Here is a 144,179-nt window from a genome sequence, read left to right on the forward strand (position 1 = left end):
ATTCACTTTGACTTGTGCTCTTTATGCTGCTGTGAGATTGTGACAGATTCTTTATGAAGAGCTTTTATGATGTGTGAAATTATTAATTTAGGGGGTGTACGTCCCTGAGCGTAAACACATTTACTACAGTTCCTCCAAACATACATTTTGCCGTCTTAATTCGCTTCACTCCTGGCGTCACATATTTACTGACATATAAGACAGCTCAGGATTTAATCACAAAGTTAATGACATGGTGTGTCTCTGCCAGCTTGTGAAGAAGGGGAATCTTTTCTTCACTGTTAACGCTTCGATCAGCTCTGATCACAAAAGAAGGTTCAGAAAGTCTTTGTTTATGAAAGGAGCAATGCGCAGAAACTAAATTGTGATATATTTACTACAGTAGTCTTCACCATTGTTTATCTCAGTATCTCAGTAACTCTAAAAGAAGAGTGAGTGCACTATGTTGGAAAAATGTAGAACCACCATCGCTGACATTATTGAAAAGGGAGATGATGACCTATCTTGGATTTGAGAGATACATACATACATTAGGTTGGTAAACAGACAGAGTTTGTTGGTATTTGGGACTCATTGATGTCCTTGACCAACGAAACACTGACTGAAATGCAAATGTTACATAACAATCCTGCCTTTTATTTGATTAGTAAGTAAAATGCATCCTATTTTACTTTTTAGTCTGTTATCATTGTTTATTTTATTTATCAGTTTATTTGTTTTGTCTGTGTGAACATTTCACTGTTCGAGGGGATATGTATGTAAATATATATGTCATAAGTTTTGACATACACTTGGACCTTCAATAAAAATATTGTTTTGAAACAAAAAAAAAAGGAAACTGCAGAAAAATAACAAAACCCTACTGGAGGGGCTTTGATCTAGTTAAAGGCCATAGCGGCAGCCTGAATATTCCCTGTTTACACACACAAAAGACGGAAATTACTTTTGCAATCAGCATGATAGCATCAAGTGCTGTCTGAAAAAAAAGGGGGGCTCTCTCCGTTAGAGCTGGATTGCCAAATTAGCATCTCCTTTTATCTGATTGTCAGGTGTGGCAGTGAGGAAGGCAGACGTTCAGAGCCTTTTTACATGAATCAAGTGGCCTGGTTAAGCACATATTGATATGACCCTAGGTTGGTCATGCAGGTCCTCATGTTAAACAGCTGTCGGGTCATGTTAGATGGCATGGTTACTTACTCCCATGCTATTTAGGCTGAATACAAGCAGCAGCTCAGTGTGTCCCAATTCTGGTGTGTTTTTTTTTTTTTTTCTAACATGTCCTAGTTTTGATGTCTTCTGATCAGTGTGAATGGCAAAAAGCTCCATGCAATCACAGCTTTCCAATTTCCTTCTAGACCACATGGCAGCACAGTGCAAGATGAAACTGCAGGGTGTGGGACCTCTGACATATTGTGCATTATCTCACAAACCAAAAACTGTCACCAATGCCATGGCTCTGTGGCTGTGAGAAGAGGCCTGCCAATTAAGGCAACAAGGAAAAATTGTAGTGATAGCAAAAAAAACAAAAACAAACAAAAGGCAACAAAACAAAACAAAACAAAAGTTTTATTTGCAGATTTGTGACTGAGATGATTATCCACAAAACAGAACTCTTGGGGCATGTCAAATCACCCCAACTTGGCTATTATTCTTCAGATATTGGGTTGATGAAATATGAATTCTACATGTGAAATAGAACTATACTGTGAATCTGGGTCTAGCAATAAAAGGATACTGCATGCCTTGACTACAGTTAGTGCCAAATTGCAGTAAATATGCTCACAAATCTAATATGGCAGTGGTCCTAAACCAATTGCATATATGAAGTCATCAATTCAGAGACATGTTTTGCGAAGTCACAGTGAAGTCAACCTTTAACCTTAAATTTCACCATCAAATTCTAATCAGGTCAACTTTGACTTTGACTTCTGTCACGAGGTCACTATGATCTTGAACAATGGCCTTAACCTTTCGGGTTCACCGTGACCTTTGACCATCGAAACCAAAGTTTCCGGGAGTATTCCCAATATAAATGTGATGGGATGTACAGATTTAAGGGCACAGAGGCTTAAAAACTACAAATCAAAACACACAAAGGCCGTCCACAGAGTAATAATGAATTTTGTACCTGACTGCACAGGCTGAGGTTTGAGTAAAGCAGCTCTACCAAGTGCCACTGGCACTAACACATAAAGAATTGAAAAACAAGTTCAAAGGGATCTGAGAGGCTTTGGTCTTGACCTAAGAAATCCTGTGAGGGACAAAGAAATGGCCAAAAGAAAAAAGCAGGTTGCTGGAAAAGGTGTTGTATTGAAAGAAAGATATTGCAATGTCCGTCAAAAGAGATTCCAAAGTGGAGACAGGGCATGGACTGGGAAAACTTAAAAGAGAGGAACTTTGTTGTAGAGTTCTATGTGCCATCAGAAAGACATATTACACCACACCTGAAAGGGATGTTGTACACTGTGCTACTGTAGGAGCTGTTGCCTGAGGGCTGAAAAAAGATAATATGTCCCATGAACCTTTTGGTAAAATGTAATTGCAGCCCAATTTATTTCGAATACCAAGTTTGGGATTCATCGCCAGAGATGGCAGCTTTAAAACCACGACCAAAAGAATACGTGTGTGTCCCTTTCATCATGCATTAATACACTCATCTCAATTTAGCATGCAAATCCATTTTTGCACAAAAAGGTGAGCAGAAGACACCAGTACCAACAAGTTATATAATTACAGCCGAGTGGCAAAGCAGTGTCAGATGGTTAAAGGACTGTCAGCTCACACAAGGAGCAAGTGGGGCATGAAATCCTGGCACAGGATGGAACACAGCCGACATGGCCGGACTGGACAATAACTGGTGCCTTCGAACCAGAAATGCGCCATTCATGTTTATGGCTGCTGTAACAGAGTAGCAGCCAAAACACAAAGGCATCCATATATGCTTGATAACGTGGAAGACCATGAAAATCCCACTGGTGTCCATGTGACATCTGTGTGCATTTGAAGTGGGAACTGATCAAACCTGAAGCGATGCATTAAAAATCAAAGACGGGCTGACCTGCACTGTCCTCATAGCTCGTCAACCTGATGAAACCATGTTTAAGGTGAAATGTTTCACTAAGTTTTAATTATTCAGAATGTCAGTGGAGATTAAAAAAAAAAAATCACATTTTGCCGACAATGGTCTTTGGCTACTGATCCACTGCTGATACCGAAAGCACAGGTAATTTGTATCCATACAGCCAAGCATTTGGGAAACATGTTCATTTTTAAGGTTTGTGTAATGTGATATTTAATAGTCTGATATCATTAGAAGCATTTATCATGTCTGTCAGATAACATTGAGCAGCCTGGGATTCTTTTTATTGTTTTGACAATTTCCTAAGACTGTGTTCTGTTCTTCAATTATTCATTTTGCAGTAGGATCTCTGGGCCAGTATGCACCTACTGAAAGCCTCTAGTATTGCTACTCAGAAAGCAACTACACAATCTATTAAAGCTTTTCTCATTGATCATGGTAACATCTCATGATCAACCTCTGAAAGGGCATTTGAGAGATTCTTTGCAGCAGTCTGTTCAGCTGTCTTTTCCAAAGTATTTTTTTTTTTTTAAATCTCATTATAATGATTGGCCTGTGGTAGTGAGCTACAGTGCAGCTGGGCAAGAGAAAATGAGGTCCTTTGAAGTTCCCCCTTTGAATGGCAACACAGACCGCTGTTGTGCCTTGTTTCAAACCTGGAGAATGCTTTGAAACCCCACAAAGGGACTGCACATATTATGGCCCTGTAGCATGTCCATCTTTTGCTTACTTTAAAAGAAATAAATAAAATTGAGGCGCAATTAGAATTGGCATGATCAGCCTAAACTGAAAACGATCATGAGCATGGTAGGCTTTGGATTTTCATGATCATACTTATATGATTCATCTGGAAGAGTTTCCTTCTTCTTTCCACTCTATTTGCCATGTGTATTCATGTCAGTGTTGTGTTATGTTGTTTAATCTTAAATGTCATTCCAGCACAGCCTGTATTCAGTGCATCCCGCTGCACCACCAACACAGACGATATTTTATTTCAGAGAGAGTTTGGAGTATCGTGGCAGAATGAGGTAAGCAAAGATCCATGGAGGCCCTGGAGGCTGCTCTGAGGGCAGTTTTGCCCCATTTCCTGTGGCCATGTAGGTTGGTGGGGAATGAACAGCTGTTAAACTTATACTAATGGATGGTGGCGGTGGGTATCGGGCTGCCAGGCCTGAACTGGAAACAGGAGCCCATCCGTCTGTCTAGTGTCGGATGAAAAGTGATGCTGGGCTGTCGCTGCTCTCAATTACCTCTCCCCAAGCAAAAATGGAGATGCTAATGAAGTGAACCACAGATACAGAGACACAGTCACATACTCCATAACCTCAGAGCTTTTAGTGCAGATCGCAGTTCAGTCATCCAATTTAGCCCTTTGTGCTAATAATCCCCAATTAATTATATTAGCATTTCATGAGGTATTTACTTTTCCAAACACATTATAGATTCATTTGAAATGACTAATAGAGATGCTAGTAAATGACTAGATTATCATCAAGGCTGGAAAATGAACAGACTTCTCTTAAAACTTTGTCAATGGCAATGTCATTTATTTCAGTGTAATGTGATTAATGAAAGTTAACCTAAAAATGTCATCGAGTTTTATCACAAGCTTTCTCGTTTTAGTCAAAGTAAAACGCAGCCTGCCAGTTACATGGCTGTCCACAGATTACAATTAATGCCATTTCTGATTTTGGTGTAAAAGGTCTGCACCCATGATAGCAGCTTTGTAAAACACAGTGCAATTTGGAGCAAATATGCACATCGGCAATGGTACCGTCCTTACAAAGACGAAGATAGCATGCCTCTGTTTTGCAGGTGTAGCAATTTACTTTGCTCTGGGTGTATTAGCATCAAACACTGGGCACATTTCAGTCAAGTTTTTCGCTTTCATCAAAGTGAGCTGTGAATGGTAAAAAAGGAAGCAGTGACATATTTTTTCCCACTCAGTAGGGCACGTGATCTAATAAAACTCAGAGGTCTGAAGCCAGAAAGCCAGAAAGACCAGAGTCCAGCCGTCCAACAAATCTGGGAGGCAGAAAAAGTTGTAGATAGCGTGAGAGGTGAAAGGTGAATCCAGGAGTTGAAGGATCGGGGAGAGTGTTGAAAGTGCAAAGGGAGGCAACTAACCAGTTTTAGAGGCAGAGTAAGACTGATTAGATTTTGTCTATATGTATATCTCATTCTATATCCTACCACGTATGTAAAATCTTTCAAATTTCCATTCATGAAAACATGAAAACAGACAAAACAAAAACTATGATCAGAAACTTGGAAATCAAAAGCTTTGATACAAGAGCTGTTATTTTTAGGAACAGCTTTCAAATGCAGATTTGTTAAGGGAACAAGCTGACATCTTGGGAGATATACTTGCTTTGTTTTCCTGCTGAGAGTAGATAGATAGACTTGATATGATATTTGTATGATAAATATGCAGCTACTGCTTGAAGAGTTGGGTCCACTTAGCCTAGCAGGAATAAGAGAAAAGAAAGTAAAGAGAAAGGAAATTTTCCTGCATCTCGAAAGCATTTGTTTAATCTTCACAAAAACAGAATTGCTAATGACACATTGTGCTTGTATGGAGGTGGTGTGTGGTAAAAATATTTCCTTTCAACTCCAACGACCAAGGTTTCCCATTTAGAAAGAGACTATCTATATCTTGGCCAATGCATTATTTAGCAGTATTGTACAGTCAGAGAGTTCTTGGTTTGCATCAATTTAACTGAAGATTTGTGACTTTAATATTTCAGATCTGATCTATTTAGCCACTGAGAAGCAAGAGACCTCTAAAAAGTTGTATTTAGAAACACAAGGAAATTGTGGATGACATATATGACTGTATAAGCGTTGGTCCTAGTGCAAAGGAAACCTGCAAGCAACATAGTAATACAATTACAGTGTGCTGGCGGTGCCAGTAAATGGGTTATTGGTTGTGGTTGTTCTGACTGTGGGTAGTTAGAGAGTCTGATTGCATCTTAGTGGTGGTATCCAGCCACAAAGTGCCTGAAAAGGTAAATCCAATCTATGTAATGTAGTTTTGACTCTAAATCATCATGTTACCGACATACTACAGGACTGTACTGGAAGTGCTGATAAGGCAGCATTAATCCCAAATAAACATAAAATTCATTCTGATCTTGTTCTTGACCCAAATAATCGAGGTAATTGTTCTACAAATAATCTCGTAACCTTAAGGTACTCTTAAAGATGAAAAGAATTATAATAGGAAGAGAAAAAGTCTTGAGGCACTTTTATGTAAAGTAAGATGATGAGTTACATTAAAATCCTTTTTATCTGGTATCATTTAGGGGGTGAATATGAACACAACTGTCTACTTTGCAGGGTCTTCATCAGGGCAGAGATAATTAAAGACGTGTTAATAAGACCTGATTTCATGTGACGACAAGAAGAAATCGCAAAAAAAAAAAAAAGAAAAGAAAAGAAAAAACGCAGCTTAATCACATATCACATTAATGTTTTAAAAAGTTGTTTTACAAATATGCTATTGATAATTGATGAGAATTTTCCCTCTTTTGCCTCTTTTGTGTGAAGACTTTGCTGAAATCAGCTGCTCACATCTGTTGCAGTCGTGAGGCTGCAGTGCGGAGTGCAGTCACATTATTGAGCCAGCCACGAGGTACACAATTCAGGGCAGCTGACAGACGGTCAGTGACCTTGAAAAGGTCTGCCAACTTTTTTCAGCGGACTAGCTGCCATCCACACATTGTCCATGTGTACTGATGCTAAGCCCAATAGGGAGAAGAAAAAAAAAAGTGGCTGGCAGTGGATTAGGTTCATGTGGCTCATGGACATTCAGTCATTGAGAGAAGGGCTGACAATGGAAACTAAATACTGACAGGACACAGAGAAGGCCAGGCATTCATATGGATAAAAATAAATAATAGCAGCCAAATTTGTTAATTTGACGACTTTTCAGTATAATTCTGATAAGGTTTTCGTCCTGTACATTCAGAGACAGCAACCCTGTAATTCCTCCTTTCTCTGTGCAAAATTAATCCTCGCCACATTAACATGTTTGCTCCACCAATATCAATGTATGGAGGACAATTTCTAAATGAATAGAGAGTCAGAAGATAATTAAAGTTCATTGTTGGTAAAATAAAATCCATTTACCAGCACTAATAAAGTTCACCAATTATATTGATTTATGTATCTATTCAATATATGATCAAAATTTTACAAAAAATACATTTTAAAAATAGATTGTTATGTTTAAATTATTTAAAAGGTTTAGCCCATAATGAGGCATAGGTTTATAAAAGGATAGTTCCTTTTATAAACCTATGCCTCATTATGGGCTAAACCTTTTAAACTCAATGGCATTTACCATCTTTTATAACAACCATGACTATAAAAATGAGCAAAACCTCTATGGCATTAGGTTTATGAGGTGTAGTTGAGAAGCTCCAGTGGTCTGCTCTGCCATTGCTATCTGGGCAATGCCTAACTCTAATGATTGACATCTGATTGTTGTTAAATCCAAAAATGGCGAAAGAGGTGGGGTGTGCACTCAAATCAAATCTAATGTAATTTAATGTATATAGCACTTTCCGTATAGAGCATGTCTCAAGCAGGTCTCAAACAATTTATTTCATTATTTATTTCCAGTGTAATACGTTCATAAATCATGCACGCCCATTAGCACCATTGGGTGTCTAGGCGCATGAAGCTGAAGGCTTTCCTTATTTGTTGGCCAATTAGCTAGTTAAATGGCTGAGCTACCAAGCCAGTGCAAGGCGAGTGCAGACATTAATAAATGCTATCATATGAATTAATTAATGCTAGAATTTAACTCACCTCAAAAAAAAAAAAAAAAAAAAAAGAAAGAACGGACTTCCTCGCTTTCTGCTGGTCAATTCAGTGATGAATCCTCATGCAGAATTTCCCCTGGGGATGAACAGACAATTTCTGGTTTGGATTCTGATAATTCCCCAGCACTACAAACACACCGAGTATGGTTCGTCGGTTCATATGAAGATAGTTATAGCCTCTGTGTTGTCGCCTACAGGTTTATGAAGAGAGGCAAGCTCAGAGTGCCTGGCTCCACTGAATTCCCTGCTAATTGAGTAATTGCTAATTGGCATCTTTCTACAACACAGTTTTTGCACTTAACCATTACCAAACTTGCTGGCATTCAGTTGCCAAAAAGGGGAAAACAAAATTTTTGGAACAGGTTGTGTGCTTGTTTTCCTTCTGTAAATTGGTGGCCTTGTCAGGAACAGCAGTTTTTCATTTGGAACTTTTGTTTTAATTTTTCAGCCCAAGCGGTTACCACTTCATTACAACACTCCACAAAAGAAACTGCAGTCAAACACTGAAGGAGAAACTACTCTGGGGGCTGTGATTGGACTTCATGGTGGCACAGCTGAGTTTACCATTCTCAGCAGTAAGGTGTAATTGTGTTACATAATTAAAGCCGACTATTTGCTGGAGCAGTTCGCTCTCTGAATTGCTGATGAGACCATTAGAGACGACGGTGTTAGCCGTCTCATTAGTGTCATGCTGAGACAGTTGTGTATCAAATTGTGAATTAGGCGTATGTGCTAGTGTGCATAAATATGCAGAGGAAGTTTTTTTTCTTGATTATTTTAAGAGCTGTGGGTAGCTGGCTATCTTTTGGAAAACATCTCCCCACATCAAATTTATCCAGAGGGAAAACTCGATCACATGAACACCTATCTGCAGGCTCTCTTGGCCTGCAGTCTGCCAGGTTCTCGTGGGAGATGTCTTTGCTTTGTGGTGTGATTTTTATAGGGATGAGGAGAAGAACAGTGTTGGGCCTTCCTGATTGGAGTGGGCTGCCATTTATTAGGTCTCACCAAAAAATCCCAGACCAAAGAAATGAAACGGCAAACACGACAATTTGCCATGACATGAATTTAAATAAATCATTTTCTGTCAGGTGGTCGCCGGGAATAAAAATGACATCATGGACTCACCGTCCAATTCAGCACTTCGTTCACTAGATGGCGCTGTGCCCCGCCCCCGGTCAACAGGTGACGTAGGGGCTGACGTAGGCGGAAGTGTTCTCAAGACAACAAAACTGCTGCCTGTTAACCACCGTTTAAGTGTCACATGCCGTGACAGGAAAAGTGAAAGAGAAACGAATGGAGGGATGAATTTCATCTAGAAACGCGTGTTATACCCCAAAAAAGACGAACGGGTAAGTCGAGGGATCTGTCACTCCCTACTTTATGCCAAGGATGGTTTGGCTAACCCTGGTTAGCGAGCTAGCCTGGCTAGCGTTACTACTAGCATTTTTGGCTGGTAAAATAATAACATTGTCGTTACTTCGTCCCTCACGCCTTACTGATTTTGCCTTTACGCTTGAAGACCGGCGTCTGTTTACGTCTTCACTGCAAACATGCCATTTCATATTCATAAGTCGCTGATGCACCGAGATTCAGGTTAACAGGACTACTACAAATCCTCAATCGTGAAGGGATGCCGGTGAATACAGCATAAGAACTGCTGAATTTATGGGATTTAGATACGTCTGAAGCCTTCAGATATATTGCTCTCAATTATTGAGGCAGGCTAGAAGTTAAAAAAAAAAAGAAGAACAACACAAATTCAGTATAGTCCGAATGTATCAAATGACTCCAGCTATCATCACCCTAACCCTCATCATGTGTTTTGGGGTGAGTCTTTCATAAATGTGCTTGGTAAAACATGTATGTAAGTTAAGAAACGCCACAGCTTTGAGTGGAGTTTGGTTGAAGACCTGCATTAATTTACTATGACGTACTCATACTTGTCACACTGGACATTGTCAGCTAGCTCAAAGATAAAAACAAATCACTTTCTTTGCTGCAGACTATTATTATTACAGATCAACCAATATGGGTTTTTCTACAACCCATGTCGACGTTTAGAGGTCAGGGTCAGCCGATTTTTAGGGCCGATATCTAAAAGTTTGCTTTATTTGCATGCTAAAATGTCAAACTAATAATAAAGGGGTGCACAACGTTTCTTTTATTGAATGCTGACTTGAACCATAAAGTTAACCAAACAGATCAATGAATTGACTAAGTATGAAATATTTAAAACAGGTAATTACAAAAAAAAAAACTGTCAGTCATTTACATAAAAGTTTAGAGCATTTATCAAGCAGAATTTTTCAAATTTGTTGGAATATATGTGTAAACTTAAATATACATTTAAATAAAGTAAATACAACTTTATAAATAAAAATCAATCAAACTGAAAAATATAAAATATATAAAAAATAAATAATAGTAGTGCTGCCAACACACGAGCAATCAGCAACATTTGTGTTTGGTTTATAATAACACGCAGCTGCCCCTGCACTTGCCTAACTTTAAATTGACTGATGTCGATATATTAAAAAATGGCAAATGTTGGCCCAATACATTGGTTAATTATTATTATTATTATTATTTAAGTTACTAGATTTTTTAGTATGCTTTTATGTAACTCTAAAGGGTTATTTCTGATAATTGTGCAACTGCAGCATAGGCTATGGTTTGTGATATTTGATTGATGCAGTAAAAGTTCAACTGTTTCTACATTATATTACTACTTCGTCAATCATGTGATTTGCTGGTACCATAAACACAACCACTGTTTTTTGTTTTTTTTTTTTGTGTGTGTGTGTTTGTGTGTTAATTTAGGTTGACTATCGCTCAGTTTTAGAGGGGACAGTGACATTTCCGAAACACTGCAATGTCTTCTGGCTGTCCACCCCAGTCACCTGCTGTGGCAAAATCGGAAGTAGCAGTGGAGGGAGAAAGTCCATTACTGGCTGCCACCTTTGCCTACTGGGACAACATCCTGGGTCCACGTGTGCGCCACATCTGGGCGCCAAAGGGTGACCAATCAATGTTCCTCAGCGATGGAGAGGTCACCTTTTTGGCCAATCATACACTTAATGGGGAGATCTTGCGTAGCGCTGAGTGCGGTGCTGTGGATGTGAAGTTCTTTGTCCTAGCAGAAAAGGGCGTCATCATTGTGTCTCTCATCTTTGATGGCGAGCTGAAAGGGGACAAGAACACATGTGCCTTATCAATCATTTTACCTCAGACAGAGCTGGCCTTCTATCTACCTCTGCACACCATCTGTGTGGAGAGACTCAAACATGTCATCCGCAAGGGGCGTATCTGGATGCAGAAGGTGACTTTAGACCTCTTTACATCTCACTTCTGGACATATTCTGTATCTGTAGAGATAAAATCCAATACATGATCTCTCCACTCAAAACACAAAACATGCTTTAAAACCTTTTGTAGCCTAAACTCTTTATTTCAGAAGGATATGAGGTAAACTATCACCCCTGTTTCATCTGTTTGGGATTGCAACAACAGTGACAGAATAATAATGCTGCAGTCTCCCCATACAGAGGAGCAAGTTAACTAATGACATCTGAGACCTCCGAGAGTTAGTTAGTGAGGAGATAATGATGGAGGCTTCAAAATACAGCACATTGTTATATATAGACCTATTCATGTTCTGCATTATGATACTGCACTCAGATTTATTCACTTTACTGTCCTCCTCTTGTCAGACTGAAATACTGACATAAATATTTTAGAAGGTTTTCAAAAACGGCTAAAGCTATCAGGACTACTGGAAAGTATTGCTGCCAAAAACCCTGACTGTTGTTCATCTTCAAGTTGCTAACATTTTTTTTGTCTAAAATAAATAATTTTCAAACCGAAACGTGTTTTGACATAAACAAAGTTTTTTTTTATTAGTTTTTTTATTTTTCTTGTTTTCTTCTTTTTAGAATGAGGCGCCGTACAGGGTGTGCACTGACAAATGAGTAATGAATTCAAGTAATGATAAAGACGATTGTTGGTGTCTTCTCACTGAGTTGTCCTAGTATTTGTGCAGTGCTTCAGTTCACTGTTTTTTTTTTTTTTTTTGTTTTTCCCAGGGCTACAACATCATCTCAGTGCTGAGCTTGGAGATTGTCCCCATCATGGAGCTGTTGGCTTCTATGAAGACACACAGTGTGCCAGAAGATATAGATGTGAGCACTATGCAGACACACACACAAGCACTTTGAAAAAACCGTAAAATGAAAAAAGAAACATCAGTTGTGTTACATAGTTAAATCAGACGGAGACATAATTAAAAACTTTGCAATTATAATGGTGGCTGTTATTGCTCCAAATTCTCTTGTTTATTTTGCAACCAAACTATTTTAAAGCGAAGGGAGAACTGATAAAGTGTTGATAAATTATGTAGACATCATAGCAGCAGGAATATGAAAAGCACTGGGTTGCATTTGGAGGTTTTTGTTCAGAAATTGAACTGAGTGTATTAATCAGTTAAATTTCTGAACAAAAACCTCCGTCTCTAACTTTGTCATATTCGCCTTGTTTCATTCTTTCATTCTCTATTTCCAAAAGGCTTGAATTATCCAGGTTCTCTGCCTGGATTATCACCCAGTGTGATTCAACAGATTTGTTCCCTTCTGATATGTAAATGTAACAAAAAATAGATATGAAGAAGCTCCCCAGAATCCGCCTTGCTGTTTCCTCTTTTGCATCTAATTTTCATGGGAATATCGAAATGTGCCCATCAGCACTTTTGTTTTCGTTGAGACCAATGTTAAAAATGACTCATTTGTTTCGCTCCTGCTGAGCAGATAAGAGACACCGTGCTAAATGATGATGACATTGGGGACAGCTGCCACGAGGATTTCCTCCACAAGTAAGCACTCCTGTACAGGAAAATGGAGACAGATGATAAACAATGCCCATTTAACACCCATCAACCTTCCAATGATGAGTAATGGCTCTCCACTTAGGCATGGTTCCCTCCAGAGAAAGGATGAAAGCTAAATTGCAGTTTAGTGTTGAGAGTCCAGAAAGTCCATTTCAGCAGTGACACTCCCAATTGCTCAGCGATGAACAGAATTAGCTCAGCTTTCTGTGGAGATGACAAAGTATCAGAAAACTGCAATTCATATTCATATTCATATGACAGCCATGCTGTGATGTTACAGTATTTTAGGTCAGGTTACAATATTGTGGAAAATTGCTCTTTGTTTTTTTCCGACCAGACAAAAAAATTAAAAAGATTCAAAATTTGATTAAAGGGCATTTATATACATAAGGAGATGGTTAGATTAATGAAATTAATGATTCTGAGGTGCAGTGGTTAGCATTGTTGCCCCACATTAAGATGGTTCTGGCATCAAACCTAATTTGGTGCATTCTTCTGTCATAGTATAAAAGGGTTAGGGTTAACCCACATGCTGCGTTGGTAAACTTTTGACTCTAAACTAGTGAGCGTGTACCTCACCGTCACTCAGTGTCAGATGGGAAGCGCCCCCCCCCAGTGAATGGATGGGCTAATGTAACTTGCCCACAGAAAGATAACAGATTCATCCTCCTTAAGTGTCCTAATGTTTATCAGACTCATTTGTTCCAGTGCCTCAACAATTATTCCTAAAAGCTGTCAGCGATAATAGGAGTAATGCTAATAAAGCTAATTGGCTCTTATTTGCATGTCTTTGTGTCTTTGGTTCAGGGCCATCAGCTCTCATCTGCAAACTTGTGGCTGTTCAATAGTAGTTGGAAGCAACTCAGAGAAAGTGAATAAGGTAAATTGAACAGATTAGTGGCTGCACACTGATGAAATGTGTATCACCTATATAACAGAAAATGTATTGATGAATGTTGCTGTTGTGGCTTTGATGATGTCTTCATGTATATACCTTGACCTTGGGAACAACAGCGTACTGTTGCAGCTGTTTCCATGCATTTGGAGTTGTATCTTACATATAATATGTAAGATATGCAAAGTGAGCATTTTTCTTTCTTATATTAAGACATAGTTTGTGCCCAGTAACTGAGCAGAAGAAAACTGATATAGCAGGGCATTTGCCTGCAGTTAGAGGTAGCTACAAGTTTTAATTTGTTGTTTTTTTTTTTTTTTTTTTTTTCGGCTTGAGGCCTTAATTTAGCACTAATTGAATCTATACTTTTGCCTGCATCTTAACCTTAAATCTAATGCTGGATTAACGTCTAGAGTAAAATCATTGCATCTTAAGTATATTTAGTGCTCATTGAGCTGCTGGCCACGCATTCTTAACCAGCAGTATTCTGATTAAAATCAAAAGGCCCATCTTATTCAAATGGACACCCATACTCAGTAGGTTGTAGCTTTTTCAGAGGGAATAGTTAGTCTCTAATCAAATTCAACTGTCACTGTGTTTGTTTTGACAAATCTGTTTTCTCACAGATTGTTCGGACTCTATGCCTCTTCCTTACCTCAGTAGAGAGGAAGTGCTCCCGTCTCTGCAAGGTGGACTCTTCTTTCAAATACGACACAGGGCTTTTTGTTCAGGGCCTGCTCAAGGTAGGCCCCAGTTCCCCGTACAGAATAATGGGATTAATGTGATTTCATTAAGTCTGGCTTTTGTTTTTTGTTGGATGTGCCTCTTTGATCATACCAAGTCTTTAGTTCTGACCTGATTTCTTTTTTTAGTCCTAAAACTGTTGCAGCAAGATTATTTTTTCCACGCTGCAGATAACGTAGATCTAATATAACATATGGAACATCACTTATAAAATCATTACTCGCAAAGTTTATATTTCAATTTAGACAACTGTACTATGTAAATTAAAATTTTCGCTTCATTGGTTTTCATTTCCTGCATCTCTTGCTGCTTTTTTTCTGTTTTGTTTTAACAGGCATAAAACTTCTGAATTATTAGGAAGGGCCAAGTGCAGAACTGAAAATTAGGTTTTAGAGAAGTCAGAGTATGCACCGCCCCTCTGTGAGGCAGGAAGGGCTATACAGCAACATGGACAACAAGACAGCAGGAGCAGAATGAGAACAGATACAGAAAGCTTGGTAGATCTTGTTGGTTCATTCACTTAGAATCAGTATGATATAGACTGGGTGTATTGTGGGGCTACAGGATGTTATATTTGACTTCCCTGCGAAAGGCAGCATGAAACAAAGAATACCTGCTCAAAGAAACAGCAAAAAAAGGAATGCTGCTTGCAGCGATTCCAAGGTTTATTGATGCTTTTTTGCACACATTGATTTAGGATGTTTCTGCTCTGATGTTCCCTATTTATTTATTTACTTATTATTTACTTATTATTGTACATATTTATTTATTACTTTATATGTGGCTGCTTTGTGCCATTCTTCCTATAGCTGGTGTGCCTTCATATTCAAACATGGTGTGTTCTTATGCTTTCTATTCTTGGAACATGACATGAATAATATGAACATGCTATCGCACATCACATAAAAAAATCATCACTCCAGGTGGTAAGAATAGCTTTGAGTTGGCAGGTTGTCAGTAGGGGTTTCCCCATCTTGTGTTTTTGTTTTCTGTTTTATTCCCAGGACTCCACAGGTAGCTTTGTCCTGCCCTTCCGCCAGGTGCTCTACTCACCATACCCAACTACACACATCGACGTTGACATCAACACGGTGAAGCAGATGCCTCCGTGCCATGAACACACGTACAACCAGCGGCGTTATATGCGGTCTGAATTAAGCACGCTTTGGAAGACAGACAGCGAGGAGGACATCCCCCCTGACACAGTCATACACACTGATGAAACCTTCACACCTGACCTGTAAGCTGCACTCTCATCCTTGATGTTTCTGTGTACCATGAACTTTAATGAGAATATTTATTCATATGTAATTAATTTCCTTTTGTCTACCATCCTTTAATTTTTTCCCCTAATCATAGGAATATATTTCAGGACGTCACGCATAATGACACTTTGGTGAAGTCCTTTATAGATGAGGTAAGCACAGAAAAAATATAAGAATATTTTTTGTCTAAAACTATCACAAATTTAATGAAATTAGTTATTTCTGTAGCCCTTACATAGGTGTCTCACATCCTCTCTTTGAACCTTTTCCTTTGTGCACAAACAGGAATCTGACCCAAAATGAAACTCTGTGGTTCCTGTGGTTACTTTCAGTCACAGTCATGAATCACATCTGTTCTGAAATTGTAAACTAGTCTGATGATGTTCTCACAGTTTTCCATGTTAATTTCTATTATAAACAGTTCTTAATGATTTTAGGTTCTTAAATTATTTACTCTGTGAATCATGAGCTCTTAACTGGTGATGATTTAAATCAGGGTTCAACCAGCTGCTGTTTAAGGGCTTTTGGTTCCACTAAATCTTGCTTTCCTCTTATCTAGTAATCATAATCCAGTGATGTATAGCATTGTGAAGTTGAAAGTTATCAATTTCAGGTCAAACAAACCCTCATGTGTGCCATGTGTCATTTCTAGAGCCCATTGTTATATAGATTCTCAAGGGTCACAACCTATCTTCCCTTCGCATGGAAGTGCTATTACAAGTTTTTGTCATGACAACAGCAATATGCCTCTTTCCCATGGTTAGCACAGAGGAGGAGGGAGTGTATTATTCCAGAGATTTCCAGACGAGTTGTAGCCTGGACCACTAATTGACATCCTGTGTCGTACCCAGGTGTTCATGCTGAAGCCGGGCCTGTCCCTACGGAGCACCTACCTGTCCCAGTTCCTGCTGCTGCTCCACAGGAAGGCCCTGACGCTGCTCAAATACATCGAGGATGAAACGTAAGAGCTGTCACTAATAAGACTTTGATTCAAACAACAACGAAAGAGAGCTTTAAACCATTACACACATCAATGCACTGCACCACAGAAAGAAACTAAGCTTGACCGGCTGGAGCATATATGGTCAAAGTGAAAATATATTTGAAAACTGTTGTGGAACCACTGTAAACTGATGATAAAAAAATAACAACCATATTTGTATTTACCAGTCAGTCAGTTTCAGCACTTCATCTGGTCACGATTTTTCTACTCTCTGTGTACACACAGAGTAATTTCATTCAGAGGAATTACCCGTGAATCTTCTCGTTTCCATGTCATTCTGAGCCTGTAGTCAGACAACAGAGTGGAAGTTTGACACCCTGTAACCTCTTCAAATCAAAAGCCCTCTGGTTATTGTTGTCTTAACATGCTGCAGTCAGCGCCAGTTCTATTGTACAACCCTATAAAATCTGTTTTATTTTTTCCCAAATTTCATTTTAATTTTTCCCAAGTTCATTTGTTTATTCCCCAGTTTTTAATTTTTGAGAATTCTGTTTTTAGCATTTTATGCAAATTTAACCCTGAGACAGTGTTTTAAATAATGAAATATAGACAATTTCTTCAGTTATAACGGAAAACTTAAATGCTTCCACACGTTTAAATGAAAATATAACAATAAAACAATGAAACATACGTTCCACAACTTCGGTGGAAATATCAAATCCACTGTAAACGTTTTAATTTTTTCTATCCCCATGCTCTTTGGTTTTCCACCGATTACTGACATCTCCATTGAAGTATATGATCGTCAGCCTGTTTGTATTATACTCAGTGAGTGACTCTCGTTTGACTTAGCACTTAGTCGGTGTCTCAGATGGCCGCTTTCACGTTTGCATTAATTTGTTAATGGAGGGGTGGGGAGCGTGCATTATAAGTGACCCCCTTGGAGCATTTTCCTGACAGATATGTTCCTTTTTATTCCGGAAAAAAAAAAAAAACAACAACTTTTACGTATAAAGTCGGCCAGCTCCGTGTTATATGTTATTCCGTATTTATAATGAATTCCGTTTTTAATGTCTAATTCCATGATTCCGTCAGCAATTCCGTGATCGCGGATTTTACAGGGCCATACTATTGTCGACTATAAAAATCTTTTATTTTATTTACCTTAAAAGTAACTGATGACCTTTCCATCTCCTGCCCTCTCTCTTGTTCTCCCTGCACACTGTGGTTTATGTTTCGTGATTCCGCTCTCTCTTTTACTAATAATAGTATATATACTCAAAGTATTTTATTTGTTATAACAGAGATGAGACTCAGTCAATAAGAAGTACTACTCAATTTTTCTGACCCTAACCCAATCTTCTGGGTTACTAGGCTGCTAAGATAAATACATGTAACATGAGGTTCTCTTCCTTCTGTTGGCATCCATATACAGTCCAGCCAACTACTTGGTTTATACTAATCAACAAACATCAACAAATGCACTGAGTGAGAAACACAGAGGGCTGCAAGCATCCTCACATTTGCAATACCAACAGACAACAGGGAAAGTCCTACTCAGTCTAAAGAAAAATGTAAGATTTCACTTGTTGTCTGCTGTTGTTCATCTTTCAGTTTAATGCTCCTCAGCCACTGCCCGTGCTTGAACAGTAACATCACCGCTTTATCACCACTGGACTCCTATAGGACCCAGCCAAAAATAGCCTAAAGCCCTATACTCTGCAGCCAGATGTAAAACACAGTCTGAAGTTTGGAGTCAAATAAACCTGTCAGCGATTTTCTGCATCTATTAATGTTACCCCCAGGGTTCTTGCTGTACAGTGGTATACTGCAACCCTGTGGGTGCATTACCAAACAGAATTATAGGGAAATGACAGCATTAGATATGTTAGTCCTAGGTGAGGGTACAACTGAAAGAAATCTCAAACACCACAATGTAGATGTACAGTGAGACACATTGTAAGCTTGTGTGGAGAGAGCTGTGTCCTTTTGCCATTCCTGTGTGCATTGCATTGAACTGTGTGGGAAAGTTAACTTTGATTCAGTTGACTGGAGGTGTGAAGCAGATATAGAGTGAGCAGATGAAGACGAAGTGCAGTGTGTCAGCCACAGAGAAAGTGAAAAATATTGTCAGTATACTTTTCTAAGTGAAGTAGTGCAAAGAACACAGCTACTTGTATTACTGATGTCCATTGTGAACGAACTTTGATAAATGCAACGAAACATCAAAAACAAATGCATATTTGTAATATAATAATTGTGTCAGTAACAGAGTAAGTCAGTGGTATTTCTCACTACATGTAAATGTCACAAACAGAAAGTAATTGTTAATGTAATAAGCAATTGGGGATTTTTTTTAATGAATATATGATAACTTGCTGCATTTATTACACCAATTTATTTTTGTCCCCCTTTTTTTCACCAATGGTATCACATTCGTTAAATTCTGAAAGACTGGCAGTCTACTGTCATGATTTAACTGGCCCATTCCCTTTTATTGAGAAAGCACCACCACACACGAGCAGATGTTCTTTTCTGTGTGGTAAAAGAACTGCAGGTGTATTGCCCTACTTTCAACTTTGTCCTTTAAAAGGGTCGATCCTGCAAATGTGTGTTTGTGATAAAGAGCACAAAAGAGTCTGTCCTTGAGTTTAGCAGCAGGATATTGGATTCACCGTCTTGATACTGAAAAATTATCCAGAAACAGACATCAGTTTGACTGTTGTCGAACTTTAGCAGAGTACTATGGCCGAGTATAACGAGCAGAAAAATCAATAGATAGAATAAAACATCAAGTGATACTTTCAGTGGTGAAGGACTATCAAAGTGTGCAACTGAAAATACGAGTAGACAGCCTTTCTAAAAATATCAGCTATTTTCTAACCACTGAATCTTTTCGGAGCAGAATTAAGCTTGCAGAATGGTCAAGCAATTGCAAGACGTTAGTATATGCTGCGGTATGGCTGGCACTTTTCTTCAAATTTTCTAGACATAAGAATTAATAAAAAAAATTAGCTGATACATAAAAAGAGGGAAATGATTCTGGCACTAATTTGTCTGGTGGAACATGGCCAAATCAGTAAGTGGTTGGCTTTTAAGTTACAGAGGATGATGAATTGTCAGTATCATCTGAGAGGAGCCTGGCATCTTCCCTGCTGACAGAGCACAAAATGGATATGTTGAGGAAGAAAATGATGTAACACACTTTGGAGTGAAGCCAACAATGACATTTTCCCCCATCATCAGCATCATCATTACCTTCAAAACTCAAAATTGTCTTTTTTATGATGGTCATTTGATCACTGAGAGAAAAAAAAAATTAAACTCTCATTCTTCCACCCCTCCTCAAGCACAGAAATGACACTACATGTTACGCTGCAAGGTGACTTGGTGGCTATTGATGGCCTGACGCTACATTTTCTTTAATGTGCTTTTCATTCAGTCATTGACCAGCACATGTAGTCAATTCCATTCCTTTACTGACATTTTCTGCACTATTTTAACTACTTTTATCGTTACATTTATATTCTATTTCTATTTTCTATAGTCATTTGATTTGTTGCAGAAACACATTTCACTTCTTACCCCCTTTTTGGATTGGAAGAGCGAGAAATAATTGTATGTCCAGTCACGCTCTAGTCCCATAAGGATTACAGTAACCACCTTCTGGCTTTCTTAGTACCTTCTTAAGCCCTTACAATTCATCAGAGACTCTGCAGTCTGCAGCGGCTTTAACGTCCCCTAAATTTTTTTCATGCCTCCCTCCCTGTGGTGACCCAGCAGTCCCTCCATCTGGGCCCATCAGTGGACCAACATAACCATTCATTCTAAGACAACAAACGCTATATTTTTCTTCTCAAACTCCTGCCGTTGGCAAGCTATTTGAACGCTTGACCAAGTGCATCTTTATTGTAATAAGGGATTTAAACACAACACACAGGAAATGTGTTATGTCAGGGATGAATGACCCAGAGTTATGAGAAAGCTGTTACTGTGACAAACCCATGGGAGGAGGTCACAATTTTCATCATTCACACTTTTATAATTACGGACCGTAGTGTTTTTATGTAAGTTTGTTGTTGAACTCAAACCTTGTCACAAATCCATCTCTCTGCTTTTTCTTCTCACCTCTCTATATGTTCAACACAGATTCACAAAACCCAGAGGACCGTGCAAACTTTGCTCAAATTCAAACTGTTTCAATACACGCAGTCTCAAGCAAAAATCGTGCCTAATTGCATCTTTCCGCATCACCTCGAAAATTTTCTGTTGCATTTAAACCATGAAATTTCAAGGAACAGGGAATGGGAGGCTTAAAATTTTTGCTAAGATTTACTCATGAGTGATGCTTGATCCCCACAGTTCTCTGAGCCTGAGATTCAGAATGAAAGGAAACTAGAGAAACAGTACAAGAAATGTTTTACCTCAGAACCAACAAGTCAGATATTAGTTAAGGAAATAAATGTGGAATTGGACAAGATATCCCCAAAAAAAAAAAAGAATATAAATAGTCTCTTTTAATCTTTTGGGCTTTTCTTTAAGTGGAAATTCCTTGATTTGATTTATTTAGTAATCTACAGATATCCCCCTCGTGGTCGTTGTTGTTGTTGATTTCACAAAGCATTACTTTGATTTTGGTTTTGTCAAAGATGGTTCCAGCACACATGGTTTGAATGTAAAAATTCAAAAATGTCTCACACCAGTGACAACACTAACTACACAAGCAAAGGCATAAAAGTGGTCTTATTTATGGTATTGCGAACAGCCTGAGGTCTAAGGCCGTTTTATTTTACAGGTGCCTTGACAAGACTGTTTATGCTCAGTTGCCATCCTGCAGTAGCATACATTATTCATTGCAGCATAGCGTTCCTGTGCACAGCTGCAATCCAACGAGGTGCCTGTGCAAATCCTCTGACCCTGGGCATTGTAGGTTGTGAACACTTTACACCACGGTCACAACTTCTTCCCCACCTTTCCTCACAGGCAAAAAGGGCAGAAGCCATTTCGGTCCCTACGCAATTTAAAGACGGATCTGGATCTGACAGTGGAGGGAGACCTGAACATTATAATGGCCTTCGCTGAAAAGCTGAGGGCGGGATTACACTCATTTGTGTTTGGAAAGCCGTTCTACACCAGCATGCAGGAACGGGATGTACTCATGAGCTTCTGACTGTTATTCTTCTCCTGCACTTTATTCGTAAGTGGGTAAATGAAATCAGAAGATGTGGTATTGTTTTTTTCTAATAGTTTCATTGTTGCATTACTGCATGCAATTGCGCATTCAGGAGACATGTCTGAATGTTTGTTTTCTGTTTTCCTGAAATGAAAAGAACATTACCTTTCTTTTGTGTCTTGACCTGTACAAGGAAAGTTTTCAAAGACTGATCATTACTGCTGTTTTGAGCCATTAGAGTTTTGATATATCACCTTAAGCATGTGAGTTTAATGTTTTAGAAGACCTAAATTATTCTCTGTGGGATGAATTATTCATGTATTGTATGGTTTATGGTAATAGAAGGACTGCATTAATTTATTGTGTGAAAACTGTCTGAGGTGCCCACTAGGACAATTATGATTTAATTAAAATTATATTCATGAAAATGCAGGTCATTGATGTCTTCACTGCCTGTGTTGCCAGCAACCTTGGTTGGCCTTTCAACCTTCTGATCTTGTGAGTTGCCTGTTTTAAACTATTCCATTGATAGAAGTGTGTGAGGAGTGTTGACGGATGCAGATCTGGTGATGTTAGAAAAAGCTTGAGTAGGAATCCAGTAGGAAAAAGCTATAAATTAAAATCATATTACAGTCTGCCCTTTTTAAGGCAGGCTGTGTCCCCTTCAAATAGCTTTTCCCATTTGAGCATTAAATGGGTTTGCACTCATTTTTATTTTATTTTTTCCCTCCCAAAGTAAAGACAGAATTATTTGCTCTAAAGATTATTAAGAATTTAGCTTTATAAAGGCAATCTATTTTGTTTATTTGCTCTAATCGCTGCTTCTGAAAATCCAAATCCTTTTGACATAGTGATGTGATCATATTGTGCCATTTTTACTACATTTTTTTTAACACTTGCAGATGTTTATCATAACAAAATACTTTATTTTTAACTGTGGGCTTTGTCTGTTTGAATAATAAACAGTGTCGTAACAAACCTTGCAACTTTTACATTGCTTTGACTGCCTTTAGAATTTGAAAACTTAGAAGAACTAAATATGCCTAGCAATAAAATAAAAACTTGATTGGAAAAAAAAAAGATGACTGTAAACCTCAAACAGCAACTCTAGATTTTGTAGGGGCCCTGATAAAGAGCCAGATATCAAGCTAATCTCTGTATCATGAGGCTGAAAGTTAAACAGAAGCATGAGCGTTAAGGAGACAAGGTGTCCATTACTACCCCATCTTTTTGTTTGACACATTTCAATTTATCAGCCAGACCATGCAAAAACTACCAAACCAATTTGCTCTCAACTTGGTTAACAGGTGGGATTCAGGAATTTACTTACCTTACTTTAAGATTTTTATAAATATTCCCCTATGAAGAAGTTATTTACATTACTGAGTGGCATTGTAGAAAGATATGTAATGCAGGTAATGATAAACAATGGAATTACTACAAAACCATAAAATTGTGTAATTTTTTCTTTTCTGCAAGTGTCATGGTGTTATGGGCGCTATTGCTGCTGCCTCACAGCTAGAAAGTTTCAAACCCCAAGCCTGGGCCTTTTCTGCATGGAGTTTGCATGTTCTCCCTGTGCTCATGTGGGTTCTCTTCAGGTCCTCCCAGTCCAAAGATATACAGGCTTAGGTAATCGGTGACTAATGTGTCTGTAGGTGTGAATATGAGTGCAAACGGTTGTTTGTCTTCTTACATCTCTGTATGTCAACATGTCCAGGGTGAACCCTGTGCTTTCCCAGCGCCAGGTGGGATTGGCTGAATGGATGCTTGTTGCACAACACATTTTTACATCTCATTTTGTACACGATGTCAGCAGTTTTTGATGTCACGACAGCAGCGACCCTTAATCACAGACTATCTGTTTCTGTCCATTCATAGCAACAAGACCAGTCACAGGAACTCAGATGATTATTTCATCGGGTCTTACCTTTATTTGATATTTAAAATGTGGGGTTTATGAAGCCTGCCTGGCATCAGCATATCAGGGCTGTTATTAGCATTCAGCTCAAAATAATGTGGTTTGGCCAGCTGCTAGCATAATTATAGAGCATACATTCGTTTTCCTTGGGGGTCAAGAACAGAGCAGAGATGTATCTGGAATCCTCTTCCTAGAATTTATATCCCTCCTTGCCAGCTGGACCCACAGACACCAACTTTTACAGCATTACAAATGAAAATGTAAATCTTACTCAAACAACATCCTCTCTCTTCCCTACTGGGAAGCCCAGTTTTGGCTGACCCAAGACAATACTTGCCAAGGTTAATGCAACTGGATGTGCCAAATGCACTTTATGTATTTCCATACTTTACAGCAAAACATTCCTTAGTCTTCATGCACTTGGTGTCTTGATGTAAGGCAGTTGATAAATCATGTCATAACGTTTGGCAAAGCATATGTCGCAATGCAAAAAGACATCCTGTTGGGACGGATGCACTGAGCATTGAAAGTAGCATTTAGTCCAAATCAACCTTGAAAATGCACCACATATAACATCACTGAATATGATGCACTATCAGATCAAAATGGAAGCTCTCTATATTATCCTAACTACCTCTTCAAGATGTTCCTCAATAGCATTAAATGTCATGTGGGGTTTGGAATTATTAAGATTTAAGTGAATTTATCACTCAGGCGGAAATAATTAGAAATCTCACTGAGGCATGTAATGGTGACTCTTTTTAAGATATGAAATGTCTCTATGTAGAAACTACGTTCTCTTAACCACTGTATGAAAAAAAAGGCTGCTGTAGTCTGCTCATAATCGCCTCAAGCACTAAGATTATAATTAGGTGTCCTCTAGGGGGCCTTGAACTGCTGCATTTTTTTAATTTTTTTTTTTCTAAAGAGGGGAATGAATCAAAAGTGAAGGAGGTATTAATTACTAATTGGAATTTCTGGAGTCACTGTGACAAGGACCTCCCTACTTGAATTTAGTTGAAATAACATCCAGGAGAATGGGAAAACAATTCATATGGGAGATGATTCTTATGCAGCCGCAACCAAAATAGGCTGGTCTTGAGGGGAAGGCTTGATTGGCAAGGAAAAGCTCTGAGCCTGGTGTTTGGCATCTTTTCAGTGAGAGCAACTCCTCCCGTGTTATTTGGGGAGCCTTTGTTGTGACTGGAGGAAGGCATGACAACGACTTCTGCGATTAGACAGTGCCCTGGAGTTTGGTTCATTTCAGAGATAACAAAAAGTTGATGTTTTACCTTATTTTTTACTGTTTCTGGTGCTTTGACATTTCATTGTTTTAGAACAACAACAGAACTCAAATGACCCATTGTGCCTCGAGTTCTCACCTATGTGATTTAAAACCTCATTATTATCCGATTTGTGTTCAATTGAGCATTTTAGGAGCACTACTGATAGACGCAGACTATTCATAGAAACTACTTGTCGAAATTGTTCAAATGGAAACAGAGCTTTGATACCCATGAGAGCATTTCTGGCCATGCTATTGGTAACAGCTGCTTTGGCCCAGACTGAAACATCTCAAAAACTATTTGATGCCACTAAATTTTGCCCAGGCAGTGTCCCCAAAGGAACAATTGCTTCTAGTGTTACCATGAGATTGACATTGTTGTTTTTTGTATTAAAAATACTCAAGTATTACCCATGGTACCTGGAACAGTGGTCCCAAACCCCTCCAAGGACCCCTTCACTGACACTTCACATTTGATAAGACTTGATCCCAAGGTCCCACATCTGGTAAGATTTGTGCTTTTTAAATGTGTCTTTATAGCAAGTATTTGAAACCTATGACCAAATGCAAACATATTCCACTATTGTGTAATTTATGACTTGAATAGATTTTAGCATCAATATTCTTTCCCCATTTGCTGGATAACCCCAGAAACCTCCTCAGTGAAAAGCAGAATTAATCACATAATCCTTGGAGAATGATTTTACTACTTTGCTCCTAATTTACGGCTATCTCAACATCAACACTCAAGCTTCCAAGAGGATGAAGTTTGGCTTTGGTAATCCCTGACTTCTCATGTATTGCAGCAGAGGGGATTGACATTTGTGGTTCTGAGTGAAATGCCTCAGAAACTAAACTAAAACGGTGACCATGATTTTTCTGGTTAATAAACACTGTCACAAAGCTGCTATGGTTGTGGAGTCTTTGTCTCGTTTAAGCAATATAAGTAGCTCTTGTAGGATTTAAAATATTCAAAGCTGACTTTGGTGCTTGATTGCAATAGAAACGTATCTTTACAATTTACATTTAACTAAAGCAAAAAAAAAAAAAAGATTTACTTTTCTTTCTTTCATTTTTAAACAATACTGATAATAAGGAATCATAAAACACTACTCTTCTAGAGGTACAACATTGGTGTAGCAAAAATGCTAAAGAATATTATAAAATCTTGTCAGATATCAACAATGGCACAACCTGTCGATTTTGTTCTCCTCACCAACATTTATATCAGGTTCAGTTACACTACAGTATAATGACTTATGTGACACATATGAGAAAGGCTTTATTTCAAAATGCAACGCCAGTGCATAATACATTTTTAACCTAAAGTCTTGAAACTACAATTACAATGTTAAGACTGATCCTGGGACCTGGAATTTTGTCTATAATAGCAAACTGGTCAGAGGTCTGGTTTAACTGAGTGAGATGGAAAGCTGCAATCAGTTCGTATAATATTAATTAAATAAGATAAATAACTCGGGATATTATATCATGCATATTGAAAATAATGTGATCCACAAGTCTTTTCCCCCTTACAAATCTATATACTCCAAAAGGAGTATCCTTTTGGCCCTAACAGCTACAACGATGCTTTAAACTACGAAAACATTGATGTTGATTGGTAGTAAAAACTGTCTGTCAACACTGTGCGTGGCCTGGCCGACGCTTTCCTCTGATTGGTCAGTGTATTACGCTCCTTTTTTCCTATTGGTGGATTGTATAAGCACCCGTCGACAGAACCGGAAGAGATGTTAGCTGGCCTTCTGCCATGTAAATATTCAACAGAGGATGCTAGCTATGCCCACGTCTGACACGACAAAAGGACAGCGACTCCAAAGCAACTGGAGTGAAGATGAAACCACATGCCTTAACGAAGACAATAAGGTACTTCACGATAGTTAAGATGCTTGTGTTTTTTTTTCCGGTTTCAATTTGGAGAAGTTAAAGGGCGCGGCCTGCTGTCATCAGCTTGCTAGCTAGCTGCAGTGCTAACGTTATGATGTTTAGCGGTTATCTTAATAACCGCATTATCCACAAGCTAAAGCGACATGAACAGAGAAACTGGCTGGCCGGCCTGGACCGGCCAACAGTCTCTTGCTGTAACGATACAAACAAGTAAAAGATGAAAACACATTAGGCAACAGTTCGCAGTTGTAACTAATGGTGTGGTTAATGCCCAGGAATAACTCAAGATCAAGGATTAGCTGGGTGTGTGGGTAGTTTCAGGTATGGCTCTGGGTTTCAGATCCTATCTGGCAACAAGTGACTTAGTCAATGGCCATGCTTCCCGACCGGTTTTCTGTGAGTCAAGATAAAATACAGCGTCGGCAATGGCTACAGTGGTTCAATTTGAAATCAAAAATAGAGATGACTAAGTGACTGCTCTCTGTCCACTGATCGTTTTGTTTACTGCTCAGGCGAAAGTTATCGAGTTGACATGTTCATACTGATGCTGAGTGAATCACATCTGTGATCGACAAGTGTCTCCTGCCATTCACAACAGGTCTGGGGTCAATTTGGGATATTTCGATCAGCGTGTGTTGGTTTTGTAGATATTATATATGCACACACAAACCTCTGGGTTTGTCATGTGTGCTCACAGACTTGCGGACGGTTCACAAATCTATGGCCAATGTCAGGTGTAAGTAAACCAGCAGATTTTCGTGGCAGCGTAACCCTGTAAATTCAATCCAACAATAGGCAGATGTTGTGGCTGACACAGTTACCTTGCACAGTGCAAACCAAAAGTGAAAAACCTTTCATTAACTGCAGTGATTTTCCTGGGATTGGAGCATAACGTGCATCCACAACTCATGCATGGTATTAAGTTATACCATAGAAGTTATTCCTGCAAAGCAAATCTGGATTTGCGCCCGAGGAATGCAGGTGCTGTGATCCATTTAGGTGGACTGAATAAGAAAAGGGTTGAATATAAACAGGATTGGATCTAATCTAAAGACAGAATGTTAACATGCATTGTGAAATGAACTGTCAAATAGAGAATCTCAGAGATATAATTTTCATAAAGAGAAATGCTGGATTTGCTTACATCTCAGTGGTTTTACAGCCAACGTTACTTAAAGTGGATTAGTCTAGGATTTATGTCTGTGTGTGTTAGTCTGTTTGTATGTTTAATTCAAGCTTTTGACTTCTAAGCATGAGCTTGCATGCAGCATACTCTCATGTCCACACACACACACACTAAGACAAGCAAACTCCTTTCCGCCATCCTTCCCATTAGCGGCACACACACAATAGAACACAAATAATCCCTCTTGTAGTAGCAAAGTTCAGGTTTAGTGAGTACAATCAATTATTTCATGAGAAGCAGTTGCACATATTGTTGGTTATGATCACGTGCTGTGCATAACAGTAATTGTTGTTTAACATTCTAGGATTCTGTTCTTACGAAGTTTGGGTGTAAGAAGTGTTTAATTTGAAAAACGTACAAAATAATTTTGTAAAGTGCAGATGCTCATCTAGAAATATGTTTAATAATCAGTTAGGGTTAGGGTTAGGGTATACATATATATATATATATATATATCCATGCTGTTTCAATAATATCGTAGTTAATTGTTCACTCTGAGGCGCACAGTGGCATAGTGGTTAATGCAGTTGTCCCACAATAAGAAGGCCTTTCTTTGTAGAGTTTGCATGTTCTCACTGTGCCTGTGTGGGTTTCCTCCAAGTACAACATCCAAAGACATGCTTGTTTAGGTGTGTTAAGTGTTGACTCTAATTGTCCGTTGGTCTGAGCATGAGTGTGTGTTTGTACACCCTGGCGACCTGCCCAGGGTGTACCTTGCCCTCACCCAATGTGAGCTGGGAATGTCCGCAAATGGATACGTGGTAGAAGATGAATGAATGAATGAATTTTCAGTCATAGATGCATCTTTAACAATTTGGCCCCAAAAATAGGTATTCAGTTACATTCGCCTACATTGAAAGGTCTTTAATAAGGACCCCTGGATTTGTATGCCTTGGAATTCTGCCTGCCAGTATTTTCAATTCAGACTTTTAATTTGATGTTTTTTACTTAAAATCTATTATATTTCCCATTGGTCATTATTATTATGATTATTATTATTTTTTTAATTAATTTTATTTAATTTTTTTGCGTAACACATCCCCCCTTGTCCTTTTTTGCTGTTTTTAGTTTTAGCTGAGAGCCTGTAGCCATGGATGGACATGCTGCCAAAAACAATGAAAGCACCTTCCCCAGCTTCGTGGATCTGGATGACTTTCTGACCAAGCACAACTCGAACTTCATCTGGCTCCTCGTGGGTAGGTGCTTTGTATCAGACACCTCAAGTTAATTGGTCACATGTAATTTGGAAATCTGTCAGCACTATGTGTGCTATTGCTTGATTTGGTCTTTTTGGGAGCTGGATTATTAAATTGTAGATTGGGAACATGTTTGGTACTATTTCAAGGAGTAATAATTTTATGTCAGTCACTCTCACTCTGTGTATGCTGGCCTCTGATAAGAAGAAATTTAATAATCTGGTTATCGTAAGAGATTATCAATATCATTTTATTATAAAGTCTTCTGAAATATGTGGAATCATGTTGTTTATTGCAATGAGGTACACAGTATCAGGTATGATAGAAGTCTAATATTCCCTAACGTGCTTAAGATCTTATTTCATGGAAAATTTTTAATTAGTGTTTGCTTTTAATCATTTAGACATCCTGGTTGCATCTTCACTCTATTGTGATTTAATTCAGTTAAAGTATGACAAAAAATAGTTTCCAATTACAGCTCATTTCAGGTGCAGCTCTCAGTAGGCCAGTGGTATTACATGACTCACAGATGCTGTTTTCTTTGTCTCACTACATCATCTTCAATCTGGAAAAAATATCTCTATTCAGGCAAAGAAAAAAGACTAATTTTAAATGCAGCAGCCAAACCCAGCTGTCAGCCTAGATATAAAAGTGTAAGTAGTTACTTCTACCTCCATTGCTTAATTGTTTTATATTAAGGTAGAGCTACTTTGTGCAAATGGGGCTTTGTCACGTCAGAATAAATGATTGGCCCTTTCAATGCAAACTGCCAGACGTTGCATTCAAAGGACCATGATCACGGTCTGCTGAATGACTTAAAAGACACAGTCCTTCACATGTATAATTTAAGAGTTTGAGACATAACGGGGAAAAAAATCAGTAGCAGGGATCTTATTAGAGTACAGGCCTATATTTTAATGTTCTGTTCACAAACATTACTGATGTAAATTTACATTACCAAATATCACAAAATATGTTTGAGCTATATTTATTGTATCAATCTGAGATTGATATCAGAATGTCTAATTAAAACTAAGTCTCAGTTCACTTATGAATTCATTATATATTACTGACAGAGATGTCTTTTGTGTTTTTTATCCCACCAGCCACCATTCTGTCCTGTGGATGGATCATCTATTTAACTTATTACAACTCCCGCAACATTGGCCTCATCCTCACCCTCATCATCAACAGACTCTACAAGGATGGCTACATTCACATCGGTGCGTTAATCGAGAGCTCCATCACACTGTGATAATGAATAGGCAAGGGGTTCGCTGCCAAAGCTCTCAGTTCAAGGCGTTAACTCAGGCTGCTGAATATTTCACGATGAGCCAGGTTCTATCAGTGATTATCTCTACAGAGCATGAACTGCAAACGGCAACCAACACCAGATTGAATTCCTCCACATAAATGACACAGGAATTAATTTATAAATTCATAAATTCAAGAGAGACTTAAGACTCAATTAGTTTTTAGGAAGTGATTAAGCTCCTCCAGAAACATCAGCTCCGTTTTACTAAGGAGTAGATCTTGTCAGGTGCATCTGCTCTGATGTAGTGCTGTAATTTGCCAAAAAAGAAGCCAAGGCATGTCTTAGTCATGGTTAATAAACTGGGAAATTCTTATATTTACTCAACATCACAGCAATGTGTGTGGACACAAATATGAAGCTCATTGGCTCTGAGTAAATAGTAAATAAAACACTGATGATTACAGCGGGGCTTGGTTAACATCACTTTGCATTGTTAGGGCACTAGCCTCTGGAAATATGCAAACCTCCTAACAAACAGCACTGTTCTGACAGTTTGACTCAGTTCATACTCAACATGTATGAACGTGTATCAAGGTGTGTCTTTGCCTTTATCGGTTACCTAACAATATCCTTCATACATTATGAAGGAAGAACTAACCAAAACCAACTCCCTTGGAGACAATCAATAATTTTCTGTCAAAAATACCATCTCCCAGAGTGAGTGTCAGATGGGGGATTATAGTTGAACCACTTAGGTACTGACATTTCTTTGGCAAGAAATTATTAAAACAGAAGAAGACGTTTCACGCCAAAAAGGATTAATGAAAGAAAATTATGTTCAGTTTTCAGATAATCTCTCTTGCTCAGTGACAGCCTGTGACCTACTTGTACAAATAGATGCTAATTAAGATTTTGTTTTTCTCAATGGTAAGAGAGAGACGAGGTGATTTAATAACTCAACAACACAGTTTTAATTTTTACCAGCTAATCACATATTTTGTTTAACATTTTAATTAGCTCCTTTAATTATTGAATATACAACCAAGCAGGTAAATCGCTGCTTTTCGAAATTGCTAACTTTTTAGTCAGTATGATAAAGCCTACTACAACGTTTCTTAATGTTATTGAAAATACGATTTTAAGACTGTCTATCACTGTGTGATCTCCGCAGGATCCTTCTCCTTCTCTGTGCTGTCAGGGAAAGTCATGTTCAGAGATGTCTATTACATCAACCAGGACATGTCCATCAGGTGACCACTCCTTTTTTTTTTTTTCCGATCGCCCAACAATTGCCCCTACAATTTTTTTATGTACAGCCACACACTGGCAGTGACTATGTGTATGCTTTGACATGATGGCCTGTGACACTTGACAACACTGTTGCTTTTTCAGCCTTGTTGTCCCTGGGGGGGAAAAAAAGTGCATTGTTTTCCTGTTGAAAAGGCTGTTTTGTATTTCCCTGAACCCCCAAGTTGTTGTCTTTTCTTTGTGAACAATGGATGAGCACTAGATGAGGTTCATAAATATAAAGACCCACAATCATATTATTGTAAAGTCAATGACAAAAAAGATGTTGCCTGGTGAGCTGTAGGTCTAGAGATTGGCTCTTCAGGTGAGAAATATACTTTAAATACTGGGTGTCTACACATGATCAGAAGTCAGTGTGGATTGTCCTGCTCTGTGGGTAGGTTTGATATTAATGGTGTGTTGCAGCATGATGCTTCCTGTCATTCCTGTTGGTGCTATGGGGAGCCGATTTCAGCCTTAAAACCATATACTGTAGTTTACTGCTCACTGACTGATTGTTGTTTTGTTTTTTTTGTCTGCAGGATACAGGATGGCTTCCTCATTTTTCGCTGGTGGAAAATGTATAATCCAAAACAGAAGCAGCATGGTTAGTTGAATGTGACTGTCCTCTGGATAAAAAAAAAAAAAAAAAAAAAAAACATCAAAAAGCTGAAGAAAAATTTTGTTTTTTTATCTGTAAAAGAGTCATGGTTTTATTCTTTCTATAATTTGTTCACTAAATAACTAAACCAAGGACTTTGTAATTAGCCTCCCGGATAAACTTAAATGATCTTCCTTGGATTAAGAGTTGGTTTTTCTTGTCTGTGGATCATTCAGCAAATTATTTCATCAGTCACCTACAAACTGTGTTAAGGCTGCAGCAGTTATGTCAAAGCAAAAATGCCAATAATTTCCTCTTTACAAATGATACTTATATTATGCCTTTGCGTTTTTAAATGTTATTTGTACTAAATGAAAACATTACTTTGAGATATTGCGTTTAATTGACTATCTCAACTCAGAATAACTCAGATAATGACAATAATTCTGAGTTGTAGTCTAAATTAGAAATAGGTTTTCTTTGGTTCTGTCCACATTTAGCTTTACAAATAAAGAGGATATGAAAGGAGGCATGAGCATACAGTAGTTGGATAAAAGACAGCTGCCAGACTTTTTAAGGTGTCTGTTGTTGTTTGTCATCAGACCCCAAGGCAGAGACCAGGCTCTATGTAACTGTTAATGGCTTTGAGTTTCACGTCTACAACCGGACAGACCTCTACGCCCGCCTGCAGGAGACCTTTGGACTGGAACCCACGCTCATAACACCCAAAAAGGATGAGGAGAGGGGACGAGAGAATAGAAACAAGACCTTGGAAAGGTGAATACCAAGACCTCATCCATTACCCAATCAACCAATACTGACAGTATTTTGCTTCTGTAGGTGTGTTGACGGAGGATGATATAAAAAAAATAATATCTCTGGATATTTGACTAATTTTTGATTAATAAGCCACAAATCAGAGAAGTTAACAAAAATTGAGGGATATAAAGATAGATACAAATATTGACATTGCATGCAGGTTATTCTGACTGAGCATATGGCCTGTTTCCCTCTGTTATAACTGAATGCACTGACAGTGCAGAGACCAATAAATTGTCCTCACTGTCTTATGTTCTTTGTATAGTGTGAACATCAAAGCAGAGAGTCCAGACCCCTCGTCTTCCTGGCGCTCCCTCATTCCTGTCATCAAAGTTAACATCAGTACTGTAAGTATCTCCGAAAATACATGGAGATTGGTTTTGGTTTGTAGGTGGGTCTGAAAAATACATGGCATAACTTTTTTTTCTGCCTTTGTTTTATTATTATATATATATTTTTTAACTGTGTGTATGTGTGTGTTCACTCTGCTGTAGGGTCGTTTGGCATTTGGGAATCACCACCTCCCACAGACTCTGTGTGTAAACTTTGAGGATGCCTTCTTGACGTATGCCACCAAGCCTCCATCCAGTCACCTTGACCAGTACATGCACATTGTCAAAGGCTCACTGGAAAATGTTCGCGTCATGCTGGTTCCCAGCCCGCGCTACTTGGGCTTGCAAAATGATGAGTGAGTCAATGCCACATGCTTTTTCAGTTTATTGGAGTTTATTCACCTGAAGCTCCTGTTGTTAAATGCTTATTGTTGAACAGGTGATGCTGTGTAATTTCAAGGGTGAAATTTATAAATAAAAAAAGACATAAAAGTCAAATATTAGTTTATTCAAAGCAACATGTTGCCATAATTTTTCATTTTGGGGCTGTCAGTATTAAAATTATGTTCTCCAAAATTGTGATAAGATTCTCTCCGGAAGAATATTAACTTCACTTCACTGCTTTGTATCCTCTTGCAATATGTAATGTCAGGCACAATACTCACACTGCAAAAAGAGAAATTAAACAAAATTAATAGCGTCAGTTAAATTCTTTTTATTTATTTATTTTTTTTAATTGAGTAAATATTTATAAATTCTTAAATGTGTGACTGCTTTTATTCTGCTGAGCGTAAGAGTGGCACCATTTACAAAGGTTGAAGCTGTTGGACATAATATAAAGATTATGATGTCTTTACATGAGCAATTTTGGTTTAAAAAAAAAAAAAATGTCAAAACGCTTCCTGTGGCCTCTTTAACTGTACTGCCTTACAAATTTGACTGCCAAAACCATTATCCCCACTTTCCATGAATGGAATTATTTTGAAAGTAAAAATGAGCCACCCTGTAAAAACTTGGCAAAGAAAAAACCTCTAGCCGTCCTTGAAGCTTTAATTAAATGACAGTGAGATGACGTAAAATGTTGCATTTGTAAAATTCAGCTTAAGCGTTTTCATGATAGAACGAAGCCAGAGAATTGACATATCTGCTGACCTTGATTCTTATCTAGACCTCCCAGACTGATGGGTGAAGGTTTTGTGGTGATGCAGTCAAATGACGTTGACATCTATTACTACCAGGATGAGCCCGGTATTCACACACACACACACACACACACATTTGGACATACAGTAACTCTGTACTTGGTTACTTGCTGAAGATATATGACTGTAACAGGTGTGTGTCTGTGTCTGTTTGTAGGTCTGGTCCCTGAGGAGCAGGAGAGCGGGGAAGAGGCAGAGGCGTGCGGTGAGGGTGATAAGCTCCAGGATCTGCCTCCATGTTGGGGTCTGGATATTGTCTGTGGAAAAGGCACAGACTTCAACTATGGCCCTTGGGCAGATCGACAGAGGTGTGTAACAAACACCCAGCACTAGATATTTTACCTCCTATGGTAAAAATGATGGAATTAGAAAACATAGCACAGTCTGTTGCACGTGTAACTGCATATATCCTGGCACTGTATAAATATCAAAAAATTATTTATTTAAATGAGCTGCAAATGTTTCTCAGGGACTGTCTGTGGAAGTTCTTCATCCCGGCTGATTACCAGGCCATGAAAGTCACAGAGGTTGCCCAGCCTGGAAAACCAAGGCAGATCCAGGCCTTTGAGCTCCGCATGAACATCATTGCAGATGCCACCATCGATCTGCTTTTTACCAAAAACAGGGTGACTCTCATTTCTCTCTTGTGTGCTTTAGTCTCTCTGTGTTTTCTCTCTCTCTCACTTCTTTGCTCCTTCTTCATTGTTCTTCCACCCCCTTTGTCCTTGTGTTTATGCTTCACCATGTTTAAGATATTTACTCATGTTTTATACTTTTCAAATTTCCATTCCTGAAGCAGTGCAGGAATTTCTACAGTATGTGGAGTGAATATTAAATGATAATATTTAGTAATTTTCTAGCTTGTTTTTTGGACTTATTTTTGTTCAGGTTAGATGCTGTTCTTAGTTTCTAAAGGCAGCAAGGCACCCTCTCTAATAGTCTGACTGCATGTATGACCAACCCCACCCTCTGCTCTGACTTCATCTCTGTTACTAGGAAACCAATGCCATCCATGTGAATGTTGGTGCAGGCTCTTACTTGGAAGTAAACATCCCCATGACTGTAGGAGAGAACGGTAAGCGTGTTTCTCAGAAAAAACACCAGAATAATAAATTGTTAGTGTTCATGTAGAAACAAAACTATATGTATATAAGCAATAATTTCCCTGCCATTTGTTAGCGATACACGTACATACATGCCGTTTGACATTCTTTGAAAACTGCTGAAGTGGTGTGCAAAAAGAATCAAAGATTTTTCACTGTGGAAAATTTGGTTTTAATAATTTATTTGACTTCTCCAATTGAAGTGAATGGAAACTTTCCCATCCATATCTAGAACAATACAACTGAACAAAGGGAACCTCCACAGTTGTACCTCTGTGACATTTGTGTCATAATTTATCAGACAGAACAGATAATATTTCTACAGTCATCAGTCAATGCTCTCCTCTGTCCCCAGAAATGCAGTGAACATAAGTGTCTTTTTGAAATTTGCTGGTAAATGATATTTACCAGAACATAACTGTAGCTTTGGGTGTTGAGAATTGATGGCTCTACTTTCCTGAATATGTCTCCTGTCCTCAGGCTACTCTCCCACCATCAAAGGTCAGCTGCTTCACGTGGACACCACCAGCAGCATGCAGTACAGGACTCTTCTGGAGGCTGAGATGTTAGCTGTAAGTGACTGGCACTTAAACAAGGAGGGCTGTGTCAAAGTTCTTTTGAAGAGAAATAAAAGAACATAATTTTTTACCTAAACTTTTGTATACAATGCAATCGCTTCACCAGGAATTAAGTATTGTCCTTTGCCTTTATTACAGTTCCATGTGATAGCCAGTTACCCTCGGGTGTGGAACATGCCTCAGTCATGGCAATGTGAGATTGAGGTATACAAGGCCACCTACCACTTCATCTATGCTCAGAAAAACTTCTTCACTGGTGGGTCCTCCAGCACACACACAGGGCAAATCACAGTAAATCATGTGAACAATAATGTAAATAATATCCTGAGGTCTTAAATCAAATGATTAGCATTTAGTGTTTAGCATTTCAGCATGTTTTTTTTTTTCCTTCCCCCAATTATATCACTATATACTCTCTCATTTTAGATCTGATCCAGGACTGGGCGAGTGACAGTGCCCCAGACATCTACTCTTTTGTGCCCTATTCCTGGAAGTTCAAGATCCTTTTCCACCAGTACGAGATGATCTGGGCAGCAAATCAGCACAATTGGATCGACTGTTCCACCAAGCAGCAAGAGAATGGTGAGACGGATGCTCTTCTAACAACTAATAGTTTATGCTACATTTTTCCTTGACTTATGATGAAATGTTTTTGCCAAGATGCAAATGTTGGACAAAAGGAATATCTTTATTAGTGACAATTTTATGAAGTTTATATAGTAAAATGGCCTGTAAGTAAGACACTTGGTAGGTTATAAAATGTACCCTTTAAGAATATTAAAGTACTAGAAATTCCACATTTCCTCTGTCAGATGTTTGATTTATGCATTAAAGGTTTTTAATGTGTACAGCAGTTTTCTGGAACAATGTGCAATTATATTGAGTCAGACCACCAATCACCAACTGTGAGACACATACTCTAGGTTCACATAGTTCTGTGGCAATGCAGAAGATGATAAGAGGAAGACTTTGTTTTTCCTTCAGTCTTTTCTTGCTCAATAAGGAAACATTACAGAACTCTACATGTTTTTAATTTTTGTCCATGTTTTGAGTCAATCACCTACTGTAAAGGACACTTTTGTCTTGGGTAAACATTCATACCTTACATCTTATGTTAAAGGTGCTTTATATAAATTATATTGCCTTCCTTTTAATGATATACCCATACTTTGTAATAATACAATAGAATAATTTTTGTGTTTTTAAAGTCTGATATATACAGTATCCCCATCCCACAATATTGTTACTATTTATAATTAGCACAACTGCAAAAACATTTAAAAGAAATATAAATCCATGAAGTCATAATAATGACAGCCGAATTTGAGTGTGTCATGATGAACAGTACATTGTACATTCCACTTAATCCAAGATAAGGGCAAAACAATCAATTGTGTTATTGATCTTTTCTAGTGTACCTGGCAGCATGTGGCGAGACGCTCAATATAGACTTCACTTTGCCTTTCAATGAGTTTGTTCCAACCACCTGCCATACTCGCTTCAGCTTGAAGGTAAGTAATAATTTAAGTGATTCAATCGAAAAATAAATGTATATTTAAGTCTATATATTTGAATGTACTTTGGAAACTAGATCTACTATTGACAGCATGCACTGTATATTTACATATTGGTTGGTGGGTATTTTTTTATACACCAACTATGATTATGAGTAGGTGTATGAATGTGTGTGTGCTTTATCTGCCTCAGGCAGAAGATACAGACATGCGACTGTCCCTGCCAGAGTGCCACCCCAGCCGCTGCCCCCTCCTCACCCTGGCCAAAGATTACCAGAACGTCAAGCTGCCTCCGGATATGTTCATGCCTGGGGAGAATCAAGGTGCTCCCCCTCCCAAACCCAGCAAGTCTTGCTGGAGGAACATCACCCACGCAGAGTGAGTTAAACCAGCAATTTCTTTCTTTCTGTTGTGGGTGAATGTTAACATATTAACAGAGAAGTTGGGTGACTCACATTATTGCTCAGGTAGAAAGTAAGGGTTGACAGGTTTGTAGCTGGTCCTTTCAAGTAAATGTACCACTGACCATTTCAAGCTTTGCATGGTCCAGTAGATGCCGTGTGCTGGTGTCAAATGAGAGGTTTAATATGTTTTTTAGACATTTTTCTTTGTAATATCCTCAATTATTATATCTGTATTTTGTAATAGTAAAATAGGAGGTATAAATACACACCAGTATCATTTCAAGCCTTTTCCATTTTGACTATTAATTATGTATAACTGTAGGCAACATCCATATAAGACCTCGTCCCTGATAGGGGAAATCATCTTGAAATCCACCTTGAAACCACCATGAAATATCAGTGGAAGTTCAAAGGGATCCTGTGAAATCAGGCATCATGCTCAATGAGCATGATAACTCAACATCGACATCATTTATTATGTATAATCCAAAGCAGTACTATACTAATGTAAACCTATAAGAGACCCACTTACCCCCCTGGGAGGTTGGAATCAAATTCTGTGTGGACTAGTGCACTCTGTGTGGCAGAGAAGTCAAGCATAGCACATTTACCACCTGTACTGTATGTCCTCTAGTTCAATGGTTCATAAAGCAACCGATCAACTGGAAAATCCTCTTAAAATATTGAAAAATTCAGAATTATGATTTCCTTTGTTTTCCTACCTTCCTTTCCTACCTATCAGAGCGGGCTGGGTGGACTGCTGGAGTGTACCCAACTTCTTGCTCATCATTGACTACACCTGGCACCCCATTTATCCCCAGAAGGCTGATGAGCAACTCAAACAGTCATGTAAGCTTGCTGTTCTAGGATTGTGTTATCCATGCTATAAGACATACAATGAAAGGAATGATTAAAAATTTTCCCTCCCTCACCTTTTCGATATTTAATTTTATCTAACTTTTTTATCAAGTGTCTGAGATGGAAGAATCCATGCTGTCAGCTCTACGGCCCCCAGAACACACTGCCCCACCACGCTTTGCTGCACCTTCTTCAGCTGCTCACACACAGATGCCCACTGACCCCTCAGAACTGCCCCCTGACAGACTTCATGTGGAGATGGAAATGTCTCCAGATTCCCAAATCATCCTCTATGGGCCTATCCTCAGAGCACTGATTTCAATCAAGGTGCATGACATCATTGAATTAGTTATGAATAATCTTGTAATCTCAGTTTAATATTAATTGTGATAATAAAGACATTTAATGCAGATTTGTGTTAAAACCCTGCAATAAGTGACTGGAAAGCGTTGGTATAAGTTTCCAATTCACTAAAGAATTTTCAAACTTCCCCTGCTGTGTTCCCACAGGAGAACTATTTTGGGGAGGATGACATGTACACAGACTTTGAGGAGGCAGTATCCAGCCCTGTGTTGTCCACCTCCACATCCTCAGGCCTTGGTTGGTCTCCACTGGGGATGGAGGACAGCGAACAGAAGGAAACCTCAGGCCTCCATCCCCTGGACCTGCGCCCCTGGGACATCACTGTGCTCATCAACCTGTACAAAGTCCACGGCCGGCTGCCAATTGTAAGACTAATGGCTCCCAACAGTCCAGTTTAGGCTTAAAAGGAAAAGGTGAAGGAAAAAAAACAGTGTAGCACAGCAAGAACGGTTCTACGATAATACATAATGAAATAACTCCACCACAGCAGTGTGAAATATTAACTAATGAAAATGTACTTGGGATGCATGCTTGATAAGATGTAGAGACAGACATGAAAGAAATACATATATTATAAATTTGACGTGTACATGTATAAAAAAAACTGAAAAATATCTAGATGAATGTTGCTTATAAAAAAAGAAAATGAGCAAATAAAGTATGTAGATCTACAATTAAGCTCACTTCATTAACCTTCATGTGTCTCCTAGCTTGCAAGGAATTATTTTTGTATTATAAACCTGCAAGTCATTCCTTTTAAGTTGACGTGTGTTTATGTTTATGAAAACAACTTGATGCATGATTTCGTCTGTTTGCTCATTTTCTCGTCTGCCTCCAGCACTGCAGCAGCGAAGGTCCCGAGGGTCCATCCGGCTTCTTGGAGCGGCTCTGTTTTGAGATGAAAAAGGGTTACAAGGAGACAATGCTTCAACTGCTTCTGTCTCCGATTCACATCTTTGTTAGTGACAACTACCAGGTAGGAAATACAATCACACTGCCACCTCATACTTTTTGTTCTGGTCAGAAGAATTGGATGTGCAGACAACATGAAAACTTAATTAATTATATATTGTATGCAGTACAGGGAATACTTTACTTATCTTGTTGCTTCTACGAAAATGTATAGGTAAATTACATTAGTACAGGTACACACAGAGTGACATTGGTGCCTAAGTTTTTCTGTTAAAAGTCTACAGCTCTGTGGCTTAATGTAATAGAGTAAGCAATCATCCCACAAACAACTACCATTTTATAATCTGGCAATTGAAAGGGTGACTCAGTCCTTTTAAAAACACCCTGAATAAAGCTGCAGTAAGTGTTGCATAAGGGAAAACATGTTTGCACCAGCCACATGTTTGCATAAGAAGCTAGATATTGTATAATCTCTCAGAATTTCTAAGCTTTGACCATAAGTTGGATCCCATTTCCTTCTCAGAATGAATAACTTTCCCTAATCCCCTGTGGCCCTCATCTCTCCTCTGGAGGGATAACAAGCTTTTCTTACGGCACGTGTAGGCTTATTATGGCAGGAAAAATATTTCATCATCAACATATTTCACTTCGGTTTAAGATTGCTTTTAGCACTAGAAAATTACCTTGAGGTTTCTTCACTTTCTGTAACCCGACCAGAATTGTATGGTTTAAATATTAAGTAAATCCTTTCTTCTGCCCACAGCGACCCACATCAGATGGGGTCTTGAGGGATGGCCACTTAAGTCTGTCTGGCCTGCAGATGAGGGCCCATGCCATGTTCTCTGCTCAGGGCCTTCCTCTGGGCAGTGACACACTTGAGTATGCCTGGCTCATTGACATGCAAGCCGGAGGGCTTACCGGCAGGGTCACTGTTCCACAGGTATGTATATTACTTTGATGGGAATGTTAGCGGTTTAAAGGCTTATGTTGTGTGTATGTGTGTGTATATATGATGCCTTATGTTATGATTACATGAGAGATGAGTCCTTAGGTCCACTGAATGTACGTGTAGTAGTATGTGTGTATGAGACTGTTTCTATTTTTGTCACTTCTGTGAACCACTTGTACAGTATAATACTATCCATGAATAGCGCTGCAAAAAAACTCCTCTTGTGAATTTGTAGTGTTGAGTTTTTGTTAAATGTAGTGTTGACAAAATTCAAATTGTATGTGTTGTGTCTTAAAGTGGTGTTCTATTAGGCTTTCCTCATTCCTTAATACCCCCACAATGGCATTGTTGATTTTGCTCTCGTTTTTCCCTTCTGTGCATTTGCTCTTCCACTAAGTGTTTTTATTGATGTTAATGTGTTCTGTGGGTTTTTGATTATTAGCTGGCTAGTATGATAGAGTGGGGTGAAACCTTCGTCTTCCATGTGGTGTCTCGAGAGTTCCAACTAGAACAACCCAAGCCCTCCGTCATCTGCCAGCACGGTGTTGACCGTCGCATCTGCGACGCTAAGGTACAGAAAGACATTATATCATTAAATGCTACACAAGGTTTTCATTCCCACTGCTCTGACTGTCCAGCTTGGTTTTGAACTAGTGAACAGCTGTGGATGTCTGAACTATATAACCCAAGCTACTAAGTTAGCTTGGGTTTTTATGGCTGAAAGGTATTTTCTTTCTCTCTGATTTATTTATTTTTTTATTTTTTTCATCAGATTTAAATGTTGGTCAGAACTGTCCAGTGTGAAATTAAAATATGCAAATGATGTCAGCTAATGAAGGGAGACCACTGTGAACGGTGCTGTAATGATGTGTGACTCAGGCAGCACACTTTTACACAGTTGGAGAAATAGAAAAGAAACAGCCTCTAACACAACTATTGATCTATTCGCAGCAGCCGTACAAGACATAAGTTCACAACACCATGATGTATGGAGTGGAGCTGAGAGAAACTCCCCCACAAAAAGTCTTGTTTTGTATGCAAATGCCAACAAGGATATTTTTGAAAACTTTGCCTGAGTCCCGTCATTAGTTCATGTCAACTGAGTATCTCTGGCTGCAGGCTATGTTGCTATGTGTAAGACTCAGTCAGACTCTATTGGAGGTTGCTTTTGTGCAATTTTTGTGCTAAATGGTGGTTCTCTTTCAGATGAGCTGCCTGCCAGGTCACTGCCGCACATCAGAGGAGCTGAAGTACACCATGACCCGTCTGGCCATGGATGGAGTTGATCTCTTTGTTGTTGAGCATGGTTGTGCTGCCAATATCAAAGTAATTATTACCAAAGATAATAAAACTATGTGGTATGTGATATTTGGTATGTGTTAAGATGCTTACATTTATTCTCTTCATCCCTAGACGGGCATCATTCGCCTTGCAAACTGCAATCTGCACAACCAGGCAGTGGGAGAGGGCATTAGTGCTGTGGTGCAGGACGTAAACGTCCGACAGTACATTGAACAGCAGCAGCACAGTGAGATGACCAGGCTACAGCCGGCCGGACAGGGTCAAGGTTCGGGTCAACCGCTAGGTGTCAGTCAGCCCACTTTGCTGCGACGTTCTGTCTGGCTAGAGGCAGGTTCACTCAACCTGAACCTCATCACAGCAGACATTGCCTTGGCCGCGGACCACCCAGCCAAATGTGAAGTCCAGAGGCAATTTCTGGAATTACATGATACTCAGACCAAAAGGTATAAAGCACATGCTGCCTTCTGCATTTAATTTATTCCAAATACTTCACACACTGCATGAGCGACCCCCAGTGCATCTTTTCAACAATTTTAGATTGTCAGTTTATTAATCTAAATTGAAATTTCCTTTAACAGACACAGTGAGTAATTTTCTGTATCAGTCCTCTTTAGGATGAGTCACTGATCGGTGCTTTCATACACAGTAATCCTGCTCATAACATGTGAAAGTTAGCCAGACTATTGGCCACCCTCTGTGATAATACATTGAAAACAATTTTTAATCTCAGAAAAGTTCTGCAGGGAACCATTATCAATACAGATATAATGTTCAAGCTTGTACTTGGACCTGACATTTCTTACTCTGAAAAAGGGAAATGTAACAAAAGGAAGACAGAGGTAATAAATCATCAAATGGCCAAAAATATTAGACTAACACACACAAAGAGGCACTTTGGACACAGTTTTAGACATCTTCTTTTTTTTTTTTTTTGCTGCTTTCTTCACAATTCTCTGTCATTCTTTATTGCATTTACGCCCCGTTATTCTGTCAGGCTTTGGTTCCTGTGGCCAGAAGAGGCCAGCGTCCGGAATAAGCGCAACAGGAACCGCTGTGGCTGCCTCGGAGGCTGCAGGTTCTTCGGAGGCACCAACATGGGCCTGGACTTCTTTAGGCTGGAAGAGCTGACGCCGTCTTCTTCATCCGCATTTTCCTCCTCTGGCTCTGAGTCAGACATGTGTTATGGCCAGTCCTTGCTGCAGCCCGGGGAGTGGATCATTACCAAGGAAACACCCAAAATTGATGGTACGGATTGGCAGTGATGCATTCTAAATAGCTCAATATCATTTGAAGAATGGTTCCCCTCTAAGAGTGACTTCAAGAAGTGTGCCATGTAACAAGATCCCCATTGTTTTAATGCAATATTAAAACAACAAGAAAAACATGGCTGATCCTTTTGGGGGTTTGTTACATGAGAGGTTTTATCATATGCCTAATAATTTACTGAGCTTTTCATCTTTGTCTGGATTAAATTTAGTTGCCGATAATGTCATCCATATTTTTCATAGGGAGAGTTGTTGGACTGAAAACTGACACACACTCACCTTGTCTGCCTCCTGAGCTACCTGAGAGACGAGGCCAGCAGCATCTCAGTCTACATGTGCCCCAACGCTCCCATAGCTCCGCCTCTTCATCTGAGGAAAATAGTTCGTCTAGTGCTGCATTGCCCCTACTAGCTGGGGAGCGGGACACTCCCTCGCCAAGCACAGAGGAGCGCATGTTCCCTATGAATGGCAAAAGCCCTGCTGAGTGAGTAACAGAAAGACACACTAATATTATTCTTTAGTCACAACATGATATTCAAGCAGAATTGTCAGCCTTGGAGTTGTTAATTTTAAACTCAAAGAATTTATTTCAATGACTGTAATTCTTTCTAAATGTTACATTTTGCTTGGTTAATTTGCAGAACCCTAGGAGAGGTCCCAGAGGTCTCACCAGTCTCACCCAACAGTTCCCAGGATCGCTCCTCTGTGCGCTCACCCCTCTGCTCTCCTCTTAAGCGCCAGTCCTCGGTACACTCAAGTCGACTGGGCAGCACCAAAAGCCTCTCAGCCGCTGTCTTTACAGACAAGCCTCCTCCAGTGCTGTCCGGAGGTGTCCAGTTCAGCAGCGAAGTTTCTCGCAGTGATGAGAACGTACTGGATTCACCGCGTCAGCGCAGGAGCTATGGCTCTTTTCCCTTCACGCCCTCAGCCGATTCCAACACCTTCCATCAGTACCGTTCTGCAGACTCCAGCATGTCTGTGGCCGACAGCGAGGCCTACTTCTCCGCTGCAGAGGACTTTGAGCCTATTAGCAGTGCAGATGAGGGTCCAGGGACATACCCAGGCCGCAAGAAGAAGAGGAGGCAGCAGATGCAGCAGCCACAGCAACCCCCGTATCACATGGAGAACTACAGGTCAGCTGAGGCCAGAATATAATTTAGAAAGTGGAGCTTAGTTTCAGTGTAGATCAGAAAACTTCTCAAAGTTAAAGTTTAACAAATCTAAGAGGAGGCTGTGTATAGGGCCAGATCAAGTACAAGGTTAAGAATAGGATTAAGGTGATGATAGATTTGAGACAGCTCAGAGTAACATCAAAGAGTCTTTCATTTCACATCTGAAGGGCAAATGAATTAATGACCTGTGTAGCAAGTTCTGACCCTGCCAGATTGTTAAAGTGTTACCCCATATGAATTATGTTAAAACACATTCTCGGGGCGGTTCTCCCTTCATGATTTACATTTTAAGATTTTACTCAATCAGTTCATATTTAGAGTTGTTCTAAAATTTCTGTGGTGTTTTTGATAGTTTTATGAAAGAGGGGGGGTTCATTTTCAGGATTTTACTAAAGCAAATACTCTGTATTCAAACTACATTTAATCAGAACAATCTAATTTGTGGTTTGCCTTTTTTTATTGAATTATAGCTGAAGCTAGAAGCAAATCATATTGAAACATTTTGCTCTTTGAAAACAAAAACTTAATTGGAGTTAGTGTAACATTATGAAACTGCTGCTGACTTGAATTAAATATAGGCAGTAAACAACAATAATTTCTGATGTTTCCAGCTGACAGCTATGCAGGGATTGGGAAAAATATCATGATGGAACATTATACGGCAATACATAAACAGTGTCATGACACTTTTATGCATACCCATCAAGTTTTGAATTTTATCGTGCAAAAGCAACTTGCCCCGAGGAGAAACACGCTGCGTCTTTCATTTACTATTTTGATTTGATCATGCATTGCTGGATGTGATGTGTAGGCTTTGTAGAAAATGAGAGGTTTGATCCATGGGCGACTACTCACTGCTTGTAAATTTTTGCAAATTGGATTCCAGCTGTGTTATGTAACTGCTTTTTGCATTTTCATATTACCCAAAATGTTCTTACATTGACTTTGATTGATAGGGCCACCACAAAACAACAAAACAATCCATTCAGCCTCATGGTAAATTTCTACTAGCACACGTTCACACAAACAAAACAAATTTGGGCAAAAAGTGCCATAGATTTTGTCAGAAATGCAGAGATGCTGTATTTATTTTGTTTTTTAAGAATCACTGATTTCGAAATTGTTAAATTCCAGTTGTCTGATTATACTAAAATGGATATATACTCATTCACCAGTCACTCACCAGTACCTAACCAAAACATGATGTCTTTGGACGGTGGGAGGAAACCCACACAGGCACGGGGAGAACATGCCAACTCAGCACAGAAAAGCCTAAGGCCAGGGAACCTTTCTAAAAATTATATTTTAGGTTGTGTGGTACAAGGTTAAGATAGCATGCTTTGAGACATGGTTTGGTGCCCAAGTTTGAGTATTTTAACTTTCCGCAGCCGCAGCTCCATCTACCACAGTGTTGAGGGGCCCCTCACCTATGTTCTGAATGGGGAGTTGATAACTGAGCCACGTCCTCTGCCAGTGCCCCCAACACTGCCCCCGCTTCCGCCCCAAACCCTGCCCAGCCACACATCCCAGGCCTCCTTTGTCTCAGCTTTGGCAATGGAAGAGGAAAGCTCAGTGGAGGCTGAGAAGACAGCTGAACCTGGACCAGTAACCCGGCAGCCCCACGTCATGGCGTGCTACCAGAGCTACCTGGCCCACTACCAGGTTTGATATTTCATATTTGTTTCTACGCAAATACTGGGTCCACTTCAATGCCAACAGGATGTGCAACATGGTGAATGTGTTGCTCTTGAATTAACATTTTTTTCCTTCCATCTGGGACATTTGGTGATATCATTAGTGACTGCCACCACGCCCTCATTGGCAAATCCTTAGTGATTCATTATCACATTATATATTTTCACTTAACTTCCAGGTCTCAAATTGGTCTGTGAAGCAGCCCACCAACAAGAGGACTTCAAAGTCTTCTCTTCACCGCCCCTTGGACCTGGACACACCCACCAGTGAGGAGAGCTCTGCCTCCTTTGACCAACTCTCTGCACCCAGCTTTAAGGTCTGTGACTATTGATTTATTATTTTATGTAACATTTATTGGAAAGATTTGTGGTGTTTTTGCTTTTAAAAGATGTTCTTTCTACACCCTCTGTATACCCAGAGCTTTAGTTTTAGGACATCATGTTTTCATCTACGTTTCAGGTAATCAAGCAAGGCCTTTCAGCCAGCTCTCTGATGGATAGAGGAGTTCAACTGATGGGAGAGAATAACAGGTATTTAACACGCATTTTCTCCCAATATCACCTTGTAAAATTGATAATAAAGCTACACCTACTCAGTTTAAAGTGTTTTTTGATTTCATACCCTAACTCAAATGCTGAATTGCTTTACACGATGGTTGTGATTGCTCCTCTAATTATTCCTCATAACTAGAAGTTTGTGTCTTTGTTGGGTGCAGCACACCATATACCCCACTGGACAAGAGAGCCATGGAAAACACAGATGAGGACACAACAACAGACGACTGGACTCTGGAGCAGCCTTTAACTCAGACGAGGACCACTGCCATCGTGGAGGTGAAGGGGGCCATCAACGTAGTGCTCACGCCCCTTGTGGCAGAATCCCTGGACAGGTAGCGACCTGTTTTTAGTGTGTGCTCTTTCAGCTCTCATTAAACCTTATGTCTCTAAAATATTGTTCGTCTTTGTTCTCTTTCTCCTCCTGATGTTTTTTAACCTCACTTTAAAATTACTAATAAAACCTGATAAACTTGATATTTGATCAAAGTCACAGCATAAACCTAATTCAGAGTTATTTTTAGCCTGAAGGTATAGTTTGACCTTAAGTCAATTTGATCCTCATCCACACTGTATTGTGGCTCTAAAAGCTTCAGCTGTTCAGAGACTTGTCTTGATCTTAGTTTTCCACCAGTGTAAATCTTTAATCCAGTGCCAAAGATTAACAGATCTGGATCCGATTTTGCATGCATGTAACTTTAGGATTATTTTGTGACCTAGAAGTTTAAAGGCATGGAAAATTTGACTGCGACTACATTTACATAGTTCATAAATGTATTTAAACAACAGAAATAAACAATATGTTTGTAATCATATGAAACTTTGTGTTTTCTCTCATCTAGGTACATCGAATCCATGGTCCATTTTGCCAGTATTCGACATCCTGCAGCAATTCTGGACGACCTGCATGGGAAAGTCCTCAATGAGGCCTATCAGATCAGCAAGTCCACAGTCACCGAGTCTGTGAGTAAAAGACACTCATCCAAACCAGAAAGAAAACCATGTCAAACTGTCTTTCTGTTCTAGCTGTTCTGAGATATGGCAGGTATTTATTATGTGGAAGTCCACTTTTGTTTTCAATAACTGATGCCCCTTTGTTTTCAATCTTGATCCATATAGAGCCAAACGGGCAAGCAGGAGCACAAGCTGTCCAAGACAGAGGGCATGACCCCTGGTTCCATCAACATCTCCCATGGCCAGACGGACCTGTCCGTCAAACCAGATAATGTGAAAATCAAGGGCCTCCAAGCCAACGTCTGCATTCCCAAGGTGAGAGCAATGACCCTGAATAATGAGAGGCCAGCTTAGCAAGCACAGAATCATGAGAATGCTCTACATAACTTGACATTGTGAGGCTTAAAATGTAGATTTGAAAACGACACAAGATTTTTTTTCTCCTGTATATTTTTATATAACGGGTGTCAGAACATTATACTGTCATTATGTTAGGGGAAATAAGTGTTACTAATCGCTGTCATTTATTTATTTATGAGCAAGTTATTTTTAAAAATCAATGTTTTACAGCGTTAGTTAAGCTTGAATTTGCTCTCACTCCATACAGGTGAATCTTTGCCTCCTGCAGGCTTCTGTGGAGGAGGGGTCACCCTCTTGCTCCAGTAAGTGTGTCACGCACGTTTCTCTTGTGGCACTGTGCTTCGACAGGATTGCCACCCAGTTCAGGATGAACAGGTAATGCAAAGACCACTCCTCATGTATTGTGTGTGTGTTTTTTTTTTTTTTTTCCCAAGCATGTCCCCGAGGCTAAAACACCTGAAGCAAATTATGCTTTAAATGATTTAAACTGCCTGCTGACACATTTGTTTGTGGCTGTTTAAATCTATTTTTTCTGCTTTTCATCTTTCACTTGGAGATAATAATTTTCTTCAAGTTTGGTATAATTGGTGTACGAGGAGAAAAACCTTTATATTTTGGCTTCCTGATCTGATCCAGCAGTCAAGAGCTTTGCTTTTTGCTTCTTTCAGGGGTATTGTAGAAGAGACACCCAACACCCTAGAACACGGCCGGCCCTCTGTCATGTTGGAGAAATATGCCTCGGCCACTAAGATGCAGCCTCAATCATCTGGCTCTCTGCGTTCCAACGCGGGCATAGAGAAAGGCAAAGAGATTGCTGCAAGGCTCAACGTCCACCGCATCCACAGCCAGCTTCGAGGCCTAGACTTCACAGGTTTGTTCAATAAAGTTAGAGGCCCATTTGTTCCCTTATCTTGATTTTGGAAGTTTGATTCTTGAATTCACATAACCTTATCCTCTTAGTCGATATGGAATATGAGCTGTCCCACAGCACGAAGTATAAGTGATTAGACCTTTTGACGTTTTGTGTGTCAGTGTATGTTTTCCTGATATTTTTTTCCTCTCCTGATCTGCTGTTCAGTTTAAAACAAAAAAAAAATGCAGGGAAGTGTAGTTTCTAACAATTCCTTTTCCTGCTTTAGACATTGGCACATGTGCCATTACAGCCATCCCCTTTGAGAAGTCCAAGGTGCTGTTTGGCCTGGAGGAAATGGAGGAATTTTCGCTGGTAGATGAGACAGATGGTCAAGCTACCTCAAGTGATCTGGCTCGTTCCACAACATCTCTTGAAAAATGGGGCTGGATTATGTTTGAATGTGGCATTGAGAACCTCACAGTGAAAGGTAAATCATCCCAGACTCTTTGAGCAGCAGTATTCACTTCTCTCAGGTCTGGAAATGTGAACACTTTGGAAATAAGAAAGATGAGCTCTTATCAAGATGGGGTTGAGTATGTGCTCAGATTTTTAAATGTATTCCATTTACAGGGGGCCGCCAGTCAGGAGCCATTCTCTACAATGCATTTGGTGTGATGGGACGCTCGGATGCTGGGGGGAAGACAGGAATATCGAAGTCCAATGGATCAACTGGGTCACAAACAGGAAGCGGTTACAGCACTGATGTCTCTGATGACAACCTGGCACATGATGCTATGAGTCCGGCTTCTGATGTCAATGAACACTCAGACTCAGATGAGCAAGTAAGATGCAGGAAATTGGTCAAACAGTGAAATGGTCAAAAGAAGAAAAAGAAGTTTTTGCTTAAAAGCTTAAAAAATAGGTCCAAAGAAATCTGATTAATCTGAGTTAATCAAATGTTTAATGAATCCAAGGCAAGCTAACAAGCCAAGTTAAGTCCAGTTGGACAGGCACAGAAAATCACATTTGAAAGAAAAGGTGATCAAACTGCACAAAGTTCTTCACATTAATTTTGTCACTTTACACTTTCCTCTACATATATGTATACGTATGTGACACAGGTCTCAGCTTGTGGCTTCACAGTGTTATCACAAAGTATATGCCAAGTGCAATTTAAATGCCACAGACAAACAGAAAAATGTTATGTACGAACATGTGAACATCTACATATATGCCTACGGGGAGGATGGGAAACCTTCCTTTGTCTCCATAGTGTGAGAAGAGGGATATGAAAGTCTTAAAACTACATCTACATTATTATTCAAAATATATCAGGGGAGGAAATCTTCTAATCTAACATAAAAAAACTCTTATCTCACCTATTCCTTAGGATGAAGGGGTCGAGTCAGACGACCTGAAGAAGGACCTTCCTCTCATGCCCCCACCTCCTGACTCCAGCAGCATGAAGCTGACCATCAGAGAGATCTGGTTCAGTTTTGCTGCCCCCACTAATGTGCGTTCACCTTCACAGGCAATCTCCAGGTACGACGATGCTGATCTATATCAACATTTGTGCTTGAAGTAGTCACATAAGTGTGCAGGTGTACTGTTGAGTTCCCACATTCACTACCACCTTACTGAAGCAGAGGATGCCCATTAGTCATTTGAAGTCCGTGTCACTGGTGTGGCAGTAGGATAGTATCAAAAGTACAATATAATCTGCTGAAGGAGGTTTTTATGAAAAAGCTTCTCTCTTGTCTGCCCCTGGCAACAGTTGTCAGGGGTTGCCAGACCTGTCAGCTTCATAGGCCATATAAGTGAAAGGGTCCAGCAGCAGGAAGTGCACCATGTGCCAGGGGTCTGCAGTTGAGAACAAAGGCAAAAACATCAATTCTTAACCATAGTGAGAGAAAGAAAAGTTGACCTAAAACATGTGTTGCGGCTATTGGCATTATATCTCAGCCAAGAGGTAAAAAGTAAAAAGGAGCTGTTGTTATAAGGTAATTAAAGCTTGTTCTCCTCTGTTGCGTTCACAGGCAATTGAATCTGCTCAGCACAGCCACACCTGCCATTGGAGCCTGGTTGGTCCCCATTGACCAGCTCAAATCTTCTCTACGCAAACTGGACATGGAGGGAACTCTGCGAGTGTGCGCTGTCATGGGTTGCATCATGACAGAAGCTCTTGAGGTCAGCAATACTCTGTAAAGTCAAATCAATTCAGTTGGCAGTATCCAACGGTTAAAAAAATTATTTAACATTTTTACTTTTCCAGCGCGTTTGTCTTCATGTTCGTATTAACATTTCCCCTGATTTGTCGATTATTATGCAATTTTAACCTTTCTTGTGTATATTTTCACAACAGAAAAAGAGCATTCACATCCCGATCCGTAGCAAGTACAACCGTGTGACCAAACGAGCACGCTACCTGCATGAAAATCCCTCCTGTATGCTTTGCAATATCCTGCACCGCTATTTGCAACAGGCTGACTACTCTGTCATTGAGGAAGCTACCATGGTTAGTGCAAGGCTTCTGAATCTCATACTTTTAAATCCCTTCAATTTTACAAAGTTATTAAAGTTGACTGTGTAGCGCTAAATGCCTTGTGAAATTAAGTGTTATGCTTTCATTTGGACGCAAGCTTATTAAAAGCTGCCGTGTTCATGAGTGGTCTTAAGTGCTCTTGGCTCCTCTTCAGAAATTTTATTAATCAGTTATCAGTCTGAGAAAGTGGCAGTAATCTACTCCTTTCCTCCTCTCCTTTCCCCTGCAGAATGATGGGGTCCCCGCCCTTGTGACTTTAAAGAAAGGACTTGTAGCTCTGGCCAGACAATGGATGAAATTTATTGTGGTAACGCAGGGCTTCAAGGCTATTGGTCTGATGAGGCCCAATCAGCTTACCAAACCCAAGGAGACTCAGCAAAGCCTGGGTGAGACCATCCTGGGCCTGGACAACGGAGCTGCTCTTCAAAGTGACACCAGTGCCGATGGAGCTGAATTTGAATTTGATGCAGGTGGGACCTTACAGCTTTCTGTCTTATGCAATATTAATATGATATTTTATTTATTTATTTGTTATTATGTTATGATTTTGAACAGTCCAAACTTCTTCATTATTAGCAGAGAAATAATCACACTGTTAAACCACTTTTAGCAGAGTTAAATTGTAGAGTTGAATGACACAGTTAATCTTAAGGTTTAATTCCAAAGCTGTCAAATGAGGCTTTCTGGAGTTTTATTTTATATAATTATTGTGAAGCCACAGTGAGTGAACACACAATGTTACTGGAGGGAGCGTGCAGTCGACCCCCACCTAAGGAAGTGAACTCTGGTCCTGTCAGCGGAGTGGAGATCATGAGGAAACTGTCCAAGTCCCACACACACAGCGAGTCTGCACTCAGGATAAAGGTACCACTCTGGAAATTTGTTCTACTGTGCCCCAACCACTTACATTAGATTACTCAATTAATATGGATTTCTGTTTTTTTTTTTTTCCCCCCCTCTTCTCTGCTATGATAGTAAATATAATACCTTTGCCCTTTGGCTTGCTTAGTTGTTGCTATAAAGATGTTATCTCATGCTTTGGAATAATGTAAAGTGTATTTTCTGACACTTCATGAAGGAAGAGACAGTGGTGTGAACATGAATACACTGCTGAAGGATCGGGAGTTGTCAAATCTTTGGAGACATTAGGTTTTTCTTTTCTGCCATTGACTTATCACACAGAGATCATCAGAGGATCTGTTGAGTAGGGTTGCCATGGCAGTCTGGGCTACACAATGTTTGCAAAAACACAGAATATGCAAACTTTGCACCTTTGTTTAAAAAAAAAAATGTCACCTCAGCTATTTCCATAATAGTCCTAGGCTCAATGTATCCCACTGGTCATTATAATAGGAAAGTCACTGGCAGCTTATGAAAGTGATACATGGCGAACATGACCTCTGCTCAGTCAGCTGTACATTTGTCATACCCAGGGCTCCCATCCATACCAGTCACTAAGCTACACCAGCGGTGACACAGCAGCTGACTCACCCGCCCATGTGAGCCGAGCAGGCCTGCCTGCTAAGGACAGCCCAAGGAAGGAGAGTCTCCTGAGCAATCTGACAGGCAGCTTTCGGAGCCTGCACAACTTGCTGGAGGGCACGCCTCAGAGGAATGAGCCGTCTGCTGCCGCTGCAGCTAAGAGCAGCTCTCTCACTCGCACAGGTACCCACGCTATTGAACCACTGTGTTGATTTCCCAGTCCCTTGGTGTTGTGTGTGGAGGTTTCTGGTAACCAGTGATCAGAGGTGTGAACCTGATAGTCATAACATGTAACCATCTTTGTATCATAACCACTGCTATGCTGACCTCTATCGTTCAGTAATATGAACAATGACAAACCAAAATAAATTCACAGCTTGGTCTCTCTTCAGGCATCTGACCACTGTGAACAAATGTGTACAGTCAGTATGCCATGAGTTATTTATTTTGTTTCACTCTGTACCATTCGTTGACCCCTGCCACAGCACCACTTTTAAGCTTTTTATGCACCACTTTTTACCCAATAAAGCACACCAGAGTGTGAAATTAAACAGCTACATGCTTTGAAACTGTACTCAAGAGCAAGATGACTATTTACAAGAATGTGTGTCAATATAATTTGAGAAATTGATAACAAACTTGAATGTGCTTATGTGATGCAAGATGCAACATTTTAGTGGTGCAGCAGTTGTTAATGATGCGCTGTTCAGTTTGCGAGCACATCATTTCTTGGTACCAACTACATTCTCCTCCTTCTTTGCCTCAGGCAACAGCCTGGGGACAGATATGCTGACGGAGCACCCGCTACTGTCGGAGCCCTCTTCTGTCAGTTTTTACAACTGGATGTCTAATGCTGTTGGAAACAGAACCGGCGCTGGAACTCAAGACTCCCCAGTCAACCGTTCCCAGCACAACAGCCTGCAGACAGGTCAGATATCACAGACCTTGGTGGTTTTTCTAAGAATGTAATTTTTATAAAGAGACTACTGAAGTTTTGGGCATTTCAGTTCTTTGAGTTCTATTCAGTTCAGATATAATGTCTTAAACACCCTCACAATTCTACTCCAGTAGCTGTAAGAGCTGAGGATTCTCCAGTCAGCCACTACCAGTATCAACCACTGGCAGTTAACAGCCCAGAAGGAGGTCAGGGATTGTTGCTCAGTGTTGTGCTGACAGTGCTGGTGAACTAATTAGCTAGCTGTGTAAATTAGTTTGTCTCCTGTGCTCGTTAAGATCTTAGTCCACCCTACTATGTTTTCATTTTAAAATGACAACTACTTCCATCCAGATGAATGTCTTAGCCCCAAATGAGGAATAATCTCAAACGTCACTTCACATACATTGGAAATTTGCATACTGTTGTAAACAAGAAGGAGATTATTCAGTCTGCAGTTGGTTATTTACAGTAGTAGCATTAACATGCCACATTTAACTATGCAAACACAACAAGGTTGACTACTCTTGTAATTTGTTATCCATGCTGCTTCAACACTGGTAGTCAAGGCTGTTGAGAACCAATCTTTAAATTGTAAGTTCTTAAGGTCTTCACTGTTTCACTTAATTCAGACAAGACCCCAAACCATTTTCAATAATCCGTTTTACAAGCTGATAAACTATTAATTGTTTTCACTCCAGGTACAAACTTTGCAAACATGACATGTTAAGCCTAAAAAGTTGAAAGAGTGTGGATGTAGCCTAATAGAAATCTGCATCAACTGTATGCATCTACATTTTGAACTGTCAACGTTTCCTGCTTGTTTGTGAAGAAGATGGGGATTACTCCTGCATTAGGAAGAGCATTTGTTAGAACACTAAAGACCTTGACAGAATTTCTCTTTAATGGCAAATTTCAAATTATTCTGAGGGAAGCTTTTTTCTTTGTTATCAGTGTTCAGTGACAGTATGAATCACTTCCCTCTGAAGTTTTTCTGTTTGATATTGCCATTGTCCCATTTTTGAGTCCTTCAAATGAATCAGAACAATTTTTTTAATGTCTTTAATCTGTTTGAGTTAAGCAGTGGAAACATTTCATGCCTTTTTAGGTGAGGCCACAACAGTTTAAGCCAACAGAAAGCATTTTCTTTCCCACTGCCATTAAGTATGCCTTCGTGTTGGATAACTGGCCAGTATTGTGCACTGATCCAATAGCGGAGCCGCGTCCTTTGATTAAAGCTGTATAGCTCACAGGTTATTCGTTTTCCAGCTATCAGTTCACAGGCTAATGAAATGGGCAGAATCATATTTGATATCATTACAGTTAAATGGTAGCTTGACTTTATTAGACTGGCTTAAATTCCATGGAACTGCAGCAGCACTGATGGATTGACTGAGTCATGTTGCTACTCCTGTGGTACCTTCCTGCTAAAAACACTGTGAGAACATTATATTTTGTTCATCCCTCACAGGGCTGCTCGCCCTCTGTTCCTTTGAACTCCCACTTGTTCTCTGAATTGCAAACAGCCACACTCTAAAGAAACTAATAATTTAGAACCAGCCGCGTGGATATTGCTTACTTTCACAATTTAGCCGAGCACTTTCAATTGTGTAGGAGCAATTAGCTTTCTTTAACGGTTGGATGTGTGCCTGGGACGATAAGCTTTATCATTATCTGTTCACCCAGGTGTCATTCAATGACAGCACAGCAAATTAGCCAGGCGGTTTCTCACAAACAAATTACTTGAATGTGATAAGGCTGTTTAGATTTTCAAATTGTGCATAAAATGGTCATAAAGTTCTTCTTAAGGCTCTCAGTGACTTGGCTGTTGCCTTTCATTTAGTTCCCTCTAACATCTTTGTTATGAGGAGCTGCAGTGGTAAAGTGTTTAATGTTGCAGCACTCACTGCTTTTAATGGGTTCACTCCAGCACTGCCTGATGTTACACCACATTATATCCCGAACCTCTTCTCCACTACTGCCCTCAGGTGGGACATGCAACCTGCCCACAATCCCTTCAGCATCAGACTTCAATACAGTGCTGTCCAGTGACCAGAATACTCTGGATGGGACCCACTCCCAACATTCCCAGCATAGCACCAGCCAGGATGACATGGCTGACATTGAGGAGGGCAACCAGTGTCCAGCTGCTGTTCAGCTGGCAGATGCTCAGGTACTGCCATTACATCTGTCTGCATTTTTTTGCTATTTGTTCCTTCTCTCTAAACCTTCATTAGTCAAAGAATTAACCCAATGTGTGTAGCTCCCTGATAAATGTTTTCATTTGTAAAATTGTAGTTTCAAAACGGGTTTATAAAGACTAAGACTTGTCCAAATGGTCTGATTTATTGTTATGACTCATCATCCTGTGCTGATAAAATTTTGTGGTAATATCTACAACAAGCTGAATCGTAGATGTAACAGTCTAAGCCTATTTGGGCTGGGCGACTGTTTTTGGTGGTTGCATTTATTACATCCATGTGTCTCAGGTGGACCTCTGTCTTTTTTTACCATTATTATCTCCACACATTGGAAACTCAATTTAATACAAAAACATTTGTTTTGTGAATTGAATTTTCTTGTTGCTTTTTCACCCTCCAAGGTTGTTTTCAAGCCTTTGCTGAGCTACACAGGGATTCAGGCCCAAGATACCACCCCTCTTAGTTACAAGATGTACGTTGGAGAGCACTTGTCTTTTTCTGGCAACCTCGAATGTCTAAGAGCAGACATTGTTGACTCTGACACCTCCAAAGACCGCAAGAACAAAAAATCCAAAAGGTAAATCAATTCTAAACCATAATAGATTATTATATTATATTATACCCAATATTACAATAGCTAATATTGTTATAGAAACACAATTTAATTTGTTATCTTACTTGTTGTGGTTTGTGGTTTGTGCTACAAGATGCCTGCTAACTACATACATGCCCAATTCTCTGTGCCTCAATCTATCCATAGACAAGGCATAGCAAATCTCCCTCCACTGGAGTTCAAACCAGCACTGCTGATTGAGACATTCAGCCTGAATGCAGTAGTTATGGAGAAATCCACCAGTGCTCCTCAGGGCCCCACCGCAGCCCCACTCTCTTTCCATGACCTCAACCGCCGCCACTACAACACATTCCACTGTGACTTCACTACAGCCTGCCAGTCCATCAGCCAGCGCGTTGACATGGCCCTGGTGCGCCTCATCCACCAGTTCAGTACCATGATTGACGAGATCAAAGCCACGCAGACCGACATCAAACTGAGCCGATACACAGCTGGCTCAGCATCCCCTACACCCACCTTCAAGGCCCGGCCCTACCGCCACTTCAGGTCATCAGACTTCAGCCGCAGCTCCAGAGGAAGCCTGAATGGAGCAGGCCGCAGTGGAACCCAAACCCTGAAGAGCAAGAGAGGGGCCAGTGGAACGGGAGGAGGAAGTACAGGAGGAGCTGCCGTTACTGGGACATTACCATCTAACGGTCCTCCTTCAGGCATGGACACTTTGGGGAGAAGGGAGCCTCGAGGTCGCAGCTCTCTCGGACGTTCAGAGCGACGCACCTCCAAGGTAAGAAAAATAGCTTTATCTTACTTATGTGTGCATAATCCAGGTTCTCTGACATCTCATTAGGGTGAAACAGGGGGTTGTGTCTCCTAGAGAGATAGGATGTTGTCTTCCTGAAAGAAAACATTTACCTAGATAGCAGTTTTCAAAATGCTGACACAAAACACCAGTTGACGGTAGAAGGTTAAGACAGCAGAAGCAATAAAAACTAGATAAGAAAAGTCATTAAATAGGCAGACACATTGATAATAGGACGTTAGGTCTGGTCATTTGTTTTCGATACAAGTTTTAAAACAAATCAATTGAAAGACTAAAACTCTTTATTGTCGAAAGATTGCTTGCCATCGGCTGAAGCTTAGAATTTGCTATTTAGAAATGTTATAGCTGCACAACATAAGCACTCCAAATGAGTCGAAGTTTGTTTTTCAGACAGATATTGACAAAGCTGCAACAGGAAATAACCTCAAAAGCCATTCAGAAGTTTTATGCTTTGAAAGGGTTAGACATTTGAAATGTCAGTTGGTCTCAACAACTGAGATTTCTTAGATGTCCAAGTTTCCTTGAAAACAAACCTGTATTTTAAACCATGAATTTGAACACCTGGTACCTGTCTGAGGACTTTTAATCAATCAAGTCAGTTTATTTATAACATAAATGTAAAAATCACTTGCGTGAAAAGGAAAACACACACTTACAGCTGGATTTTAGCAGTTAATAAATACAGCAAATAAATCAAAAGCATGACAGCAGGCATTGTAAGTAAAGCACAAACAAAATGCTGGTCTGTGGTCAGTTATGTCTTCATGAAGGCCATTAAAGGAAAAGTTGTCAGTGCAGCAGGGAGATTTAATGGTAGATTTTATTTAGCTAGGAATTATATTTATTGTGGTTGCACATAGTCTGCGGGGCTTTAAGATTAGGACCTTACCCTCCTTTAACATCCTCTGTACAAACGCTGCATGGATCACTAAGTCGGCTATAGCTGGCTACTGCCTGCTACAACAGTTTATGAAGCTCAATTGGTGTTGAAAGGTTTCCATTATTCTTTAGTGGTACACCTTGCCAAAGCTTGAAATATGAGCAGTAAAATCATTCATTTTCTCCATGTAAACCCTAGAGGGAGCCAGTGGTGTGCAAAAGCCTCTCAGAGTAGGCACTGTTCACTAAAACAATGTGAGCTCAGTCCACAGCTGGAAGCTTATCTGGAAACTTTTCTAGATTTTTGTTATTAGAAGAAAAGTTAATTTGCCTTTGCACAGGGAACATTGGCTAATGATTTAAACGGGAAGACTTTCTGAAGAGAGGAGGTTATTATTTAAGTGAAAATGCATGAGAGGAACCTGTCACAGATTTCCACAGGAATGATCTGAAACAGGTCTCTTGGGAACCTGCGTTTGCTGACATAGCTCGGGTACCTTGTGAAATAAATTGCAGTAGAATATAATGCAGTTTATTTCACAAGTATCTATTTTCATCTGACAGGTTTCATTAACTCTTATCTTCTGTGACAGTTGACTTCCTACTTGTGTTGTTGGGAGTACAGAAGACACTGATTTTAAAAGAAAAAAAACATGTCAGCCAGGCTTGTGCCCTGTGATGCATTTGGTGAAGTTTTTGTCAATTTCACATTGTTAAATATTTTATAACATCTTCAGGTGTCGAGGAAGGGCTCCCGCGAGGTGGCAGACCACATGGCAATCCAGATGGACGACTCAGACTCAATCACAGTGTCAGAGCAGAGCGAGCCATCGGCAGAATGTTGGCAGAACATGTACAAGCTGCTCAACTTTTACTCCCTCATCTCTGATCCCACTGGCATCCTGGAGAAAAGCTCCCCAGAGAACTGCCTCTCAGGTGGGAATCCGCTTCCAGCAGTCATTCGCTTCTTTATTTTTGTCCTTGTTTCAAACCTCTTCACTTGCTTCCTACTTCACGCTCCACTTTTACCTTCCATACGCTTTCCAATTGTTGTACTTTCTCCCCCACCCCCCCCACCCCTCTTGACACGTTTCCTTTTCTCCTTTTTCTGCAGGCTTTATATACATCTGCACCTCTGCTTCTCACAAGCCTTCCTTTTACATCACACATTCTTTCTTGACGCTTCCTTTCTTTCCTCTCAGCTTTTTTTCCTTCCATCCTGACCTGAAGCACACGATTTTGCCTTAACTATTTCATTACAGTTTAATTCATTATATGGTTGCAATTAAATATAACTTGCGCATGTTTTAACTACTTTCATAAAAAATGCACACATTAACATTTTCTTGTTGAGTTGTATGAAGTTATGTCAGCGTACTATGATGTGTCATATTTCATACTTCGCAATTTGCCATACTTTTTTTGGTTAATGTCTAGTCACTTTATCCCTATGTTCCCTTTTCCTGCTGGTTTTACCCCACGATCCCATGAGGAGTTCATTAAGTATCATAGAGAAGTTTTTAGTGTTTGAACAGAGCTCACCTTGTATCAAAGGAACGGGTTCCTCTGGGACCAAAACTTTGCTCAGTCCTTTTTAAAGTTTTTGTTGTAGTTGTCAACACTAGCCAAATTTAGGTCACTCAGATAAACCTTTTTAAAACCCGCAGTTCAAAAAAGACAGAAACATATTGTTCTAAAATAACATCAAATCGTTACAGAGGGGCTTCTAAGAAATGGGTCACAATGTTATTACCATGTAATGTGTAATCAGCTCTTTTACATGTGTGCTGTCTGCAGAGGATGGACGTCGGCCCTCTGAGCCTCTCTGTAAAGTGGTCTTTGAGAACGAACAGCAGGACCCTACCACACCCAACAAGCCTCCTGGCGCTGGTGGAAGGCGGCGTAGCTTAGTGAGCTCTGAGCCCCAGCACGTCACACTTATAGTGTTTGGCATCGGCATGGTGAACCGCACCCACTTGGAGGCCGACATTGGCGGGCTGACCATGGAAGCTGAGCTGAAGAAGATCCATGGAAGTTTTACTCTGAAGGAAAAGATGAAAGGTGGGACAGAGACCTTTATGGGTTTGTGTGCACGAGTCCATAGACTTAACTTTCCCTACTGCATTATGGGGTGATGAAGACATACAAGGATTTGCGCATTAGAGCCAGTTTTTGGCTGATAAATGTATATTTTATTATACCATCTGCCAGCCTGAATCCTCCTCGATTTCTCTTTAAATTTTAACAATACAAAATAACACTCTTGGGGCTTGATTTTATGATTGAATCATCTCACAAAACATAACTGATACATTTCTGCAAATAAACAAGTGCACCGCACTTGGTGGTTTAAAAATCAATTCTCCTGAACTTAATCTCTTATTTCATGTCCATCTGTCCACAGATATCCTACATCAGAAAATGACTGAGACATGTGCGTCAGCTCACATAGGAGGGGTAAACATTGTCCTGCTGGAAGGCATAACTCCTGATATTCAGTACGTAGAGCCTCTTTCACGTCATCTAGATGACAAAGTGAAACTAACATTTTCTCTGGATGATGTTTTGACAAGGATTTGAATCTGTAATTCATCTGCTTTTTAGTAGTGGCTAATTGAAGACTGAAGAGCTTTTGCTTTAGTTCAGTCTAATATGTTCAATGTTAAAGATTTTTTTTTTTTTTTTTTAGTTTTGTTTTCTAACGTGTAACTTTGTAAGATTGGCCAATTTTGCCAAAGTGGTTGCGCACCTTCTGAAAGATACACATTAATATTGAGGTATTGAGTAACGTGAAGATGGAAAGCCTTTCTCCAAAGTGTACTAGAACTGCAACAGCAGAAGCTTAAATGCTGAGAGTAAAAATTTATTGAAAAGCCCGCCATTTCAACTAAAAATAAGTGTATTTTTATGCGCTGGTGTTTACTGACTCCTTCCCAGCCAGGTAATTTTTTCACAGCAATTTTTTTGGTTTGTTTTTACTGAAAGCAATTTCCTCAAAACATAACCAGCTTAATCATATTACAAGCCTTGTAGTGGTGCATTCAGACAGGCTGATGTATCTCCACGCTACTTTGATTCGGTTTAGAACATCCGCTGCCGCCTTAGTAAAGTGTTTTTCTCATCTGTATTCTATTTAACAGATGCTCCCGCAGTGAAAATAAAAATAAAACTTAATCCTATTGTCATACAGTAGACGTCAAACTGTGACCATTTGTTTAGATTTGAGTTTGCCAGCAAACTTGGCACTTTGTATTCATTGGTGATGTATATAATCGCCCAACATTCAGATGTGAGTAGGAATGATTGCAGTGCCACTCACACATTTCGTAACTTGCCTGTTTGAGTGCAGTGAACCTTAAATTAAGCCATAATTTACGAAAGACACTAGTGCAGATTGAACTGTGTCAAAACTTAAGTTTGGTGTTTACCATAACTAATACATTGTCAGCAGTTGCTTTGAGATTTGTCTTGTCTTGTCTTTGTCTTCGATTAATTATCACATTAATATAACTGTGTGATGGCGAAGCTTATCCAGGCAATTTAAATGAAACATCCAGAGACTTGTTTTCATAAACAGAGCTGGAGTGTCAAAAACAAAAACAGCACCCGCTTCTGAGCTGACCACGTTTACACTTTTACATGGCCTCAGTTTTGTTGCTTGTGGAAAACTGTTCTCACCTTTTGCTGTCTCAAAACTGTTTTCTGCTTCTTTTGTTTTTCATTTTTCTTTGACTTTCTCTTTCAACTACTTGCATAGACTGGAGGATTTTCCAACATCTCCCACCAGCACAGCTAAACAAGAGTTTCTGTATGTTTTTACTACTGTTAAAAGCACACTTACATCAATACATCAAAAACACAAATGCCCAAACTACATCATTCATCCATCTGACTCACCCATCTACCACATTCATCTTCAGTGAAGATGTTCCTTGTTCAGAATGTGTGAATGGTGCCACCTTTGCTAGCTATTTTGGCCCCGAGGGAATTCATTCCTTATGATTTTTGAGAAGCTTTTTCAAGTCAATTGTGAATGTCATATCAACTCAGTCATGTAGTACTTCTTCCCTGATGTTTTTTGTTAAGTAAAAATGTCTGTCAGATATATCAGCTTTCTGAGAGATCAGAAATCAGATGTCAATGTGGGCAATTTATTCCCTTATTCAGAGTGACCTCTCATTCTGTGCCCAGAAAACTGTATGCTCTCCTGAATGTGCATGGCCATTCACTCATTGTTTGATGTTATCTGAGAAATTTCACCTATGTTGCACATTCATTCATTTGTCCATATGAAGTGGGTTGCCAAAAATAAAGACTTTTTTTTAATTCCTGTCTGCTCTGTGTTTCAGAACTGTGGTAAAATGCAACATTGCCAAGTCCCAGGCCTTGTACAGTGCCCAGCGAGGACTGAAGACCAACAATGCAGCTGTATTCAAAGTAGGGGCCATCATGATCAACATCCCCCAGCACCCAGCCACTTTGCATAGCATGATGGTCCGCAGCTCCCACCAGCTCTCCAAGCAAATCTCTGACCTCATTCGCCAACCATCCAACACGTATGCCCTCTATGCCTCTTTTTATATTTTCACAATGGCCTTCAATCATTGCTGTTAAAAAAAAAAAGAGAGAGAGACTTTAACTGACTAAAACTGCTCCATGTGTAGCTTAAAATCCAAAATGTTAAATATATAATTTATATTTCATTTAGAATATAAAACCAGGATAGTAAGCTATCCTCATTATAAGGTTTTTGTCTAGATAAATGACATGCTACTACAGCATACCAATGCTGTTGCCTACTTTGAAAGACTGCCTGTGGTCTGTTTCTATGGTAATTCTGAATTATGTTAATATTTTTAGAGTCGTAGTTGTGAGGAGGATATTAGACAACTTTCCATAATTTGATATTCTCTGGAATCGAAACCAGTGTCTGCAAACCTCTGCATAGTAACACTGTTAACTTTGCAGTGGTATACAGTGCTTATAGTTTGACAACAGTTTGACTCACATGTTTGGGGTTGATATGTTCTAAGATACTAAATGCTAATGACAGATGAACATCATAAAATGCGTCGACAGTGATAGTCACTGTTATAGTGGTTAATAAGGTAATCCTTCCTGAATATATACATATGTGTGTATATATATGTATATATACGTTTACTCCTCATAGTCAGCCTCCAAACCGAGAGGATACCCCCACTCCTCAACTCTCTGACAAAGCATCCAGCATCAATCAGACGCCCGTGGAGGCCAACGAATTCCCCCAGCTTCCTGAAGGGCTGGAGAAGAAGCCAATTGTCCTCAAGTTCAGCGCTATGATGGATGGCATCACCATTGGAGCCGCCCTCCTGCCCTCACTGAAAGCAGAGTATAAAATGGGTCGGGTGAAGAGCCATGGCATGACAGGTATGGGTGAAAAGATGTTGATCCTTTCATATGTGTTTTTTTTTTTTTTTTTTTTTTTTTTTAATCCTTTTACCTGTCCTTTTCCATAAAAGAAAAACTAAATATCTCTGAGGAATGCAATGTCCTTGTGAAACAAATTGTGATCTTATTAAACTTCCTGTACTTCTCTTATATTCAGGGGCGCAAACCAGTTTTACCTTTGAATTGCCAAACCACAAGCTTTGCTTCCAGTCAAAAGTCTCCCCAGTAGACATGTCCACTATGCCGCCATCAGCCAGTCTCACACTACCTCCAGTGACCATGTTGGGAGAGTATATCATGGAGGAACATGAGAGCCACTCGGACCAGGGCTGGGCACCAGACGACTTCCCAGCAAAGCAAGGAAACTATCTGCAAGGCAACTACCTGCGCTGTGTAGCCGAGGTAAATAACACCCTGATGAGAGGTATCAGCACAAAAACAGTAAAATCTAAGTTGGATCACATACTCATCTTCTGTCCTGTAGATTGGCTCATTTGAGCACAACTTGACAACAGACTTGCTCAACCACCTGGTCTTCCTGCAGAAAGTTTTCATGAAGGAAGTCAATGAGGTTATTCAGAAGGTGTCAGGTAAAGCAACAGATCTTTTATATGAATTTTTCCCACTTCCTGCAAATTTGCCTCATTTTGCAAATTCTAAGACACAGGTCTGCACATAACTGTGCAAGCTTTAGAGAATCATACACTTTTTTGTGCTTTAGCAATGGCCCTGTTTTCGAGTCTGATCAATAAAGTTAATCTCATCTTAAACACCTGACTGTTCCCCACAGTATTCCGTTGACTACAGCTGCTTAAGTCACTGAAAAAAATCGTTTCCTACTCAAAACAATGCCCAAGGCGCTGGCACAAATCCAGTCATGTTCATTTCCACAACAGTATTGATAGTAATTAGTTAAACTCACTAAGCTTGGTCGATGTAATTGACCAACAAAGAAAGAACAGGGAATTTCATATTATTTTAGGGTAAGTAATAAAAGTGTAGCCCTCAGCTGACCTTGTGGCAAATATTCACATAGAGTTTCTCCCTTTTGGTGTAGCTGCAGTAGCAGATATTAGCCCTCACACACATTCAGATAGCAAAACCACACAGTATAATCCCACTATATCATATTTTCTTGCATTTCACAATCATTCATAAGAGCTTGTTTGACTTTTATGCTTTGTATGCAATCAGGAGGAGAACAACCCATCCCATTGTGGAATGAGCATGACACCTCAACTGATGCAGACAAGCCGAAAATCCTGCTTTATTCACTCAGTCTCATGTTCAAGGTATGTCATGTTGTTCCTGTTAGTGTGAAAGTGCAAAATAACCAATCAGACAGTCGGCGAAGCAACCCTGTGAAGACATTGGTCCAGACCTTATTTGCTTTCCTGCAAAGATTTGTTGCTGTTGTTGTTGCTGTTTTTGTTTTTTTTTGTTTTGTTTGGGGTTTTTTTTTTTTTTTTTTTTTTTTTTTTTGTATTTCAAGTGTCAGTTACACCTTGAGGATTTTTCTGAATGCTATAATCTTGTTCACAGGGAATTCAGATGACAGCAACCACACCTTCCATGCGAGCTGTGCGCTTTGAGACGGGCCTCATCGAGCTGGAGTTATCTAACAGAATCCAGTGCAAAGCACAGCCAGGCAGCAGCAGTTACCTCAAACTATTTGGAAAATGCCAAGTAGATCTCAACCTGGCCCTTGGACAGATAGTCAAGCACCAGGTACAAATCCGGCTTACAACTGGTCAAATAAGTTGTTTTTACGCAGGGCATCTTGCCAAAGGGACGGATGACAGAATCCACATATATATATATATAGTAGTTATTTCTCTGAGCTTCCTATCTTGTTTCATCTCACAGGTGTACGAAGAAGCTGGCTCAGACTTTCACCAAGTGGCATACTTTCGAACTCGAATCGGTCTCCGGAACGCTTTACAGGAGGAGATCAGTGGCTCCTCTGACAAGGAGGCTGTCCTCATCACACTCAACAGGCCAATTGTTTTTGCCCAGCCAGTGGCATTTGACAGAGGTTCAGTTTATATTCGCATTATATTTCCTCTACATCACGCCTAATATCAGATGTTAAAACCAGTCTTTAAGATACAGGGTTAAAGAATCAGTAACATCATTGTAGATTTATATTTTACTATGAATCCATAAATACCCACTTGGATGATCAGTTATTTTAGTTGTGTGTGAAGGAAGTTGTAACCGATTCCCTCTAAACTTTCTTCTTGTCATTAGAGGCATAAGAGTTTTGTATTTTGTGACCCAATATAGTTCCTACGTTTCACATACTCTACCAATTCAGGGAGACTGGTTGGCATGTTGATGGAATTGCATCTTACTTTTGTACACAACAAAAATCATCCACTGACAAATTGAAACCTAAATTCTTTCTTCTTTCTTTCTCTCCTGTGCATCCTCCTGTAGCTGTGCTGTTCTGGCTGAATTACAAGGCAGCATATGATAACTGGAATGAGCAGCGCCTCGCTCTCAACAAGGACATCCACATGGCCACAAAGGAGGTGGTGGACAAATTGCCAGGGATCCAGCAGACATCAGCTCAGGCCTTCAGCACACTGTTCTTGCAACTGACTGTGAATGACCTGGGCATCTGCCTGCCAATCACCAACACATCCCAGGTACATCTGTTTACTTTGTTTGGGTCTGACATAGTTGATACTGTAGAAGCAGAAACATTCTGACTTCATGGTGTAGATGTGAAAATTCATATGTTTTACTTGGGTCATCTTGAAACAACAGCAGGCTTACAATCAGTTCATTTAGTAAGATTTTCAATACAAATAATAAGAGAGCTCTTGCTTTCTATATAATACAGATAAGCCATATTTGTTGTTGTTTTTTTTTTTCTTTTAAAGCAGGTTGTGAATTAAGTAGTCTTGCAATTTTTATTTAGAATCTCACTGAAGTCAAATGCCAAAAAATATTCTCTTTTATCTCCACTGACACTTGGCAGCATTTTTCTGTTGCCAGCATTCACAATGTTAATTTTTTTTCTTTTCTCGGTACCTTTTAGAAGCAGTTTAACAGCAAATTCTTCTATATCAGGTTCGATATCAGTGTGCCCCCTGCTCTAGCTCTTGGTAGGCAAGCTACACACATAACATGTAGACCTCTAATCTGCTCCTCCGCACATGGAGCTCAACAATGACATATTTTGATGCCAGGCAACAGCAACGTCAGATTTACTGCATCTCAGATTTAGTTCAGAAAAGCATAGCAGTAGTGGTTTGAAGTTTTTTGGGTCCATGACACCAGGTTTTGGTATACTGCTTCTATTGCAGAAGCTGCTTCTTTTATCCCACACAATAATGGAACATTTTCGGGGAATCACTGGTTATTGATAAATGGTACCAGTTGTCTTGTTATACTTACAGTATGTCCATAGAGACGAGAAATACCAGCTGTTATGTCACACTTATTTCCATAGAGAGGACCACTTGCGGAGGGCATCAACTCTGAAGCTGGGGCCGGCACATCAGTTGGCCACCATAAAAGTGCACGAAAAGTAACCTGCAATTTCTTACATCTCTTGTGATGGCTTGTTGTGGGAAAAGACTTACTGTGATCAATAATCTTCCATGCCACAAACATACTGCATCACAAGTGCTCCTCTGTTCGAAAAAGGTCGCACCATTTTGTAAAAATCCAATTTCTTTCACAAAGCTGACATAACAACTAATTAAGCTTGTGCTGGTGTCTGAGGTGTTTTGGGTGAGCTTGTAACTAAAAAACAAATTGAAAAAACAGGTTATCCCAGTTGGTGTCCAGAGTGATTGTTATCGGTTGCATCCTTCAGAGACTGTCATGATATTGTAGAAAATGTTATACCTAAATGCCTGGACAAAGATAGTGCAGTGGTGCAAATTGCAGACTCTGTACTGTCTACTCTTGCCAGAGACAGCATGTGGATGTTTGATGAGAATTACCTGGAATCCTTCAGCATCTGATCCAAAACTGTGGTCTGATTTTGATCGGAGTCATAATAATAAATATTCAAAGAGTAAGGAGGGAGATGTACAATGACCTGCCTCCACTTATGACTGAGATCAACATCAGGCTGCTATTTTAGGACCAATGCAAAGTAAATTTGGAAATTCAGGTACTATGGACAAATTCTGACTTACAATCTTACAAAATAATATCTTCAAAGCTTGGTAACATTTCACTTGTAGTTCTATTTACAGGTCACAAATCTACATTTTTATTTTTTTTTTTGTGCACACATTTTATTGGATAGATGAAGTGGTTATACAGCACAGTGGAATGAAATGTTACCAACTAAATCTGCCTTTTCTAGATCACGTGGTAGTGGGTTCTTTTTCCCTGTATTCCCTTTATCACTTGAGGCCCATGTAACTCCTCTTCTTGGCTCCCTCCACCAGGCTAACCACAGTATAGACTTTGACACTGGCTCAGCTCTGGTTCTGACCATTGAGAGCACACTTATCACCGCCTGTTCCTCTGAGTCCCTGGTGAGCAAAGGCCACTTCAAGAATTTCTGCATCCGCTTTGCAGAAGGCTTTGAGACCTCTTGGGACGACTGGAAGCCCGAAGTCCGAGGAGATCTGGTCATGAATGCTTGTGAGTGGCACATGATTTGATTGATTGATTTTATTTTTATTTTTATTTTTTTTATTTTTATTTATTTTTTTTTTTTTTTGGGGGGGGGGGTGGCATTTGTAAACGCACATACCTTTGTCAGTGATGATAATATATTAAACTTCAAATTTAGAAAAATATTTTTTAACTGTCTTACATGGGTTTGCTATCACAGATTGATAACCTGGCTTCAGTAGGCTGAAACAGAATTCTTATGCGTCGCTCCATTCATGCACCGTCTGAAATATTGACTGGATTATTTCTGTATGTGTTGTAGGTGTGGTCCCTGATGGAACGTATGAAGTGTGCTCCAGGACCACAGGGCAACCTTCTGCAGGCAAGTCCTTTAAACTAAGCTATAGTGCATAAAATATGGATCACACCCTAGAGCTGAACAATAAGCATAAAACGACTGTCTGAAAATTTCATTTTGCATGAAATTCATTCCCATTCTCTACTATTCTTGCGTTCCTCCTCCTCTTGGCACCATCCTCCACGAATCAGAGAGCAGCAGTGCTGGTACATGGACTCTTAATGTGCTTTGGAAAATGTGCGGTATTGACGTTCACATGGATCCCAACATTGGCAAGCGCCTTAATGCTCTAGGCAACACACTGACTTCACTGACAGGCGAGGAGGACGTCGACGACATTGCTGACCTGAACTCTATCAAGATAGCAGACCTTTCAGATGAGGACGAGGCTGACTCCATGTCGCCCACCATCCACATGGTCAGTTCATGAAGACTCCTTGCTTTCACTGATATGCTGTTTCCATCAGCTAAATCCAGATTTAGCTTGTCCTGGAAAGAAATGGCAAAATTCAGCTCTACACCTTACAACTTGTTTGTCTTGATTGTCCTGATGTAGGGAAATGCATCTATTTGCTTTCTTGCCGAAGGTTCAGAGAAGATTGTTACCCCTGTAATGTATGTTTGCCTAAAATCTGACAACAGACAGCAGCTAGTAAGAGTTAGCAAAGCAACTTAAAAGGGAGAATATGGCCTGGCCATGTCTGAAGGTAACCCAGCCCACTTACTGCCACTTTTAAGCAACAATGTGAGGTTCTGTGAAGATGTGATTGTAATGTCAGGAACAGTTTCCCTGACAATCTCATACCGACAGCAGGACTCTAGGAGGTCACTGCCTGCCGAAGAAATAGCTACACATTTTACCTTCCTTGTGTTTTTACACTTCTGCTTTTCCAATATGATTATAAATATACATTTGAAGACATTCTCCTTGGCTTACCTCAGAGTATCAGAGGGTAAAGTCAACAACTCTTCTACCTATCCACCCGTCTGTCCCTGCTGTTATTTACAGAGTCCTGGAAGCCAGTTCAGCCCTCGGCTGACCTTAAAGAAGCGTCTGGTAAACCACATCCTGGGCCTCAGCCCCAGGCCTCAGAGTGTAACTGTCCCAGCTGACGACTTTAACTGTACATCGCCTTGCCTCCGAGCAGACAGTACCAGGGCCCAAAGATCTCTATCCTGGGCCTGTGTATGTAGAAACATGGAGGTTTAAACTCTTTAATGGGTTAATCAAAAAATCACTTTCAATGTGCTGTTAAATCTCAAATCACCTGCCATTAACAGGTTAAGGTTGTGGATTCCAAAATGCTGAGTAATGCTGTTTAATGCTTTAGCTACAGAGAACGATAATAGAGCATGGCGATGCTTAGCATTTGCTTTCACTGCCTTCTTCATTAAGCCTCAATGATGGGTGACAAGAAGTACATTTGTTTACACAACTCCTATGGCAATCGAGCTGTAGACTTTCCTCTTTAACTTCAAATGGAATGGTGATGGTTCTTGTGGTGGTTTTATTTTTTGGGAAGTAAGCACTATTCACAACAGCTGCCTTGCTGAAATCTTGCTGACAGAGGTTTGGGGGTTTGATCAGCATGCTTGATTTGTTCTCATCAGTTTGATTAGATTAATATATTTAGGTGTGTTTGCATGTATCATTTCTCTATGTACAACAGGAGACCATCGACCCAAGGAGGCAGGTGGTGATGGGGAACCAGGTGATTGATGCCAGAGGGCGGAAGTTCACCAAGAGAGTGATTGACATCAGAGAGCTGAACGAGCAAGCCAAGGTCATCGACGACCTCAAGTAAGATCTGTTATTGCTGGTTCTAAATGATTCTGATGGGGAGAAAATGTTTTGGATTCATACCTGTCTATTTCCTTTTCAAAACCACAGGAAGCTGGGGGCCAGTGAAGGTACCATCAACCAGGAGATCCAACGCTATCAGCAGCTGGAGTCTGTAGCAGTGAACGACATTAGGAGAGATGTCAGAAAGAAACTGCGTCGCTCGAGCATGAGGGTAAATGCTTAACTACCTCTCATCCCCAATTAGGAGCGTATGTGCCTCAGTAGTTTGAGAACAGTCAGCTTAAAATAATAAAACACAATAACAGAAATTGGGTCTTGCATATTTTTATGCAACCTGTTTTTACTTTGTGTCTTTTCCCCTTTAGGCTGCCTCTCTTAAGGACAAGTGGGGTCTTGGCTACAAACCAAGCTACAATCGCTCCAAAAGCATCTCAACAGCGGCAGGCAGACCACCTCTAAAAAGGATGGACAGACAGAGGTAACAGATAATGCCAGGAGTGGCCCCTTTCCATGATACCATATCATTATAGAAAATATTAATGGAGCTTAATCTTTTATGTACTTTAAATAAACAAGACAAACCTTTCTCACAGAGACCACTTCTGTGTTTTTGAAATTTCCCATTAAACTTCTCACAAATCATAATGGAATGTAGAGGAAAACCAGCGTTAATTTTGTTTGTTTACAGCAGTTATGCAGATATCTACAAAATTTATGTAGTAATGATATTAGAACACATCACACACAGCAGGACCTTTAGCTATAGAAGCCAATTAACTCCAGAGTGAAAATAAATAAAGAAAAACAACTGGAAATCAATCTGATGAATAACAGAGAAAGCAAATCCTCCAAATAACTTTTGTCCTCTCACTGTAATCGCAGCTCCAGAATAGGGGATGTGGATGACTTGCCAGATGTCCGTGTGGATGCTGCTTCTCCTGGACCCCGGGTCACATTCAATATCCAGGACACGGTAAACTTATTTTTGCAGACATCTCACATCTCACATCTCATAGAACAGAGAAATCCATAACTCATTATCACTATGGGGTGTCCTGTTGACATTGTTTTAATCAAATCAATATTCAAGACAATGATAAAATGTATACACTTTTTTGCTTTCTTTATGCTGGCAGTTAAAACATCTGAATCATCTCATCTTCCATTTCTATGTGTTAGTCACTGTTGTGAATATCCATATTTACATAATGCTGTAAGTCATATGATGTTGTATGATCATTTCACAAAAAGGGGAACATATGTAATCTGAGGATTTTTTTCCATTTTGATTTTAATAATTATTTTGTTCAATTGAAGATAAATAATCAGGCCTCGGACTCTGCAAATTCACCAGGAGAGGTGTTCAAGGTACATGGTTCGAAAGATTAAATTACAAATTAAACTACTTAACCAACACCAATATATACTACTTCTGTTTCCTATTCTCTTCTGTGATTACCTTGATAATGCTGATCGGATTTTCAGTATGCAAATTCAAAACAGGATGATGAAATTCTGTCTTTTGCTATATCAATATACAGCATTGATGTACTGAACAGAATTGTGTTGAACTACATAATCACTTATTGTTATCCTGTACTTAATTTCCATAGCTGCATCACGATATAGTCTTAGAGCAAATCAAATCAATCAAATTTATTTATATAGTGCACAGAGATCATTTGGATTTATATTTAATATATTTAAATATCACACTAAATTACAGTTGAAGTTCTATTGTATTTATTATTTCTGTGTTGATAAAAACATGATTGAACATCACATTCAGTCAATCACAGAAACACTTCTCCTTAGTTTTATTTGGGTACACAGCACCCAAACATGTTTCAGAGAACTCACTAGAAGCTGGGAGTTTATGGTTGGAATACTGCTTAATGGATTATGGAAATGATGGCAACTTCTTATCCTGTTTTGAATCAGCATAAAAATCCAAATCAAATTTTCTTCATACTTAACAAATCGACTAATTTCTATGCATGGTTAACCTTTGAACCACAATCTGTCAGCTGTTGTTTTTCTTTACAAGAAGTCCTCTCTTATACCTGACAAAACTATGTTATACTATACAAACTATACAAAACTAATATCATTAAAATCACAAATCACTATTACTGATTTTGGACATGGACTAGAAGAAACACTCGACATTTAACCAATATCACCTAATTTTCTGTAAGAGTTAAATTAGAGGATCAAGGTACAGACTAAAAACAGGTTGAAACGTCTAGACTGACTCTGTCTGAAGGTTTCCAAAGGATCTTTTCCATTATCAACACTTCTGAGTGCAAGTTTATGGACTGCCAGGAAAAATGTTGCCTCACACTACACTAAGCCTGAAATCTATGAGCCCTTTCCCTAAACTAATTGTATTCCACAGTCCACTACAATCAACTGTACAACAACAGAGTGGTTAATGGTGATTCTGTGCCTATAAGCTGGTTTAAGGAATACAGTTAATCAGCACATATGAAGCAGTGAGTTTAAAACATGCTGTATTCAGAAGAAAAAAAAGATATTACAAATATACTTCGCATCCAGTCTTCACTGATAATATGATTGCATACCTGCACTGTCAACAGAAATATTTTTCCTTCTTATCAAACCCTTTGAAAGAACAAAGTCTGGAAGAAATAGCTTCTATTTAGAAATGTAATCAACTCCTGTAAGTGCATTCTATTTATGGTGACCTGGTAGTGATGGTAAAACTGCATGTTGAGGTATAGCACAAAATTTTTGTTTTAGATTTAGATGCTGCAGCTCCATAGTCATCAGTACAATCACAATGAGGATAGAGAGGAGACTTTGCTGTAGTTTGTGCATCTCCATCTCTGTGAAAACTACAGGAGAGAGCAGACACAAAGCCAATGACAGCCAGTGGTGAGATTAGAAATGCATGTAGCAAGGGAAGGACTGATGGGATTTCCTTATTAATCAAGTGTCTCCCAGCGTGTTAAACTTCCATATGCTTCTAGTCTTAACAGGCACTTGGGCTCTGTTCCAATTACTTGAAATACATCACACAAGTATCCACTTGATTACTCACTAACACAGTAAGTGTGGCAACTGGAATGGACCCAGGATCCACGCAGTGGCTCAAAATGTTCCTTATATATGTAACACACTAGTATGTGACAAAAATTTACTTCAGACCTTTGGACTTAATACAAACCTAATTTGGATCTGAAAAGTTTTAATGGAAGTGTATATTTTCATGAAATAATTCAAAAGGGAATTCTTCATAGATTCTTTTTTGGACCTGTGCGCAGATTGAATGTTGATGAATCTCTCTGCTCTAAAACTTTCTTGCTTGGTGCAAAAATCAAATCTTTTTTCTTCAGTGTTGACATACCCAGGCAGACCGGTGAACCTGTATCATTGAGCTTGCTTCACTCATCAGTTACTGTGCTTTGTTTTGCTTTGTTCTGTTTTTTTTTTTGTTTGTTTGTTTGTTTGTTTTTTTTTACCTTGACTACCTAATTACTTGCCTTTGCTGCTGACTTATTAACAAACTTGTGATTAGATTGCTGAAGTTTTGAATTGGTTTTCAAGAGTGAAAAGAATACCAAAAAAGAAATTGCTTGCACAAATCAAGAATTGTTGATGAGTTGACCCTTAGACTGGTATCACGTCTGTACTAGTCTCGTATGATTTACTCTTGTCAAACAATTTCAGATGATTACACTTTTATTGCTGTCCAGTGGCAGTCAGCCCCTGTCCGCACTTATCTTGATGATCTGTTTTTAGTACGGATAGCTGGGCTTTGAAAGCAGAAGACTTGTCAGCTAGTAGATTCTCTTTGGCATTTCTCCATGCTCACCCACTTGAGTGTGTTTCACCTTTTCTCCTGTCGGGATGTCAAGTCCTCCTCATCTTCCTCTTTGTCACACTCACATTCTCACTTTTATTTCTTTTCGCAGAGAGTGCATGACCTCTCAGCGGATCAACAGTTGCAGGATGATAGTGGTCTGTTCCTGGACACATGGTCATAAAACTGAAATAAATAAACAGCAATAATAAATTTAAAGAAAATGTGGTCCAGTTGAGAGAACACTATCTCCTTCAGAGTTATGATTCTTTGGCTCCATTCCTGTTTAAGACATCACCGACATTGGCGCGATTGTTTGATCGATGTCTCTAAGCAGGAAGAGCTTTATGCAGACATAAAAACTGTCCTTCTGTGTGAGTTTGACTTTCTACCCTTCTCTGAAGTTTCCTGAGGAGACAGAGGTGGACCTGTTGTCAGTCACCATTGATGAGCCATCCCATCCTCATCATCCCCTTCACCTTCATTCTCCATCCGCTGCTGCAGGCCAGCACTCAGCTTTCAGTGCCCCCAGCACCCCTGCTGTCTTCTCACCCACAATTCCCTTCCAGCACGACGACATGAGGCGCCCTGTCTGTGACGACCTGTCCTCTTCCTCCTCTGAAGACTCCGAAAAGGAGGACGAGTTTGAACGCGAGAGACTGCCAAACTATCGAAGGTCTTTGTAAGTGATTTTGTCCACAGTGACATTAATGCGATAGTAGATGAAAGAGATTATTACACTCATGTAAAAAAAAATGGTTTTATGATTTATGTCCTCAAAAATCAATAAACATCCCCATTTACCGTTTGTTCTCAGCCAAGCACCTCACAGGAAGCCCTCAGGCTTTTCTGCTGTGAGTCAGCTGTTCAGCGAGCGGTGGCCAAGCACACCAGCGAACCGCAGCTTCAGTGGCCCTGCAACCGAAAGAAACATCGACTTTGAACTGGACGTCCGTGTGGAGATCGACAGCGGGAAGTGCGTCCTTCACCCCACCACTCAGCAACCTGAGCATGAGGACATTTCTTTCAGGAGGTATGATCAAATACATATTTTTCATGAGAGAAAGGACAGATTATAGTTTCAAGTCTCCTGCTTTGCACTGAGCCACCTTTCAAAATGAAATTTATGATGAGTAAAATCAAAATATACACTATGGGATCGACTCAAATCATTTGCAGGATAAAGTTTTATAGAGGATTTGGGGCACTGGTGACAGCTTGTTCTCTGGGAATACAAGAAGTATCACCTTCTAAGTTCAGCTAACCAAACAGAATAAGGCATAAGCACACCTTTCATCATATGACAGGACTGTACTCCCTCTGGGTTTTGCAGGAGCTGTGAACGCAGTCTCAGGAGTCTAGACCAAGAGTCTCCTCCAAAAAAGAAGAAGCTGCAGCCCACCTACACCTCCACCACCCATCTCTTAGCTGGGAAGAAATGTCCCTCTTCACTGCAAACCAAGTCTAATGACATGGAGACAACAGTTTTCTACATTCCCGGGGTAGACGTTAAGGTCAGTTTCTCCCTCAGCATCCAGATTGTCCACAAGTTTCTTCTCTGTATTGTTTATTTTTGAGGCTTTAAATTATTAATGATCAATTTCCTTCAGCTGCACTACAACTCCAAGACCCTGAAGACAGAATCACCCAACGCCTCGCGTGGATCCTCTCTCCCCCGCACTCTCTCCAAAGAGTCGAAGCTGTATGGTATGAAAGATAGCAGCCTTCCCAACCCTTCCAATGCTGTCCAAAGCAAGACTAACTCGCTCCTACCTCCCCCGCCCCCACCTATTCCATCAGGTATGGAGCGTTCCCTCATTTTTCACTGCATGCCCTCACACCATCCGTAATCACTGAAATTAGAGTGCCACCTCTCTCTGATATAGTGATTTACACCCACATGTGGGCCCACTGAATCAAATGCATGTGATTTCATTCTTTATTTTAAGGCATGAATCCAAAGCGCACCTTTGATCAAATGTGCTTTTGCATATTGATATGCTACCACAGAGGGGAAGTCCCCAAAGACATTTTCAAGAAAGGACTGCTGATATTCATTTATTCATTCATCGTCTACCGCTTATGCGTTTCCGGGTCGTGGGGGGTGCTGGAGCAAATCGCAGCTCACACTGGGCGAGGTTGATATGATCGCAGTTATTATAAAGCCTATAAAATGAACTACAAATGACTTAACTCCAATGTGTCTCTGCAGCCAAAGGTAAGGGCAGCGGAGGCGTAAAGACGGCCAAGCTATATGCCTGGGTGGCCCTCCAGACCCTGCCCGAGGAGATGGTCATCAGCCCCTGTTTGCTGGACTTCCTCGAAAAAGCTCTGGAGACCATTCCTATTACTCCTGTTGAGAGAAACTATGCAGGTTGGTTTGTTGCAAGTGTTGACCTTTTAAAGATACTGCATTTATCACACATACTTACCAGTCTCACATTTATTGGAAAAACTACGTCTTCACCTATATATTTGTGTTCCCTAATCAGCTGTAGCTTCCCAGGAGGAGGACATGGGTCAATTCGATACAGTTGAGCAGTTGGAAGAATCCGCCACCTCCCTAGTGTCCTCCTCCACATCAGCCTACTCCTCTTTCCCAGTGGACGTAGTCGTCTATGTCAGAGTCCAGGTACTACAGGATTTTTTTTTTTTTTTTTTCAAAATTTGCTAAATTATATGACAACCAAAAGTAGTGGAAATTGATTCTCATATCTGTAATTGCCCTTTGCATCTTTTTTAAATACATTTTTCTTCTCTGTGCATATCTTGTGGTCTCAAGATATGTAAACCTCTTCAACAATTACTACCATGGGGGAACTGTCTCAAAACCAAATCCTTCAGAGCAGCTGTTGTGTTTGATATTTATAGCATTATATTCAAATACTGTTGTTACGTTTCTTTATATTTATTGAATAACTTAAATCCTCATTTATTCTAGATGCCAAAACTTCTGCTCTCTCTCTGCTCTCTTGTTGTAACCCAGCCCTCTCAGATCCGCTTCAGCTGCCTGCCAATGTCCCGGGTGGAATGTATGCTCAAACTGCCCTCTTTAGACCTGGTCTTCTCCTCTAACCGTGGAGAACTTGAGACCCCAACAGGAACCCACCCAACCGATGGATCACACCCACCTTCCTCCACACCACCGGGGCAACACGTCCCCAAACCACCTCCCAGCAAAGGTCTGAAAATGACTTGGTATTTGTATTTAAACTGAACAATACTACTCTAATGTTTGCTGAGCAATATGAGGAACAAAAGCTTGAAGTCAGGCTCTTCTACAGTCTATCGCACACTGTGACTGTATGTTAGCTATGACTCTGCTGTGTCATGGACCTGTGTGATTTGAATTTTGCTCACAGCTTATTCACTTCTCAGCATTCACTTCTCTGCCGCTCTCCAATCTGTCTTTTATACCAAAATGTTCAAGCTGTGCTGTGTTTCTTTTTTCCTCAGTATAACTCGCTTACTTTACTTTATTTGGACCAGTTGCATTTACAGTCAGTGTATTCTTTGTTCCACAAAAAAGGAATAGCTGTGTGTTAATATTACAGTCAAGCATTCACGTATATCTGATGCATTAACTTAGCTGCAGAGATTATCGTTGTGTCAAACATCTTCCCATTGTCATATTTTAGTTCATTTATTCCTACCATAGGCAGCTGCTCCATCTTACATCATCCTTATTTTTTGCTCTCTCTTTTCCCTCCTTCCAGCATCTCCATTGCTTGGGAGCCCTCTAGGCAGGAGCCGCCACAGCAGCAGCCAGTCCGACCTCACTGGCCCCCCAAGTAACTCCTCGGGCCTCAGCTTCACTGCCTGCATGTCTGACTTTTCCCTCTACGTCTTCCACCCCTACGGCGCTGGAAAGCAGAAATCTGCTGTCACAGGGTTGCCTCCAGGGCCAGGGCCATTAGGTATGGGAAAAGGAAAAACTTGCTGTAAATCTCTCATGTGCTAATGATACAGGATGTCTGATGACGCCACTAAAGTACACTCATTGCCGTCCATACCGTCCAACCGTATGCAATGCCTAATGTACATGGGAATAACCACAACAGCTTGCTATAAAATATCCATTTCATCTTGTATTCCCATTCCACAAGTTACTAATGTGTGATAGAACACACATAAAAGTTTAATGATTATGATTATTGCTCTTTTTCTTTAAGGTACAGTAGATGAGGAGCCACCCTCCGTAACAGGAAGGAAAGACTCTCTTAGCATCAACCTGGAATTTGTCAAGGTCAGCTTGTCCAGGATGAGGCGAACTGGAGGCCCCACATTCATTGAGAGCTTCATCCCTGCCAAAGGTGGTAAAATGGACACCACCCTCATTAACATCTCAGGTACATCATCAGCTCTTGCATTGGATTATATTACAATTCCTGTATAGTCTGTATATTGTTCAGGCTCTTAATGCACTACGACGATCTAGAAAATATGAATAGAATTTATCAAGGCAAAGAATTAAAACAACCACAGCAAAAAAAGGAATTAGTAAGCATATATTGCAATATCTGCTAAAAAACAAATTTAGTTGTTGTTATTGTTGTAATAGTATAAGTAGATATTTTAGAATTCCAATAAAAAAAATATACTGTTCAAATAAATGAAAAGCAAGTATGTCAGCTATTGACCGGTTGTATCAATTAGGCTGATGCCTCAAAGGCTTGGAAAATGGAAAATCGCTCCATCACGAACTTCAGAATTTTTTAAACCACTGTTCTAGATCGCTGTCTAATGCAGGAACAAATCTTCTCCCCCCCTAGCTGTGTGTGACATTGGCTCAGCTTCCTTCAAGTATGACATGAGACGACTGAGCGAGATCCTGGCTTTCCCCAGAGCCTGGTACCGGCGAAGTATCGCTAGGCGGCTCTTCCTCGGAGATCAGACAATCAACCTGCCAGGTGACTGCTCAGTACTCGTAATTCTCTACTGGTTAGCTTTTTGGTTGAGGGTTGCATTGTTGTGGTATGTTAAGACTGCTGTTTCTAACAAAATAACCACCCTATCTGCAGTTGCAGATAGAAAGAACCAACTATGCAACAAGCTCTTTCGTTGTAAATTTCAGCTTTCAAATGGCACATTAAATAATGAATACCTTGCTTTACCATGCTTTGAGCTGTCACGATATAAAAAAATATAAAAAAATTACTGATGCAAACATAGTATACTTGGATTCAAGTATAATTTTGACTAAACAATCAAAAGAAAAGTTATTACTGCAATTTTTTTAAGCATACCGGACAAACCTTTGCTGGTTTATCTTGTTTTCATTTTAAAATATCGATCATGTTGATCTTCCTTCAGCCAACATTTTCTCACGCTGCCCTATGTTGACGTTTCTTCAAAGCTGTCCTTTACTTCAGTCTCTCAACCTTTACTTTGTTTCAGCCTCTGGCCCCGCCACTCCTGACTCGGCTGAAAATGTCACCCAACATCTGTCGCCAGAGTCCAGTCGTAAAGCTTACTGGAGGACATGGGATGGCAGCACCGGAACACAACACATGCCCCAGTCCCCCAATGTCTTCTCAGAACACTCCACTGGAAGCAACATGTCCCCTGGCAGTGTGAGCCACCTCAAGTCTCCAGCACCTGGTCGCACCAGGAGTGTGTCTGATTCTTCAGCTCCCAGGAGAGGTGATTACCACTGCTCCGGATGTATAAAATTCCTTGTGCAGTTAAGTTGGAGAGTGTCCTGAGTGACAAAAACACGATTGAAATGTTAAAGGTGTTTTTTTAAGGCTTGACATCCACCAACACCTTCTAACAACAAATCAACGACCAAAAACCTTTTTTTTTTCTCGCTGATACTTCTCTGTTCTATGTCAGTCTCTGAGCCTCTCTTCTGATTGGCTGACTGTTTTCTGAGTGATGTATATCTAAGCCAACCACAAGTACTAGGTTATATCCTGTTAATGTAGTTTGGTAAAACTTGGTGCTTAAGTCGAAAGGTGATGTCAGCATTTGTCCATCTTGCTAGCTCAGCAATGATATAACAGCTTGGATGTACGTTCTTAATGTACTATTCTCCATCTATTGAGCTTTTAGATTCTTCCACAGTGACTACAGCAACCCAACTATTGAATAGAAATTGTCATTTCCAGTGTGGGACCTTTAAACACCAATGTCTAACAGCAAAAAGTAAGCGTAAAAAAAAAAAAACTCCTTAATGCTTTCAACTGTCTTTTGTTTTTATCCAGATTCAGTGACAAAAACATCCACTCCTTCCTTCAGTAAAAATGGGAAAGCAGCGGGTCAGCAGGGGGCACCGTGGGAGACATTGGTGGTGTTTGCCATCAACTTAAAACAGCTCACTGTCCAAATGAACATGAGCAACGTAATGGGAAACAATACGTGAGTGAATTCTCCAGCTCTTATTCATGTAGAATCTTCACTCTTTTTGTCAGAAATCTGATTACATTACTCGTAAAAGGGAAAATGTTGATTTTTCAATCACTTGTTATAAGACTGGCTAAAACACATTAAACTGGTTCAAACAGCAACATACAGCAGTTACGTACAGATACTGCCCCCTCACTGCAACTATGAAATTCATCCCCTGTTGCACATTCAGTCACCATCATCTTTAGCACACACTCTAATGGGCTCAATTAAACTCCTCTACACTGTTGTAATTTACTGGTCATCAACATATGCAGACATCTATACAGTTGAAGTGGAAGAGAAGACAACCCTGCTGATATGGTGACAAACCCACCACTCTCACAACTAATGCAGTACTGCTGTATGCATGGTGTCATCGTGAGGCTTGAAATACATCAGTAGGAAACACACATGACCCATGCCTCTTTAGCTCTAATTACATTATTTATAACTTCAGAATATTCTTCAGACAAAAAAATATTTATGCTCAGGTGGAGTCCTTGTCTAAACCAAGAATTGCATTAAAAAAAACAGACCACAAAGCTGTATATAGACATTAGTAAATGGTCTAACAACAACACAGACATAATGACTTACTGGCAGAAAAACATAGCCACGTATTGACATTATTGTGCTTGAGGGTGGCTGGTCTTTTCTGTTTCAGTTACCTGTGTTTATATCTGGGCAAGTCCTTGCAATGAGTCATGTATGTTTCATAGCGAGCACTTCTGCATTATTCATTAGCATTTCAGGAGCGCTCACAGTTGTGTTTTCCCCTGCAGCTGGACAACCAGTGGGCTTAAGAGTCAGGGCCGGCTATCTGTCGGAAGCAACCGGGACCGAGAGATCAGCATGTCTGTTGGCCTTGGCCGCTCCAAACTCGACTCCAAGGGCGGGGTGGTGGGTGGCAATATAGACGTGAACACCCTGGAGATGGTCTGTAAGTAAACAAAGCATCAACTTCTCAGACATCTGGTGTCTTGCTGCAACTCATTAGCGCCTCTTGTACTGGCTGAGTAAAAACTCTGGCTGGTGAGTCGTGCCAAAGTTCAGTACAGAGTTTTTACACCATATTGAGGGCAGCAATTTTTACAGTTATAACTTGCATTTGGTGTTAAAATTAACAATACTGAGCACATTTGTAAATGGAAAAAGAAGTCAGCACATTCTGTAATGCTTTCCTTTGATACAGTTTTACTGTGTACATGTTTGTGAATAAAACTAAAACGTTAGATATATTAGGTTTCAGTAAAAAAAAAAAAAAACAGGCAAAATTGCCTATTTTAGTTTCTCTAATTATTGACAGAAAAAAAAAACTTAAGTGTATCGTCATTCACTCAAAGTGCTGCAGTGTTGCTGTGCTAACTCCCCATTTTCTGTTTTCTAGCCCACATCTCTGAACACCCAAACCAACAACCCAGCCATAAGATCCAGATCACCATGGGCTCTACGGAGGCACGGGTGGACTACATGGGCTCCAGTATCTTGATGGGAGTCTTCAGTAACGCTGACCTGCAGCTACAGGATGAATGGAAAGTCAATCTGTGCACTGTTGACACCAACCTCTCAGAGAAAAGGTGTGAAATGATGTCAACTGAATTTCTTGTGTTTCACCATGTTAAGTATATGAGTGGGATAATTTGGCTTTTCATTCATGGATATTTCACTTTGCATCTGTTTAAACTGTGTGTATTACTCTTCCTGTCTGCTAAGTTGCAATCAGAAAGAAGAAGTCTCTAAATGTCTACAGTGGGAATACTAGAAAATGTAGAGATATTTCTCTCCACTAGAATTGCATTACTGCTTTTTAAGGTTGGAAACAAATAGAAAACAATCACAAAACATATCAGAGTTTATGAAGAGAAACAGACAACTGCAATTCATAAAGCATGACAGCCAGTGTAATAAAATGATGTGCTGGCGTGAATGCACGTGTTTATGCCTGCTGTGAAGACCTGAATGGTGGCATTACACCAGATTAGATATAGTGTTTATCGCCATTTGTGATGTAGTGTCTTTTAATCTGCAAAATGTCTCCCTGCTTCATTTTCCCACCTTTCTTTTTTACAATTTTAACCATCTACTCAATCATCTTGTTCCTTGGTACCTGCCTCTCCCTCTCTCCCTTTTTGCCTCTCTTTCTCTCACATTCCAGTGAGATCTTTGTCCACGGAGACTTGCAGTGGGACATTTTCCAGGTGATCATTTCACGCTCCACCACACCAGACCTCATCAAGATCGGCATGAAGCTGCAGGAGTTTTTCACCCAGCAGTTTGACACCAGCAAGCGTGCCCTTTCCACTTGGGGCCCCGGGCCCTATCTGCCCCCCAAAACCCCCGTTATCAACACTGAAAAAGGAGCTGCTGAGCTTTGTAAGTACACCTCTCTACACTGCAGCCTCATATTTGAAATTATATATGCACAGCAAGTGTCTTCTGCTTTCCTGCTGGCTGTGCAAAGTACAATGATCAGTAATTGTAATAATAATAAACATGCTTTTGAGTCTTAGCTAAAAGCTCAAGCAGCATGCACTTGAAGAAATGTATATAAGAATAAAAAGTTAGTGAGTTAAAGTCAATTTATCTCCCCTCATCCTCCTGACTTCTCATTTCTGTCTTCGAACCTCCTCCGTTATGCAGACATGGATGCAGCACATCACCGCCACTGGCCCGGGGTGCTGAAGGTAATCGCCGGCTGCCACATTTCCCTCTTCCAGATGCCACTGCCTGAGGACGCTGTGCAGCTGGGCGGTTCGATGAGCCTGCATGGCAACCACATGACCCTGGCCTGCTTCCATGGGCCCAACTTCCGCTCCAAATCGTGGGCTCTGTTCCATCTGGAAGAGCCCAACATTGCCTTCTGGACTGAGGCTCAGAAGATCTGGGAGGATGGTGAGAACAAAATGTTCATTTCAGCAACTTGCATTGTTTAAGTGGTTATTATTTAAACTTCATATTGAAATCATAAACAGCCACTAAATAAACCAAATGAAAATCATAAATTTAGTTGTAATGAAAAATCGACACTGTAATCTTTTAATTAAAGAACATTTGTTTTTTTAACAGGGTCCAAAGATGATTCTACTTATATTGTTCAGACACTGGATTTCCATCTTGGTCATAACACAATGGTAACGAAACCATGTGGTCCTTTGGAAAGCCCAATGGCAACCATAACCAAAATAACCCGCCGGCGGCATGAAAACCCTCCTCACGGTGTTGCTACTGTCAAAGAATGGTTCAACTATGTTACCGCCATGAGGAACGAAGGTAACCAATTATTATGTAAATCAGTTATATCGTATCCTAATGTCATCACCCTCAGGGCTACACAAGCCTTATTCCCATAACTCAACTCGCAGTTGGCGTATTAAGTTGCTGCCAGAGCTCTCCTTATCCAAATGTAAAATCTACTAACTTCACTGTGTGGCGCTTGAAGGATCATGTTCAGATCGAGGTTTTCTATGGTGTTAAAAACAGCCAGTGGCCGTCAATAAATTGTATTAAAGGATAACTTACTTTCAATCTTCAGTAAACAGGACTCACTTCCACGTGTACAGTGCAATGGAGTGGTTTCTGATTGCTTTAATTGTTCTGTCCATGCAGCCAAAAAAAGAGAGATCAGTTAAGTAATTACAAAATGGAAGAGATGGAGAAAGGATTAATTGTTTTGGGTCTCATGGCTAGTTGCACATCTTATCACATGTCAGCTTAATTAGATTGATTAAAGCCAATATTGAACTGCCATATGTTTGCATTCATATACACTACTCTTCACTACTACTACACTACGTCATGTGTATATTGTGAAGGAGATATTGGAAATGCCTCTTAATATAAGACAGCACAGTTTTTTTATTGGGTTTATAACATTGCTGCTGTGTGTCAGACAGCATTAGTTTTAGCAAGGTGTTCCTAATAAACTGCCTACTCAGTATAAATGACTGGCTTCTTCAGAAAGCTCACACAAAAAGACCAGACATAATTTTTTCGAGTCAGAGCTTCTTTCTGTCTGCCCTGCTGCTGCCTGTTATCTTAAATGTAAAATAAGTGCAGATAGTGTTTAATGAAGCACTAAAATGTGAACACGACCTTAAACTTGAGATTTTTGACATGTCTTATTTCTCGCTTCAGAGCTGAACTTGCTCAGGAACGTGGAAGCCAACAACCAAGAGAATGGAGTGGCTGCCAAAAGCTCCAGTCTGCTGAGCAGCTTCCGTAGCTCCTCCAGTTACAACCATGAAACAGAGACTATCTTTGCTCTTCCAAGAATGCAGCTGGACTTTAAGTCCATTCACGTACAAGATCCAGATGAACCTTCACTAACAGGTATTCTACACAGTAAAGTAACGGTGCATTAAGCCACCCACCTGCTCAAATTTTCATTTTCATTTTTCATGCAGTGTTTTTGAGGTCAAACTCAAACTGAATCTTTTTATGGTCTAAATTGCTGCTGTTTGCTTCTCTAAAATTATAACCATCATCTCATTGAATTTACTGCACAATCCACATATATATTCGAAAAGGTTAAATGCATCTGTAAATGCGTCTGTGTTTTCACCCTGGTGAGGTTTTTACAAAGAGAAAAATTAGTTTAATCTACAAAGTAAACAGACCAGGAGATTAAACCTGGTAACATCCTTGATCTGATTGAAATATATCGTTTAAAATTACTAAGACCTAAAAAATATATCATAAAATTTAATTACGACACTTTGGCAGAAAGCCACAATACATGTGCAAAGAATATATGACACGACTGAGAGGCAACCTGCACTCTCAACACCTCAAAATAAATACAAATACTAAAATAAACATTTCAGATAATGTCACTTTGGAACCTGAAGATAAAGACTGGGTGACTTTTAAATATTGACTACTGAATTATATTTTCTGAACAACCCCCCCCACCCCCTGGAAAAAAAGGCTTTTGCCCTAATTTATGAATTCATGCATTATTTATAACACAATTTATTTACAATATCAGTAAAGATAAATTTGAAGTGATGACAGTTTGACATCTAAAATGCCAAATGTTAGCTTCACCATGACATGATGATAAAAAAAACTTGGCCAATTTACAGTGCTGTAACTCAAGGAGGGGAGATTGTGATACTTACTTAGCTGGTCAACGGAGACAAACAGCGCAAGGCTGTAATTCTAGTTGTTTTTTATGATCCAGACTCCAACAGCAAACCCAAGGTGGAGTGCATGGTCGTGACAGAATTCACCGACCACATCTGTGTCACAATGGATGCTGAGCTCATCATGTTCCTCCACGACCTGGTGTCAGCCTACCTGAAGGAGAAGGAGAAAGGTTTGTGTCTTCACAACAGTTGTGTGAATCAGTAAAAGAGAAAGCAAACAGTCACTTGAAAGGTCAACAAACTCATCACTCATCTACAACAGGTCCAGAAAAGAAAAACTTTAAGATTCAAAAGTGAAAATCTCCCCCATAGTTCCAAACAAGGTGCTATACCTGTGCTACACCTCAAGAAAATGGCTCATCCAACTATTCAAAGAAAAACAAGATGGACCACATCTGTCTGCCTCTGTAGCTCCAAAGCTGTTTGTTTGCCGTCATACATATTTTGGAAAACAGCATGAAACACAAGCAGCTGAGTGTTATTTTCACACACAGTGGGGAGGTCAGGGAGCCCAATGCAGGCAGCATTTTAATGGGTTTTCTATTGTCACAAGGCAACAAATTACCACTCTTCAAGCCCACACGCATTTTTCATGACAATTAAAATAGTGCCACGACTTTGTTCTGTTGATTCTGCAGCTGAGTAGAAAGAAAAAGGAGGGGAGCGGTAAAGATTTTCATCAGTGTCTGATTAATCCTGATTAACTGAAGTAGGACAGATGAGTATTTGAATGTGAATAAATCTTGATGTATACTGTGAAGGTGCAGACAGTGCTTTCAGGGATATTAATGAAGGTGTGCTGTGCTCTACTTCAAGATGTTGTTGAAGAATGTGTTTGCCTTGTTAAAAAGAGCAGCAGAGCATTCCAACCTTATTGCTTTTCGTCCTCCGCCTCCTCCCCCGTGTGTCCTCAGCCCTTTTTGCCCCGCGGATGTTTGCCGCTCGGCCAGGCCAGAAGAGCCCCACAGCCCTACATGATGAGAGCTCCACAAACAAGGACAAAGACCAGGATGACGGCATCAACTACACCACGGTGGACTGGAGGGAGTTCATGTGCAATACCTGGCACTTGGAGCCAACTCTCAGGTGATCGCTCATACGCATCAAAGTTATGTGAAATTGAGTCACAATGCTCATTCATGAATAATACTCAAATAGAAAATAGAAAAGAGCAATTGCGACACTGGAAAAGCATCAGTCTTCATGACCTAATGGCTGCGCCAGATTGGAGGATGATGCTCGAGCCAAACAGGAAAATCCAGACCTACGTCTTTGTTGTGCATCATTACATGAGAACAAATCCCAACAGTTCTACACTAAAACGTACTATCTCTTCATTGTCAGAATAGAATGAGATGCCGTTCTCTCTATTTGTAGCAGTATTTGTTTCCTAATATATAAGTTACGTTTTATGTGTAAATTGAGTGAATTTAAATCTTTAAGGTGAACTGGGAAAAAAACACTGCGATTTGTAGAACATGACTAAAGTTGCTAAAAAAAAAAAAAGGACATAAATCCAAAAGAAGGAAAAGTAAATACTCACCTCTGGTTCTTGGTTGCTGTTAGTGAGCTCATTTGAATCCAAATGCTTTGCGTGTGTTATTTCTTTGTTTTTAAGTTTAAAATCTTCCCAGTGTCAGTTGAAATAATACCAGAATATAATATTTCCGCTGTCTTCAGGCTCATCTCCTGGACAGGACGCAAGATCGACCCAGTGGGCGTGGACTACATCCTGCAGAAACTCGGCTTCCACCACGCCAGGACTACAATTCCCAAGTGGCTCCAAAGGGGGGTGATGGACCCGCTGGACAAGGTGCTGTCAGTGCTGATCAAAAAGCTGGGCACCGCCCTGCAGGACGAGAAGGAAAAGAAGGGCCGCGACAAAGAGGAGCACTGAGGACGGCTCACACCACTGTAATCAAAGCTGTGCATTCATTCTCTACAGGTCACTACCACTGGATTACTGCATCAGTGGCTGCTACCGTACATCATCAAACATGCCCATGTTACCCTGTGAATTTCAGTATGATTGTTTACTGTGGTGCATGCCACTAGCAGCTCGGAAACATTTTGCACCAGTTACTATCTGTATATTTTGAACAAAGTAGCAAATGTTAGTATTGTTGGACTGCTTTAATGGTGAAACCCTGCCTCTTTTACCTGTTGTAAATGACCTTAATGAAATCGCTTGAAATTTTATTTTAAGGCTTACCAATATTTCATGAGAAATGATTTCTTATACCATTGCCTTTTCTTTGTTTCCCATGGAACACATGGTAGATATGCTTTATGTATTTTATTGCATAGTTTTACTATATTTAAGATCAGAAGAACAGTTCAGTGACAGTGTTTTTCCTCTTTTTCTTTTTTTCTATTTTTTTCCTGAAGTGAACAAATAAATACTGGGAGGTTACGGCACATCATCCACTCAAGTCAGGAGACTGGCATAAACTATTATTAATTGTGATTTGAATCAAGATCATTATTTAAGGGTATGTGAAATGCAATAACACGTATTAGCTTGGAGTGTCAAGCTTATTTTTTGTCTTCTTCTTTTTTTTTCTTTTTTTTTTAATCCGTACAATAGAGACAGCGTATAAATTAAAATTTCTTAAATGTGTTGAATTCCTAACTTAATAAAAAATAATGCCATTCAATTTTACCCGAAGCTCACTTGGGTGTCATTAAAACTTTTTGTCTTCTCTTCAATAACCCTGATGACGTCGCAGTGATGTCACCAGCTCAGACGGCTTTGCCTTCACCAACCAGCATCACCAACCCAGGTACTCCATACCAACCCATACTGCTCATTTCCATATGCGTTAAATGCATTATTTGTTGAACAAGGTGTTGTGAACTTTAAATGAAACAGAATGGCTTGTGTTTTTTTTTTTTTTTTAATGCTTCACATTGTTTGTGTCAGAGCTTTAATGGCATCAGCGGTAATGTGTTTTCTGTCTGCATGCATTAATCTGTTCTGCTCTGGGTTTTTAGGTCAGTTAAGGAGCGTGTGTAAGTCTAAGAGATGGACTCAGTAATTCATCTCCTAGTTTCCTCTAGTGATTGTCAGAAAATGTCACCTCCTGGTCCATGAAAAGCCAACTGCTCTCACTGCAGGTTTCTTTTTTTTCTCCCCCCCTAACACAGCACTCTGACAGTAAACCCCCACCCCCAACCACTATCAGCACCACCAGTGTCAGTCTGCCCCTCCTCACCACAGCCATGTTTCCTTTTTGGTTCCATGCCATGCTTTTGCGTATTTGATGGTGCGTTGGCGGATGCGGTGGCACTGTGAAGAGGAAGGAAACTGCGGGTGTCCTCTGTGATATCTCTCTGTGAGATTACAGCAGCGTCACCTGACCCCAGACAGCTCAGTGTGAGAGCACACTCGAGTCTTTGCTCTTGCTTGCCTGGGTCGGACATTATTTTTGATTTTTATTCAGCCCTGCTGCACATGGATCCCTTTGAAGTGACTTCTACTTTGCATAGCCCATACAATGTATTTCTTGCCTTTTCTTTCACTTCACACAGCCACAGTAAACACATTAACACAAAAGCCAAGTGAGTGACCAGCAGATGGAGTCGGAAACCAGTCGTCCCGCATGCTGAGCTCATCCCTAATGCCACATCAGCTCCCTACAGTATACTGTCGTACTACTGAATAATAAAATAGAATAGGAAGCATTAAAAAGTCATGAAGTGGCCAGAGATGTTGAACATCTTAAATTGCTTGCCTCTGTCCTTCCTGGCCTGGTATCAAGCTGTCCTCAGGCAGCCTGCAGTGAGCTCTGGACTGTCCAGCTAAGGAAAAGTGCCACCTGCAATTAAACTACCAGCAGACGTTTGTCAGTCTCCTTTATGGGTAAAGATAGTAAAGCATCATGAAACTGTAATCGTAATGCAGGAGAGGTCAAATTGAACAGTCTAGGACACAGTTACAAGACACTTGAATATTTTATCTGCACTTTCTGAACTTTTCAGCATCGGGGAGGGGGGGAGCTGAGGTTTTAATCAGTTACTGGTTCAGCTTTTGGAGATTTCATTAGAGCAGTTTTAAGAAAACATGTTTTCATCAGCAGAAAGCTGATAGTGAACAGAAACTGTGTTGACAGCATGTCATTAAAATGTTTTAAACCTGGTCCAGAAGATCTTAAAGGTCTGTGTCCAGTCCAGACTGTATCCAGAAACTGAGCCTTAAAATTAGCTGTTACTAAACAGTCAACACAGCCTTGCTGAGTTATCAATAAGCTGTTGAAGTAGAAGTGTCTTATTTTGGAATGTAAACTCATTCCCTCTCAGAGTTAACGTGGAGTCACTGAGCGGTCCAGTCAGGAGCACAGCATCAACGCTGGAAATGCAAAACTCCCAAATTTAGTTGGGTTCATTTATCAGGTGACATGTCATCAGCCAAAAATGAATCCAGTACACAAATCCCCACAATCCTGCAACAAGTCGTTTTTACACTTTCCTACAGATCAAATGGCATAGTTGGGAAAAACCATTAGAAGTGTTTTACCAGCATTTCTAACAGGCGTTAAACACAAGCAAAAGGCTTTTGACACATTTTGACAAAAAGTGTCCTTAGTAGAGACTTTAAGTGTTTTGGTAACCATTTGTAAAGCTTACTTACTGACAACAGCTTTAAAACTCTAGTGGTGCATAGCTTTTATTATCTTCCATTAAAAATATTTGTTCCAGGACCACATTATGAAAGTGAAACAAAATGAAAACTTGGAGTATTAAAGCTTATTTGATAATTACATTGAGAAAAGGGTTAGGGTTAGGGTTAGTCTATAGTCCCTTTAATCCTAACATAAAAACAAATAGATGTTATCATTCAGGTTTTACTGCCCAGACCAAAATAACAAACACCGATGATTTCTAGAGAGGAATGTATATATTACATTATCTGTAAATTATCACTCTGTAATGAAAGTTCTTGTTAGTGTAATGATGGATAGAAAAGAGCAGACATAAGGATTGTTAAAAAACCTTTTCAGAGCTGCCTTCCACACCTTCACCCACAGAACTAATGCACCCGTGTGGGACAATAAAAACCGAGCTTCGTTCAGTTGAAAAACGCAGAGCGCTATTATAATTTGCGCCAGCTAACTTGTCTTAATGCAAATGAGCAGACTGAGATTTGAGCTGCTTCTTGATTGGGTTTCCTAACAGCTTTTCCCCACTTCGTGGGCTCTGCCTCGACTGAATAAGGCAGCGTGTTAAATGCAGAAGCTGCTGGTCAGTGTTTCTGAGGCGCTCCCGTTCGCACGGCGGTGACCTCCCTGACTGCCGTGTTGTCTGAACCTCCTCACCGTGAACATCTGCCACGGCAGCTGCGGCTCTTTTTATGTGTGCTTGCTTTGGATATGGTGTTTCTGTACTGATGCCATGGTGGCATGTTCACTCTCTTTGTGAGCCAAATAGCCAGCAGTTTAAAGGCTGCTGTGTCTCGTCAGATTTGTGTCAAAAAGAGCAGCAGAAGCAGCAGTTTCACTCAACTTGATGACAAACCAATCACCCGACTCTGCATTTAGCTACATGAAGCCTTTTAGCAGCTGTTCAGCTTGTTGTTTATGGCCTGCGAATAAACAGTTCAACTTCACACGTTTTTAGCCAATAGTAGGCTGCACACATGAAAACAGGCTGTCAACACTGGCATATAACAATTGCATTTGCAATATATATAATATATAAAAGAGTTATTTTCCTCAAACATGTCGCAGATAGCAGCCATGTTTTTTTGGTTGACCCGGTGAACAAAAGTTCAATATAAATATGAATAAATATAAATGGCGATGAACGCTAATGTGGCTGTGTGACACGTAGATGGGAACGGTCTTAACACTTTCAACAGATCAGCTGCACACCATTTCATGTTTCAACTGCTCCAAATAGATGGCTGATGTGGGTTTAAATCTGCAGTGATTCATATTTTTCCGCAGAGATTGACTGGGATTGTCAGCTCTTTGGTCCATCAGTAGGAGGCAGATGTTTTCAGTGAAGTGATGATGAACCCCCCTCCACACACACACACACACACACACACTTCGAACCACCACTACCACTCCATTTCAGGTTCTACCATTCCCCATTGTTGTACAACTTGATTCCACTTGTGTAGATCCCAACAATGCTCAGTGGACGTTTTGAAATGGCCGCGCTCAGACTGGCAGGGACTCTTTCAAACAGTGCCTTGATGTGAAGAAGAAGAAGGCACTGACCGCTCTCACCTGTGGCGCTTGTCAGACTTATCTCTGGCAGTGAGAGATGAAGTCTGTGGGCTCACCCAAACAAACCAAACTGCACAGTTTGCAGTGTACTCTGCGGGAGCCAACTTCAGCCAAAACTATAGAGGCTCGGCGTTTGACTCTTTGTGAGCAAATGTCATAGAAACGAGTCCGTTCTGCTCTTTCATGTACATCATTAACTTCACATTTGCTGTATTTTCAACCTCCCTAGCACTTCTCCAGACACAGCATGAACTTTAGATATGTCTGCTATCTCACAGCCTGTTCAGTGACCCACAGTTATTCAGATTTATGGAAACCAGAATGTGAGGTGTTCACAGCTTTCAATAATATATACTTTATATATTTATACACTACCAGTCACTTTCCTATTCATTTGAAAAAGTGTGTCCAAACATTTGGCTGGTAGTGTATATCTGTATATGTTACCAGATTAAGACTGAAAGTACTGATACTCACCTATTTGCTCTTATATAAGCTCTTTTAGTGTGTTTTTGACATCATGAAGTTTAGACTAATGCCTCCAGAGTCACACTGGATCAGTATGATAGCGTGCAAGAACACAATGTCTCTTTGAAAGAGGATAATTGTGAGAACTCATATACTTTGTAATAAGTGCAGACTGCAGGTCAACAAGAACTCACATCAAGCTTTTAAAGAGTTTTAAGAAAAATTCTCTGTGGGTTTTTTGACGACCTCGGAGCGCATGCACTTTCCCTGCTTAACTGGAAAAAAAGAGAAGAAATGAAATGGATGTGGGAAGGAAATTACTCAGTCTTAATTCTTTTAGACCTCAGTGCTGCATTTATGATTTGATCATGAAATTTTAATCAGCTCACCTAAGCACAAAGGTGGATATCTGGCTCAGCACTGAGCTGTCTCAGATCTCATCTTTCTAATAGACCTTTGTCTGTTAGACAGCTCATCTCTCAGAGGCGCACGCCTCCCCAATAAAAGCCCGCAGCGCTCCATTCCAGGACCTGCCCGACTGTTCCCCTACTGTACAAGCTCCTCCTTAGAAATCTATTGAAATTAAAACGCACATCTGTCTGTGGTGTGTCAAAAATATGAGTGTATGGAAGCTGTTACATGCCCGTAACAGCTGTGACTAGATGCCATATAAATATAGCTCTAAAAGAAATCCCATAAATAAAGCGTTTTAAAAAGACTTTTACTTTTGACACTTTTAGTTAACTTCATAGGCCATCATTAAAGGTCATCAGTAATATATGTGAATGTATAGCTTTGACAGGCACAAAAAAAAAAGAAAGACTTTCAAGGGTGGGGAAGGGCACAAGGAGCATTGTATTGGCAAATTATTTCCACTGTAATGACAGATATGTTATTTTTTAGAGGCACGTGTTTGTGCGTATGGCTCACTCTCATTCTACTTTATTAAGGGGTTGCATCCCAAGGTGATGCATTATTTGTAGGCCATTCATTTATTTGGATGGCACAAATCGGGCAATAAAACAATCATCTTGACAAAAGAGACGTAAAATATGATTACACAGGGAAACAGAGACTAAACACAGAAGTCATTCATTGCATAAAAGCTCTGTTCGTAATTTAATCAATATCACATCTCGTAAATCTCATCCACTTCAGTTTAAAGTTCAGTTTCGTACTTGTCAAAAGTTCCTGATTTGGGGTTTCATCAGCTTATTGGGGCCGGAGAGGCAAGAGTGTGTAATTGAGCTATTTAGATTGAACAGAGCAAAGAAACGACAGGACTGGGAGGGAAGATGATGCATGACAAAGATCCCAAAGCAGACATAAATTCAGAGCAACATGAGTCCATGGTTGTGTTTTAGCTCAGCAGGAAGCCACTCGATCCATCTGAGCTGCCAAACAACCTATCAATAATGGAACTAATGGGAAATGGGGAGATGATTTCTTCTGTTAGCGTCAGTTAAAACCCTCTCAGCTGCCAGATGTTGCAGAAGCATTTCACTTGAAAAGGCTGGAGAGTTACTGAGCACCCAAAGTGTTTCAGTTGGTCTTGGCCCAGCAGAGACAGAACGTCCTGCTCCAAACTGCACACACAGCCCACACAAAAGGGCTAAGTGTTTACTTTTTAGGGAGGGAAAGTGAAAAGCTGATTTGAACAGAATTTCCTTCATGTCCTTGTAGGCTGATTGTTTTACCATAATTCCACATATTGCCATAATATTGACTACAACAACTCATAAACTATCTCTAGCCTGAGTAGACTATAACCTATGTGACGTTTAAGGTAATAAAATATACTCCAGATTTCTATCTTATACAGCAACTGAAGAAGATCTTTAGGCAAAACATTTCAACCATCAGCATCTTTCACACAAGGTTGGAGACAGTGCAGATGTTAATTATAATTGTTGCAGATTATTATTATTATTATTATTATTATTACTGGAGGATCCTGCACCTTGATGTTCGCAGGTCTCCAGAGGCAGCAGCCTCAAATACCTGTTAGCTGCTTTGTAATGGCATTTGAGCAACGGCTCTTTTAATCTGATGAATTTGTCTTTATCTGCAGAAACCCCCTGAATCAGCCGCAAATCTCTTCACAGTACAATGATCACGCTTTAGTTTTAATGAAATATGTAATGTTTTCATACCCTGTCCCAGGCATCGCACTATTCAGCAGCAGAGAGATCCTTCTAATGTCCCATATTGCCTGAAACCTGTGGCCTGCTTAATAATGCTTAATGTAATGTATGTTGTTCTCCTTTAATTGGGCTCACGTGACAAAATAATTATCAAAGGTGTCTGGAATTTATTTCAGTGATCCAAACAGCCCATCCTTTAGTTCAATTGAAAAACAAAAAAAAAAAATAATAATAAAATGTTTATGACACTTAAATCCAATTTGCATAATAATTTTGAATGCATTTGTACAGTTTATTTTATCAGCTAAAACTTCAACCTGTCCTTGAGTTTTCACCTGAACTCATAGTACGAGACTCTTTACCCTCATTTATGTTTTTACAGTGAACAGGGTTAAAACAGAAGAACCTGTAAGCCCAAAATGTTTTTTGTGTTTTAGTGACAGCTCGTTTATTGTTATGTTCCTTTAAATTTGGAGGAAATGCACAAAGCACCTTGAAATTTATATGCACCTGGTTGTTTTTAAGATATTTGAGTTTAGTGATATTCAGATATCACTTTTTAGCTAATCCTCCTCTGATGGAAAATTTTGAAGGGCAAAAGTTTATACAGGATTTTCCCATTTCGCCATCACAAACACCTGTTTCACAACTGGGAGCAAGAACGAAGGTCAGAATGGAAAAAAAAAATCATCAGAGAAACTGAACCAACCAGCAATGATTTTTGAATGAGTTAAGGATCCAGAGAGAACTGCTAGTCAACATTTTCAGCAGAGGGTTTTTTTTTTTTAAGTACCAGGAATATGTAACAGTGCGTGCTGTATAAAACACAATCCCAGAAACCCGAACACTTTTAGTTACAATATAAAAGAAAGGCAGACACTTTGAAGCTTTGACAAAAGGTTTTCAAAGCCTGACAGAAGTTAAAGATTCAAGAGAAAGCGCTAGAGAAATAAGCTAAGAGAGGGCCTGACAGGGCTTTAAAAATAACTGATTGATGGTCGGACATGCAGAGGTCTCTCTTTCTTTCCCCTGCACAGTGAAAATGTATAGTAGAAGAACATCATAAAGGAATGTATTTTCCACTCATCACAAGCAAGGATTCTGCAAGTTTGATGTTTCAATTGCTGCAATGGTGACGTGAAACACAGTCGCCTTCCCACCTCATGAAGGTTCGAGCGACTCAACTTAAGGCGACAGCTGTCTAAATGTGGCAGTATTAGAAATCCCATGCAGCACATCTAGAGGGATAAAAACTGTCCGTCGGCAGGCAGAGCAGCTCGAGCAGCTCGAACAGGAGCATCAGTGGCTGAGCGGTAGGACGGCTGCCGCTGACATTTAATTCCGACTCGTCCTCTCATGATGGACAGGGTGCAGGCTGGATGTTGCAGGAGCGTAACATCAGTGGCTATCTCTGCAACATAGTGGGCTAATTGTAGTTGTGCAGCCTACAGCCGTGAAGACGTTGATCCAAAGGGATTATTCTGTCCTCTGACTGTCAAAATGTAGAATTAGTATGTAGAGAGGTGTGCTTGACTACAATGAGCACATCGCAAAGACATCTAGATCATATGTCCTGTCTGGAAGTGAACCTTCAGAATATTCAGCTTTATTCAGGAAAACTTAAGGAGCACTGGCAAGTACACCGAGCCAATCGGTGACTTCCTTCTTAGCAGATTAGTAGCAAGTAAGGATATTTTACAGTCGCTTAAAGGCTTGAAACAACGGAGAGCAGCTAAGCACCCTGTCAAAGGTGAAATAATTCACCCTTCTGAAGCTCGCACATGGACGTGTTTATCTGGTTTGTTTCATTTGCAAAAGCCTGAAGACGAAACGTTATTTTTTCCCCCATCTGTTTTCACTGTTTTCTTTAGCTAAGTAAGGTTTAGTTTACTGATACAAGACCACCAATAATCATTTTTACTCTTTGGCTCATAAGATTTTATGTGTTTGTGAGCTGAAGAGATGCTGGTAAGTGGATTTTGGCTTTTGTGGGTCTTAAGGTGCTGGCTCGTTAGCCTAATGTGTTGTGATGAAGCTTTACTCTAAAGTAAACATTTGTGCCCTCTTTTCTTCTTGTTTTTGAGAGTTTTCAGGGCAAAGCTGTCATTGTTTTTGTCCCAAAGTCCTTAATTCAAGCAGAAAATGGCCAGGTCAGAGGGAGCTAACAGAATCACTGGGTCAAAGAAGCAACCAGACTGAACGCATTTAAATGACTGCTGGCACAAGTGGATGAGCCATTTTTTAAATCTTGTTGCAACTAAACTAAAATCCTGGGGCCTTCTGCCTTTAGGGTCTCTGTGGTACATTTTGGCTTCATCACATGTGGAGCTTGCTTCTTTTTTATGACCTTCGCAAAGATGGAAAGTTTATGTGTTAACCCAGCTGCCATGATTTATTTTCTATGCGGAGGTTTGACACAGTACATCAGTACCGTCATAAGGAGCCTTGGCACTTATAGTAGATTGGAAATGCATTTTTGTATTGTGAGCTTTAATCAAAGTGATACTTTTTTCCATCAGAGAGATACAATTTTATTATATAAGGGGCTCTGCTAAAGGGGTTCATAAAGTGTGGTAAGTAAGTACATTAAGAAAGCTATAAATGTAGCTATAAGTTGTATAATATCAATCAATACTCAATACTTCATATACAATACTTCACATAGCAGCAAAAATATTCAATTAAGAAATCTTAGCAAATAAGATTCAGTCCCTGTTGTGTGACAATTTCCCATGATTGGACATGATTCAGAACAGCTCACAACAGTTGTGTCATAGATAGAATATGTTGTGTAATTAGTCGTGTAAAAACAAGGCCATCAGGTCAAAGGAACTGCGTGCAGAGGACAGAGACAGGATTGTGTTGAGTCAGATCTGGGGAAGAACCACGATTAAAAAAAAAAAATCTGCTGCATTGAAGGCTCCCAAGAGGTCACAACCTCCGTAATTCTCAAATAGAAGAAGCGTGAAACATCCAGCAGGGCTGGCCGAAGGTCTCTGACTCTTGAGCTTTCAAACATGGAATTTCTTCTTTCTAGCTTTTTATTTTTTTATTTTTTTTACCTTTCATCTCTGCGCTGCCTGTGGAAATGTTTAAGTAAAGCCCAAGGATATATACTGAATTTGGAGCAGCCAACAAAAGGGTGAGGAAGATTTGACTGAAATCCAAAACCAGTGCTTGAACATCATCTCATCAGATTTTGCAGGGGAGAAAAAAAAAAAAAAAAAAAAAAAGATTCCAGGATTGGATGTCTGTCATTGAAGTACAAAGTGAAAGAAGGTTGTGCAACAATTAAACCTTTTCCCACCTCTTATAAATACCCTTTCAAACTGCCTGACGATAGTGCTCTGCCACAACATTGTGCAGCGTAGCAGCTCATTATTGTAAACCTCCTAGATATACATAAACCTTTAATCCTGAATGTAAAAAAAAAAAAAAAAAAAAAAAACACAAAGTAAAGAATCTGTCACTAATTATAGACTTGCAGTCACACAACAGAAAACCATCTCTGAAGCGCTTGGCACTCTTTGGTGTTTGAGAGTCTCTATTTACAACCTCTATTACTCCTAAGAGTGACGGTAATAGGGAGATGTGCCATACTCTTTCTATACCGCTAAAATCCAAACTTAAAGCTGAAGGTTGTGGGAGTCAGACAGCAACTCTGCTTCCCTCAGGCTGGTGATAAGGAGTCACTGTTAAGACTGGGCTCAAAAAAGAAAAAAAAAAAAAAAAATCTCTGGCTCATCTCCTCTCCGCCAGAAAAATGAACCCGGCCCCACTCCCCTCCGGCCGTGCCTTTGAGTCTTCCCAAATGTCCGCAGAAACTGATGCGTGCCAGTCCCCGAGGTGAGATCCACCTAAACGCAGCGTAGAAAGATGAGCTCTGCTCGGATCTACGCTGTTTTCAAACGTCTCGGTGATGCAAGACTAATGTAAAGCTCTTCCTAATCTTTCCCCCCTGCTTATCTCACAGTCTTCCACTCCCTCCCTGCGGTCTCCGTCAGCAGGTCTGCTGGCACCACCAGCCGTCAACCTCAGCACAGGGGGGCCTTTTGCTGCTGTGCTGCGCCCGTCGTGGAAGTTTTCACCTAAAGGCGCGCCGAACAACAACTCAGTGAACACACATAATAACCCCTGATTGGTTGGAAGGAGTAAAACTTGGAAGTACAAAAGCGTAGGATGATAGAAGCGGCGTCTCAAAGTTACAACAGTGATATCGAGCTTCGAGCACATTTCTGTTCCAGGTCATTTTAACTACGTCCCTGCATGGATGGCTACAGGTCACATCTTCCCCAGGCTCGGGTTACGTTACCCAGCCTGAGCCTGCTGCTACACACAGGCTCAGACGTTTCTGATGGCACACAGTTGCATAAGGTACAGTTGTTTCTCACAGCAGCAGTTGAATGATGAACCACAACCCCCCCCCCCCCCCCCTTTTCATCATTAAAACAACACACGCTATCAATACTCAGATGTCCTCATGGAGGCGGCCGCATCCCCCTTCAAAGCCATTCATCACTATATCTTGGGGAGATTGGTGACTTTTCAGCCAACCCCCCCACTTCGCAGCCTTTTCACCACTGAGACGATTGATTAAGAGGACCCGCGGGTGACACCGCAATGAGAATGCCAATTCTCAGCGCTTTGACCAACGCTCAGTCACCCGGCCGGTGAGGGTGAGCTGCTTCGCCTTCCTGCAGAGATGATGGAAGTGCTGCTTTCATCTGCGCAGAAATGGAACTCACAACATGTGGAAATTGTTTACAACGGGCCACTATGGCTTCATCAACAAGAATTTGCTCTGTAGGTGTTCCAGTATATAAATGCTGGCCCCTATGCATAAATCTTTTTTCTTACAACTTCATGAGGTGATAAGCTTATTGAGGAATGATGCCGTCCTTCGCACATACATTAACACAAGAGGAAGACATCATTTTATTTAGCTTATCCTTTAACACCCCATTAGCTCTTTCCACAGCACCGCCACTTTGAGGATGATAAGCACAATGCTGTCTTAAATTAAGTCCTAATTACTCGGCCAAATATGAAATGGCATTGTTGACAAAATGCGATCCATTATCTGAAGACAATTTACAAGGAATTCCCCATCTCGGAACAATGCCCTGTAACAGATGTTCAGCAGTTGTTTTTGCATCTGCATGCCTACAAGGAAATAATTCCACCCATTTAGAGGACATGTCTACAACTACTAGACAGTATTTATATCCTCTGGCAGCGGCCAACTCAATAAAATCCGTAATGAGATGTTGAAATGGAGATTGTTTTGGATTGTTTTTCTCCAGTTGGGCTAGGCACAGACCAGACATCTTACAAAAATGTCCTGCCGTTGTGCTGAACCCTATGGAATCCCAGTTCTCTGCCATAAAATCAATCATTCCTCCCTTAGAAACGTGGTCGAATCCGTGCGAAAGTCGAGCCATTTAAGGCAGCCAGCGTTCGTCAGGATCAAAGTAAGCACGTTTCCTCCACATTGATTGTTCCATAGGGCTAGCCATGGATTGGTATTTGGTATTGGTATTTAAGATGGAAGTAAAATAGTTTCAATAAGATTGTTAACAAGCTGATGATGCTGAATAGACGTTCATTGGGAAGTAAGGGAACTTCTCTTTCCGCAATGTCAAAAAAACATGTATCGGTCGAATCAAGGCAAGGAAGCCTTGCAGATTCAGCTACTTCATTGTCACTGACAACTGACTTCTCCCTCATTATTTCTTTTCTGAGCTACTCCACCCACATAAAAACAAAACAAAACAAAAAAAAAGTATCTGGATTAGGAAGGCGTCGACTGGAATGATCTTGCTTCGTGGGCCACCACCTCAGTAATTACTGCTAAACAATCATTGGGGTCCCCCCATCTTCATCTGTTGGGAGAAGAGTAGCTGGATTTAAGATATTACATCTTTCCAAGGTAGCGTGGTGAATTTTAAATATTATAATAATGAATCGTTGAAGCTGGTGTTAAAAAAAAGCTGTTGTTGCCTGTCACAGTAGAGCAGCCGCAGCATGTGGAACTAAGACCTTCAGTGGTCTATAGACAACAAGGGGAGATAATGATGGACTTATCTGACAGTTGAACTGTTTAGCAAGCTTTTAAACGCAGTGGAAAGGATGAACAGTGATTCCCCCATCATATCTTTTTCATTTGCTTCATCTATGCTCAAAGAGACAAAGGCTTTAACTCCCCCCCCCCCCAATCTGTCTCCATTGTCTGCTTCTTGTTCCCGACAGTTTCAAGCTCTCGAGCTGTTTTGTGTTTTTGCTTTTTGTTTCTTTTCTTTTAAATTTTGTCTTCAAACGTCTTTCCTGTTTTGCTAAGCAAGGAATGCTGAAAGCTGCCACTTTAAGGTACGCACAACCGCTAGGAACTGCACTGCTCTACAACCATGTTTCTCATACATAGTTGGAGCTGGACCCTGCAGAATTTAATGCCGGCTGTTGGATGCACTCACAGTGAACTCCCACCCCCCCCCCCCCCCCCCCCCCTCTCTCTTTTTTCCCAATACAAAATATTTAAAAATTGACAGGCAGACACAAAGGCCAGCCCTCAAATAACTCAATGACTATGCGTCTATAGAAGGCTTCTTCCCCCAAAGACAAATATACAACTCCTTAGTTATCCTCTGATTTAGTACTTTACTTCATCAGCATCATCTATTTTCCCTTTTATTCTTTTAGGAGGGCTATGTTCATACCGCCGTTTCTAAACCAACCACACAAAGGAACAACCACACAGAGTTAACCAGCTCCAAATTAGCATTAAGACTCAAAGTGTGAGTGTTTTCTCTCTGCGTGACCTGAGGCCAGAGTGCTTCCCTGCCTCTTCTCTTTATTTTTTCTCTCTTTCAAGGCCTTGGCCAGAGATCCCAGCTCTCTGCCTTTTCTCCAGGCGACCTCCGTCGCTGAATTCCCTGTCCAAGCTTGGAAAGCATCCACCAAATCAGTGTGTGTTTAAAGCTAAGCCCATAAAATTTGAATTTGTATGGCAATAATTTCCTTCACACGACCATTAATTTTGCCAATTACATGCTAAACCCCTCTAACAAATTCATACGGACACCTGATCACTCTGTGCTGTTGTCCAAGAGGAGTGTCAAAACAAAAAGAGCCCAAAACCCCCAGAAGCCCCAGGAGGTGATGGTCCTGTCAGAGAGCAGCCACACTCTCCACATCCAGGATCGATTATCTCAGTGGGACCTCCAAAATGTCCTGGAAGTTCTTACCTGAAAGCACTCAACAATCAAACAACAATCTAGTAAGCACACAAAAACCACTGATTGGTTGGAAGGGAATACATGTGTGGCTCAGTAAAGGAGACACAAAGTCAGCGTAGGATGATACAAGCGGTGTCTCAAGGCTACAACAGAGATATCGAGCTGGATGGCCCCAGGTCACATCTTCCCCAGGCTCAGCCTGAAGTTTCTGATGGACTCCATCACAGGATCCCAAACTGCTCTTCTAAACCAGGCTAACTCACATCAACTGGATCCCATTTTGATACCCGTCTCTGCTCCGCTGCTCATTGAATGTTGCTGCTCCATCACCGCTTGTCGCCGATCTTATGTTACATAACGCGACCTTGGGTGCCGGGACAGGTGCATTATCTTTCCGATCACTGTGGATCATGCCCTCCGCCGCCGCCGTGGGTGGGGGCGAACGGGTGAACGTCCTGCGCTTTGACGCAGGGACGGTTAACTGGAGGACAGGCAGCAGGTGGCGAGACGCGCAGACGACAGTGAGGGCTGATCCGGAGGAGGAGGAGGAGGAGGAGGAGGAGCGGCCATCCACCGAGCACCGAGCAGCAGGACGCACTGCCGTGATCGCGGGAGACAGGCAGCGGTGGTTGTTGTGGTGGTTCTAAACAAACACACAAACAACACGAAAACAAAACAGCACGGGGATGCTTCCTCCGCCTGGCCGTGCGTGCGAACGGGACGCCGGTGAATCTGCTGGATCGATGACTTGAAAAACTCCCGACGAAGTCAGCGGACGAGGAAAAGCGGTTTTTATGGGCAATGAATGTGACCGGGAAACAGCAAGCTGAGCTGATCGAGCGACCCGCCTGCCTTCTGCTCCCAACTTCGGCAAGTACACCTGTTATTTATTTATTTATTTATTTATTTATTTATTTATGTATTAATAAGATTTACACTAGCCGGCTGTTCCGCTGTGTTCGGCCGGATCGTGCGGCGCGGGGCTCCGGACCGCATTTGGAGAAGCGGCAGTTTAGCGTCTCGTACTTACAAACAAACAAAGCACACGTCGTGTCTTATCTGGCTTGGAGGTGTCAGTCGTTTCCAAATCCACAGCAATGTGTGCACAGTTCGGCGTATGTTTGGTAAGCCGTGGCGCTCTTATATGAGCAAACCCACAACTTTTAGACGCCCCGTTCCTGACGGTAAAGTCGCTGCTCGTCTTTCACGCAAACAGCTCTGGAGCCTTCGGGGCGGGTGCAGCTCATCAGTGGATCTGTATCATTCATACTGAAGTGGAAGCCCAAACTGCTAGAAGACTGTGGCAATTTCCTAAATCTATTCCCTTTTTTTTTCTTTAATAAGTAAAAGTCATTTCATTAGACTGATAGTCCAGTTCACGTTAAATTGCTAGAAGCGTGAATGGAGGCTGGTGGGACGTTTGGTAGGTTCTGACAGTGATCCCATTCAGACACACAAAACTGGAGAAAGGAAACTCCCAAAACTTCATATTTTCAGATTTCCCAGATGTTGGTGTCAGGGGGGGGTTGGATGTACTCTCCAGGCGCTTTGATTAACCAGCAGCTCATCTGTGTGTGTGTGTGATTCAAATATGAAACAGTTTCACTGAGTGCCAGATTAATATGTTGCCTAGTTCCTGTGGCTTCAATCCTTCTTCCTCAGTTTCCTTATCGCAGTGCCGTTATTTTTCTTCAGTCAAGACAGAGACAAGTATGCGCTGAGATGAGCTCTCCTCAGGGTCTTCACCACCACTCAGCTGGATATTGTGGTTTGTCTACTTAAACATGAAAACCAATGCCTGCTGCTGCTGCTTAAAGCAAAAATCCTTTGGCATGTGATAAGGTTGGCGTTGCCTACAGTATAATCGAACCAAGCAATTTGCGTTTGCTGAAGACAATGATTTGTTTTGTCTTGCTAGTCTACCTCCTGTTGTTTTCCAACACCCCTAATTTGTATGTTTCTGTGTAGTTTTTGGCTGGCAGATCCTCTTTGGATAAATATAAGCCATTATTTGCTGCATGCAGTTCAAAGGTCTGCCTGTTATTGCCTCCACTGCTCACACGGCACCTTTAGCTTCAGCTGACCCTGGAGTCGTGCTTGGTGGGCACTTTCTGCTCACAAAGTGTTTGCTTTTAGGACTAGATACCTGAGCCTCGAGGGACAGTAGTCTGCAGTTTAATTTTACTTTGTGTCTGCTCAGTTTTTGCACACACTCCGCTCTCCGCTTTCCCGCTGACTGATGGCTAAAATTATACAGTAAGCAGAGTTTTCTTGTTGCAGTGGACTCTCCTCCAAACACTGTTCCGTCTGTCAGCCTTTCATTCCATCATGCACATTTATGATCACCCGGTGTGCAATCCCAGTGTGTTCAGCACAGGCTTGATTGCGCCTCCACAGTAATTAAACTCAGATTTTATTTTATTTTTTATTTTTTTGCAGGCCCCTTAAACAATTCGGAAGAGAAAGGCTGTGACGCTTGAAGTTTTAGGGGCTGAGTTATTGTAAACGTGAATGTCATTGTTCCCTATATTATCTTAGCACTGCATTCATTCAGGCATTCACCGATATTCCCAGATGCAGGCTTTGCAACAGAAATTTCATTTGCCATGCTAAAATACTGTTGGGCTTCATGTCCCAATACAATTTATTTCCTGGGATCCAGCTCATTCTCTGCCATTTTGCATCACCTTTTGTCAACAGATCATGCTGGCCTTGTCTCTTAATTATTTTCTTTTTTGGCAAATGGCCTATGGTCATATTCAGCTTCTGGAAAAGATGTTTAAAAACCCTGCACTTTGCTTTCTGGAAGTAGCAGACACACTGACTCCTCTTCAGTGATTGCCAATCACTGATAAATTGGATAAAAGGGCTGGAGAGGCCTCTCCTGTTTTTATTGTCACTATTGCACACTGAGTGCATATTAGCTGTTCTATAATGACTACGTTTGGGAATCCTGATTGGTATGAAGGTTCTCAATAATCCAGGGCACAGGGGAAGTATGAGGTGAATCAAAAGCATCTTGCTATTCAGTGTAAAATGTTTTTCAGCAGTTGAGATACAGTAGAATGGTTTTCTCCTAAACATGTGTGCGTGTGCATCAGTCTGGGAGTGTGTATGAATTGTATGTCATGGTATGTTAGTGCTGTGATGGACAGGCAGCGTTGCAGTGTTTTCTTATCTCCCCATGCTGGAAGACACTAAAGCCTGTACTTATTTCAAACAGTGTCTTTGTGATGTGAAAACTTGAAAATGCACCATATGTCTTTCTGTAGGCAGAATTCTTTGTAATTGCAAAGTCCACAGAAGTCCTTGAGTTGCATCAGGTAATTTTAAATCTATTACATAAGCCTGGGTCTAAATTTCCTCTCAAGACCTTGGCAACTATGAGTTTCGCTCATATTCACAGTACGGCAGATGGTCCCAGAGGGTCCCATATTAAAAAAAAAAAAAAAAAAAAAAAACAACTCAGGGGAGCGACTGTGTGCTGCCGTTTATGGAGGTGTGTTGCTTAGCCAGTTATAGTCTTCAAAAGAAGTGTTTTTGTGAAACTTAAAAACAGCTTAACAACATCTATTATAATGTGGCACTTATCAACTTTTTAGTTTTTGTATGCTGAATGGGATCATTGTTGCCCCCTGTCCCAAAAAAAAAAAAAACAAAAAAAAAAACAACAACCTAACAATCACTTCAAACTGCGGTTTTCACTACTTGTCAAGTACCAGCACGAATCTATGCCTTCAGGACCTGGGGGGAGGGGAGGGGAGGGGAGGGGAGGAGGGGGGTTATGATCCCTTTACATCTTATTGCATCACTGCCCGGCAATGAAGGGCAAGCGACACAATTGAAATATTTTGGTAAAGACATAATTAGTTTGTTTGTGCTGCAGGTTTTAATTGGTAAAGACTTCATTATTTCTGTAAGTATGCAAACACGCCAGTATGCTGAGGGGGGGGTTGTATTTATGAAATTTAGATCACCATTACGCACAAAGGGTCACTTTTGCTTCAGATATATCGATTTTCAACCTCTTTTCCTTTTTGCTGAAGTCGGAATGTTTCCTACATTAGAAATGTAATTCTAGCTTTGTGACTTCTTTCAGTTGTTAGGCTGCTAAGTGGATCTTAAAGTCCGGACAAGTTTGGTTTGTGCACCCTGCTGTGATTTATTATGTGTGCGTCTCTATCTACTAAGCATTTACTCTAAACTGACAAAGAGCTGGTGCAGCTTGCTTCTTGCAAATTTAATTCGAGGATGCAACTTGAATCTATATGAACCATATGTGGGCTACAGTGTGTTCCACACTGGTCCTGCAAAGTAAATGATTCTGTTGAGCAAATATGCTCAACAGCATTGTCACTAAAATACTTAGAAAGGTTCAATAATCATTCACGCTCAGCGTTATGGGACGGCTCTGACTGACGATAATATCGACTAACCCACTGGTCAGATTCATAGCGGGAACAAGCAGTGAGACAAGCCAAAATTCTGATCGCTAGAAATGGGATTAATGATTGTATGATTGTCACACAGTCAAACTTTGGTTCACCCCTCTTCAAAAAAAATAAGTGACATGCATGTCATACAATTTCCAGCCCCCTGTGGTCACAAGCCTGAAGGTTTGTCTTGGCAGGAGCTGCAGAAGCATAATTAAACCCCAGTGGAGTGTGAAAGTCGATGCTTTTGTATTCAGAAAGTCAATCATATTTTAACCAAATCAGTCCTGTTGGAGCATGAACATGTATTCTCTTTAGCTTTTCATTTTCCTGGAGCTACTCAGGTAATTGGAAAGGACACAAAACAGTCAGCCTTTTCATGTTGTAAAAGTTAATTTCAATTTCTTCTTCTTCTTCTTAAAAAATAAGAAAGCTGTGATATTTAGTCCCTTTTATTGCTTGAACAATATTCAATTTTCTTTCTGTCACTGGAGTCGGCCTCTTCAAAGTCCCTTCAAAGTGAATAGTGCCATTTAATGACCCTGGGGTAAGAATGCAAACATGTGGCACATGCTGGTTAACCCAATCAAGGAATTCCTCTACTTGTAGTGCTTGAGGTGTAATAACACACGACAACATCATCATACATCTATGTCATTTCTTGTCAGTTTCTGCCACACTTCTCCTTTTATCTCCTTATGGCATATGGACTAATGGCAGGAAGACCCCATGAGAGTGGTGGAATAGGCCAAAGGGCAGACTGCAGAGATGCATCATAAATGAGTTCGTTTTTTTTTTAAGTTTATAATTAGTCTCTGTAGAAATTTCAAAGATTCATATATAATACAGTATAATGCGCAGTCTTGTTACATTATTCAGCTAATGACAAAACCAGGCTGCAATTAAAGTCTTAATTATCTGGTGTTTTCATTTTAAAACATATCAGGAGGACATAAAATCAAAAATCCTGATGCATCAAAACAAGATACCCTGTCACTGTTGAGAACCTTTCTTGAAATGTTTCCTTAGCAAATAAAAGGAAACTCATCCTCTGCATTATTAATACCCTCAGCGTTTCATTAGCATTTTTATTTAGATTCAAGGCAGGAAACTTATGCATTTTAATGTCCCCATTCATTTCCAAGTGAGATATAAAGAAATCTGCCTTGTCCTTTCTACTAGCTGATAGTGGATTGTTGTGGACTCCTTTTTTTTTTTTTTTTCTTTTCTTTTCAACCACTTCAGAAAGACAACCACTCTTTAAAATGTGCTAAAAGCAGTTGTTTGGTATCTAAGGATTTGTGCTCAAAATGGGAATAAAGTAATACTCAAGAACAGAAACGGTATAGGTCCGAAAACTAATTTGTCCCAATTAACACCTCCCACGGTGGCAAGGTTGGAACTCTGAACTTCCCCTCAAACCAGACCACTTTTACTGCATAAAAAAAACCAAAACATTATTTGATGGAGACTGTACTAAATGACAGAGTGACAGTTTGTGCGTTGTAATCTCATATTAAAAACAAAAGGATTTGACTAATTTCCTCCGCATAGTTACGTCTTACTCTCACAAACCCTCATGAGGTGATGCCACACATGTTGGATGGATTTGGGAAACGCAGATTATCACACAGTCGTCCATGCTGGCATTTGAGCAGTGAAGATCTGTGAGACGAGCCTATTCAAACAATGAATGCACAATTGAGAGGAAATACATCAAGTGGTTTTGATTTCACTCTGAGCTGAGGATGGAACGAGGACGAGTGTGAAAGATGGATAATGCCACATTTGGGCGAGATGGGTGCTCATGGAGAGAGCTCCGTGCTGGCTACAGTTTATTGACCTTGTGAGATATTGACATACAGCACGGTGCTGCATACGGATTTACTGAAGCATACCAAATTATTTACATATATATAAGGGGGGCAACATGGCAGCATAGGGGTTAATGCTCTTGCCCCACAATAAGAAGTTCATGGGTTCGGTTCCTGGCCTGAGGCCTTTCTGTGCAGAGTTTGCATTTTCTCCTCGTCTGCGTGGGTTTCCTCCTGCCGTCCAACGACATCATAACTGGTAACTCTAAATTGTCCGCATATCTGAGTGTGAGTGGTTGTTGGTCTCTGTCTGTCTCTGTGTGTTGGCCCTGTGATGGACTGGTGACCTGTCCAGGTTGACCCCGCCCCTCACCCAGAGTGGGCTGGGATTGGCTCCAGCAGCTCCCGTGACCCGGAAAAGGATAAGCGGTTGAAGATGAATGAATGAATATATATATATAGATATAGATATATAAGGTAAATCATCAGAAGAATCATATAAATTCTGGTTTCTAATGTGGAAATATTTGCCATGAGGTGCAGAACTCCTACATAATTACATGCCTAGCTGATTTCCTTCAAGTCCCTTCCTTACATTTCTAGCTCCTCTGCTAACACAAATGTGTTTCAATTTTTCATGGATGATTTGCTTGCTCTCTTGCCAAGAGTTAGATGACAAGATAATACTCTGTCTGTATGCTGAATACGAAGCTACTGCCAGCAGCCGGCTAACTTATCTTAGCACGAAGACTGGAAATGGTAAGCCTGGGTCTGTCCACAGATGATAAAATACACCTCCCAGCAACCCTGACGCTCGCATAAAAAAGATACTATGGTGTGCTTTTGTTCAACGTGGAGACCAAAGTGTAAAAATAACACTGTGTGGTTTTATAGGCACTCACCACCCAAGTTGCTGGCCAAGAAATAGTGTAGCACCTCACCTTCGTAGCCACTTGTCATTTTTACACTTTGTTTTATTGTCCCAATTAAATACACATGAGTCCATTGAATGTTATTTAAGGCTTTCAGTTACCCTTTTTCCCTTTATAACTAACCAAGATTATCAATCTTTTCATTTCCAGTCTCTGCAAAAAAGATCATAAGAATATTTGCCAGCAAGCGCTAGAAAAACCTTTTCTGCTTTCTGGCTTGCACATTGGCTCACTTCTTTTTAAAAAGAAGAGAGAGACAAATATTGATTTAGAAAATTGGAAGCTTTCTGAGTTCTTGCTATATGATAACAAATAGCAGAATAAAAAGTACAGCTAGAAAAATATCTTAAAATTATCGTTTGATTTCTCAAAGTATTTTCAGAAATATTCTCCATTATTGACGTAAAGCAGGAAATTAGAAGAAAAACCTAATTTGTACTGCTTTATAATAACTCTGTAACAAGTGCGGGTCCGTAAAGAGTCACGCTTTGTGTATTTACTGTACCGCAGTCAGAAGCTGCTGTAGGTTTACCCAGCATATCTGAGTCCTAATCCGCTGCTGCTCAAAAAATACATTAAAAGCAGATTGAAGAGACATGCTGCTGCATTGATGAACATAATCCATCGTTGTAAATAAGATGAGCAGTGACTTTTTTTTTTTCTTTAAACCTACAAGGTACAATCAATGCAGTGACATTTAAATTATGTCTGAGCTGTGGTATCTGAATGCGAAAACAATTTCTCTTATTTACTCTCTCCCTCTTTGGTGCCATCGCTCTTGACGTTCAGTTCCAGTCAGTGTGCTAATTATCAGCGTGGTAAAGCCAAGTCAGCTTCACTGACCACATTATCTAACTTATTATAATTATATTCAGGAGGTGAGCTGTGTCTGTCGGCTGTTTTTACTGAGGAAACGCCATTCTTTTTTTTTTTTTTTACCTTTTTTCTACACTTCTCTTATCAGGAATCGTTGTATGTTCATCTTGGCAAACCAGCGGCAACATTTCCACGGTTGGGAATGATTTCTGAAACACAAGCTGACAATTTGCAGAAGATGGACTTGCACTTGAACTGCACAAAAGCCAACCTGCAAGTCAACCGTTGCAAATCAATGGCAATCATGCATCTCTTTCTAATAGTAGTTATAAACACAGCAGGTGAATTTGTGCAACCCACTGACATGTGTGTATATACCCAGAGCCATTGTGGTGCTGTTATAATCATGGAGCTACCCCAGGCTAGATTCAAGTGACCTCGCAGAAAAGGCTGAGATGAATAAGATGAAATTCTGCTTTTAATGCTTCTGCGTTGGCAACAGCTGTAGCCGGGGGAATTACAGTATGTTGTTGTGCGTCCCCACTCCCCTGATTGTGGTATCCCAGGAACGCCTTGAGGCAATTCCTTGCACTTAGGCCGAGCGCTCACTTGGGCTCAGGGGCAGACTGATGAGATTGTGATCGTCAAAGGTCAAAGCCATAACTCAGGATCTTAAGAGGAAATTGTGACTTTTTTTTTTTCTTCCCTTTTTTGGCATTTGATTGGATTCTATCACAAATCTAGATGGTGAGCCCTGTGGCTGTGTTGACGGTATAGTTTGTTTGTGGGTTGAATCGTATATGCAAACGCATGTAAACCACACTGACAGAGGCATAAAACCAAGAGGCGGCAATTTCAGTGACTTAACGTCCTGTCCCTTCCACCTCAGGAGGATTTTTACAATGTGAAGCTCTTTAGAGGATCCAGATGAAAGGGCTTTCCTTGACAAAAGTAGTAACTGTGACTCCTGGCTGCAAACATTATCCAGCACTTGTCATACACACCACTTAGCCCATTTCCTACCTGCTGCTGAGGCTGAATGCAGCCACATGTTTGCCTCCAAACTTATTTTGACCACGAATATCTTAAATGATCAGCTCTGTATCGGCCCAGTTTTTCTTGTTTGTGTATAAATAGATGATTTGGACTGTCAAGGTTCTTGGGTGTTGGTTTGAACTTTTTAAATCAGCCAATATTTCATACATTAATAGTCTCTATGTTCAGATGGGATTTTTTTTTTTTTTTTTTAAATTGTGTCTGGCCTGTAGTCAGGGAAAAAATTGTAAGTGATGTGCGGTTATGACCCAGAGACAGTCCCGCTGATCAAAACTCATGAATCTTGGTTGAAACTATATGAAATTTATGACAAGGGTTTTGTTAATGTTAAACTGACCTGACTGATCTAAAGTATGATTCACGGCACCTGTGCTAGGCATTAGGAAAGTGTTCAGCATTTTTTTTTTCTTTTTTTTTGTAATGTTGCAGCCTCATGCTAAAATATAAACCATCAATCTAAATCCAATACCCCCAGAATGACCTAAAAAAAAAAAAAAAAAGCTTGGCTGCATCCCATTCCTCTCCATGACTGGAATCCAGCTGTGGTGAATTCATAGCTGACAATGCAGATCAGAGCAACCCCCCCCCCCCCCCCCCCAATGCTGTGAGGTACAGTGGAGGGAACTGCCCCTCAGCATTGAGGCACAGACCAGGGGAAGGTTCCCCAAAAAAAAAAAAAAAAAAAGTTTGTGCTGCAATAATCAGCCATCGCTGCAGCACTCCACCGATTGGGGCTTTACAGCAGAGTGGCCAGGCGGAAATTTCTCCTCAGTGAAAGTTTGCAAATAAAGCCCTAGATGGACTCTCAGACGGAGAAACAAGATTCTCTGGTCTGATAAAACTGGGACTGGACTGTTTGGCTTCACTTTCAAGTATAAACTCTGGAGGTATCCAGACACGATGACTGGAATAGGTTATTCTTCTGGACCTCACAGGTTCGCTGGAGCTCTGGAGTTACCTCGAGGTTGTGGTTTGTTGACCCCCCCCCCCCCCGGGCTGATTCTGATACTGATTAACAGATATTTTGAAGCGAAATGCCAAAACAAAACTACTTCTACCTCATTTTCCAAATAAAGCATTAACTGGTGTCCTGACTGTACTCTGTAAATACACTGTACATTATGACCATCTGACACAGTATTACTCCCCCATCGACTTTTAAAACAAAGATAATAACACATTTACTCAGTCTACACTTCAACTGACTTTCTCAACAAAATTTCACCTGCAAGCGAAGGTTTCTTGCAGTAACCGCGCTGAGTGGCAACATCCTGCTGCCTCATTTCCAACTTTTGGCTGCTCTTTAGTCAGCTAATTTAGACATTTTCCTTTATCAACGTGACTAACTGCCTGTTGTGACTGTCAGCTCTCTGCGCCTGTTATCACTCTCCTGCTAATGGATCATGTGTTTTCACATTATTCAGCTCTGGTAGTTGCTCCAGCTTACTTTCCCTGCACCTCCATTAGATGACACAGGCCTGTGTGCTGCGTTCTTGTGTTTAACCAATCGGACAATTTTGTGGGCAAATGTTGTCCATTTTTTCATTATTGGTATACTGTTAAATAAAAAACCAAAAACAAAGTTAGATCGTTGGAAAAATGTTGAATATTGGATATGATAGTGGTTCTGGCCAATAACTGGTCCATCCTTCACTTTTCTTACCAAGCCCAGCTAGGAAGACTCGAATGGAGGCCACTGTTTTTTAGGGAGCCTTCAGTGGAGGAGACATTTCTTTGTAGCCTTCCCCAGACATGTGCCTGAATGCAATCCTATTTCTGAGCTCTGCAGGCAGTTCCTTCCTCCTCCTGGCTCGGCTTTGCTCTGATGAGCATTGTCAGCTGTAAGATTGAATTTACTGCAGGTGGACTACAATCAAGGTTGAGTAACGTCTCATAGACGATCAACAGAAATGGGGAAACAATTTAGCTAAATTCAAGCCTTACAGAAAGACTCTGAGGGCTTAGGTCAATGCCATATTTCTCTCTTTCTTTCCATTCCATTTGCACCAAATTGTGAAATTTTCACTTAGCTATCATACGCTTTTGAGTGTAATTTGATGAGAGAAAATAGTTTTTACTTTAACATAAGGCTGCAATATTGGAAGATGGGCAACGGGTCTAAATACTCTATGAAGGCACTGAGTGTGGACAAAGGGGAGAAATATCCTTTGTTGCATTCCAGAAATTGTGGAGAGTTTTTTTTGGACATGATGTGATTGATCTGGACAAAGAAATGTAAGCATCTGGTGAGGGCTGCTCTGAGCATGGGCTGCTGGCTCTGTCTGCATATCACTGATGTGCCTGTGTTTGTGTTTCACTTGACAGTTATGTTGCTTTTTAAGGTTATCAGTGTCTGAAAAGTTTTATTCCGCTGCAGCTAAAGTGAACTTGAATGTCAACCATCTCCATATCAGAAACGAGCAATCGGGGTGGCAGAAAAGTCGGCGTTATTAATAATCATGTGTGCGTCAGCTCGTGAATACACTGGTTTCTGTTACTCAGTATAATTTCTCATTCAGCAAATCTCTCATTTGTCTTTTTAAAAAGCGGAGACCTGTGTTCCTGGGGTTTGACTTTCTGCACCAGCTCCACTGCAGCTGTTGTTAAAAGAAATTGAATCCTTTGTGAGCTGTGGTTGTAGTCTCTCAAAGAATTCTCGCAGCATTCAGTCCACTCTGTCAGGCTTTTATTACACACAAGTCCGAACTAACCACGCTTCGACCCCTCGGCTCCTTCACTTGCTCGTAGATGTGCCTCTTCTGTTTAAACTGTAGTGATGCCAAAAGCTCATGAACAGCTGATGTTTTTGGGAAACGTTGTTTCATTAAATGCACCTAAAAAGAACATGAATATTGGATGAACAGTAATATGAAACAATCTAAAAAAAAAAAACAACTAAAACATCCTCATATAAACATAAGAAGCAAGCCCAATAACGAAATGGTGTTTAGGGAGGGGTGCTCTTCCAAGGCTGCATTTACAAATGTCCAAACAGCTGTCAAGAGGTACTTTGAGGTTTTCTTATATCAACAACAGAACCCAAAGCTGCGTTTCACTTTGCCCATTGTTTTCCTGGTAAATTCAGTGCTCTATAAAAGCCTCTATTGTATATATCGCAATTTTAATGTGTGGGATAGATCCGCTAATGTAACTGGTTTGCTTTGCAGTAGCATTTCTGCGTCACCCGCAAGGACTCATCTACGGCACCGCTAGGGGAGCATGGATGTAGACACCATGGCAGAGGCGGAGAGCGCAGCAAAAACAGAACCAACAGAGCCCAAAGAGGAATTGGCGACCGGAACTCCACTGTTTGGCTTTGGCGTGGATTTAAAAAGTCAGACACCGACCAGACAGCGGTAATCTGCAAAACATGCCGCCAACAAGTCGATACTAGTGACTCGAACACGTCTTGTCTTTTCTATCACTGAAAGACACGGTATGAAGAACAATACAGAGACAGTGTTAAAATGCGACAAAGCACTACCGTTACCTCAAAACCACAAAGTGATTAAAAAAAACCCTAAATAAATAAAGGATAAAAGATAAGAGAAATTTACATTCATTTACATGTGTGTATGTATGTATATATATATATATATATATATATATATATATATATAAAGAAAAAATACTATCAAGGTATACAGTATATTGTTATAAGGATATAAAATTACCTATGTTGGGATATAAACTTTTTGTCCATATTGCACAGCACTAATCAGACCAATCAGACTAAAGTTGCAGTCACACCATTCACTCGTTCAGTGTGAAATGAGTGGGTGCAGGAGTTTGGAACGACCACTTACTGCGTGCTGGTTGGTGAACGGCCGTGGCTGCCGTGCTAACTCTTAGCTCCAGTCGGCCGCAGTAGCTCTGGGCTTCATATAGGGAAAAAATAGCTCAGACAGTTAGAGCTAAAGCTAAAGGTCAATTAGAGTCTACATTGTAACTGACCTTTAGCTTGTTAGCTTAGCTTAATTTCCAAAAGGGCAGTCTATACCATCGACCCCTTCCCCTTTTTATAATGCAACCTGCAGACCATCTTTTGTGGAGCCGCTTGAGCAGCCAGGGTGGATAAAAGTCCATTGTGAAACAGTAAATAAAATATGGCAGCCTCTCCTGTTCTGAAAGCTCGGGCTGTGCGTCTCCTCAAAGGTATCGGATTCATTTCACCCCCTGTGATTCCAGTAATTCCATTGAAATGAATAGGTTTTTGCTGTTTTTATATCCTGGCGTGTTCTGAAGTCAATAAATTACTAGTGAACGGTATAAGCCAACGTACTATGCGCCAATAATTCAGTCATCCTGAATTCTCTGTGTCTGATGGGAAATAAACCACATCCTCACTCTTTCTGTATCGCCAGAGCAAACAATAACATTTTTTTCGCCAGTGCTCTTTAAAACCTTGGTCGATGTGATCAAATGTACCAAATTGCTTTGGTCCTTTTTAATTATCAGATTCAAAACAGTTGTCATACTCTTTGCAAACAAGCTCCTCTCATTGGCCACGATAAAAGAAAAACGCTTTGTTACGATTGTGGCTATAAAATGTCGCTTTACGACAATAACATTAGCAAATCTCTGTACCCCGTCCTGCCTGGACTTCTCCAGCGTTCCCCTTCCTGACTAAAGACATATTAGATTGCTTTTGAACAGATCCTAAACAACTTTTTTTTTTTTTTTTTTTTCCTGATGTCATCCACTATATACATTCAAGCACTTTTCCATTTATGTCACCCATAAATTAAATTGTTCATGACTATTTATGTGTCAGGAATCCTGACACATAAATACCTTTGTGAGCTATATTCCTGTTTGCCTTCCTCTGTCCCAGTGATTGTTACCTCCTGCATGAAGTTGTAATCACTGCCATTATTCATATGGGCACTTTCCCGCTATGTACCTCACTGCAAACAATACACAACCCAAAGATAATTATTTTCATTGCTTAACTCGCTTAAATTGTCATTCTGTCTCTGCCCGCATGTGATGGAAGGAATTATTACCCAAAACGTAAGTACAATCAGTTGGCCATTGTTTCTTTAATGCTTGGGGTCAGGCTGAATTGAATTAAAGCAAATCATATGTGAGACATTTCTGACCTCCCTCGCAGCACAAAAATATCTCTTTTTTTTTGGGACAACACATCTATTTGCCATTTGGCAGTGTCTTAGTAAAGTCCATTTGAGGGAATTTAGATCAGTTCCTTGCTGTAAACAAAACACAAGCTTGCAATCTTTACAGTGTCCTTGAACAGCATGTCTGCCAATCGTTTGCAGGCAACACTCTTCTGATCAGTTTGCAAACCGGCACAAAGCACCCGTCTCCCAATCTGCTTGGACTTTTGTATGGTTATGTGACTTATAAAGGTTCCTCTGTCACACTCATGTTTTTTTTTGTTTTTTTTTTAATTGCGGTGGCGATCATATCATAAATAAAGTCAACGGCCACCTATGGCCACCTTCGAATAAACACATTAATGAAATGCCACACAGATTTTGAATAATATGCAAGACAAAATGTCAGCGTGAAAAATATTTATCACTGTGGCCAGATTCAGATTAAGTCACCTGGAGGACCCCAGGATGAAATGATCCACGGGCCCCTGTCAGCACCCCTCACCTGTATGTCTCCGGCCACCTTTAAGCAAACAAACAACACATCCAGAGCAGTAAAACAAACCTTTCAACAAAAGGGAGCTCCTGTAAGTGATCCCATTTTGGATCCACTTTCTGGTCATTTGTTAAGCTGTGATAACAAATCAACCTCTTTTTCTATCAGTGGTGAACAGTGGAAGTCGTTTAAATAACGTCCTCATTTTAGCTGTTGCTGAGTCTAATTACTGTTGTCTGGTTAACAATCTCTTTGCAGGCACATTTCTCTCCGTGCCCACAGACAAGTGGAGACAGACACTTATTACAATACTCCAACATTTTCATTACGACCGTGAGTGGAAACAGCTGTATTTCAGCACTTAAACAAGACCGACAGAGTGCGGATGACTAAATAAATGAATAATTTTCCTTTTAAGTGCCATGCAAAATATCGACACATGAACACAACTTATCAATATTCATTTAATTCACTATAGTGAACTTAGCTCTTCTCCAGTGTTGAGACCGAGTGCTTGGTGAGATCGTTTGCAAAGCAATGAGGCTGTACCTGTTATTTTAGACGTGACACACAATCAATCAACTTTTCCTATTTTGTGCCGCTCCTCTAATTAACAGATTGTAGCTGCAGATGTAACATTAATTACATATCCAGTTTAGAGAACTGCAGCATTCTCAGAAAAAAAAAAAAAAAGTAAAAAAATCTGCTCTCAGAAATCAGCTTTTTTTTTTTTTTTTTTGGCTTCAGTTATTCATAACTTTAATTGCCTGTGAAAGAGGAAAAATCCATATTGGATTTAATAAACATTCAAAAGGATTTAGGTGTGATAAAAACGCCGTGGACCTCAGTTTTACATCTTTTTAAACAGCCAGTAGTGTAGGTAATGTGGTAAAAGTTTGAGCTCCTGGGGGAAAATGCACTGTGAGCTGAACCTCTGTGCACTCACACAGCGCCGTGGTCTTAACTGCAGTGCTTCACTTCCCCTGAACTTGGAATGTGACACTCGCTGCAAAAGTTTATAAAAATCATTTTTAAAAGCAATTTCAAACTAGGAAAAAAAACATATCCTGATCCTCATGAGCCACTGAGCATATACAACATTTTTTTTTTTTTTTTCACACTTCAGTGGGAATTTCTTTCAACTCTGGAAAGTATAACCCCCCCCCCCCCCACTGGAACTGTGATACCTCGGTGCAACTATAAACAGGTGAGGTGATGGGATGCTTGAGATGTTTTGCAACCGCTGCCTCCATCAATTTAAAGGCGCTCCTGTTTCTACAAATGATTACATTCTTTTTGATTCCTGCTGTGATAACAAAAAAAAAAAAAAGTACATTTTGGTGCGTCAGCCATTTGCTCTGGTAGATACACTCTCACATATCCTTTGAAATCTGGTCAGCCAAACACCATGTAAATGAAATTTTGTCAGCCAACAGTCTTTAATTATTATTCCAGTCAGGCTATCAATTACAGCCCCAAGAACATCTCAAACGCTTCCTTGCTCTTCCTTGCCTTTTTCTACCCAATAACACTGTTGTTGGTTGTAAAAGTCAAATTATTGAAACTGTCCGAGAATCCAGAATGCATTTGCTTTGGGGGCATAATGATTCTCGGTTTACTTTTATTTGGCCTCTTAGGCTGGGATTCGCTGAATCGCAATCGCAAATGAAGTGATCTGAGCCCACGATGCGGACACAGTGACTGGTGTCCTGTGTAGTTAGTTGTCTGGTGTATCTGTGGGAAGCGCTCGTCATTTGCTGCAGTTCTCTTACCTCCTCATTGTCCGCTGCACTTTCAATGGCTTTCCGTGTGTATCCGTGGCGCTACTGTTACACGCACTTTCTTTGTACTTTGATCCACTCTGTGATGACCTTTCTGGGCACAGCCAATTATCTTCACTTATCCCGGGCTTTCTGAGATGGGAATAAAATCATCAAATCAGCGAAAAGGACACACACACGCACACACACTCACTCTCCCCCTCTCAATCAAGCTAGGCACCAATGTGATCTCCACTGGCCAAATGTTCATCAGCACTCCTCAAACAAGTGTGACCAATCTGTCTAATCACCGACTGTCAGGTCAAATTGCCCTCCAATTCATCGAAGAGTGAGGGTGCTAACCATGTACACAGAGGCATTCCTTTTTTTTGTAATACTTGTTTATGTTTTAGATTTCTTTTACTTTTTATTTATGATGTATATTTTACTTACTACTATTTGTTCTTTTCACTGACAGTATCTTCCATCCCTGCTGAAGTGGGGATGCAAACTGTAACATTAATAAGATAAGCCCTCTTGGGTTTCTGACCTCTCTGGCACATTTTTTTTTTAAATTTCCTTATTTTCAAATATGAGTGACCACACCTCTCAAATGTAATTTTAAAACGTGAAAATACATTTAAAAAAAAGAGAAAAGAAAAGAGAAGACTCAAAACATAAGCACATCTTCAACCTCCCCCTGTCTTTCTGATTTCAGAAACCTCTACAGAGCGTAAGCTGTGAGGTCTGTCTTATCTTTAACTCATTCAGCAGTCCGTGCTGAGATGTCCTGGTCTTATCATACTAAAGGAAAACAGAACAAATGAAAGCTTTGAATAGTTTGTAATTAGATGGACACCTCTGAATTATTCAAGCAAACATCAGGATTGTTAATTATAATTGTGCTGCATGGTAGGTAACCTGTCAAATGGGAACCAGGGCACTGATGCTTGAGAGGCATAGCTGCAATTAAATGTATTCTCGCTGATGGTTAAAGCAGTCAGAATGAGTCAGAATGAGCCGAAGGTTACTATGTAAGAGCTGTTTTAAACCTTCCCTGACCCAGGGGCCACCCAACATATCTCGGTTTAGCACCTTCCTCAGAGACGCGCTGACCTTTAGCATGAACTTGAAGAGTGACAGGTTAACTAATGCGATTGATGCCATAATTACATCATGTCCTGCTCTCAAATGGAAGATTTTACCATAGTAGTTTGGCCTGGGGTGATAATGACTGCTAGGCTTCGTTAGCTTTTTGCTATTTTTTCACTGTAGAGTTGTACAGATCAGCATCACCGGACAAGTAAACCAACGCTATTACTCGAAAATTCACTTTCAGATTTCAGTTATCGATGGGTGTGTTGACTTTTTCTCAGCCGAAGTCGCAAACATACCATAAGGACATTTTAATGACACTCTGACCCTGATTCCATAAAGTCGAGGTATTCATGATGCACCTCGTTGTCGAAAGTGAACTGCTGATATCAAGTGAGAACTTCTGCCGTGTGTCTGACTAACGGTGTGATCTCTGAGCACTCATCTCCTGTGTGAGAGGGTTAGGGTAGCTAAACTATACGTGTTCGCCCTCTGGCACAGTTTGGCCTTCTACCAAAAGTTAGTTAGTATTTGCTGAATACCAAGCTGGATTTCTTTCTAATCGTGTGGAAATAAATGTTTTAATTGTTGCGCCCAGTGCTGGTTATTTTAAGCTCTATATTGGCCCCCCACAGCTGGCTTCTAAAGGGAAAAGAGGGCACATTTTGACCACAGTCAGCACAATGAATATGATATGCTGTCACAAGATCTTAAATCAGTATATTGCAAATACATGTGCTTCTGCTGGAGCTGTGTGATGTAAGTGCTGAAGGTGTTTTGTTTTTTTCCCACTGGACTAAAGATTTTCTGACAGACTGCCCGAAGAGAATGTGAGACTACTGTGTGTTGTCTAACGAGATTGTTTTGTGTACAGGCATCCCACAAGGCTGCTTTTATCCCTTCTATTGTTTTCACTCTATACAAATGAGATGAGGTTTCAAGATGGCACCATAGCTACACAGTCACACATGAACAAGCTGGCAGAGGCGCAGGGCCTGAAAAATGCAGCTTCTTTATTTGAGGACATCAGTTCCCACTTCCCAGTTTTTTCACACTGTGGGTTTCTTTCTTCAGGGCCCCAGCACTAATTGAATATATAAAATATGAAACTAATCCATATTCACAGTCGCAGCCCAAAACCCGTACTATCGTGGTGAAGTCATCCATAGGGTAATGAATTGTTTTAAATAAGGAATGCTAAAGAGCAGCCAGTATTCATTGAGCCAAGAGACCTTTTCATTCAGAATTACAACAATTATTTTTTGGTGCAAACCCTATTCATAATTTTTCATGTGAATAAAAACTGGAATGATTCAAAGCCAATGTGCATTTTTTTTTTTTTTCCCTCATTAAGATATAACTGTAGCGCTTTAAGCTTCCTGCTGTTGTGGTAATTGACAACTGAGAGCCAGCTTTGCTCAGAGAGGGACTAGCACCTTCTCTACTGTAATGCTGAATGGAGCATGTGCCATATAGCCTGTAGCTGTGTCCCAATTCAAAAACTTTGGAGGCTTCATTTGAAGGCACGTTGCGTCATAGTGGTGAGTAGGCTGTCCCATTTTAAAATCTCCTTCAAATGCAGATGAGAAATGTGGCGCTCTTGTATCTTGGGCAACAAAGGCTCCAACAGGAGGGTCCTTTGTGGTGCAACCCTCCCCAAGATTGACAGCATGAAAGTATTGACAAGTTTTTGTTGGAAAAACGTGATGGGGTGGAGACACAGCAGGTGATTCAGATTCCCCCTGCAGGTCAGATCTCACGTATTGGCCCAGGCTTTGTTTCCCATTAGATGTGCTTCCTGAATTGGGATGTGGCCTGTGAATGTGGATAAAAGGTGTTTCCCCACTCTGGCTTGTATCTGTTGCAGAATGTAAAACATCGACCGTGAATGACATGAATGGAGGACTTTGTGCTGCTAAGTGTATATTTCCCTTGGTATGGAAAAACCTTTTAGCTGGGTTTGCTTACGTTAGCGCTGGATCCTACTGGCCATTACTTTATGTCCACGCTGCCTTCGCTCTGAAAGCAGGGGATCCGACTAACTCCAGTCATGACTTTCATTGTGGCAGGACATGTACTCATTTCCAAGCAAAAGTTGTCTGCAGTTTAAAAGGGCTGATTTTCCTAAAGAAATGAATGTTGGCTTGTGTGATGTTGCGTACAGTTTGAAAGTGTTCTTGCTTTGAGATGAGGCACACAAATAAGCTAGTTCCTCATTCTCTTTGTAGCAATTGCTTTCAAACGTCAGTAGCCAAATAAAAGGTGTCTTTTTATCCGTGGTGCACTCAGCCGTGTCGGAGGAATCATGTTAAACCTCTTGCTGTGGGATTGTTTACGTATATGTGAATGCCACACGCGATCTGTTGTCGATGAGACCAAAGTTTTTTTTTGTCTTGCCATGGACTGGCAGTGAAGTGACTCACATAGGCTGTCATCAAACTCTTACACTTGTTTTTGTGTCTCTTGAATGCAGCTGCCATATATTTCCACAAAGCCTTGAGATGAAACCCCTCATCTGTGGGCCGCACTGAGCTCGACCTTCGTTCCAAAGTCTCTTAAAAGATATTCGTTTGGCCTCGCCCACATACTAAGTGAAACCTTTTTCACCCACTCTGACCATTTCTTAGGTAATTGAGCGATCAGTCTTCTGGTAATCTCCTGAAGCCTGGATGCTGTCTTCAAAACAACAGCAGAAGCCATTTATTTATATTTTTTTCCTCCACCCACTTTTACCTGAATGCCAAAATTATTATGATAATGAAATAACCTTTATTACCTACTTCCACAGATGAAAAATAATTTCTCCTTGTAAAAGTGAGCAATAGAAATTCAAACCACGGATCAGTAACAATAAGTCCTTAATTGCCTTTTCTCCAAATGTTTTCTCTTGCGCTGAAACACCACGGAAATGCTTGTTGTTGAGCGCTGACAAAAGGGTTAAAATTGAAAGGTGCTCCACATCCTGCGCTGCTTATCAACAGTGTGGTGGGAGGCATTTGATAATACTTAAGCCCAGAGGGAATCCTAGTGGGTTAAACCTGCTATAGCATCAAAATAAAGCGGGGGTGAACACAGGAACTACAAGACAAATGAGGCGAACTGCAACAACTCGCGTCTTGGTTAAACCCGGTAGGACTATGTTGAAAACATGCAGATTCTATGACATATGCTCTTTATGAGGCCATTAAATGTGTTGGTATGGACCCAGATGCATCAGCCTTCCCGTTATTTTATCTACCCATTTCCTGTTTAGCTGTCATTTTCCACAATGACGTCACTTCAGCTCAACGAGTAATTGTTTTTCCATCAAGTATGGGCTGGTGTCTTTTTCATATGTTTGCGTTAGATCATCCATCAGTCCTATTTACACTGGTGACTGGATTGTGATTGAGCTCGTGCAAACAGCGCAAGTCATCACTTCAACAGAGCGCCGTCAAACACACACCGATGTGACAGGGGACAGGGTCAGGCGGGAGAGGTAATTGTGTGTGTGTGATGTATTAGGCATCACAAATAGGATCATGGCAAACCTTGAGGAAATTATGCATCTCACTGCTTTGTTTCGTCATGTTCAAAAACACACAGACTGAAGCTATGAGGCTGAAAGATTGAGTGAGATTGAGACGACGCATCAGGCTTCATTGAATGTGCTGCCTAGTGTGTTACTGTAGTTGTTGTTTTTTTTTTTTTTTTTCCTCCAAGCATATCCTTATGATTAAAACCAGCAAGGGTCACTCTGCCAACTGTAGGGGTCAAAGCAAGCACTCAGCCGGGTTGCTCTTTATTATTTTTTAATTTTTTTTCTGTTTTTTTCTGTTTCTGTTTGACTGATTTTCTCATATGTTATGATATTTGTCTCATTTAATCATCACTTTGTCTTTAAAGCCTCTCGTTTTCTGTCCACTCGTCTTTACCCTTTTACCCTTTTTAAATATCACAGACTCATTGGCATAACTATAATACACATGTATGTCTGTGAATGCCACACTAATGTGTAGAATGTGCTGCATAAGTGAAAGGTGTAATATAATAGCTCACTTTTTACCAACAGCCATAGTATTTAAAGTAACTGATTAGCAGTATACCTCACTCCCACAATGACCTTTGTTGAACATTTGCACTTATTATTCAAAGTCAAGTAGAATAAATCTCTGTCTTGGTTGTAGAGGTGAGATGAGTTTCAAATAGGTGCTTGAGGTGAAATTTAATGTGATAAATTGGAATCTATACAGGCAAAATATCAAAAAAAAAAAAAAAAAAAGTATCCACATAAGCGTTTTGACATTTTTGCCTGACATGAGCTCGACTCGCTTGTTTTACTAATGGCAGTGTTTGCCACCGAAGCACGTTTCGGCAGATTTAAAAACAAAGAACGAATGGGTCACAGTTGCAATGATGATGCTGAAGCTGTATATATAGATTTTTTATTTTTTTCCCCCCATATAAATCTTAAAAAAAATAAAAATAAAATAAATAAGTCCACCTTAAATGTTCTGCACTCCGCAGCTTTGGACTTATCTCTTTATTTATTGGCGCTGTGGTTACTAAAATTATACTGGCAGAGCTGACAAAAACTTTATGAATGCAGCTCTTTCCTTGGCAGAGTTCTCATTAGACAGAACATGAATACTTCAGCAGAAGACATCCTGTAAGGTGTCTTTGACCTGAACACTGCTTACTATAGTGCGTTAAAGTGAGTGGCTGAGCCAACGGTTCAATGCGCCCACAGGGAGTGTGGCTTAGTTGGACGTGACTACAGTGTATCTTTATGCAGAAATTAGTTGTTTGCCTCTAAATTATTCTCTAAAATCTCTGCCATCTTTTCAAAGAAGCCTGTAGCTGCTAGTACTGTAGCCTCTGAGCTACATAGAAGATTAAATAATTTATTAGTAAAGATAGAGACGGAAAACCTCCTTCACTTCTGACGATTCCTTATGTGCGATGCATTTACACGGAAACATGGCAGTCAGCCTGTTAGATCAGTCTGTCCTGTGGCAGCTCTAGAACTACTGGATGGGCGTTTCTAATGCGGCTTCATCCGCTCAACATCAAATGAGATTACAGCGGTATCATAACCCTCAATTTATTCAAAGAAACAGTGCTGTTTGGTTGCTATTTTAATGTATTTGTGCACCTTATGTTTGTTTGCGTGCCTGCTTATTGCCTGTCTGTGCCGCTGCCTGTCTTGGCAGGATACTCTCGTGACAGATATTTTTAATCTCAGTGAGATTTTTCCCTAATTAAAGAAAAGATTAAAAAAAAAAAAAAAAAAAAAGAGAGAGATGCAACTTAACTGATTAGCTACCATCATTTCTAAACTGAGAATTGTTTTTGAATCCTAAACCCAGGTGCCAGAACTCAATTGTCATATTCTCTGAACCGTGTATCTCTAGGAAGGAAGATAATCTCCCTTTCTTTCTGTGCTGAGCCAATGTCCCACATATCACAGTGAATGCAAACGTTGTTGTGTTGTGCTGTCACACAATTATCGCAACAATGCTGTGTCTTGTGACAAAACAGTTTGGTGACCACTGAGCTAGACAACCTAGTTAAAGAGACGTCGTCTTCATCAGCCCAATCTTGGTGAGTCGGTTGACACCCTGACATCTGGATGCATCTTCTTCTTAATCAACAGTGACTCTTGCTCCACCTTTCTTTGCCTTGATTTTTGCCCCGTTGCCTCCTCCCTTTTTTGTTTTGGAAAAATATTCTTAGCCCGCACCACTGGACGCCCGCAGCTCTGAAACTGGCATCCTTTCTTTCTAATTTTCTCTCTTGTGCTCCTCAAAATGTATTTTTTTATTTTCCCATCAACGTTGTCATATTATTTTGAAAGACTTAAATGCGTGATCGGGAAGATTAATGAATAGACCCAAGGCAGGTTTGCTGAACAACACGGAGATCATGATTCATAAATCATCCAGGGCCTCCCAGCCCCAACATTGATGGCTAAATGCTAAGATTAACATGCAAACAAGGTGAGGTTTTCTGAGCACACCGTCTTACTTTGGGGCTTTATGCGTAGATTTACAATTAAGATAAATGAGCACACAATTTCCCAAAATGCCATAATAACCAGTAACCTGCCACAGGACTTGTTTTCGGTAATGAGGGGAAGAAGATGCACTAGAAGTGAGGATGATCGAATGCTGAGATTGAAATGTGACTTCAGTGAGTGGCAATACTGTAATCACAGAAGAAACAAGGCCCAAATATCGACTGTTGCAGCGTCTTTGTATGTGTCTAAAGATTTTAAAAATATATTCAACAACTCTTTTTTTTTTTTTTTTTTTTTTTTAAATTTGGATTCCAAAGAACAGCTTTGGGATAAAGGGGCACTTAAGCTCATTTGAAAGGCGTGTGGGGGATGTCAGGTTGGGGACCACTGAGCTGTGCTATCTGAAATATGACTCACAGCATTGTAAAACTGTATCTGGCAGTCATTCACTTAATCTCCTCACAAAAAAAGTTCAGCCTGTTTCTAATTCATTAGAGCAGCTCAAGAGTTTGGCCGTTTTTCATCTGGTACCAGCAGATAGTACTGAGCAGTGAAAGATCAGGGCAAATGGATTGAAGTGGATGATATGATTGAGCTACAAAGCATTATGTTTACTGGTAATTGTGAAGTCTTCACATGCAGATGAAGTCATAATGTGATATTTTTTTTGCAATTATTATTGTTATTATATATTATATTTTTTTTATCTGAGTGGGCTATTGTCATCATTTCTGTCCTGGAAGTTGAATTGCCTAACGACCGTCTGAACATTTTTCTTTTCCAAGGTAAAGAAATGCAAAGTTTGCTATTCTTCTTCTTTTTTTTTTTTCCTTCCCCAACACAAAAGTTCAATCTTTTACAATGTCAAGGAAAACCAATTAACCCAAAACTAGACGAGCAGAATGGGGTGCACAAATGACACATTGAGGAAAGAGGATTAAAATGTTCATTGTGTACATAATTGCTCTGCTTGGCGAAATGTCAACGCTCTTCTCAATTCCAACAGACAAAATCTGGAATTGCTTTGCTGTACAATGAGGAGACCAACAATACCTATGATGTCTGCCTGAAATTGACCAAAGAGGTATTAACCATACAGAAGCTGGATGTCGTTTGCACAAGTGGAAGTGAATCCCAAGTAAATGTAAGTGCGCCCGAGGGCTCGAGGCCTGCATTGTAATTCATGCTGCATAACTGCTGAATACCGTTTCAATGTTCAAAATATCCTTTTGCCAATAAGAAACTCCCACTTTCTAAAGCACAGAACTGTTGTACTGCGGAGACAAGCGACTGGCGGACTCGGCTTAAGCATCAAAGTAAGAAGATAAGTTTTGATTATGGAAAGACTAAAGCAAAAATGAAAAGGTTTTGGGTTAGAGAGACGGCTGTTTTTCTGAGGAGGCAGTTTTGGCAGGAAATTTGACAATTGAAACTCAATAACCTTCAATCTCATCTTTCACTCCTGCTTTTTTTTTTTTTTTTTTAGGGAGGTGCTGAGCACAACGTGCCTGTGGTTATTTCAAAGATTTTCAAAGATCAAGTAGGTAAGAAAGTATTTTATCTCACTAATGTAATGTGGCCTTTGGAGTGGGTGCTCAGTGCAGTGTTAAATGTCACATTGATCATAGAAATGTTAAAGAAATTAGAGAGAGATCTCACCGGTGACATTTAACTGCAATGAAATGCTGAGCATTTTGAGGGCATCATTGATTTTCATATATCTGGCAGACATAAGTAAGAGTTTAGGTTGTAATCAAAGTGCAAATTGTCATAAGAAACGGGTCATTAATGGTGGAAGCAGAGGCATCTGTCAGCGTTTTGGGAAATATTTGCTTTATGTCCAGTGAATAGTGAAGCCACATATCGGTGGTATGTATCTTGAGTCAGGATTTGTTTAGCCTAGATTAGCATCAAGACAAACCCAGGGATATATTCACCTTACGTCTTTCAGTTGTACAAGAATACACCTCAAACTTGGATTTATATATACAGTTTGAACTTATTTCTTAAATCAGCACATGAAAATCACTCAATGAACGGTTTGTAAACTCCAGTTTGTGCTACTTGGAAACGAGGATGCGGCGCATTGTATTTGGGATGTCACAACAGAGCTTTGGTTATCAGAAGCAGTATATAATTGAAAATCCATCCACAACTCCCGATATCAAATTCAACATCACAGACAAAAACTGATAACAAAGCTTTCTGTGTATAGTGTGAAAGTATTCATTTAAAAGAAACGTCCTTTTAAAGGACTCAGCTGGCCCTTCTCATATTAACACACAGGGTTACACACCTGTCGTGGTGTTTAGTTTGGTTGATTTGCTTTCAAATGTTTATGTTTCATGTTTATGCCTTTTAAATGTATTAAATCTCAGTGAAGTCTTTTGGGTGAGAACATTTATTTCAAAAGCACTCCAGTGAAAGTGTAATGAGAGCAAAAGACAGAAAATCAACAAGTAAAACCCTTTACGTTCATGACTTTTGGATTTTTAAGGCCGGTGAAGTAATAGAGGCTTACCGACTTCCATTTGCAATCAGGTTATTTCAGTCACTCAGATTTCCAGATGCAGCCAGTGAACTCAGGCGTACGATGTGACAACCTCACTGTGATGACATGAACTCTGGACTCATGAATATGAGTGACTGTGTATTTGGCAAAATTTTGAAAGTCTTTGTAAAACTGTATCATAGAGGTTTTACTCCCCATTGACAACTACAGGGAGAAACACCCCACCCCCCACACACAAACTCATTTTAGCTGCGTGATGTATAATGAGATCGTTCGAAGGAAAGCAGGAAATAAAAGCTACACGTTTTGCCATTTATTATTCATTTTGTATATTGTCTCCACTGGGGCAGTTATTCTCCATGCCCAGGCCTTCCTAAAAATGACAGTGCAGAGAGAAACAGTACGAAGGCTAAAAACTAGCCAGTGTGGAAGAGTAAATGCTGCCACGGTGTTTGCTAGATGAATGAAAAAAACACTTTTATCGTTTTTGTCAGTTAAATTGGAAGACCCCATGACCTCTCAGCTTCCTGCTGGGGTGCATATCAAAGCATCGTATGAATCATTTCCCTGTGATTTGTCTTTTTGCTCACATCCCTCTAAATGCCACTTTGGATATGAGTGAATCATGTCTTCACATCCCCGAGGACGTCAAGAGCCCGTTTCTGAGTGCTTTACAAATCTTTTCACAACATAGCTTTCATTGTTTCCTCCCGTGCTGCGGCGAATGAGTTTATATCCCGATTAGTTTCAAATTTCATGCTTTCCTGTGTTCTTTCTCTGAGCTGTAGGATATTGCTTGAGATTAGTTAGACAGAGACATTGATTGCTATTTCCACCGCATTACCATCTATGAAATGAGCAATTATTTTCTAATGTTTTCATTAACCTCTGACACTTGACACTTGACACTTGCAGCTGATCAGTCGGGGAAGCTCTTCGTTGGGGATGCTGTGCTGCAGGTTGGTACATCAGTTCGTGACTTATTTTGCTCAGAGGTCAAGTTTGGTCCCAGCCAAAGGCTGGCAACTTGCAATTTCAACCCTCTTTTATTTTAACAGAAGATAATTTCATTGAGGGAGTAGGAATAGATTTTCTTTTTCTTTAACTGCATGATTTAATTCAAATGAGTTATTAAATATCTCTGCTCTTTGAAAAGATAACTCGTATACTCTTACTGAAACATGGCATCCAGTTTCAATTCAACTCAATAAACATTTTACTGTCAGAGCTCATGCTATATTAATCTCATGACCATCAATAAATTATATATTTTGTTAATTATCATCCAAACCGAAAAGTTTCTCGTATTTACTGATGAGATTTCATTTAATCTTTTAAAAAGTTAATTTGACTCTGTATGCCAGGTTTATTGGATATGCTGTTTATCTAGAATATCAAATAGATTCAACGGGCAGCCAAACAGTATTAAGATTCATATTGAAAGTTATTATAAATGATATGATGATTTGATTTGCGATTGCTTACACCTTTGGATCACAGCTATTTCATACAGTGTTTATTTGCAAAATGACTTATTTGAATTATCAGACAGCGGAATATTGCATCTTCATATTTATTTATATACAGCGGATGTTAGAGGCAATAATACAGGCAAGTTCACAGCTTTCTTTTAATTAAGTTTTGAAATGTTTACCCATTTGTATAATGCATAGAAAAGATGTTAATATCTGCAATAGCTTTTTCAACATTATTAGTAGTTGCACTTTATGCAGTGTAATCGGCCTATACCAAGTTTACTACTGATGTGATATGTCTGTGTGAACTCTGAGATGGCTGACCAGCCCTCACTGCTCCGCCATAAGATCAGACTGCAAGCATTGTTTGCATTGTCGTTGGTTGTTTTTTGGCCAATTTGCCATCTATTTGTGTAATGTTTTTGGTCTATTTGTTATAACTTTTCAACAATGTAATTTCAGGTTTAATATGGTATTTCTTTATGGTTTTTGTGTGTCTCATTTTGGCTTTCAATTTTCTGTCTCTAGTTATTTTGCCTCTCTGTGTGTGTGCGTGTGTTTTTTTTTTTTTTGTTTGTTTTGTTTTGTTTTTTATTTTTTTATGTGTCTCTTCGTCATCAATTTGTGGCTCATTGTGGTTCACTCAGACCGCAGACCGCTCACTCCCCGGACACAAACTGTTCACACTGCGTTCCTCTGGTAGGCGCTACAGAGCTCTGTTCACCAAAGCCACCAGCCTTAAAAACTGTTTCTTCCACCAGGCTGTCTCACAGATCTCCCCATAAGCCACCTGACAACCTCATGCACGTTTGCACATTGCTGCACTACTGTACAATACTTCACAAAAAATATTTCCAATCCCTTAACGTGTCCAAAATTGAAACATCGGAGTCAAATTCCTAGTATGTTTACACATACCTGGCCATAAAAATATTTCTGATTCCCATTGGGAGCATTGTGATTATTAATGTCATTATTGTGTTTCTGTGTGGGATTCTTTCGTTTTTGTGTGTGTTTTCATGGTCATTTGTTTCTATTGATGGTTTTATCAGATTGATGGAAAGCCGGAGTCAGGTTCATGCTAAGGGCTCAGGTGTTGTACCTGGTAGTCCTGATCAATAATCCATCCATCATACTAACAAGCTAATTTCCACCTTCTTACTCATGAAGGGTACAACAAAGGTGTCAATCACAACCCATGCCACCCATGGCCGAGCCTCTGGCCCTGGCCATGTGGTAAATGACCACAAAGTTGCTAAATTCCGCACCTTCTCCATTATATGTTTACTTATTTGCTTTTTCACCCTGTGCTGGTTTCAATAGGTCAACGGCATTAACGTAGAGCACTGCACTCATGAGGAAGTTGTGAGTATAATTTCAATGAAAGCTCATACCATTGTCCATCCTTTGCTGTCCCAGCCGTCTGCCAGGTTTTAAAAAACTAATCCCGGTGGTTATCGACACGGAGGTGTGCCTCAACAATCTGTGTTGTCATCTTGGGACGAAGCTGTTTTTCTTTTGGTTTACACTGTGACAGATTGAAAAGATTGAAAAGCAGATCCATATCAAAGGCTGCACAGGAATACAGGGTGGTAATATTTGGCAGCCTTTTTACACATGCTCAGTTTATCGCTCCAACTGAGATTCTCACTTTGTTAAATATTTCCCTTTCTCTCTCACTCACACACACACCCTATGTCAGTCATCTTCTCTTCCCCCTAAAAAGCTGTTCACTAGATTCACCTGCAGAGCTTCAAAACACATAATGAGGACTTTCTCTTAAGAAGCAAACGTAGGGCTCGTGGCTTTTACACTCTCTGCACCAACACATAGTCGGGCTGCAGTAACGAGGGCTGACAATCATTGCTGGAGAGGTCGGCAGGGAACTTGATAGCAGATGTGCATTTAAGCTTGCATGCCACACGTTAGATGTTACATACAAGCGGCACATTCCCTTGTTTGTTTTTTCTCTATCTCTCAGGAGAACAATTAGATATTTCTTTTTCTTCTTCTTCTCCCCCCCCCCCCCCCCCCCCTCCAAACCTAACTTAAATGCCTCTTTTGAATCACTGGCTCAACAGCTTTGGCACATATTTTGTATAATTTAGACACGAGATAATTAAAGTGTGATTACTTTACCTTCTCAGCCGTCACTTTGCTGCCGTCTGTCAGAAGAGGGAGATGTAGACCTTCAAGTTCCACCTTTGATGATTTAAGTGATGGCACTTCGGTCATGCTTTAACTTGCATGATTGCATATTGTTCACTCCCGTCCTGTTACATTTTATTTGCTCCATGCTGAGACAGGAACGCGGCTTGCTTCATTTTTGTGAGATTGCATGTTATCTCATGGCATTACTCACAATCTATCCCTCATTCCGGCTATTAATCTCTATCACAGTCTCTCTCTCTTTATCTCCCTCTCTGGCTCACGACAGGTCCACCTCTTGCGCACCGCAGGAGATGAGGTCACGATCACTGTTCGCTACCTGCGAGAAGTTCCATCATTTCTAAAACTGCCTCTAGGTAAGTGTCAAGTCATTTTGATAGCGTGTACATGCACAATAAACTTCATTTCATTGAGCTTTTTTTCTTTTTTTTTTCAGCAAAATCTACTTTGAAAACCATATAAATAGAAAAGTATTTCCAGGAGACGTTTTTTTTTTTTTTATTTTATTCAATGCTTTAAAGCTGTTCAATAGATGAGAATTTATTTCAAAGTTTAAAAAATGTCATGCTCAGTGGCCTGGGCAGTAATGGCAGCAACACCCTGAGCTGCTGCTGTCTGCTCCTGCACTTACCATCAGGAGCTTGAAAAGATGAAAACAGTGACACTAAAATCATTCAAGTGGAGCCGATAAGAGGTGAGAAATGAGGTCTGCTGGGGAGGGAGGTGGTAGAAACTGAGGCACTTCTGAATCTTTGGAAAGTGTGTCAATTTTACTAGTTTAAAGTTCATGGGACTTAAATGGTAAGGACAAAAAGAGCAAGTAAACCCTTAACATCTAAATATGTAAGTCTTACTTGAAATGTGGTCTGATCTTCATTGAGGTTACAATTATGGATTTTAAAGATTCTTTCCAGTCGCATTTGTGACGGTGTTTTTTATATATTGGATCTTGATTGAAATTAGCAGTCATCGCTATTGCTGGGCATTTCCACAACGGAGCAACAATCCTGTCAAGCTGCATTAATGTAAAAGAAACCTTTGTTAATGCACAGAGTAAGAGTTAGTACAGACACTGAGAGTGTCAGTTAAAAGCTAACAAACAACATAAAGAAATAAAAGAGGCCAGCTTCATTTGTCTGAAGCTCGAAAGTTGGCTGCCTTTTTTTCTCACCATCTCAATGCACACTGCTCTCATTGGTCAACCCAGAGGATGCCGTGATTGGGGTGGGGCGCCACCAATCCTGATCCAGAGTTTCTCAATGAAGAGGTCATCATAGATGTCTCCAGTTCCCCCTTTTTTCCCCAGGACAGATTCAAATTTATCATAATGAATTTGCATAAATGGTTACATAGCCATCTCAAAGGCTTAACACATACATCAATCCACAGAAAAGCTCTCTCTAAAAGGAGATTCAGTACCCTTGAAAGTCAGGAGAAAGCTAGTGTGAGAATGTTGCTTGGGAGTAAATTAGCTTAGTGTGAAGACAAGTAACAAAAAAGACAATAAAGAGGCTGACTAGAGAGAGTTAAAGTGATTGAAACTGAAAATATTGAATCAGTCCTTTAAACTCTCAGGCAACGTTAATGTGATGGGAGCATCATCAAAGTCTGTTGCATCCCAGCAGTCCTGTAACATCTGGGACTTCAGATGTTCACAATTAGTGTGTGAGGTGCAAACATCCAGACTACTTAGCCACCGGTAACTGTTGTCTTATGAATTAGCTGTAAGCAAAAATTGAATGGACGCCCTGTTGAAACAAATGACTTCAGTCTCTACTGGCGAGCGTAATGATCATTCTGTTCAATTAACTTAATTATGGAGGCACAGGGATGACACAGATGTAGAAATGTAATTACTACCAGTAGACTTTTATGAATATTTATGGCTCAGATGATAAACAGCAACATTCTCTCAAATTCAAAGTTTGTAGTCAAGTAAGCATTCACAGGGAGGTGTTTTGCTTTCGGGTGTTTGGCCGGTGAATTGTGTTTTGTTGCCTGAAAAAGAGAGTGTTCAAGTCAGTTTCTCTCCAAGGTATTTGTTGTTTTACCATGGCAGAGATGACAAGTGGCGGACACCGAAACTGTGACCGAATCAGTAATCGGGTCCAGTAAAGCCAAGCTAGTATTAAAGGAAAGAGCGGCATTTGTTTCTTTTGAATGGTGTCCTTGAGCTACACTCTACTGCTCAAAGGCAGGAAATCGATCAGTAACCAACCTCAAAATCAACTGAACCGTGATGTTTGAGATTCAGAAACAGTAACTCTTCGGTTTCATATATATATATATTTTTTTTTAATTTCTGAAAGAATCAGATGTTGGGTAAGTGATTGTTTGCTGTTCTCTCAGGTTCTCCTGGGCCATCCATGGATCACAGCAGAGTATCCTCCCCCCTCTTTGACAGTGGCTTACATTTGAATGGAAATGGAAACAACACGGTAAGACAGCCAGATTCGATTTGTAATGTGAATAGTGGTTGAATTGTGTTTTCTACCTCCATCTTTTTAGTGAATGACTTGAGGAATTAGTGAGGGGTCAGAGCAAAACTTTCTACGACAACTCAACATTCATTTTTTTTGACTGAGAGTCGCATTCACTTTCACAACCACCTTCAAAATAACCTGTTGCTGCAATATCCTGACACATATGTTCAGTGAATTAGACAATATACAGTACAGGCCAAAAGTTTGGACACACTTTCCTATTCATTAGAATGAGAAGGTGTAGAAGGTGGCCTGTACTGTATATCACAACAATGATGTATTGACAAACAACCTGCCTTCTCAAATGAGCCCTTCCCAACATGTACTAGAATGCATTGTGAACCCTTAAACTGATCAAATCCGATTCATTTATATTTCACTAAATCATGAAAGAGAAAATTCAAGGCAGTACATATAGAGCGAGTCTAGACCAAACTCTTTAGGGATTTATTGGGTCCCTTTGAATAAAATCTATAATCTCCTTTTGGGTGTATTTATTTTTGCTGCACTGCCAATTAAGCTCCTTACCTTGTCTGTATAGTGGCCACAACAATACAACGTGAAAAAATGATTCAGAAATGTGTTCGTTCGGGCGGCCCAGGTGGAGACGCCAGTAACTTCATCTGGTTCTTACCGTGAATGGTTTAGCAGCTGTACAAGTCCCTCAGCCAAGCCTGCAGTGCAATCTCAATTCAAACAGGAAATGAAAATGTTCGATTTGCATCACAATATGCTGCTCAAGTTTTCGAAAACTGAGGGACAATTTATCGCAGATCCTTCCTCTGATTATAGCTTGTGCAATTGTTGAGGAAGAAATGACAACATCAAATGATGAAAAATCCTGCACACCCAGACTCCGGTGGCCCAGACCAAACAAAACACATGCTAATGCCAAAGTTTAGTGTCTCCCATTCGTGTTGATTAGCCTTTAGTGTCCCCTGGAAACGCTTCTGTCGTGCTGAGAGATTTTCCAGCTCAGTTGTCAGCAGATGGCTCCATAGATTAATATAGAATATTTGGTTTCGTTACCAGCTAACAAATTTAGTTAACAGTGACAACATTCCTTTTGCTCCATTGCTATTTTTAGTACATTGTCACCTCAGTTTTTATTCTTTATTTGAACTTTTTCAAAATGAAACAACACTAATGTGTGTCTTGAGGGACATTCATGTATGCCAAAGGTGGATATTTCGTGGGGGAATTACAACAGCTTCTGTGATTATGTTTGTAATACAGAGTGGGTGTTATTGTGCTTACGTGTCTCTATGTGTGAATTAACGAGGTAAGTTGTGTAACGCTCCTTCCTGCATGTTCAAGAAAATGAAATAAATATGAAAACATATAGTGGAAGTAGCTTTCTGTATGCATAACACTGACTTATTCATCACAAAATGATCGACGGGGAAGAAAGTGTTCATTTTCACGCACACCGGAGGAGCAGAAATACGAACAATCGACTCCAATCATTTGCTGTGGAGGTTCTTTGACTTTATTATTCCAGCTGGTTCAGCAGGGTTAACCACTAGCTGGCCGCCAGCAGTATCAGCAGCAGCCTTAGCCTCTGCCTGTCTTTGTGGACTGTGCCTCACGTAAATCTGCTTTGACTTTGCCGTGTCATTAAATGTGAAATAATCCATAACGTCCTCTAAGCATGTATGCTAGGTCAGTGTGTGGCTGTCCAAAATGTGGGTCTCAACTTGGATAGCTGGGTGCTGTGGAGCTATTCCCCGGGCCGAGGGAGAGAAATTAAAGTTCTGTCAGCCAAACTCTCCATGTTGTTCTTCCGCTTGCCGCTGATTTTAAAAAAGTTCCGAGGGGTGATGGCTTAATTAGACTTAACTCGGCTTAATTTGTGAATGTACTTTCCTGTTTACACCTGCGACATAATTAATACAAGAGAAATATTCCTCCTAATAAATATAGAATTCAATTATTCAATTCAATTATTATATTATGTTAACCTCAAACTAGCCCTTTCTGCAAAAATGTAAAAAACAAATTCTAATTATATATTAATATTTATAATTATATCGGTCTAACGTCTCCAGCTAGATGACTGCTGTCTTATCTCTGCACGCCTTAGCAATAAAGCAACACCAGTACTTGTTCAGTCTCCTGTGGAAAGTCACATAAGAGTTCAATCTGTGGCTGTGATTTCATATGGAGGCAAAGGTCAAAAGGAAGAGCAAACAGTCAACGTCATTCATTCTGTTCTTTGTTATCCCACAAAGTTGAGCTCACTTGATCTTGGAGACATGATGGTTGTGAGCGTTGTGTACGTATTTTCACTGTAGTAGGAGATCGATTTCACGGAGGGATATTTCAGTCTCACCAAAATACAATGTGATGCAGTCGCTTCCATACCTGCATTAGCAGGTAAGATTCAGCCCTTCTTTGTTGTGCCTAGGAAGCGCTTGTTAAACTCTTAATATACAGCACGTCAGCACTGAGATAAAAACAATGTTGCTTATCCTGCAGAAATATCAAGCAAATTGATCTTGATGTTGGGCAGCTAAATGTTACATACCAAGCATGATGAGACGTGATAATACTACCCCCCCCCCCCCACAACTTTTTATTGGTGAGGCTTCCGAAAATTGCATATTAATATGGTAATCTATAATGAAAAGCCTCGTTGTAAAGGCTGCATCTTTGGCTCGTCATTTGACATGAATTATTCAGAGAAAGCATGAAGGACAGCAGGTGGCCACTTTAACCTTTCATAGATAATCTAGATTTAAAGTGTTTCCATTTAAAACCCTAGCAGGAGGTGGAGAAGGCGAAGAATCTTTGTGCACTGAGCCTGTGCCCGGTCTGCATTTCTTTTACTTTGTGGTATGTGCACATGGTTTATCTGAGGAGGGGGAAAAAAGAAAAATAACACCCAACACCCTGACACATGCCTGCCTATGCAATAAACAAGCAATATAAAGGTCAGTTGACTGTTGAAGGGATATTTACATTAAATTCTGTCATTGAAAGCTTGGAGGCTGTCAAACGCAGTCAGGTAGTTTCCTAACCATAGCACGGCATTTAAGGAGCAACAAATGTGTACAGTAAGATTAAGTACTGGCTTCAATTTAGTTGTTTTTTGTTTTGTTTTTTTATTCATGACAAGCAAAATTCTTCTTGTGTCGCAAGACCAAAATTATGTGAGTAGTTGTTTTTGTTCTTGGAGTAATTGGTTGTTGTCTTGTTTTTTTTTTTTGTTTTTTTTTTTTTCCAGTGCAGTATAAGTCGGGAATTTACTTTAACGTTCCGAGTATAATAGGATGCCTCCAGATAGAGATTTGCAGAAAAGTAGGGCAACCCATAACTTTATTTTCTCCCCAGAAGAAAAAAAAATGACATTGCATGCCATTAAGCAACAGCACAATATGAAATAGTCTGTAATGGAGAGGGTCATTAAGCCTTAGGTTGGACAGAGGTTGAAATGGTAATTGAACTTGTGTACTACAGAACCGCTTAACATTTTGTAAAAAAAAAAAAAAAGGGGGGGGGGGGGGGATACGTCCCTTAATTCGATTTTCTGCTTTTGAGTCTCACTTATTAAATTAGGTTAGAAGTACAAGACAATGGTGAAAAAGATGAAAGAAGTCAAATGAGATCTATTATCTAAGTCTGCAGGTGCTCTGCGGCATTTTTCCATCTCATCATTTCGGTGCCACTGAGTCCAACTTTGACTTCAGAGCTTTGGCTGCGTCATCAGCATTGTTTCTATACACACGAGGTGGCTGTTTTCAGTGGATAAAGTGCTAATTAATATCACACTATATTTAGCATCTGGCTAGCATTCATGGTGAAGCTATAGCTGCCAGATATTTTGTTCAATAGTTAGCAGAGACCAAAATGGAGCTTAAATGAACTTTGAAACAGGCAACTCTTTGCGCACAAACTAGCCACTTTCATTTTAATCACAATGACGGCCATTTATGGGTCCATTTTATTGCTTCTGAAAGTCCAAATGGTTCTGATCCGAGTTCCTCAGAACTGAAAAAGGACCTCTGACCCAGACCCAACATTTTTCATTAGTGCTCAATCATCTCACTGGAAGACGTGTATGGGAGGAATGCACAGTGATTTCACCACCGGCACCGGACCCAATAAACATGATTGAAGAGAAACAGCAGGGGAACAGCAGGATGAGCAGCACGATGCTCCCCTTGTCTTGATGGAAAAGACATGACCTTCTTCAGGTTCATATTGTTCCTGATATCTGTACATTAAACGGCTGTATGGTGAGAGGCCAGATCGGTGTCTTACCTTCTCCGTGACCCTTGATCAGATTTATTGTGTTTTCGATTCAACATTGTTAAGCCATGCAGCATGGATGGTAGTAATTCATCCCTGTGCCACATTTTCTTTTAGCATGGCAGTAATAAACTCTTGCTCAGTTTCTTGATCATCAATTTGTGATCACCAGAAGACAAAATCTGCTTAAATAGCTTTTTTTTTTTTTTTTTTTTTTTTTTTTTTTCCCTTTGACTGATCCAGTCTGGCTAAATGTCTGAGTAGCTATTGGACAGATTGCCTGAAAATTAGACACTCATGCTCCTCTCAGGATGAGCTGTCATGACTTTGTCTAACCTCTAATCGTACATCATCAGGGTAATGCCATGGTTTACTCTGTCAACATTTTGCAATTCACATTTAACCTACAAGAGACAAGGATCAACATCGTCAGCCTCGCATATGTGTATGAGATGGTGATAATATTGATAAAGGTATAATTATGACTTTGCTCAGACTTTTCGCTCAAGCAATCACACACACCATTTCTGTCTTCACTGGACTGCCTTGATCTTTACATGACTGCAAATTCGTTTTCCTTTTCCATGCACCTTAGGCCATCGACTTTTTTTCGTCGCTCTCAAATAATTCAGCTTATTTCATGTCATCTCTGAAACACCAGTGTCCAGGGACAGCGGCCTGATGTTCGGAACAACACAGACTCTTCTTTTCTTTTCTTTTTTTTTTTTTTGTAGGTTTTCAGTAGAGGCAGGTGCTTTGTCTGTGTAATTCACTCTGACAGCACAGCCTGATAGTTTTCCATTTCCTGCCACCTCACCTACGCTCAGCAGAGCTCCACTTGAGAGTTAACTAAAACATTTTCTTCTGGGTTGACAGGAAATGGAGAAAACAGATGGGGACAAAAAGATAATTCCTCTAGAACTGCAGTAATTACTGGTGAGGAACTGATGGGGGTCTGCATGTGACATGTAGTTCAGCAATGATGTGTGACTACTTTCTCCAAGGTTGCCAGTTATTTATTTTTTTTCCCCCCGACTCTATTCCCTCCTAACTTAGTTTCACCCAGAAGCTGTTCCAATGCTCTCTCAGCCATTTTAAACTTGGGAGGAGACAGTTGATTTAATTCCTGAACGATGAGTAGAGGCAGGTCTCCTGTCAGCGTAACCTACTGTACCTGTGACTCCACAGAGGCGACATCTGGTTGTTTGCTTGTTTTGTTTTTTTTTGTTGTTGTGTGTTCTGTGTCGACAGATCATTCCTAGCTGCAGGAATGCTTCATTGTTTGATGTTGCTAAAGCTTCACCTATTCAATCCCCGATGATGTAAATCATTAGATAATGTGTAATACAGCTGTTCTTCGTTGTGTGTTGTGAGTTGCATTTAAATACTGCTCTCCAGCTGTCAAAGCTTTGTCAACATATTTTGCTTCAGGAACTTGTGAGTTTTCGACGCACTAATGTCATTCTGCGGGGCTTCATTAAAAGTTTTGCATTTTGAATCTTTTAGGAGGCATCTGGAAGAAGTTGCAGGTCTGTTTTGTTTCACAATGCCACAATAGTGCTGTTCTGAGAGAATGATACAGTAGGAATTGTACTGCACTGTAGGAATAAAATAAACAAACAGCGAGTAAGTGGAAATGGGGTAGGTTTAGGAAGAAATCACCACGAGTATGGATATTCTCCACTCAAATATCTAAATATCTAAATTTTTACTATTATAAGTTCTAAACATGTTTTAGAGTTAGACAACCCCACCTCACAAAATTTTTATATGCAAGGATCCCCTCTTCTTTGATCATCAGAGATCTCTGATGATCAACGATCCCCACACCTTCAAAAAGACCTAACCATGATCCTAAAACTTTGGGAAATTACAGACTTATTTCAGATCTCTGTCTCCTTCTTGATAGGTATCGCACATAATCATGCTGGTCCCCTTTCACGCTGGAGACTGTGACACCCTCTAAAAACGTCATGAGAGCTTGACGAGACTAATCCCTGAGGATTAGGAAAGTATTTCTGATTCTGATTCACTGATCGCCTAGTTCAGCTCATATCTGAATGACAGAACATAAAGCATTGTACACGATACCATTGTTTCTTCCAGGTCTATGGTTCTATACTTAGGCCTCTTCTGGTCTTCGTTTATATTCTGAGATTGCTTGGTCACATTTTCACAAAAATTCAGTACAAAACATTATCACTTATAAATCTGTCTCCTTTAACCTGCCAGTTGCACCTTCAAGCTTGAAATCAAAAGACAATAACAACTTTCTCGTGGATTTGATGAAGTCTGAGATATTGCATGTTGGTCCAACCAAACATTGATCTTTTTTGTTGTTGTTGTTGTTTTTGTTTCCCCCAGCAGTCACTTTTTAGACTTTACCATGAATCCATAATGACTGGCTGAGTGAGAGCCAGACATTATAGAAATAGTTTGTCTCTTTTACTTTGAAGTCCTGTCACTGCAATGAAATGGCCAAGATATGTACCAATTTATCCAATTCAGGCTAGTCATGCATTTATAACATCCAAAATCTTATCCTCCAATGAGCTTCTCTCATGCCCACCCATTAGATTGACAATGCAGCTTGCCATTTGACGATATTACTCCAATTGTGTAATCAAGTCTGTACATGGGCCACCTCCTTTCTGCAGAACATCTCCAGTCTAATTACTCATTCTGCTCCATCATGCGATTCATCTTCTTTTGATGCTGGTTATCTTGACTGTTCCTTGCTTTGATTTTACCAAAAAAAAAATCTACCAAAAAGGGTTGTCTGCTCCAAGGAAACTGAGAGGCAGGCGGTGTGTAGGTTTTGAAAATGTAAGCACGAAACCTACCTTTTCCCTCGATATTATGGTCTTTCCGCTGTCTGATTGCTTATCCGGTTCTGCTCTGATAAGTATTAATCTCAATTCTGGTACTGTTCCTGTGTGAACTTCCTCCTCTGGTGTTTGTTGTTCTCAGTCCTTTTGTCACATTGACGGTGTTCTCTTTATAGTTTAGTTGCTGTGTGGATGTTTCATAGTCTTATAGTTGCACATCTATTATTGTTTTCTTACCTATGAAAGGCTTCAGTGACTCCACTAGTTCAACCATCTGAATACCAGATCATATTTAGAACGGCGCAAAGTTTCTAGATGCTGTTGTTCGACTGTAGTATTGAACTTTTTACTGCAGTCCATTGTCTACAACCTGCCTGCGAACTCCTTACTTCTAGCTATTCCCTCAAACCCTCGAAGGCTATCGTATAATTTCACTCTGCAGAAAACCTTCGATGAATGAATTAAACTGCCAGGGGAAAGAATTGAGTTTTTACAACAATATTAAAGCAGTATTGATATTTTTAGCCATTGGGACTACACGTTATTACTTGTAAAGTACAGCAGACAGAAAAAGTGCTGCTTTGTGCAGCGATTGCTCATAAAATATAACCAAAATTTCACGTAAGTGAGTAAGTGCTTCAGCTAAAATCACGTAAGCGTGCCATGTTTTGCCACTAACAGCTAGGTGAACCTCCTTTGGCATTAATAACCTGAAACAATGCTGCCAATGGAACCCGCACATTGTTCAGGAGGAATTTTCTTTTGCGCTTCGTCAGCTCGGACATGTTTTCAGGATTTCTGATGTGATCGGCTCGCTTCAGGCCATTTCCAAAGCATCTCTACCAAATTAAGGTGTGTGCCCCGACTGGGCCACTCTTAGTCGAAGTCACTTGTAGCAGACTTTGAACTCTGCAGAGTCATTGTCCTGCTGCCGCTGAGGTTCCACTGCCAAACAGCTGCCCTGAAACTATTCGGTAAGATACCTTTATAAATTTGAGAAAACATCAGGCGATAGGACTCCAGGTAAGTTTTGTTGATGGACGTAGCTGAGGGGGCTGTTACTAGCCTAAAAATTAATGTACAAATAATATTCAATAAAGACAGGAAAATAACAACCATTTGTGTCTTATCAAAATGCATTCTCCCAAATAGTTTGTTTATAATTGGTTTTAGACCTGGCTGTATATTTGGGCATATTAATAGATACATGGAGCATACTTTAAATGATTTTCTTCCTTTTTCTCGTTATCGCACGTCCGCACTATTAAACAGCAATCACCCGTGAATTTATTTCAGTTATATAAACCAATTATCAACATGTGAATTTTAGTACAGATGAGCCTCAATGTGAGACTCAGTGTGAAGCACAGACCAATCGTGCCTTTTCCAAAAAATCTCCTATTCTGAGTTTATTCTAATATAATGAAAGAAGAGGAATCGACCAGTATACTCGTGCTGAATTGTAGTGGAGTGCCATTTAAACTAACATGAAGTCTCATTGCCTGCCAACTGCACTGCCCATAACCCAGTTTTGAAAACAAAAACCTGTTTCCATGCCACATTAAGACCTTCATTATTGCTTTAAACCAAGCACACTTAAACTGCAATTTGAGTTTTTCCTAATGCTCATTACTGCCTAAGAAAAAAAAACAAAAAACTAAATGCACCTGTGTGTCTGCTTCAGTCAGAAGCTTACTGCAATTTCACCATTTGCAAAAGTCCATTAAAAAGAGCTCATGGAAACTCACTGCTGCCAACATGAATGTAATCCATCAATTTAAACAGTATATTTTCCTCCAAATTTGACTGGAACTCTTGCATCTGAGATTGTGTCAGAGCCAGTTTCATTCTGCCATTAATGAATGGCAAGAGGTATCATCCGTTGATCTGTTTTTATCCACTTTGGCTCAGTTTTTGTTGGATCCTGTGAAATACTGAAATGTAGCCTAGTGTTGTTTACTTGTGAATATATTTGTATTCAGATGAAGATGCAGTGTACTCAGAAAGAGTTCAGAGATCCCTTTTAAAAATAATTTTTCTGTACATTTTGTAATTTTGCAGCATTGAGCTGCCTTTCACTCATCGGTCCACCCCATCATGACAACGCGAAAAATAAAAATTCTGAAACTTTTGCTTGTTTTTATTTAAGAACAAATTTATTAAAAAACTGAAATAGAAGAAAATCAAGCTGAGGTGTCTCAGATTTCTCGGCCTCATCTTCGAGATGTTTCCGCTCTTTTCAAATTCAATTAATTGGACAT

At 40.2% G+C, this 144,179-nt stretch overlaps 3 protein-coding genes across 8 annotated transcripts in view; all 3 read left to right on the forward strand.

Annotated features, from left to right (window-relative positions):
• The first annotated feature begins 9,126 nt into the window (after positions 1–9,126).
• Positions 9,127–23,159, forward strand: c9orf72 (C9orf72-SMCR8 complex subunit). The gene is made up of 10 exons (XM_029494497.1): positions 9,127–9,260; positions 10,732–11,230; positions 11,994–12,089; positions 12,711–12,775; positions 13,598–13,670; positions 14,312–14,428; positions 15,434–15,669; positions 15,789–15,846; positions 16,546–16,655; positions 21,621–23,159. The coding sequence occupies exons 2-10, from the start codon at positions 10,784–10,786 to the stop codon at positions 21,805–21,807; spliced, it is 1,389 nt and encodes a 462-aa protein (XP_029350357.1). The 5' UTR covers positions 9,127–9,260; positions 10,732–10,783; the 3' UTR covers positions 21,808–23,159.
• Positions 23,160–26,762: 3,603 nt separating this feature from the next.
• On the forward strand, positions 26,763–89,262 carry kiaa1109 (KIAA1109 ortholog). 6 transcript variants are annotated; one of them, XM_029493249.1, is made up of 90 exons: positions 26,763–26,900; positions 29,176–29,303; positions 30,410–30,526; positions 31,730–31,808; positions 32,388–32,452; positions 33,049–33,223; positions 33,531–33,612; positions 33,760–33,953; positions 34,766–34,845; positions 34,957–35,107; positions 35,269–35,425; positions 35,796–35,874; positions 36,383–36,474; positions 36,619–36,736; positions 36,907–37,062; positions 37,894–37,991; positions 38,188–38,372; positions 39,141–39,247; positions 39,369–39,583; positions 39,766–39,984; positions 40,458–40,595; positions 41,295–41,471; positions 41,923–42,051; positions 42,687–42,806; positions 42,894–43,225; positions 43,777–44,027; positions 44,291–44,531; positions 44,689–45,180; positions 46,608–46,881; positions 47,093–47,230; positions 47,374–47,444; positions 47,630–47,803; positions 48,311–48,431; positions 48,588–48,737; positions 49,030–49,157; positions 49,451–49,653; positions 49,922–50,122; positions 50,266–50,477; positions 51,026–51,177; positions 51,672–51,822; positions 51,998–52,150; positions 52,407–52,647; positions 52,893–53,041; positions 53,611–53,842; positions 54,426–54,587; positions 56,582–56,766; positions 57,196–57,371; positions 57,555–58,149; positions 59,802–60,000; positions 60,862–61,125; positions 61,469–61,562; positions 63,414–63,620; positions 64,238–64,473; positions 64,652–64,896; positions 64,979–65,084; positions 65,689–65,786; positions 66,037–66,222; positions 66,361–66,529; positions 66,934–67,145; positions 67,955–68,032; positions 68,910–69,108; positions 69,404–69,463; positions 69,631–69,857; positions 70,449–70,625; positions 71,110–71,240; positions 71,331–71,454; positions 71,609–71,721; positions 72,126–72,216; positions 72,561–72,611; positions 75,474–75,751; positions 75,887–76,102; positions 76,403–76,583; positions 76,680–76,869; positions 77,282–77,443; positions 77,562–77,701; positions 78,056–78,251; positions 78,786–78,986; positions 79,242–79,418; positions 79,842–79,979; positions 80,467–80,712; positions 81,276–81,429; positions 82,242–82,399; positions 82,847–83,036; positions 83,615–83,832; positions 84,100–84,351; positions 84,526–84,729; positions 85,594–85,788; positions 86,642–86,776; positions 87,521–87,692; positions 88,287–89,262. In XM_029493249.1, exons 2-90 carry the CDS (start codon positions 29,198–29,200, stop codon positions 88,501–88,503), a joined length of 15,510 nt encoding a protein of 5,169 aa, XP_029349109.1. In that variant the 5' UTR covers positions 26,763–26,900; positions 29,176–29,197; the 3' UTR covers positions 88,504–89,262. The 6 variants fall into 6 exon arrangements, with proteins under 6 accessions (XP_029349109.1, XP_029349113.1, XP_029349110.1 ...); XM_029493253.1 differs by having other exon boundaries at positions 76,680–76,776; XM_029493250.1 differs by having other exon boundaries at positions 52,899–53,041.
• A 14,037-nt stretch (positions 89,263–103,299) lies between these two features.
• The window catches only part of sntg2 (syntrophin, gamma 2), a 71,469-nt gene continuing 30,589 nt past the window's right edge, over positions 103,300–144,179 (forward strand). Inside the window, exons 1-8 of the mRNA XM_029493885.1 lie at positions 103,300–103,553; positions 127,207–127,344; positions 127,460–127,516; positions 127,687–127,744; positions 129,628–129,671; positions 131,511–131,552; positions 132,625–132,712; positions 134,706–134,794. Coding sequence (XP_029349745.1) covers positions 103,485–103,553; positions 127,207–127,344; positions 127,460–127,516; positions 127,687–127,744; positions 129,628–129,671; positions 131,511–131,552; positions 132,625–132,712; positions 134,706–134,794 — 585 coding nt within the window. The 5' untranslated portion in view covers positions 103,300–103,484. The remainder of the gene's footprint in view (positions 103,554–127,206; positions 127,345–127,459; positions 127,517–127,686; positions 127,745–129,627; positions 129,672–131,510; positions 131,553–132,624; positions 132,713–134,705; positions 134,795–144,179) is intronic.

The sequence above is a fragment of the Echeneis naucrates genome, chromosome 22, assembly GCF_900963305.1.
Source record: "Echeneis naucrates chromosome 22, fEcheNa1.1, whole genome shotgun sequence".
NCBI lineage: Eukaryota > Metazoa > Chordata > Actinopteri > Carangiformes > Echeneidae > Echeneis > Echeneis naucrates.

Coding starts and splice junctions, on each gene's coding strand:
- c9orf72 (XM_029494497.1), top strand. CDS start 10,784: ATGTCTTCTGGCTGTCCACCCCAGTCACCTGCTGTGGCAAAATCGGAA. Junction 12,776..13,597: donor CACGAGGATTTCCTCCACAA/GTAAGCACTCCT, acceptor TCTTTGGTTCAG/GGCCATCAGCTCTCATCTGC. Junction 16,656..21,620: donor AAATACATCGAGGATGAAAC/GTAAGAGCTGTC, acceptor CTTTCCTCACAG/GCAAAAAGGGCAGAAGCCAT.
- kiaa1109 (XM_029493249.1), top strand. CDS start 29,198: ATGGATGGACATGCTGCCAAAAACAATGAAAGCACCTTCCCCAGCTTC. Junction 39,985..40,457: donor TCCACGGCCGGCTGCCAATT/GTAAGACTAATG, acceptor GTCTGCCTCCAG/CACTGCAGCAGCGAAGGTCC. Junction 46,882..47,092: donor GCTACCTGGCCCACTACCAG/GTTTGATATTTC, acceptor CTTAACTTCCAG/GTCTCAAATTGGTCTGTGAA.